Source organism: Hemiscyllium ocellatum, chromosome 15, assembly GCF_020745735.1.
Source record: "Hemiscyllium ocellatum isolate sHemOce1 chromosome 15, sHemOce1.pat.X.cur, whole genome shotgun sequence".
Lineage (NCBI taxonomy): Eukaryota > Metazoa > Chordata > Chondrichthyes > Orectolobiformes > Hemiscylliidae > Hemiscyllium > Hemiscyllium ocellatum.
In genome coordinates this window covers 58,680,784-58,794,961 of record NC_083415.1, presented here as the reverse complement: position 1 = coordinate 58,794,961, position 114,178 = coordinate 58,680,784, and the positions used below count along the sequence as shown (strand labels likewise).

Here is a 114,178-nt window from a genome sequence, read left to right as displayed (position 1 = left end):
AATGCTCTGTGTGACTTAATCTTAACTTCCTACTTTTGTTTTTAATTTTCCTTTCAATAAATGATAACATTATTCCTAATTAATTACTCTATGTGCATATTGACGTTTTGCCATCATTCACTGGTTACCTAAATCCTTCTGCACCTCAGAGCACTGCATCTTATGTAAGATGACTTACATAAATCATTTTTATGCTTCCTGCCAAAATGGGCAAATGCAAAATTTCCCATATCACGCTTGATTTACGAGATCTTTCCCAATCATTTAACATATCCATATCTCCTTGTGTCCTCTTCACAACTTACTTTCCTACCTATCTTTGCATCATCAACTAATTTGGCAACCATACTTTTAGTCCCTTCTGGGCTCTTGTGATGGAGTGGTAATGTCTCTACTTCTGGGCCAGAAGATCTGGATTGAAATCCAACCTGCCATGGAAATGTATCTTAACATCTCTGGATCATCCTAGATTGCTGCTAAGTCTTGTTAGGTTTGTTCAAAATATTGTTTTAATTGCATGACACTGTGCTCTTTTGCTATAAATTGTCTGTCTTATGATCCTGCCCCACTAGTTACCTGCTGAAGGAGCAGCGCTCAGAAAGCTGGTGCTTCCAAATAAACTTGTTGGGCTACAACCAGGTGTTGTGTGATTTTTAACTTTGTCCACCCCAGTCTAACAACAGCACCATCTCTGAACAGGTTGATTAAAATATCTATCCTTAAGTACTTTCATTCAAATTATTAAATAAATTGCAAAAAGGTGAGGGCACAGCACTGATACCTGAGGCACTACTCATTGCATCTTGCCATCCAGAAAGTGAACCATATATGCCTATTTTTGGTTTCCTGTGAACTGGCCAATCGTCTTTCTGTATCAATATTTTACCACAAATTCTTATCTCCCACAATAGGTGGAGGCAATGGTCTACTGGAGTTATCCAGAAACCCAAGTAGTGTTCTGGGGGCCCGGGTTGGAATCAAGCCACAGCAGATCGTGGAATTTGAATTCAATTAATATCTGGAATTAAGATTCTACTGATGACCATGAATCCATTTAGTCTGGCCTACATGTGACTCTAGATTCACTGCAATGTGGTTGGCAATCAACTGCCCTCTAGGCAATTAAGGATGGGCAATAAATGCTGACGTAGCCAGTGACACCCCCATCCCATTAAAGAATGAAAAAAAAACCTCTGATGTGACAGCTTATTAAATGTTTCTGGAAATCTAACTACAGTACATCTACTGGTTCTCCTTGATCCAAATCACAATAAATCCTTCCTTCCTTACATATCTAGCTTCCCTTTAAATTACTACTCCATATAGTAGCATGTTCCACATTCTTAACACCTGGTTAGTAATAAAATCTCCTTGAAGTGAAGATTGGACTTATTGATGACTTTGTGAAATTTTGGCTTCTAGTTTTGACCTGACCTGCAAAGTAGTGAATCTCATATAGCCTATCCTGTAAGGTCGTCAGCATTGTTCCCTGTGCACAAGTATGGGGCATGCAGCAGTCCAAAACCATTAACAATGGGGGAGGGCTGAAAGCTTCATGTCACATTTGCTGGTGATCAATGATGATGATATCATCACTTTCCTATCATCAGCTGGTGTCCCCCAGGTTCAAACATTCATGCTTTAAGGCCTTCACGTCACACTGGTAAGCAATCTTGAAACACAACTTTGGACATTCTGGATGCACTTCTGCCTCAGCATACAGAGAATCCTTGGATATATACCTATCTTCCATCATGCAAATATTCTTGAGTTCTCTGCTCAAACTTGGTCTGACCTCCAGTGGCACACCCTTCACATGGGAAGAGAAAAGAGACAAGTCCTGGATCCACCTCAGCTAGAACAGGGATTGAACGCTATGCTGTTTGAGCCAACCTGATTCACATGACTATCCAGCCAACCTATTCCCAAAGAGTCCAAGTTGCTGTGGCAACGTGCACTTTTACATACGTATTACAGTCTGGAGCTATGGATCATATAGCTGGGATTTGAATTTCTCTCTGTCTACCATTGGCATATGTTGGAAGTGTTTATATATTTATCCTCAACCTGTTTGTCCATGTTATGAATACTAGGTGAAAGTGAGAACTGTAGATGCTGGAGATCAGAGTCAAGAGTAGAATGATGTTGAAAAAGCACAGCAGGTCAGGCAGCATCCGAGGAGCAAGAAAATTGACATATCAGGCAGGATCCCTTCATCAGCCCTTCTTGTTCATGTACTCATCCAAATGCCTTTTAAATGTTGTAATTGTACCTACGTCCATTACATTCACAGCTCGTTCCATAAATGAAACACCCTCTGCATTAAAGTTAGCCTTCAGGTCTTTTTGAAATCTTTCTCCTCTCACCTTAACTTTTGGACATCCCTACCCTAAGAAAAAGACTTTGGCTATCATTCTGCCTCAGTTAAATAAAAATCAAATCTATTTTAACTGACAATGTTCCTGATAAGATTAAATTGATAACAAAATATCACTTAATTTATTTTATCTAAAAAAGAACATGACAACATATTGATAATATTTGCAATCATTATTTTCTAACTGAAGTTACTTTAGGGTCTCACACTGAAGAATAATCTCAGTAAACTCACCGGGTTGAATGAGAAAGTAACAGCAGAACAGTTTCTCCTCCAGTGATTACTATGAATGATTCCCACTGACAGACACTATGTGGGAATTATGCAGATTTTGCCAGGTTCACAGGCATCAATAGACAACATGAAGTGATCGCTCAAAGACCTTGTGTAATGAGGACATTGTAAAACTGTTCTACCACCCTCCACAATACTCCTTAACATGCTTTTGTCTTTCTTTGACTGGGAGCCAATGTGCTCTAATCCCCACATTCTGGTAATCTTTTATGAAACTAATCCGTCTCTTAACCTCTTACTACCTATTTCACCAAGTTTTGTTTCTCTTTACTGTATTGTACCCAAATCAAATTTTATATGGTTATGCATCTGAAATGCAGGTTGTTAGCATTCATGTCTCTAGGGTTAAGCTGTTTGCAATGTATCACTTATTCCTGATGGTGATACATACATTGTTTGATTCCTTGCTCGAGTGTCATCATCATGGAAAATCTGAAATTTGATTGGATTGAAAATAATGACCTGAACAATATGCCATGACATTTTATATTATTTCTTGCTAATAGTTTATAATGGTGATGCAGCAAGGAGCTTTCTCAATGAAATTTCTTTGGTTATACTTTGAAACCACATTGGCGTTGGCGACATTATGGATGACATCTGAGCTGCCTAAATAGCACTTCCTTGGAAAACTACGACTTATCAATAATTATGCTTTTTCTCTCTCAGGGCAATAGCAATGCAAAATTAACCAGTGTAATATGTATATAATATACATGACATCTGTTTCCCCAATGTAGATACAAAGTGTGGCTCGTTGCATTATGAAGTTTAGATCGACCTACATCTGAGTCAAAAAATCTGGATTTCTAAGCAGCGTTAAGTACCAAAATTAATGTCCCAAAGTAATTCGTGCCTGTCACTACTTCTCCCAGCCCCCTGCACACCCGTATTTAAAAATCTGCTTTTTAAACAAATATACAATATTCATTTTACACTTGAGTCCAAACATCTCCATGGCACATTACCGAAAAATTCATGTACTAGGTAACTAAATAATTCACAGACTGTGTATTCTCTCTTTAGGAATAGGTTCTATTAAAGGGGTTAGGTTCTGCCTGGTAACTGTCAAGATTTATAAACCAAACGTAGGTAGGAGCGCTATCCAACGTTTAGTGGTCGAAACCAAATAGGTTGATGCAAGTTTTCCCAGCGAATGCTGTCCCATCGTATGGTTAAACACAGCTCCTGATCTGGAAAGCTGTTACTGTTGCAGGTGCTGCCTTTCAGATTCAACACGGATTGAAGGCCCTGGATGCCTTCAAGTGGCTATAAAAGAGTCTGTGCACTATTTTGAAGCAGGCCAGGGTTCTTCTGTCTCTTTGGGCTCTAACTCCATCTATCGGTTACACCATCCATACCCGTCTCCCTCCCCCACCATATAAACATCAACCTCTTCCAAGCTACCATCAGTTCTGGAGAAGGATCACTGGACTCAAAACATTAACTTTGACTTCTCTCCATAGATACTGCCAAACCTGCTGAGGTTTTACATCAATTTGTTTTTTTGATTTCCTGCATCCACAACTCTTCCAGTTTTTTTGTTTAGAGTTTTCCCCAGGATTGGGGCCAATAATAACCTTTCACCCAATACCCAAAAACAGATGGTTTGGCTTTTATGATATTGTTGCTTGCAAGAGTTTGCTGAGCATAACTTTTTTGCTGTTCCTCTCCCATTCCTGTGACTATATTTCACTAGGTATAACAGACATTGGGACATCCCAAAGTAATTTTATACAAGTGCAAATCCGAGTTTTTACTTATCAAGCGTGTTATCAATCCAACAATCAATGAGAGCAACGTGTAGAATTACATTATTTTCCCTCAACCAGATGTTGAAATCCACTCTGTATTTTGAGCTTTCTTTATAAATATAACCTAATAAAGCGAGTGTTTATACAAATGAATATTCCCTGCACCCTTGCCTTGTCTCCAATTTCCATCATTAATCCCAGTCCCCAAAATCTCTCACAATACACATGCAACTATACTGACTAGGCATCAGATTCAACATCACCCCCTTGTTTTTGCAACTTATACTTTCTGTATAAAACCCCAAATGTCATTTGCCTTACCTTCCTGTACTTTCAGATTTAAAGATCTATGCATCTGCACAACTTCTTGTTACTTCATTCCAGAATATACTTCTGACAAAATGTATTTGTTAATTAAGACTATGGGCAGTGCAGGAAATAACTATTTGGTTAGGTTTTTGAAAGACCCAGAAGTCAGCCAACTCCACTCTGCAAACTTATTCTCCTGAATCTTTCCTCAAGTTTGCCATGACCCTAAATATCAGTAAACATGTTTATTTTCTTCGGAGACATTTAGATTGTGCATAAAAATCCTCACCGATAAGTGATTCCTGATATTGAAATCAACTACGTCTAATTTATTCCTCTTGTCATGTAGCGGATTCCTTTTAAATAAAACAAAACTGAAGTCTGATAAGTATCTTACATAGTTTCTTACCAGGTACTGTCCGAAAGTGTGTATACACACCATACAATTTTCAACTATAAACTAATCCATTTTGAATTATTTTTGAAAGGTCAGATAATTTCATATTTATCAAAAGGTTGCAATTTTGAAGCCATTTCCTGTTTTCTCTGAAAGGCAACAGATAAATAAAAATATGACAAGGTGTACAGGAAGGAAGAGGAGAAACTATGTAGGAAAATTAGAAATGTGTAAACGACATAGTGGATAAGATTTAGATAGAGGAAGCCAAAGTGGAAGACTGATGCTGAGAAGTTAGACAGAAACAAGAAATGGGAAACACGCAGATGTAGTTATAAGTCATAAAGCACGGAAAAGACCCTTCAATCCAACTCGTCTATGCTGACCATAATCCCAAACTAAACTCTGCTCACCTGCCTGTGTTTGGCCCATATCCATCCAAACTTTTTCTATTCATGTTAAAAACTGAAAGAACTGTGGATTCTATAAATCAGAAACAAAAACTCAGCAGACCTGGAGCACTTGTGAAGAGAAATCAAAGTTAATTTTTTGGCTCCAGTGACCCTTCCTCAGAACTGATGTTAATTAGAAAAATGTCAGTTTATAAGTCGATTGGGTGGGGGCAGAGGGTAAGGAGTGGGATAGAGCCCAAAGAGGGGTGGGGGGGGGGGGGGGGGTGGCGTTGGACAGATAAAGGAGTGTTCCGGACGGTGAATAGGTGTTAATGGAGACTGTTAGTGGCTAACAATAGGTAATATGTAATGGCAGGCTATGCGATAACTGCATTCACTGCTCACAATATGGTCTCCTCTACATTGGGAAAAAAAAGCATAGAATGGGTTACACCTTTGCAGAACATCTACATTCTGCCTACAAAAAAAGACTGAGCTTCCAGTTACCTGCCACTTTATCACATCACCTTGTTCCCAAGTCAACATCATTGTCCTTGGCTTGCAGCAGTGTTCCAGTGAAGTTCAGCACAAGCTGGAAGAACAGCCCTCATTTCCACTTGGGGACCAATAGACCTCTGACCTCAATACTGAGTTCAATAACTTCACAGCCTGAATGCCCCCATGTCTTAGCCCCCTACACTCCAGATCTTGCTATCACATAGTCTGCCATTATACACTACCCACTGTTAGACACTAAGTTTCCATTAACAGCTGTTCATCCTCCTACCCAGATCATTATCAATTCCATTGTTTGTCCAACTGTCCTTCTCCATCTCTTTGGGCTCTATCCCCATGTATCATTTACTTCTTACCTCCTGCCCCCACCTTATTGTCTGCATATAAACAAACATTTTTCTAACTACTGTCAGTTCTGAGGAAGGGTCGTTGGACCCGAAACATTAACTCTGATTTCTCTTCACCAATGCTACCAGACCTGCTGAGCTTTTCCAGCATCTTGTTTTTCTCTTATTCATGCACTCATCCAAATGTCTTTTAAATGTTATAACTGTACCCATATCTACCACTTCCTCTGGCAGTTCATTCCACACACGAACCACAGCGTGTGGAAAAACATTGCCCTTCTTGTTCCTTTTAAATTATTATCTTCTCATCTAGTTTTGAACTCACCCACATTAGAGAAAAGACTTTGTTATTCACCTTATCTATGCCCCTCACAATCTTATAAATCTCTATAAGGTCACTCTTCAACTTCCTATGCATCATTAAAAAAAGCAATCCCAGCTTACCTTATAACTCAAAACCCTCCATTCCTAGCAACATCCTAGTAAAATCTTTTCTGAGCCCTCTCCAATTTAATATCCATCCTATAGGAGGGTGACCAGAACTGCGTACAGTACTCCAGAAGAGGCCTCATCAATATCCTGTATAACCTCAACATGACATCCCAACTCCTATACGCAATGGCCTGAGCAAGCTTCTTAATCAACTTTCAAAGAACTATGTACTTGAACCCTGTTTGACAACACGACCCAGGGTTCTACCATTAGTGTTTCAAACCTATCCTTATTTGCTTTATCAAATGCAATACCTCACATTTATTCAAATTAAACTCCCATCTGCCACTTCTCAGCCCATTGATCAAGATTCCTTTATAATTTTAAATAACCTTCACTCAGTTGAAAATGGGTATTATGTTATGACGACAAATAATATTTGCAGTCAACTGATAAAGAACTTATTTTGTTGCAATACTAAAATGCAACCCTTGAAAAGAAGTTCTGGCTGGCAGTTTGCTTCAGTTCTCATATACTTTAAATGCTTCCAAAAACCTCATGCATCTTCATCCTTAAATGCTTCAGCAACTTTGCATGATGCAAAACCAAACCAAACTGATTAGGGAAATATCAGGTTCAACTCTTGCTTTTAGTTTATTGAATTAACTAATCATCATGGCAGTTAGTTTAAAATGAACTTTGTATTCCTGAGCTAAGACAAGGAATACTTAAAAAAAAATTAACCAGAGTATCTGACTGACATTTACATACAAATTAAGAGTAGGCCACTCAAACCTGCTCTTCCAATCAATAAAATCACAGCTGATCTGTTTGAACCTCAAATCTGATGTTCCACTCAACCTAAATCATTCAACCCCCTACTTAATAATAATCCACCTCTGGTCAAAACATATTCAGGGGTTCTGCTTCCACCACTTTTTGGCTCTTATTCTTCCAAATTTGGCAGACACATAGAAATGAGTCTATGTAACCGTCCAGCCTGCTCAACCATTCAAAATGATCAGGACTGATTCTTGATCTCAATGCCATATTCCTATTCACTCTTCATACCACTTGACACCTTTAATATCTAAACAATACAAGCTGAGCTTCTCCAAAAATTCTTCAGAAGACAACCAACACATTCCTGGTATTAGTCTAGCAAATTGACTCTGATTTAAATCCAACACATTTAGTCTTCTTTAAATAAGGTGACCAATACAGTGCAGGATCCCAGATACCATCTCACCAGTGCCCTATATAACTGAAGGATAACCCATTTTTGCATTCAATTCCTTTCTTGATGAATGATGATACATGAATTTCTGCTCTAAGTGTAGTTACCAATGAAGACTGGATCAGGCAAAACCTAATGCCTCTGCTTTCTTCCAGTTTACTCCCCCCCAGTCAAAATAATTTGATGACCCATTATCATTCACACACATGAAAAACAATCACATTGGGCAACTGCTGAGGGTTGCTGCCTCCTGCTAAATGTTCCCCAAACCAGTTATTGAGTTCAACAATTGTTTTATTCTTTCATGATATGTGGACATTGCGTACATGGCCAGGATTTGTTGCCCATCCCTAACTGTCGTTGATCAGAGTGCTTACTATGCCATTTCAGACAGCAGTTAAGAGTCAATCACTATACTTGCATTAATGTATTTGAAAGCCTTTCAAAACACTGCAATATCAGGTTTGGAGTCCTATAACGTATGTGTAAACAATATGTAAACAATGCATAAACAAATTAATCAGAACTTTTCATCCACAAAGTGCAATCCTAAAACAATATGATAATGGTTCATAACAAATCAATAATTGATTATAACAATGTAAAAACTGTGGTGACTCTTTAGAAGTCACAGACTGGGCATCTTCAATTATAATGACAGGAATATTTTGAAAGACTTGCAATATTTTATGCAGAGCTGGATATGGAAATAAAATTGGCACAAATTAATTTAAATTGAATTATTTCACTTAGTTTCAAAAATGTTAACATTTCTAAAATATGATCTACTAACAAACTACCTAAAACTTTGCTCACTGTCAACTTATGACAAGTTTCTTTTCTGGTGTGGAAAGTTGTTCCACAGAAGAATTGAGTGGTTGGAGGCTACAACTACACTGTCAGATGGCATAGCAAAACTGAATGCAATTTTACATCTCAGTATCCAATTGCAAATAGGATATAAAAAGCATGACCATAATTTATGATAATTACTCAAAGATTAATGGGCATGAAATGTATAACTAATGCAAGATGTTAATATATATTGTCTTCCTAAACAACAAGGTATCTTGTATAACAATCTAAGAGTATTCAGCAACAGGACTCAGTTAAAAGTGCTCAATTTTAGTTAATGTTTTAGTGTTCATCAATTGAAAGTCATTGGCACTGACCAGGAATTGGAGCACCCAACTCCAAAATGTTGGCACCCAATAAGATTATCGCAAACTCACTACAATGAAAACCTTTCCAAACAGGTAAATACTTGAAATTTCCATTTATTTGGTACCAGCTAGAATCAAACACTATTAACCCACTGCTCCATCCAGTCAGCTTCACCCATCTATAGATATTTATGCCCTCTCACCATTTTCAGCACATAATTCAAACTGTAACCTGAATCCATACACATGCAAACGTTCACAAAGGAAAATCTGCACAAAAGGAGCTGCCCTGCCAAGATCATGTAGCAAAGTCAAGACAATTACATTTCTATATTAACTATCAGCACTGCACAAACATCAAATTGGGAGCTGTTGGTTCCTGCAGCACACTGAGCCACTATGTAAAGGGAAACACAGCTGCACAGCCACACTTTATGCTTTAGGCTTTGTTACTGTGGGATGCCAGGAAACAATTGCAGTAGTATTCGAGGACAAACTATCATAACAAAAATAATGAGAGCAACTACGTTTTTTTTTAAAAACCACCATATCTAGGAAAGCCAGCTCCTTTTTAAATCCCTAAATTATTGATTAAACACACTTATAGTACTGTAATGTGGTAGAATATTTATTGGTGGTCCAAAAAGGGTGAAAAAGAAAAAAAAAGTACAGGTGTCTGACACAGACAGGCACCCCATTAAAAATAAGCACTGCAATACCAGATGACCCCTTTAATTATAACTTAAAGTCATAGAGTCATACAGCATGGAAACAGACCCTTCGGGAACTTACACATTTAAAAGTGAAATGTGAATGTGGCTTTCAACAGGCACACTTTGAACCTCAATTGTGTTCAAAAGAAAATTTGTGCTGAATGCACCATAAGTTTTCCAAGGTGTTTCTATATGTGGCTGTCATTAATTTACAGAAAATGGATCTTTATACCATTCAAGTGTTTTCTCCAACTCCCACCATGCACCATTCTCACTCAAATTCAAGTTCAACAAGTGCCACATAAGGGAAGACAGGCTTTTGTGTAGAGAAATATCTTTCCAGGCACTGATAGGGCTAGCTAGCTGTCACCATTCTTGCATTTTATTTAACTGAACATTTGCAACTAAAATATTTGACAAAAAAACATCCCATTGGCACAATTTTCATTTTCCCTCCAGCACACAAAACTCAGCTGAACAAGAATAAAATTACAACCTGCAATTTTTTTTTTTAAAACTCCCAACATTAAAAACAGGTCATTTCAGACTAGTGATTTCTCTTGTATACTTTTAAACACATTAATAGTTGTATTCAGCAGCACTGTAAAATATTGGCTTTTAACCTTCAAAATTGAATGTGACACAAAGGTGCTGAAGCACAATAGTTTTCTAATACATGAGGTAAGAAACAGATGCAGGGAACATTGTTATTCTGCAATGAATGGCAGAAGTCCAACTTTAGATCAATCATTGCAAATTTGTCTTCCATCTGTTCAGTTGCTTCTGTTGATTTGCAGTAAAGCGCAAGTTAGAAGTATGTTGTCGAGCTCATTTCTTTTGCCTTCTACAGTGTTTAAACTATACAAGTGTAAAAACAAATAAAGTTAAATCTTACATCCAGTAAACTGGATGCTGCAACATTCAGTAATGCTTTTAGAGGCTTCTTCATCAGATGAGAATTCTAATAATATTGTAAAAAAACACAACACCAGGTTATAGTCCAACAGGTTTAATTGGAAGCACACTAGCTTTCGGAGCAACGCTCCTTCATCAGGTGATTGTAGAGGGCTCCATCGTAACAGAATTTATAGCAAAAATTTGAAGTGTGATGTAACTGAAATTATACGTTGAAAAATTGATTTTGAATCAATTTTTCAATATATAATTTCAGTTACATCACACTGCAAATATTTGCTATAAATTCTGTTACGATGGAGCCCTCTACAATCACCTGATGAAGGAGCGTTGCTCCGAAAGCTAGTGTGCTTCCAATTAAACCTGTTGGACTATAACCTGGTGTTGTGTGATTTTTAACTTTGAACACCCCAGTCCAACACCAGCATCTCCAAATCATGTATAATATTGTAGCAATGTTCAATTGCAGGGTCTCTTCAGACAGCTTCTGTTGGTTTTACACAGCCAAGGTTTGTTTATACACTGCACCAATATTCAACATTAATCCAGGCCCTTTCAAAACATTGTAGCTGCTAAAATATTTCATCAGTAGTACTGAAAATGCTTGCACATATATGACCCAAAGGAAATGCAGTCACATTCACTTGTACATAAAAACACCACAGATTCAGAATTCCAAAACCAATCTTTATGCTTATCCAATTAATTTTACATGAATTAATGGCTTTCAATGACACAGCAATTTAATGACCTTCTTTCTCCAACCCAATTCTGTTGTTGGTACATTTTGTGCAAGGCTGAGCTCCTATGAAAAAGCTACAGCACAGCACTGATACCCCATAACTATAATAAATTACTATTAAATTGCCGAAGGTTTATATGACAGGACTATCATGGAATGTTTGCAGTTTGCTTTGGCTATCCTGAAGGTAACTGCCATTTAGTTGAGGGTGCTCTACCATTGGGCAAAGAGATAGTGAAGTACAAAAAGGGAGCACCAGAGTAGATGACAGTGATGCACCTCTTACAAGATTATCACCAGTGAGTTTAAATAACAGAAATAATCACAATCATGAAAGCTTGGATTAACATCAGCATTGTCCGCTCCTGTCCATGAAAACATGAGCAACTCCAAGGTATTCAACTGAAGGCGGAAAAATATCCAGAAAAGCTTTGGGGAAATAGTGGACAATGGGGAGAATGAGATGGAGGACTAGAACAGAGATCTCCAACCTGCTTGGGCATATCAGACTGTGCTTAAAAATCCAGAAGGAAAGCAACAATTGTAGACTCAACAAGGACTTCAACAATTATAATTCTGTTCCTTTTGGGAGGTAATGTCACTCATAACCGATTTAAGGAAGCAACATTTCTGGATGTTCATGAGGTTATCAAAAAGAAAGTGAGGACTGCGGATGCTGGAGATCAGAGTCAAAAAGGGTGGTGCTGGAAAAGCACAGCAGGTCAGGCAGCATCCAAGGAGCAGGAGATTCGACATTTCGTGCATAAGCTCTTCATCAGGATTCCCGATGACATTCCTAATGAAGGGCTCATGTTCGAAACATCAAATTTTCCTGCTCCTCAGATGCTGCCTGACCTGCTGCGCTTTTCCAGCGCCACACTTTTTGATACAGAATATAAATCAAAACAAAAATCTGAAAATATTACATTGATAATATATTGCATAAGAAACACAATGTCTGTGCTGTCATGACAGCAACACCATGAGAAGTTGTGTTTTGGTAAAGAATTGGGCTTGACAAGTAATTACAGGTCAGTGTTGATCCATAGGAGAAAGTGAGGACTGCAGATGCTGGAGATCAGAGTTGAAAAATGTGTTGCTGGAAAAGCGCAGCAGGTCAGGCAGCATTCAAGAAGCAGGAGAATCCATGCTTCGGGCATAAGCCATTCCTGAAGAAGGGCTTATGCCCGGAACTTCGATTCTCCTGCTCCTTGGATGCTGCCTGACCTGCTGCACTTTTTCAGCAACACATTTTTCAGCAGTGTTTATCCATAGCAAAACCACAGGTTTTTTGACATGGTAGGTCAGAAGAAAATTACTGTAAAACTGGTTTCCAATACATCTCCCTTTAATGTTAAAACAAAGCAGAGACATGTAATATTAGTAATTTATTTTCTGACAAATCACCTGTCAAATCTAAATGCATTTCACAATTAAATTAGTTCTTCCTAAGAGTGCAGGATAACAATCAGCTCCATTTAATTGTGTAAATAAGTGTACATGGCCATAGTCTTTTTTTAAAAAAAGGAGGCATCGTCTGACGTGTTGAAGCTTAGAACCGTAAAGCATATTGTTGGTCTCAGTAAGAATTTCAAAACAATAGATACATTCTATATGCTGTTTAATGATGACTATTTTAATCATCACTTCTCCAAGGGCTGAGGTTGTTGGATCAATATATACATACATTGAAGTGGACCCAAGAATTTCAAAAGTTATGCGCGGCTGACTTTTCATGACTAGACAGTGCTAGTAAGCACAGCAATATTGAACAGTGGAACCAGTGTTCTGCAGTGTTACAATATGAACTAGATACCCAAGTGTTTTTGCAAGGCTGCAATTCAAACCAAGTGTTTAAAGACGATAAACCTTTAGGACTGAATCACAATCAGCTTTGTAATGTTTATCAAGCCGCCTCTTTCATATATAGGTTTTATTCCAATCTTAAACCTACTTATTGGAATCATCATATTTCTTAGTGAACAGATAGCAAATATTGACATCCACTTCTGAACGGTTGCACAGTAGCATGATACAGATATAGGTTTGTAAACGTCAATTGAGACAGTTTTATAAAGTATTCTCAATCTTTCCACAGATCCTGAATTCAGACAAGTAATTTCTGCTTGAGTTTCAAATTTCAAAAGCATTTTAAATGGAACTCTAAATCCAAGGCCCAGAAATGCGAGAAAATTAAAAAGGGAAGGGGATTAAAATATTTCCTGTGAAACAGCAACATCTATGATGCATTGTTGCATCACTGTGCTAACGAACCATCGGCACCAAATGGAATGTGAATTCAGAGAGAAAACAGGTGCACAAAAGTGCATTGTCTATTTATACCAGTCAGACTCATAGAGCATGGAAACAGACTCTTTTGGTCCAACTAGTCCACACCAACCATGTTCCCAAACTAGACTAGTCCCACCTGCCTGTGTTTGCCCATATTTCTCCAAACCTTTTCTATTCATGCACATGTCTTTTCAACATTGTAAGTGTAAGTGCATCTATCACTTGCTCTGGCAGTTCATTCTATACACTAACCACTCTGTGCAAAAAAGTTGCCCCTCATGTCCTTTTGAAATCTTCTTCCTCTCATCATAAAAATATGCCCCCTAGTTTTGAACTCACCCACTTCAGAGAAAAGACCGTTGCTACTCACCTTAGCTATGCCCCTCATGATTTTATAAACCTCTATAAAGGTTTATAACCCCCACCCCCTATGCTCCAGTGAGAAAGGTCGCAGCCTATTTTTGTAACTTAAACCCTCCACTCCCAGCAACATCTTGATAAATCTTTTCTGAACCCTCTTCAGTTTAATAAATTTTCATATAACAGGGCAACCAGAACTGCACACAGTATTCCAGAAAAGCATCACCAAATCCTGTACAACCTTAACAAGATGTCCCAGCTCCTTTACTCAAAGGTCTGAGCAATGAAGGCAAGCGTGTTAAATGTCCTCTTAACCACCCCAGCTACTTGTGACACAAATACCCCTAGGGGTCTCTGTTCTACAACATGACGTTAATTGTACAAGTCCTGTCCTTATTTGTTTTACCAAAATGCAATATCTCACATATCCAAATTAAACTTCATCTACCACTCCTTAGTCCATTGGCCCAATTGATCAAAATCTCTTGAGTTATCTCTTAGATAACTCAATGTGGGAACTCATGAGAATTTATAACCTGCTTCAGAATAAATCAAGTCAAAAGATACAAAAAAAAAATCAGTATCTGGCTCAAATATCCAAAATAGCCGTTACAGCAATTTTAACAGCAATTTCAGACTACAAATCAAACAAATACTGAACCACAATACTGTTTTCCATTGTCACTTTTTTTTGGCAAAGCAATGATTAACATAAAAGGGAATTCTCCAAAATAAGCCAGGAAGATATCAATGCTATTGCTTTTACTTTATTTTTCTTTGAAATTTAAATATGACAACTCAATGATGATCTCTTCATTTGGACTAGGAAAGAGATGAGGCAAAGGCAGGCAACCATCATGGGCACAGGGGTTGGCATAAGATTGAGTCACTTTGTTTGTCCACGAGTGCAGTTGTTTACTCACAATGCAGTATACACACTGACCCCGAGAGATAAGGGATATAAAAGAGCCACACAAAATAAACATTACTAGGCATTTCTTGTATGCCTATGTGTCAATGTGCATGAGTGACACCTACTACTGTATCCTATGTGCATCAAGTTTCCACTTCCAAAGAAAGTAGCTCCCACGTAAATAGTTTAATGGGTAGAGAATTATGGACTTTCCCCTCTTTCAACACAAAAAAACCTTGTCCTTTTCTTGATTAACAACCATTTGAAACTTTTTCAGGTCTCATATTCACACTGATCTTTTCAAGAGTTTATCTTGGGTGACATCTGGCTAGAGTGGGGCTGAAACAAAAATATTACTCTACACCCAGTCATGCAAGTGAATATAGAGGAGTATTGCCACTCCAAACTTTGCTAGCATTGCAATATACTGCCATTAAACAAACATCTGGAGGTTTCAGCACCCAACTGATCACTTTCAAGCCTGGGACATGTCAGAGATGCAGAACTGATCCATCTAACCTGCTTCTGTTCAAAGTGGAATTGCAGGTGTATGAATCTGCACACTGACCTGAGTCTGACCTACTACAGGTCTGAGAAGGCAGATGAACACAGCATAATGATAAAAATGCAGAGCAGAAAGAACATAGAATGCACCTAATTGGATGATAAATGTATAACCAGAGCATGTTTAATAAAATGTAGTCAAGCATAGTCCTTACTCAACTGCCTTCTCACTAATCAACAGCAGCAGTTTTGTTTCCAAACACTTTTCTTAAAAAAATTCCCTACCCATAGTCCACCAAAATTCCTTGGAGCCATATTTCCTAATTCATCACCCCTCCCCACCCCAAATCCTGCTTAATTGCTTTAAATAAAAGGCAACTGAAACACAATAGACAATGAGAACTAAATACATAAATTGGGTGATAGTATGAATTGTAATGATACTTTTTTCCCCAACGTTGTTAAAATGATTAAAAACCTTCAGTCCAAAAGTTTGAAAATGAATTCACTATGGTTGAGTCTCTGATAATAATTGCATTATCATATATGGTGTGCTCAGGAGGAGGAAAAATAAAAAAAAAACACAACTTGCTTGGATTTTCCAAGCAAAGAATGTATTTATGGTTGGAGCAATAGATTAGCTTTTAAACATACTCTTAATTAGCAACAGTTTCAACAGAGTACCTTCAAAAGCACACAACAAATCTAATGCAGTGCTTCCAATATTTCATATCCCTAATAGATTTCATTTCAGATGCAATATTCCATTTAGCACTATTTGGTTTTTAGATAATAAAAATGCAACTCACACTTACTCCCTTTACTCTAATTGTCTGGGAATAAGACTTTAATGAAAAAATCATTTGAATGTTCCAAAGAAAATTATTTCCGAACCACTAAATTATTACAGCAGACAATTCTCGCAATGTGACATCATCTGCTAAAACTCCACTCAAAACCCAAGGGAAAAACGTGGTAACACTGAACAAGTGCATGAGAACAGTGTATAGGCAACAATTTCTGACAAAGAGGCATTACATATGGCCTAGTTAGGACTAAGAGAGATATACTGTCTCTAAGTCTGGTGACATACAAAACACAAAAAAATTCTCAAGTAAAAATCAGACTTTCTTTTTCCCGTTTTCAAAATGATTGAACTCAGGAGAATCCATAAGCAACTGCTCAGATGTGACATGACCAGCTGGTTCCCCATGTTTCCAAGGAGGAGTGAGGTGGAGGGGAGAAGGGTGACCAGGCGGTTGCCAGGGTTACGAGTAGTCAGGAGGGTGACATCAAGGCTGAGCCCCTGCAGTGGCTGGAACTGGCGTCCCAAGGGTGTTGGTAGCAGAGATGACTGGTGAGCCAGCAAGAGGTCCCAGTGGCGATGAGGTTGGCATTGCAGAGATCCCTGAATAAAGACATTAAATAACATGAGTTTTCAAAAGCTGCAAATGCATTTTTAACAGACTTTAATTGAGTGGGCTTCAACTGAGAAATCTGTCTGAGTTATCATACAGAATTATTATTGAATACCAAGTTTGCTATATACTGACCTGACATCATACTGGCTGAGCTGATTGGAGTGCTACCAGTTGGCATGTTAGTACAGGAGCCCATTCGGGACTGGTCTTTCACAATTGGATCTAGAGGGCAGAACAGAATTAAATCTATAGTAGGAGCATTCAGAATCTTTCCCAACTTATTTTTTCTCAAGTGGCGAGGACATATCTAATACAGAACCTCACCCACAATCTAGAATAGTCAAAGAAACATAATAGCTCTTAATATTGTCCTTATAACTGGTTGAAGTATGTAACGTAGTAACCAGACCAACATCCCTTCAGCATCCCCACATGCACCCCGCTGGAAGGGTTGTTCTGAACTCCAGCGGGAAGAATCACAACATTAAGTCCTAATAAGTAGCATGAGGTTTACTTACAAAAATAAGGATGTTCCATAGCTTCTCGTGCCGTTAGACGTGTTTGATGATCATATCGTAGAAGCTTATCCAAGAAATCCAGTGCTTCTGAGCTAATCAAGTGTTGATTTTCACTATGGACAAAACGTTCCCATCTTTTCCGGGAATGTCTGAAACAGATAAGAATCTTCTATGTAGACAATATACAAAATCACCTATTTCAACACCAAACGTGCTGGCTACTGACCTGCCCAGAATGTCATTAAACCGAGGGTCCAGCTCAATGTTGTACTTGTCAATGTAGTCATACAGATCTTCTGTGCCTAGCACTTTGGCTATTCGGACCAACTTCAAAAGACAGAGAAAAAACAAAGTTAAACTCACTTTGAGAAGAGATTAAACAACAGTCACACTACAAATGAAATTTAAAGAGCTCCAAAATGCATTTGACTTTGATTTTGCTTAAATGATAAAACAATGTGGGCAGAGAAAACTTGCTTGAGTTGTACTGAGTTTGATTAATGGGTGGCACGGTGGCACAGTGGTTAGCACTGCTGCCTCACAGCGCCAGAGACCCGGGTTCAATTCCCACCTCAGGCGACTGACTGTGTGGAGTTCGCACGTTCTCCCCGTGTCTGCGTGGGTTTCCTCCGAGTGCTCCGGTTTCCTCCCACAGTCCAAAGATGTGTGGGTCAGGTGAATTGGCCATGCTAAATTGCCCATAGTGTTAGGTAAGGGGTAAATGTAGGGGTATGGGTGGGTTGCGCTTCGACGGGTCCGTGTGGACTTGTTGGGCCGAAGGGCCTGTTTCCATACTGTAAGTAATCTAATCTAATCTAATTACATGGTAGTATTGAATTAAGTGCTGTACTTAGAAGTGAAAAAAATTATTCAGATTCATGACCAAGTTTCATATATTCCTTCCAAGTCAGCATCCTCCAATTCCAATGAACATACTTTTTAAGCAGACATTTATCACGTCTTTAGGAAGACAGGAAACAATGATATTTTGGTCAAACTTTTGGTTACCTGTCGTAATAACTCATGTAACTCAGTCAATGTTTGACTAAAAAACTATCCTATGAAGCTCCTTACAAAGATTTACTACATTAAAAGTGTAGGACTTCAGAAGAACATTTCTTACTGTATCTTCTTGTATATGACTTCTTGAACTTTATAATTTGGAGTCTAAGCCGGACAGTTGGGTAAATGTGTGCGTGTTGTTCTGTAGATTGCCTTGAAGACTGACTAATTTCTATAGATCATACTCATTTACAACACTTTACACACAACTCAAAATTAATTTAAAAATCAAATAATTTAACAATCAGATGTGCAGAGGGTAATCTGCAGGTTCTTTTCAATTTGATAAGCTAGAACATGGAAAACATCTTACTCATTCATATCCAGCCAGCGACTTCTTAGAGAAATGATATTTTTAAAAGAGAACCGTATCTTTTTCTACCAGCAGATGGAGATGTTTTTCCACACTTGACATGATTTGTGAATCTTCCTTTGCAGCACATTATTTCAGCAGTGTTGCAAGTAGTTGCACCACCCACTACATTAATCCAGCATTTTTAAAAAAGTCATAGAGATGTACAGCATAGAAACAGACCCTTCAGTCCAACTCGTCCATGCTAACCAGATATCTTAATCTAATCTAATCCCATTTGCCAGCACTTGGCTCATATCCCTCTTAAACCCTTCCTTTGCATCCAGATGCCATGTAAATATTGTAACTGTACCAGCCTCCACCATTTCCTCTGACAGCTAATTCCATACACACTCCATTCTCTGCATGAAAAAGTTGCCCCTTAGGTCCCTTTTAGATCTTTCCCCTCTTATCCCAAACATATGCCGTCTAGTTCTCGACTACCCAACCCCAGGGAAAAGATCTTGTCTATTTACTCTATTCATGCCCCTCATCCTTTGCAATCTCACACAGCAGATACTACTTGTCAATGTAGTAAGGTCAAGTGCATAGCCTGAAGGCACACGAGGAGGGTGTCCAGTATTTGTAAAGTCAACTTTAGTAGTGCAGTGAATGTACTTTAAAAACAGGCCTTTATTTATAGGTAAGACGAGCACTCTTACCTGATCGTAATTGTCGTGACCATGGAAAAAGGGCTCTTTTCTGAAGATCATGCTGGCCAGCATACATCCTAAACTCCACATGTCTAGGCTATAATCATACATCTGCAATGAAGCAAAAGCATCTTCAACAAGCTGTAGACTATTCTCCTATAAAGGAGTACATTATTCAAAGTACCTTAATTCAGTTAGTGTTTCAAATTTTTCTGAAAATAAAGTCAGAGGGCACATAACGTGCAAGGGGCTCTTTTGGTTAAAAGAAATGGATCCATTAAAGTTAAGTTTCCTGCCCTTTGTCAAAATGCCTATTGTTTCTTTGATGCAACGCTTGAATTAATGAAAGTTCAGGGGCTCAAATTACTGTCAAATAAACCATCTGAACATAAAAAATTACAAACCGTACAAAACATCAATCTATGCAATTTTACTAATGTATTTTCTACAATTTTCTCCGTTTTCTTGACTTATCATCATTTGTTGTGATTTAGTTGAATAGTGGTCATTCACTACAATAGTATTAAGTAGCTGGTTCTACTCTATTGGCCACACGCATCCATATGTCCTTCTTCAGGACTTATGCCCGAAACGTCGAAGCTCCTGTTCCTTGGATGCTGCCTGACCTGCTGCGCTTTTCCAGCAACATATTTTCAGCTCTGATCTCCAGCATCTGCAGACCTCACTTTCTCCTTACTACCTGATATGGCAACTGTACCAATCAAGATCAGAGATAGCTACAGAGAGTGGTGAACTCTGCCTGGACAATCTATAAAATCCATCTACCAGGCCCGCTATCAAGCAAAAGCCGCCAGCATTCTCAAAAGTCCATCCCATCCTGGCAATGCTTTTCTACAACCTCTGCCATCGGGGAGAAGGTACAGAAGCCTGAACACATGCACCAGCCAGTTTCGAAACAGTTTCTACCCTCCTGTTGTTAGAATGCTGAATGGAGTCTCAAACTCTTAGCATTTGCCTGTACCTGTGTTTTTGTTTTTGCTGCTGTTTATCTATCATTTACTTATCCATGCTACTTAACTCTGATCTGCCTGTATTGCTTGTAAGACAAAGCTTTTCACTGTGCCTCAGTACACATGACAATAAATTCAATTCAATAAAGCTAAATGAAGTTAACCACTAACTCAGCACTGACCATGATTGAGCACTTTCGGCTTTATAGTTTGGTTAGACACAGAATTATGCAATATTAAAAGAATAACTTGCATCTAGGTAGTGCCTTTCACAAATTCAGAACATTCCAACTTGCTTTACAACAAATGGAATACCTCTGAAATGCTCTCACTTCTGCACTGTAGGGAACTACAGCAACCAATCTGCATAAAGCACAATCACAAACAGAAATGAAATAAATGACTAAACATTTAGCAGTATTAGCAAAGGTAAGACAAATTTATTGGACAGACCAGGAGAATAACCCTGAGCTTCTATGCCTGAGGGGTAAAATAGCCCTTTGGTTTAATGTCATATCTGAAAAACAGTACCAAATATGCTGCATTCCATGAAGTAGAGCTCCAGAATATCAACAGAAATTACCATTGAAAGCAAATTAAGTACATATCCTTCTGACTCAGCTTAGCGGTAGTACTCTTACAAAAGGACGTAAACTCATCTATATTTTCTTCTAATCCAATTCCATTAATTCTGTGCAGTGAAAGCCCTTCTCCCTCTACCAAAGTTTGGACAAGAATCCCAACCACATGATACCTTTCCAGAATGAAGACTGCATTGAACTGAATACCAAAGCGACTACAAAGAAAGGGAGACATATATTTAGCACTAAATTGTTAATGAAACTGCACCCCAAAAACTGATGGAATGTGAATGGAGAGTGCGCAGTTCTGGGGTCTCCTAAAATGCCATCTCCTTTCATAGCAGTCATCAGATCAGAGATAACACACATCGGATTTAATGAAATGATCCAAAGCATTTTTTCTCCACCATCTCATTTCTAAAACTGCAATCTCTATCGAGGTCAGAAATCTTCGTCTGTTACCATATTTATGTCCATTGCACACTATTTCAATGCATCAACATAAACAAAGTATATGTAATATTCAATCTCTCAAAGTATCTCAAAATTAAAACCAGCCTTGGAAAAAAAGCAGTTTAAAAAGTATTCTCCCTGCACCCTATAAGTACTGAAGGACATTCTGCACCCACCTCATGTCCCCACACACTATTTATCTTCTGTGGCAGCCTGCCTGCAGATGTTATGAACCAGATGCTTCCTGTCGTGTGTGAAAGCATTACGTAGAAAGTTACCTGCTGTTTTCCTATCTCACCACATGGGCCATTGCCTCAATATAGCAAGGCACTTTGTTTACAGCAACAGGGGATTTACAAAGCAGAAAATCTGCATAGGAGGTGTCTTGCAGTTAAAACAACACCGCCTCACTCTTACTGCTCAACATTCTTAGCATCTCAAGATTACAGAAAGATCAAATTCAGGAAAGGCAAATTATTATTTACTGTTCTTATTATTTCTAGTATTTCATGTTATATCATGGTAGCCAATGTGTCACTGACATCAATGATATAGGGGCTTTTGATGTCTCCGAATTCACAATGGGTTAAAGTGTTTAGATTTCCTGTAACTATCACAATAGTGAACAGAATTAAGTGATGGTTTTCTAGACAACAAAAAGATGAATAAGCTTTATTTAAGGGAATATCCACTCTTAAGGATTTGACTCCGTCAACAGTGATGAATTTTCAAAGGCCAGTGAGGAACCAAATATATATCTTGGGAGGTGCAAGCGTGGTGGTGGTTGGGAGTGATAACTCTGATGGATCTGAGGAGGAGAGAATTAATGTGCACAGAATGTATTTCCCTCAAGAACAGCGATAAAGTTTTTCGGAGGTGACAGGATAATTTATAAAGCTGTTAGGAACCAAACAAGAGCTGTGTGTTTTAAATAGAAGCCTCGAGTATACAAGCAAGAATTATGCCGAATCTTTATTGTTGGTTACGTCTTTACTTCAGCTGCACACAATTCTGGTTACCACACTTTGGAAGGGAGATCATGACTGTAGGGAGGGTGCAGAAGTAGTCATGAGAATGGTATAGGAATGATGGAATGCAGCAAGGGTTGTTGTCCTTAGTGCAGAAAAGGCCAAGGTGAGATCTTAAGGAGGTTTTCATAATTTGAGATCCATAACTATCAAAAAACTGAGAACCTGAGAACACATGTTCAAAATATTGGCAAAATAATGTAACAGATTACAATGATATGTGCTCTCTTGAAAGGTGCTGCAAACAACAACTTTAAATTTCAAAGGTAACTCAGTTCAGATGTAAAGTGAAAAAATATGAAGCTACGGGGAAAAAAAAGGGCTAACCCTAACTAATTAACTCTGCCAAAGAAGAGCCACATGCTCTCCTTACATGCTGTTTGATTTCAACTAGGATAGCCAATTCTTATTTTTCACAATTACAGGCAAGTTCAGAACTGACAAATTAATGTCAGCTTCTAGAAAACTCCTACCTGAGATGTTCAGATGTTGCTTTGTCCAGATTAAAGTTATTAAGATATAAAGACATGACAAGAAATTTTACAGTTGAAGTTGCAGTCCAGGAGTTCCTTTTGATAATGTAAGAACCCGAGCAGATGATTTGCTGTTTTCAGATACTGGGTGGGTGGTTGTGGTGGTGTTGGAGGGGTGGGAGTTTGGACTTCAGCAGAGCAAACACAAATGCACTTTGCAGTTAAGCAGCTTGTAAGTCTGAAATAAGATGTACATCCAAAACAACTCAGCTTTTCTCTCCAAATGCTTACTCTCATCACTTAAAATACGGAATAGAGCAAATCTTATCCTGAATCAGTAAAGGAAAATTGTCAGCAGAGCACATCTATTTTGGCACATTCACCATTTCCAAAGTTTCTTTCCAAAAAGTGAGCAAATAAACTACGTGTTCTTGACTAAAACAAAGAACAGCGGAGGCTAAAAGATCTGAAACAAAGATAGAAATTAGAGAAACTCAGTAGGTCTGGCAGCATCTGTGGAAAGAAAACAGAGCTAATGTTTTGAGTTCAGTGACCCTTCTTTAGAATTGTTCTCTGCTTTCTTTCCAATGACAGTGCCAGACCTGCTGAGCTGCAATTTCTGTGTGTTCTTGACAGTTTTATCCCCCAAAGTATTCAGCCATTTTTATTTAAATTGGGTGACCTGAAAGCCAGAGAAAGCACATGAAAGTGAGAAAGGAAGAGGATGTGCAAGAGAATGAGCGAGAGAGCAAAAGCACAAACAAACAATCTGAAACCATATCTAAAACTAGTCTGGTGTTAGAACTGGTTAAATTGGCTATAGTAAAATTCTTAAGCAAAATGAGTTAACTGAAAACAGGTGCTCATTGGATTCTATTAGTCACAGCTGGATTTGAATCCTGCTTTGAGATAATCCAGTCAATCTATGACTGCTCTTAAATACTACACGTGCTGTAAAAATTTACAAGGTAAGGTGGACATGAAGAATTATAAAATTTCAGGTTTCTGGAATCATTAAACTAAGAGTTTTACAAGGATTTTAAAACCACAATAATGGTGTAAAAAAAACAGAATAGAACTCTTACTTTAACATTTTACAGTTCAATTCATCTGACATGTACTTTATTTATCCAAGTCATTGTTGAATGACCTTTACCATACTGCAACTGGTGAAATCTCTTGGCACCATGTGACGTATCCAAAAAGCAGAAAACACCATCTGTGGTTCCAAGTTTGACCCTTGCTCACACTTACCAAGATATTGATTGTACAGAACAAGTGAGTTAGCTTATCAAGTGCCTTACGTCAGTATGAACTCAATGTAAAAATATTAAAACCCGTAAGATAACAAGGGATTCAATATATTATATTCCATTACAGCAAAAAAGCACTTGAAGTTAACCGAAAACCCCAAAATACCTCTCAGAGTCATAGAGATGTACAGCATAGAAACGGACCCTTCAGTCTAACTCGTCCATGCTGACCAAACATCCTAAATTAATCTAGTCCCATTTGCCAGCATTTGGCCCATATCTCTCCAAACCCTTCCAATTCATATACCCATCCTGATGCCTTTTAAATGCTGTAATTATACCAGCCTCCACCACTTTCTCTGGCAGCTCATTTCATATTCAGCCTCTCCCTATAGCTTAAATCCTCCAACCCTGGCAACATCCTTGTAAATCTTTTCTGAAGCCTTTCAAGCTTTACAACATCCTTCCTATGGAAGGAAGACCAGAATTGCACACAATATTCCAAAAGCAACCTAACCAATGTCCTGTACAGCCGCAACATGACCTCCCAACTCCTGTACTCAATACACTGACCAATAAAGGAAAGCATACCACATGCCTTTCTCACTATCTGATCTACGTGTGACTCCACTTTCAAGGAACAATGAACCCTCATTCCAAGGTCTCTTTGATCAGCAACACTCCCTAGGACCATTACATTTATAGTCCTGCCTTGATTTGCCTTTCCAAAATATAACACCTCACACTTATCAAAACTCCATCTGCCACTCCTCTGCCCATTGGCCCATCTGATCAAGATCCCATTGTACTGTGAGGTAACCTTCTTCATTGTCCATTACACCTCCAATTTTGGTGCTATCTGCAAACTTACTAACCATAGCTCCTATGTTCACATCCAAATCATTTATATAAACAACAAAAAACTGTATTTCTCAACTGTATTAAAATGGAAAAAAAAAATCACTTACCTGAAAGGACATGATTATAAATCTTTGAATACTACAGTCTGGTCAACTGAAATTAATTCATTACACACAAGAGCTTACAACTGCAAAAGAAAATATTTTTCCTCACCTGATAATCTACAAGTAGTTCGGGTCCCTTGAAGTACCTGGAGGCCACTCGGACATTGTATTCTTGCCCAGGATGATAGAACTCTGCCAGACCCCAGTCAATCAGTCGCAACTGAACATAGTTAAATACAATTTAGAAACATGTTGCGAATAAGGATTGAGAAGGCTATTCTTAACTGATGAATTTATGAACAGCAATTAATAAAGGAAGGTTTACAGTAGTTTATTTCCCATCTTAAATAAGAGCATCTCTTGCCAGGATGTGCTCTGCAACCCTAGCAGCTTCCAAATACCTCATTTAGGTGTCCAGTGCTTCGTATGCAATGTTAAGCATGGAACAATCAGAAACCAACACTGCTAATCAACTCTGACTGTACCTTTCCAACAAAGTTCAGTAGATAACAATCAAGAGCATTAGACCATGAACACATCATGAGACTTCTTCCAATACAAAATCATTGTCAAGCTGCAATTTCTCTTTATACCTTTAATGTGCTTGATTCAACTAACAATCTTAAGTTTAAAATTAACCAAAATTCTACCTTATTTGGTGAAGGGTTTTAAGTTTTACCCGATAGGTCTGCTCGTTCTCTCGTCATAAACTTTCCAAATTATGGAAATAGTTTCTCCCAGTCAACCACAACTGGCCCCTTAATATCTCAAAGACTGGAGTCAAATAAACTTCTAAATTTCAGGGAGTACAGCCAGACTTTGATAATAGCACTTGAGCCCCAAAGGTTAAGCCACAAATAATCATTTGTGTAAATCCATGCTGCAACCCTTCCTTCTAAAGTCTTATCTGAACTGAGTTCCTTACCATTGCCCCAGCTTCATTAGTAATTTATTCATAAAAAAACATTCACACATACAGTTGAATAGATTTACACTTTTAAGATGAAGATGGGGCGAAATTGTTTTCTTCAAGGACTGTTAGTCTAAGGAATTCTCTTCCCCAGAAAAGTGGAAGTTGGGTCATTGAATTTATCGAAGGCTGAATTAAGAGAATGAAGGTTGAGACCACACCAGATCAACAACAATCTCACTGACTAATAGAATAGGCTCTAAGGATCAAATAGCCTTATATCGGTCTTAAATCCCAAATTCCCATAAAGAAAAGATCAAACTGATAATAGGTTACAATGTATATCAATGTTTAGAATGAACCACAGTCAGTAATTCTACTCTTCATGTACACTAATCACAACTGGGGAGTTCCAGTTTGATTAACCAGAATTGAGGTCGCTGCACTAAATCAGTCATTCCAATTCTTAATGTGTAGGATTTCTGCAATAACTTGCAGGAGAACATAAGTATTATTACTACATGTCTGAAGCTATTTTAATGCAGTGATGGTGTTTCAAAACTCAATCTCAAAAGTGAACTAGTTGTGTGTTCCAATGGCTTTACTTTACATTTCACTGCTGCTTTTAATTTAATGCAGCTTCAGTTAAAGGGTTCACTAAGCCTCGAAAAGGAGTTTCACAACAACATCCTTCGATTGCTACAGAACATGCCATTTTCAGCCTTTTTGAAAGTCTTAATAAAAGTGCATTTCAAGAACACAACAGGTAACTAACTGAAGGCAGCCAATTTTTCCTTCCCTGTGAATTATCTAGTATCCAAATAGTTGTTTGGGAATACAGAATTTGAGTATTGTCAATAACAGATATTTTGTTGGAGGTTTTCCAACTTGCACTCATTATTTTTCAAAGGATTCTTGGATGAGGTCAAGAAGTGCACAACATGTATGAGTAGATATGCCTTGGTGCTAAGTTTACTCATTACCATAATGCATTGCAAAGGAACAAAATGGCATGTGCACCTTCAAGTACTGAGCAACTGTGTTTGTTTTGTTACCTTTCTATGCTCATGGTCAATCATGACGTTGTGTGGCTTCACATCTCTGTGCATGATTCCCATACTATGGCAATAATCCAGGGCCTACAAACAAGAGGAACATCACCCAACTAGCGTTAGTACACTCTCTCATTAAGTAATAAGACTGACAAGTAACATAAATTAACTAGATTTCATTGTAAATTATAAGGTATGACAAGACAAGAAACCCACCAAAGGTTCATTTCATTAACAATTACTTGTGTTATTACTACATTAAAAACTTTAACAATCCAAAACAACCACAAATTTGGATGATGCCCACAGAAAGGTTTATACTGAGTGTAAGTCGAATAAACATCATGTAACCACTGGCATGACACCCTTGAGCTTCCCAGTTATTCCCGCATGAATTTTATTTTGGCCCTGTAATTGAAACATTTATTCTGTATCAACCCCCATAGTACTAATGCTATAGGCACATTTATTAGCAAAATTGCTCACAGTAAAACCTGCCCAGACTGGAAAGCTAAACATTTCACAATGCTTAGATCAATGTACAAAGGGCAAAACAAGGTGAGTTTGTGGATTAGTGACACAGTAACTCAACGCATTGTGTTAAAATCACAGGGGCCTAACGAGGACCCATTTGGCAGTTGATTCTACCCTTGGTGAAGACAATACCTTAAATAAAAAGCTTAAATATCACTCGAGAGTAAAAAAAATTGCAACTTACCCTCAATAATGCTGGTGCACTTATTAATGGGTATTTGCTGGTCTATAAATGACCAATAATAAGTTCATTAGCGTTATTAAGGTTATGTTGCAGACCAGCAAATGCTCTTGGCAGCTTAGAAAAAAGAATGAGAATCAATGGCTGTGGTAAGAACCAGTTCTAGTGGACAATCATCCTTGCATGTTGCAAAGAAAGACATCAAGTTAGGATTAACTCTTCCTGTGCAGCTAAGCCCTCACTATAAGCTTTATCCTATACAACAAAAGTAGGACAAATCCAACCCAGCCATATACTGCACAGTCTACTCTCAATCATGAGGAAAGTAATGGAAAGGATAACTGACAGTGCTAACAAGCAGCACTTACATAAAAACAACCTGCTTACTGTTGCTCAGTATGGGTTCCGCCAGGGCCACTCAGCTCCTGACCTCATTACAGCCTTGGTTCAAACATGGACAAAAGAGCTGAACTCCAGAGGGGAGGTGAGCGTGACTGCCCTTGACATCAAGGCCGCAGTTGACAGTGTTGCATCAACCTTCCATTGGCTCGAGTCATACCTAGCACAAAGGAAGAAATTTTGGTTGTTGGAGGTCAGTCAACTCAACTCCAGGACATCATTGCAGGAGCTTCTCAGAGTAATGTCCTGGGCCCAACCATCTTCAGCTGCTTCATCAATGATCTTCCCTCCATCATAAGGTCAGAAGTGGGGATGCTCACTGATGACTGCATAATGTTCAGCATCTTTTACGATCCTCAGATACTGAAGCATTCCATGTCCAAATGCAGCAAAACGTCGATAATATTGAAGCTCAGGCTGACAAGTGGCAAGTAATATTCGCATCTCACAGCGCCAGACAACGGCCATCTCCATCAACAACAGAGAAGCTAATCATCCCTTGATATTCAATGGCATTACTATCACTGAATTCCTTCACTATCATCAATCTGGCGGTTACTGCTGGGCAAAAATTTGAATTGTACTAGCCATATAAATACTGTGGTGCAATAGTAGATCAGAAGTTTGAAACACTGCAATGAGAACTCACTTCCTAAATCTAGTGCCTGTCTACCACCTGCAATGCACAAGTCAGGAATGTAATGGAATATTCCCTACTTAGCTGTATAAATGCAGCTCCAACAAGCAAGAAGCTTGACATTATCCAGAACAAAGCAGCCACTCAATTGCAGAAAATCCACAAACATCCACCCCTGATATTTAGCAGCAGCAGCAGCAGCAGTGTGCAGTGCATACAAATTGCAATGCAGAAATTCACCAAGGTTCCTGAAACAACACTTTCCAAATTGTCAACAACTATCATCTAGAAGGACAAGGGCAGCAAATACAAGGGAACATCACCATCTGCGGATCCCATTGAAGGCACCTTCAGCTTGACGTAGAAATGTATTGCTGTTCCTTCAGTTTAACTGGGCCATAATCTTGAAATTCCCAATCTTATGGGATTGTGGATCTGTCTGCATCAAGTAGACTGCTGCAGCTCACCATCACTTAGGAATGGTCGATGAATGCTGGTCCAGCCAGAAATACTTACATCCTTTGAATGAACTTTAAAAAAAACTTTCCCCATTTGCTGTTCTCACTTTAAAATGACTTCTAGCTTTCCAAAAGAAAACACATCACTAGCCATTTAACTACATAAAGCTGTAGCTATGAATCAGCCATAGAATCAGAGAGATCTATACCATAGAAAAGGGCACTTTGGTCCATCATGGCCACACAGGTCAAAACAAACTCTACCTAACTATTCTAAACCCATTACAGGCATTTAGCCCATTGCCTTGAGTGCCTTGGCATTACAAGTGCACATCTGAATACTTCTTAAACATTGAGGGTTTCTGCCTTTAACACCCTTATAGGCTACAAGCTCCAGATACCCACCACATTCTGGGTGAAAAAGTTTTTCCTCATTTCTTCTAAACATTCTGCCCCCTTACCTTAAATCTTTGCCACCTGGTCATTGACCCCCTCCACCAAGGGTTTCTGTCTATCCTATCTATGCCCTTCAACTTTATACAACTTTAATCATATCCCTTCTCAATCTCCGCTGCCCTAAGGAAAACAATTCAAATCTATCCAATCTTTTCACAAGCAGAACCCTCCTATCCAAGAACATCCTGATAAATCTCCTCTGCATCCTCTCCTGTGCTATCACATCCCTCCTATAATGTGAATTCCAGAAGTGCATACAATATTCTAGCTATAGCCTAACTGATGCTTAATACACTTCCAGCGTAGCCTCTGTTCTTTAACTCTATGCCTTAGCTAATAAAGGCAAATATACCATACGCCACCTTAACCACTCTACCTTGCTGTCCTAATACCTTAAGGGACCAGTGGATATGCACATCGAGGTCCCTCTGATTCTCGGTGCTTCCCAGTGTCTTACTATTCACCATGTATTTCCATGCCTTATTTGTTCTGCCCAAGTAACCCTAATCTCACATTTATCCAGATTGAATTCCATGTGCCATGGGCCAGCTCGACTGTGTTCTTCTGTAATCTAAGGCTGCCCTCCTCACTATTTATCATTAATTTTTGTACCATCCGTGAACTTTCTGATAACCCTCCCGCACTCAAGTCAAAATCATTTCTGTAAAACCACAAACAGCAAGGGCCCCTGTACTAACCCTTGTAAGGCCCCACCGGACACAGACTTTCAGTCAGAGAAACACCCGACAACCATCACCCTCTGCTTCCGGCCATTCAGCTAACTGTGGATCCAATTTGTCAAATGTGTTTAATATAAGTATGGGAGGGTCACCTTTAAGAAAAACATTAAACTGGCTTCCTTCTCAGGTGAATGTAAAAGATCCTGTACCGCTGTAGTGCAGAACAGTAGAGGTGGCCTCCTCAGTATCCTAACCAATGTCATTAAAAAAGTGATCATTATCATATTGCTTCTTGTGGGACCTTGCAGTGTGCAATCTGGCTGATCCATTTCCTAAATTACAATACTGATTAAATTTCAAAAGGACTTAATTCACTGTAAAGTGCTTTGGGATGTCCTGAGGTCATGAAATGTACTATAGAAATCAAAGACTTTATTTCTTGTATATACTTTAGGGACATAATAGCTGTCATCTTGTTTGTACTAGTTCACTTAGAAGAACCATTATTCCTTCTGTAAAATGCTCAGTTAATCATATTTTATGACTCTATATTAATGAAACTAAACTACAGTATTCACACTCATTATCAAAAACATTCTGCATACTTAAAATAGAAAATATTATTCAACTGCAAATTAAAGCAAAAGTTCACAAGAGAAATGGTGCTCAACCAAAAGAAGGAAAGTTTATTTTTCACGGGTCTCCAGGAGACCAGCACTGACATACAGCATTTATAGGACTAAATCTGAAAACCAAACTTTCTTCTCCTGATAACAGAATCATAGGCCCAATCTTATAAGAACACTAAGCTCCCCCACAGTCCAATTCAAATATGTGCCAATATAGAAGCAGCTTGTAACTATGACAAAAGCAACTGCAAATAACCAGGCAAACTATCCACCTGGTCTGTTGGTATGACATTTTGCATAAAGTACTAAGCAGAAAGAAAAATCATTAAAGGAAATTGAAGTGCAGCAGGCTTCCTACAGATACTCAAAATAAAATTTAAACAGAAAACACAGCAGTGCACAGGCTGCATAAAGAGGAAATGCAGACCAGAAGCCTCAATTCAAATTAGATTATTGATAATCTTAAGGCCATAAAATTTAAAAACAGCCATTTACAGCATTACACATGTAAATAAGGGAAGCAAGACTGCACCAAAAATCACTGCATGCAAGAGTCTTCAATCTCAAAAGTCAAAATGATTTTTTCTAACTCAGTTATACTATACATTTGACATGCACAGCTAATGCAGGTTTTCTTTTTAAAATCCATATTTTACACGCAAGATGTTAAGCAAGGTGGATTACAGGCTGAGAAAGGAAGATTGACCCTTATGCTAGGTTTTTAATACACTGACAGGCAACACACCCATAGGTTTTTAATCCTAGATGGATTCTGATGGAGGCATAAAAAGGGTGGCTCCTTTCCTCGCCCTTCTTATGACTGTTTCAAAGTGGATGCTCAAGTCCTAAATCAGGGTTTAAGAGGGGAAGTTCAGCACAGGCTATATCAACATGACTCATAGAGCTTAGAAGATCGAGAGGTGTGCTGATCAAGTTCATCCAGGGTGGATTCATTGAAACTATTTCCTCTGATGGGAAATCAAGAATGAGAGGAAAAAACAAAACTAGAGTTGAGCTACTCAGGAACAAAAATGGAAACAGCTTTTTCACATTCAGAATTTGTAGAAATCAGGAATTATCTTCTCTCAACAAGCTATGGATATTTATTAGGAAATCAAAAGATACAGAATTACAGTAAGTAAACTGAAGTGCAGAAGTGAAGTTATTCATGATCTGGATAAAGGTTGAGGAGCTGCATGGCCTTCACACGGTCCTATAGAAAAACAGCCACTTTGTAATCTGTTCAAAGGTCACATTTCTTCCTTTCTGAGATGAGTGGTGTAGGAAAACTCAGCAGTTATTGCCCATTTCCAATCAATCTAGCCAGCCACCTTTCTGAACCATTACAGTCCTTGGGGTGTAAATACACAACACAGTTAAGACTCCAACATGTACCTGAGCAGTTCAGGGCTGCGGTTAGAAGAGATGAGTGTATTCGGAAAAGTGCAAACAGAATATCAGGGATGAGTGAGCAAAGACAGAAAGGTCGGAAAGTTTCTTTTGACAAGGAATCATGATAAGAAATTCCTGGAAACTGCTCCCACAGCCCACTCTACTCAAAACTGGTTCTTCAGGCCGTTTGTCCCTGCATTTTGGCCATGATTTCCCACCTTCACCCACCAACATTACAGGATTTCCATCTGCACCAGAAGGATAACGGTTTGACAGTGTTAAGAACAACATAAAACTATAGAATGAATTTATGTTTCAAAGTTTTGTTTTTTCAATAAGTGAGGGGTATGGTTTAGCTTCACTTTAAAGGGTTTTTGTGAATGGTAGCAAGAAGTCTGGATGCCTTTTTTGTTTACATGCATTTCAATCTGGTTTCACAATATTGAAGTAGAGATAGGGTTAACTAGTACAATGCATTAAAAAAAGGCAATAGAAAAAAAAATGTGCTGTTGCCTGGTGACAGGAATCTAGTGACAGAAAAACAGAACAATCCACAGAAAATTAGGCAGGTTTATATGCCACAGATAAGATGAGATGGCTGGAAACTGAACTTGCTGTTGCTCTGAAATTAAAGTAATAGTAATTTTAATCCACATTTTTAAAATAAAAGGTGCTTTTTTCAAACCAGATGGAAGGAAAAGGCATCTTGTGACTGCACAGAAATTCCCCGAAAGGAAACCAGTTGCTGCTGTATTGGTCTGAGTCCAAATGAACAGCCTTCGTGTGGAGATAGTAGTAAACCTGCACTGAGGCTTTGGTAAGGATCTTGATGAGGGGAAAAAATGATAGAATGAGCTTCAATTCTTTTTCAATGTCTACAATGACAATTTTCTATCCTTTGTGTCTCCGAATACAGTTAGGATTTTTTCTTGTTTTAAAGATAACAAACATAGGGCCCCTCAAGTCAGGATTTCTCTGGGATCAAAGCACCTGAGATACCACAGAAGGCAACGATCTGAAAAACATTTCAAAGGGCAAAATTTCATATGGAAAAGTCAGAAAGATAGAATATTTCATCCCTGGTGTACAACTGTCAATGGTAAAAAAAAAATTGGATTGTTTTCAAAAAAACTCTGGATAGTTTAAAACCAGAATCAACAGTTTACTTACAAATTATAAACAAAGAATGAATGCAAATATCAAACGCACAAACAACCACCTAAGGAATGTTTGGGAATAACAAGTACATTTCCTAGGTGGAAGAAAACAAACTTTAAACATGGGTAAGAAGGATTTTACATGACATATCAGCATGGATATTTAAATAAGTTGGATTCACCCTGTGTTTAAAATGGATCCATCATGCAGTTGCGTATTGATAGTTACCAACCTCACCCGCTCCTCGTTTCCCCCCCGCAACCCTCCTAAATGGTAAATAAGTCAAGTGGTGCGTGAATGTAGTAAATATTTAGGGTGTAGGTTTGCTCGCTGAGCTGTAGGTTTGATATCCAGACATTTCAATACCTGGCTAGGTAACATCATCAGTGGTGACCTCCAAGTGAAGCAAAGCTGTTGGCTCATTGGAATAGTGTTCTGACAGCCAGAAATGACAGCCAGGCTACTAAGACCCCTCGGAATCCTAGTAACACACAAACCCACCAACACTCTCAAACAAAAACTAAAACTTAAAAGACCAGTACAACCCATGGACAAAACCAACGTCATCTACAAAATTCCATGCAAGGACTGCCACAAACACTACGTAGGACAAACAGGAAGAAAATTAGCCACCAGGATAAATGAACACCAGCTAGCCACAAAAAGGCACGACCCTCTCTCCCTCGTAGCCCTACACAGATGAAAAAAATCACCATTTCGACTGGGACAACACATCTCTCCTGGGACAGGCTAAGCAAAGACATGCCAGAGAATTCCTACCACAACACTATAAACAAACACACAGATCTAGATACCATCTATCAACCCCTCAGAAAACAAACAGGAAATGACATCACCACAAACCCCAGGAACCCCATCCAGGACAAACATATAAATTGAAAGCAGGAGATAACCGCTTCGCTTCACTTGGAGGTCACCACCGATGATGTTACCTAGCCAGGTAATGAAACGTCTGGATATCAAACCTACAGCTCAGCGAGCAAACCTACACCCTGAACCTCAACCTGGGCTACAAACCTTGTAGTAAATATTCTTTATTGAACTTCAACTTTTTCCTAGTTCCCACAGATAGCAATATACAGATTATAAACACTTACATTAATGGCCAAAAGTATGCAAACCACCCAATAGTATAACCATTACACTGTACCTTACAGTTATGGTTAAAATCATACAGCTTTGTCTTTTGATTTTCAGTCAAATTGACAAGTAACATACTGCTCTTTAAGCACAAATATCAATTAGGTTTTATTCCAAGGAACCTTAACTGCTAATTTAATAAGAGGGCTGAAAATACTATTTACTTTCTCGAATGGTTATATTCAGCTTATATGAACAAGCAGAGCCTCAGTTTCTCAGAGGTCATCTTGCATGGTTGGAGAGTAGATTTTACTATTTGCTTTATCCCAACATTAAAAAAGATTTCAGAAAGGTTATAAAGTGCTCAGGTGGATTATCAGACCAGGCAAGCACTTCTTCAACCGGGTTTCACTCAGCACTGTGGCTCATCTTACCACGTGCGGAGAAAGTGAGGACTGCAGATGCTGGAAATGCACAGCCGGTCAGGCAGTATCCGAGGAACAGGAGAATCAACGTTTCAGGCATAAGCCTTTCATCAGGAAGTTCCTTCTTGGAAGGAGACCTAATTGTCTCATATTTGTGCTTAAAAAGCAGTGTGTTACTTGTCAGTTTGACTGAAATCAAAAGATCAAACTGTACGATTTTAACCATAACCGTAAGATACAGGCATAACCCCTTCATCAGGCTCAAGATAGAACAGGACATAACCAGGATGTATGCTGCCATGCTGATGAGCTGGGCATTTCACCATAACTCCAAATGCATAATTTTACATTTATGTCTGGCTGAAACAGTTTAAATCTCCATGTGAAGTAGTAGAAGTGGCACTTCAGAACCAATAATTTAATCAAGACTCACACTGCTGATTGCTCAAGAAGAAATTTGAGTGTTTGACACCTGTCACCTAAATTTGCAGATACTAATTTTTCAGTACTCAGTGGTTAAAATAGACTTTAGTTTATTTGATGAATTTGAATGTGAATCAGTTTAAGTAGCTGCATTCTACATTTCCAGAACATTATGGCAGTTGTGTCATTACATCAGATTAATCAAAATCAACAGTAAACCCATGGCTCCTATAGCACTATTTTCCTTTAATCAATGTCAGGTTCCTCAGTGAACCCACAGGAATGATATTCCAGCTATCAAAATTCTTGCAACAGGCCCTAATTAATTGGAAGCCAGAACCAACACAGATACTGATACAAATGTTGTAAAAAGAAACACCATAAAACTGGGATGGCCTTGGATGTTGGCATCATTTCTGGAACATTGAACTAGTGCTCAAGTCAAAAAGCTCACTTGTGTTCCGAGAGGTTGAACACTAGCATAATCCTTCTCCGAATTATATTAAGCATTTTTACTTTTAAAGTAAAGCACTGAAAACTTCAACATACCTTCAAAATCTCATACATATAGAACCGTATATCATAATCTGTTAAGGTCTGGTACAGCTGCTGTAGGGAATACATACAAGAGAAGATTAAGAACCAACTTAAGACTGTAACTGAAAATTAAATTCAAGCATAACGAAATTCAAAATACATTTCCTCTCCTTAGCAAACATAATTGTAAATGCGTTTTAATTGCGAAAAGAAATAAAGCATTCCAAACGTAACTGAGAATGCTTTAAAGGGCATCAGTTTCATTATTCAACATGATGGCCAGATTGACATAAAACTAGGGGCAGCTGCCGCCAAGGCACAGTGGGGCAATCTAATGTCTTATAGTCCAAGTTCAATGGGGGGGGAGGGGGGGGTAAAGAGGAGGGGGTGGAATCAGGCCCCACAGTCCCTCAAATGTATGTAAATATAGTCTTGATTAAGACTTGGGTTTGTTTGTTCTCCATATGGAAAGACTCCAGAAGCAAACTGCTCTAGCCACCATATATGCATATAAAATCTATATTCATGCTTCCCCCAATTAATTCACAATCTCAGTTGTGACACTGAAGTAAAGTTAGATAAGTTGCTAAATCTCGTGTCTTTTAAGCACATGTTGAAGTGCTGCATATAGGCTATGAAATCTATCTTCAGGCAATGATTTCATATTGATTGGAGGATATGCAGAGGTCAGGCACATTCTCACAAGGGCAAAAACTATCATCCCAGTTCACCCTAACACGTCCCAGAAAACAGGGCCTTTAAACATGATAGAGGTGGAGAGGCAGAGGGGTCTCCAGAGAAAACTGTAGTTGGAAGCACCACTAAGAATGCTGGGGCATTTGACTGAATGCATAAAAGGGCAGAGTTAGATTAATCAATAGAGAGCTGGAGGATAGATGTGGAAGGATAAGGTCATTAAAGGTTTTATGCATGAAGTTGGATAAATTTATGTTGGTTTTAGGAAAGCAAGGGCAGCAAAGGTGGAGGGGAGGGTGCTGCAGATGCACTCTGGTAAACAGGAATACAAAGTGCAGTTGTGATTTAAAGTTGTTTTCCCGAAGACAGTCACAGGAAAACATGGGTAAATGTATTTGTGAAGATGAAAGTGCCGGTGTTGGACTGGGGTGGTCAAAGTTAAAAATCACACAACACCAGTTTATACTCCAACAGGTTTATTTCTAAGTACCAGCTTTCGGAGCACAGCTACTTTATCAGGTCCCTAGTGGAGCAGGATCACAGGACAGAATTTACAGTAAAAGATCAAAGTGTCGCACAATTGATAAGAAGTATTGAACAAACAAATTGCTGTTAAGTCTCAAATCTTTACAATGGGGATGCAGGTCTTGAGTGATTAATATGTAAATCCCAGGACTTCTTTCAAGTCACAGTCCTGAGATAAGTTAAGGTTTTATATAAAAAATGTGAATCTCAGCTCAGACACTGTACTAAAGGTGTGAGGTTAGAGTCTGCCTGTATTGAAACCTTGTGTCAGACTGATTCTATTTCCAAAGTGGGAATTTATACAGTGTCACATGGACTGAATGCCCACAGATAGAGCACTTTTAAAAGAATAGAATATATCTACAAATGTTTATATAGGTGCAGGAGGTTTGGTGCAGAGGCACAGTTGGGGGGGCTGGGGGATGGGCTCCGGGAGGATGCTGGGAGACAAGAGAGCACGGGAGGACACATGGAGACAGGTGGGTAGTGGGGGAGGCAGGGAGATGGGGTTGGGAAGGTAGACGGGAGGAGGAGGCAGGGAGACTGGTGAGGAAAGAGAGACGGGGGAGAGGGGATGGAAAGAGATGGGGGGGGGGGGAGAGAAGAGAGACGGGGGGGAAGAGAAGAGAGACAGGGGGGCACGAGAGAAGAGAGATGGGGGGGAAAGAGAAGAAACAGAGACGGAGGGAGAGAAGAAAGAGAGACGGAGAGGGGAATGAAAGAGAGGCTGGCGGGGGGGAGGAAAGAAAGGCGGGAGGGGAAGAGAGAGAGACGGGGGAGGGGAAGAGAGAGAGACGGGGGAGGGGAAGAGAGAGAGACGGGGGAGGGGAAGAGAGAGAGACGGGGGAGGGGAAGAGAGAGAGACGGGGGAGGGGAAGAGAGAGAGACGGGGGAGGGGAAGAGAGAGAGACGGGGGAGGGGAAGAGAGAGAGACGGGGGAGGGGAAGAGAGAGAGACGGGGGAGGGGAAGAGAGAGAGACGGGGGAGGGGAAGAGAGAGAGACGGGGGAGGGGAAGAGAGAGAGACGGGGGAGGGGAAGAGAGAGAGACGGGGGAGGGGAAGAGAGAGAGACGGGGGAGGGGAAGAAAGAGAGACGGGGGAGGAAGACAAAAGAGAGACGGGGAAGGGGGGGGAAGAAGGGGGAAGGGGTGGGGGAAAAAAAAGAAATTATCCTGCCCCACTAGCTACCTGACAAAGGAGGAGTGCTCCTAAAGTTTGTATTTCCAAGTAAACCTGCTGGGCTATAACCTGGTGTTGTCTGATGTTATATTCGGGAAGAAATAAAGTTGATTTTGAGATTACTTTGCTTGTGATGGAGGTCACAGGTATATTGGGAGAAACAGTTCGCACTGTCGCGACTGTCACCGTGAATAAGGGCAGGAGCATTTATATAGAGGGAGAGCTTTAGAGGGGGCAAGAAGTTAGTGAATTGAATACAGAAGTCAGAATATGCTGCGGAAGAGATTGAAATCACCCAGGGCGGTAGATGGGCAGGAGTGAGTGGTGGTGGATAGATAATATACCAGAGAAGCAGCAGACTAAAGGTACCATTTGGTGATAAATGCTTCACAAAGCCACATCGAAGGGTAGGGAAGGTGCTGCAAAGTATCAACGGGGTCACAGTCATAAAATAAGTTTCAGTCTAAGTCAGCATGTCAATGCATTCATCCACAATAAGGTAGACAAGGGCCTTGCCATTCTAAAGGGAAACAATAAGAGGGGCAGAGTTCAAGCAGTTAATGGTAAATAGGATGTGAAGGAGGTGGCCAGGTAAAATCCCTGAGAGTGCATGCAGGTTGGAAGACCAATAAGATAGAAGGATTTGGCAGGTGGGTTGCTGCTGGCAAGGAAGGTGCAACACATATTCTTGATAGGCATTTCAAAAAAATGCCAAGATAGAAGGCATTTATGAGCTTATATAAAGGAACAGAGGATTCAACACTATGTCCTGGAGAGTAGGATGGTAAGAATCTTGAATGTTTGAGATTGAAATTGGATGGGAGGCAGAGGACTTAATGTAGCAGAGACAGGAGAATGTGAGTGCGGGAGCAAATTATTGCAGATGCTGGAAACAACAAATGCTGGAAATCACAGCGGGTCAGGCAGCATCCACGGAGTGAAAGCAGGCTAATGTTTCAAGTCTAGATGATCGCCAGCATTTGTTGTTTTCAGAAAATAAACGCGTGATAAGTGACAAGATAGGATGAAGTAGGAAAGAAAATCCCAATAGAAACTGAGGAGGAGACAGAAGTAAAAAAGCTCGATTCCACACAGGATAGATGTTTAAAAGAGTTAAGTTAGACTGGCATGGGAGAGGTCAGAGCAGAATATCACCGGGTGAAAATTAAAGGACTTTCAATTCCTACCATAGCTTTACTGGTGAATTCAGGGTTAACTGCTTTTTGACAGCCAGGCAATGTTTTTAAGTAAAACCCTTAATGAAGAAGTTCATTTGCTCCTTTAGAAATTACAACTTCTTATAAATTTGCTCATCTTCAACTTACGTAGAGCTGAAAAGTATACTTGGAAAGTGTGACACATATTGATGCAAGCAAAGAACAGAATTTTGACATTTGATAAATGGAATTAACAATATAGTCTTCAGCTGAATTAAAAACTAAATTTATCAACCTTCAACAGCCAAGCTTGGAACCAGAAAGCAATAGAATAGCTAGGAAATGAAATCAGTTTCAAGAAGGTACTAAGTAAGAAAAATGGGTTTGGGAAACTCAATGGGAAAGTAGCAACATCACTAAACTGTAGGGATGAAAACACTAAAGTTCAAGACTACAATTTTATGAGATCAAATATTCAGGATTCTAAGTTGTAGACTCCAATCCACTAAACAAGGAAGCTATATTGAAATGGGAAGTTCACAACACTGTAGGAAAGGATTGCAACAACTGTTCCTTTTCTCACGGGTTAATTTTTGTGAAGCTAGGGAGTTGGGTAGATGAGGAATAGGAGAGGAGTACCACATTTTTTGGCAACCAAGTTACATTACAAAAAGCACAATCTTACCTTGAAATCTGTGTTGTTTACATGTTCAAAAACCAAAGCTGGCGTCCGTGACTGAGAATAAACAAAGAATGAGTCAAGTCTTTTATAACTGACAATTTATGCCTTTGTTTTCAGAAACAGTGCAGCTTGTTGATTAGGGATTCCTAAATTGGGATCAAGACCCATAAGCTTCGTAGCAACAGTGGACCAGGGAGGTCCATGCCTTAATTCATTTTCACAGGTCTCTCCTCCTCCTTTGCTCCTTGTCTCTCAGACAGCAAGGGTATAATTTTCAAGCTTTGAAATGGAGTAACAGTGAGAAAAAATGTTTGGGAAGCACTATTACAGATAGTAGACAATGTAGTTAACAAACCCCTGCATTCATTGCCTATTCCTAGTTGCCCTTAAGGGGTATGGATGCAGTGAGCTGTCTTTTTAAACTGCTGCATTGTATTGAATGTAGGTATACCCACAACGCTGTTACAGAGTGAGTTCAAAGGTGTTAACTCAACTACACTGAAGGTTCAGTATATATTTCCAAGGCGGATGGTGAATGGCATGGAAGGGGAAGTGTTCCTAGGCATTTGCTGCCCTTGTCTTTTCAAATGGCAGTGTCATGGATATGGAAGATGGTCTTAGGTGTCTTGGTGAAATTCTGCAGTGTATCTTGTAGATAATACACAGCTGCTACTTCTTAGTATCAATACTGTAGTCAATGAATGTTTGTAGATATGGTGTCAATCAAGTGGGCTGTTTTATCTTGGATGGTGTCAAACTTGAGTGTTGTTGGAACTATAGCCATTCAGATAAGTGAGTAATATTATAAGACAATCCCCCCTCTACGCCTCGTAGATGGTTGATAGGCACTTGGGAGTCAGGTGGCTCATAACATGTTACATGATTCCTAGCCTCTGATGTTTTATGTAGCATGGCTAGTCTAATTCAGTTTCTGGTCAACGGTAATCCTGGTGGGTGGGTGTTTCCAGCAATGGTAATACCATTGAATATCAAGGGATAATATATGTTGTTGCAGCTATACTCATCTAAGACTATAACACATTCTAGTTTCTGCCAACTTGTGCCACATGGGTCAAGGACAGCATTTTGGGGTGCAAAGCTAGCTACGTGCTATAGAGTTACCAGTCTCTGATTTACTCTGGTAGCCACAGCATTTATATGGTTGATCTAGGAGTCTTTCTGATCATGGACCAACATCAATGGTATCCAATGTCAATAGTAAAGCAATTAAATGTCAGAGACAGCCTTTTGTTGGAAGTCGTCATTTCTGGGCAGTTACTAAATAGATGTAAACTTCTAACAAAATGATGGTAATCATGTTAAGCACATCTTTCACATTAGACATTTGATCATGATTAAGGTTTCCATCATTTCTTAATTATTGAGGTTAAGGCAAGCCAAAGAAAACAATATTTGAAGGTACATCTGAATATTAGCAAACTACTGCAAACTACAGTTCAACTGTTGCAAACATAGATGATCTTGTCCATTTCTAATCCCTGCTTTTCTGAAAATGCCATTTAAACAAGAATCTAGAGCAATTTACCATCCTTATTAAAACAAAATGCAAGTGAAGTGATTTATAAAACTGTCAGTACTGGGGAGCAAGGGGGAGGAGTGTATGGAATTAAAGTAGTGATAAATTAATTGATTACTGTAACTGTGCACCAAACGAAAAACTGGAGCGATTAATTCCACACCAACCTTCCTCTGCATGGCTTATTATCACTCTGACTCATATCTTTGCGGATGAAAGGTCAAATAAAGGTCAAACGCCACCCTCAAAAATAAAAATAATCTAAGCAAGGAGATATCTCCCTCACAAGTAGATAATTCAAAATTTCAAAACCAGTGATCCAGCTGGCACACTGCATAAAGGTACTGTGTTACCTTTGTGTTTTTGTTTTCAATTTAGCCAAGACTGATCAAATTATTGTTTTAAGGGTTGTTAGTAAGAGGAGTTCAGATAGTGTGAATTCAACTCCTGGTTCGGAATCCACAGCAGAAATCAAATTTAGCATTAAATTGAACTAAATTGCTCACAGAACTGAAAAGTTAGAGGAGGAAAGGTGGAAGGAGTAGAAAAACTTCAGTGTAGTTGAGTTAACATCTTTGAACTCACTCTGTAACAGTCACACTTGCTCAGTCAGAGTGCAGGGAACTTGACACCAAACCTGACATGGGAGTGATTGATGCAAGAAATGGGTACAATATAAACAATCTATTCTTCAGAATAAAAAGATCACAAAATTAAGGGCTGAAAAGATTAACAATTTAACATCTAAATCTAACTTCAAAAAAAAACTTCACATCCTAACATTATTTCAGGGATAGAACCTGTGTAGCAATTAAGTACATCTCTGGACAGAACATTCACACAATCCTCCATAAACTGAGCTATTTACACTTACATTTCAACAACTCACTGAATGTCAATTAGAAATCACAACCCTTCTGTCATTAGATAGCTTTTAATGGACTGATACATCTTGTCAAGAAAGTTGCCTACAGCAAACATATTTGTGAAATACTTACAATGACCATATTACTCAAAATAAACAACATGTCTAGACAAGTCAGGCAGTTTAAAGTCCCTTTCTTGGAATTCTACACAATTCCAATCTCTCTGGGTAGTCCAAGAGTCCAATGTCATAACTTGCTTCACCAAATAATCTGAGAAGATTCTGAGCCTCTCTGATTTCCCCCAAGCATTGTAAGAATCACACCATCGTGACCTAGTCCTCGTCTTATTTTTTAGGTTTCATCAAATGTATCCATTATTGGTCTTTAATCATTTTGCAGACAGAGCAAGTAAGAGATGCAGACAGAAAGGAGCAAGAGACTCAGACTGTGAGCAAGAGAGAGAAACACAGTGTAAAGAGAGAGATACAGACACACAGAAACAGAAAAAGGGAGATCCAGAAACCCAGTGGGGGGCGGGTAGAATTCGAATGCATGCTATCATCTAATATTGTGCAAAGAAATGCCTGAGACCTAATGGAATGAAGAAACAGGTGATGAATTTATTAAGGATTAATTTATGAATAAGAGAAAACCTTTTAAAGGAATCAAATTAATGGGTTTCTTTGGCCAAGTATCCATTTTCTCAAAACACATGAGTAGATTAGACTGTCTACAGTGTAGAAACAGGCTCTTCTGCCCAACAAGTCCACACTGACCCTCCGAAGAGAAACCCACCCCACCCCTATATTTACCCCTGACTAATCCACTTAACATTACGGGCAATTTAGCATGGCCAATCTACCTAACCTCCACATTTTTGGACTGTGGGAGAAAACAGGAGCATCCGGAGGAAACCCATGCAGATACGGGAAGAATGTGCAAACTCCACACAGACAGTTGCCTGAGGCGGGAATTTAACCGGATACCTGGGGCTGTGAGGCAGCAGTACTAACTACTGAGCCACTGTGCCACCCCCGCCTGTGATGCCCAGGAGGAGCTCATAAATCAAGGTATTCACCAAAGAGGAACAAATTACTGCAGATGCTGGAATATGTACTGAAAAGAAATGGAGATTACAGCAGGTCAGACAGCATTAATGGAAAGAAAGCAAGGTAACGTCTGGATGGCTCTGAAGCAGTGTTATGTAAACTCAAAACAATAGCTTGCTTTCCGTCCATGGATGCTGCCTCACCCACTGTGATCACCAGCATCTTTTATTTTTAGTACATATTCAAAGATCCTTAGTTATCACCCTCCAAACCCACGACCAATTCCATTCAGAGGGGCATGGGAACACCACCATCTGCAAGCTCTTCTGAGCTACTCACCATCCCTTTACAGTCACTGGATCAAAATCCTGGAATTCCCTCAGGACATTGTGGGTCAACCTACAGCACATAGACTACAGCAGTTCAAGAAAGCAGCTCACTACCACCTTCTTAGAGACAACTAGGGATGAGCATTAAATGCTGGCCCAGCCAGCAATGCCCATGCCCTACAAGCGAATTAAAAAAAGGTCTTAAGGGTTCTGATGAAAGGTCACCGCAGTAAAACTCGAGTGCTTTTGTTTTCTTTGCAGTTTCTGTCTCACCTGCTGAGCATTCCCAGCTGTTAATTTTAACTTCCAGCATTTGCAATATTTTGCTCTTGTTCAAGAATGTCTTGTGTTTGGTTCACCTGCTGAGGTTCTTATCATAGCATCAGTACAACCATGCAAGACCACAATGCGTTTGTACGGCTTTCAGTGTCTTGCACATTCAGCTAAATGCCCTGGTACTTAAATCTAAATTGTTCCTAAATAGGTTGAAGTGTTCTGATAACCTGAACATTCTAACTTCTCTTGCAACTACCTTGTGTAGCCATTCCAAAGCTACGTCACAAAATGTTTAAACATTATTACTAAATTAACTTTGGAACAACATCCATAGCTATTCTCCTGTGAATTTAGACTAGATGGACTGGATTATAATACATGAAGGATATCTCATCAAATAAATCTTGCTCTCACTATATTTTATAAAAGCAATTTTAGATCTGTCAGTTGGCTACTATAAAGGCAGAACTGGTTCAAAATTGCTTTACTCATTATATTTAAGATCCTTTGATCAGAAATTATAATCAAGCTAATACTATTGAATTTAAAACAGATGACATACAAGAAATCTATATTTATCTCAAAGAATTATAGGATAACAGAGGGAATTTTTTTCTGTGACAATCTGGACATGCATGATGAGCAAAAAAGTCTTCAACATGAAATGCATTTCTTCATTCTCAAACTCTTGGACAACTCCATCCATCTCATTAAGGAATCAGAAAATGGAAACCATGAGCTATTTGAATTTAAATAACAGACAGAAGTAGAATCTGTGTTGCGAACTACTGTCACTTGATGCACAATGAAAAGAGTTAACTCCATTGAGTTTTAACCTGTTATCTGATGACATTGATCAGTGTGGGATATCTGCTCAGTGTAGGAGAGCTTCAGCCAGTATCAAGTGTCCGATGCCAATGGTAATCATGGATCAAATAACACGATTTTATCATCAAAATATTCACAGAAATTATTTGCTCTCTACTACAAAAACAATAAGATATTAACTACTGCTGTTTTGCATGGTTCTTCTCTCAAGGGATACCATAGGAAATGCCCTGATTTACTTTCCAAGAATGCAGAGGACAACAACTTAAACCATAGTTGGGGAGAGAAGTGCCATTGAGTATTGGGAAATGCTGAATCTAATCAGCCTATCTTTCTGAATGAGGATTCTTATTTCCTATTACTGAACTTATGGAATCGGTTTTCTCTACTATGCTATTAATTGCCACAAAAAGACCAAAAAAAAGCCTTCACAAGATGTGGCTACCATTGTACTTCGACATTACTATGTTGTTTTTCATTCTGTTTTAATTAGAGTAGTGTTTCATTATAAACTCAACAAAAGTAAAAGAACTGAAACTTCACTTACCACAGGATCTTTGACAATATCTATGAGTGTGATAATATTTGGACCGCCACGCAGATTCTCCAATATTTTAATTTCACGCTTTATTTTCTTCTTCTTTACAGGCTACAAGAGAGTGTTGATTTGTTTTAATTTTCAGATCACTAGTTATTGTGATCACTTTATTACTCCCCTTTGCTGTTCACACAATTGCAGGAGCTCGACTGCACCAACAGGTGATAAGATACAAATACATATTTCTTTATATAGTGAGCTTCTAATGTCAAGCGTCCTTAAGGGTGAGGAGTTGTTATGAGAAGCAAATATCCAGTAAAGAAGGACTCACTGACTAGATTTACCCAAGACTTTATGGTTGAGGGTTACCCAATTCTCACAGAACTATTGTGATGGGATTCCAGCTGGTGGAATTACTGGACAAGTCAAATCACAGAATGAAATCTGGCTTAATGGTTTTTTTTGTTTTAATAAGGCAGTCTTTTACTGAAATATAAACATGCTATGCTGTAGCTTCTGTCTTATAATAAAACAAAGGTTTATCATGCAAAAGAAATTGAGGTAACATAAAATAAACCAACTATTTATATATAACTCAAAATAAAGATTTCAATACACATGGTAAAACATTATTAGTCCCAACAACATTCCTTTACTAAAGTGCTTAATTTAATTAAGGCTTTAATTTACTTATGGAGAATCTGATAGCCACAACTTGGAACCTTCATACAACTACGTTTAGATTTTCTCAGCTTCAGGCAAGTCCATTAAAGTTTTAGCTAAACGCTTCTAATCTGAGATTTTAAAATTAAACTCCTTGTGTGAATACAACCCTTTTCTTAACAGTTGTAAAACCAACGCCCTTGTCAGAAACAATTATTTTATATATCCAGGTTCAGCCAACACTTTTGCGAAATGCCCAAGCTAAAAAGCATTTTTCCAATCTTAAGGTGCTGCCCCTAAACACAAATTTTCTGAAAGCTTAATCTTACTGCTCATAAACTCTCCCAATGTAAACAAATCCTTATCACCTTCCTAGAAATCTCTCTCTCTAGTACTGTGTTTTGAAAGAAATGACCATGGCTACAGAAATATTTACAAGTTAATCAAACTCCTTCAGGCGTACAGTCCAAAACACTCACGTCGCAGGTTCTAAAGGATAAAAAAAAACCAATTCTTGAGACATTTTACATTAGTGTTAAGAATTTTGATGGAGTGACATATTGATCAAATCCATCCTTCCATACGCCACCAGTCCCATTAACTATTCTTTTGTTTTGCTGTAAATCTGTTACAGGGAGAAGGCAGTGAATGGGGAGCCTAAGTAATCTGCTCTTCGAGAGCTAGCACAGGCACATTAGCCCTAAAAGTGTTTTTCTTCTGTAATTATTTTGTGATCCTATGCTGTAGGTCAGAATTCCATGAAACTTTGAATCTTACCAAAGCACAGAAGGCCTCTTAAGTCCTTTGACTCTATGCTGGCTCTTTGACAGAGCTATCACATTCGTCCCTCTCTCTTCTAAGAATTTTCTCCGAAGGAGAATTGGTGTTTTCTATGATTTCAATGGTTGTGAGGATATTGAGCTTCTTTAAACTAGCAAGATTTTCGTTCAGATTCCACAAGAATAAAATCGGTAGTACTGGGAGGTTTCCACCTATTATCATAGAAAACTCTGACCACTCAGCCCTTCTAGCCTGATTCTCCATTTAAGTGGGTAACAGGCGATTTGACTGTGACCTCAACTTTACATTCCCACCTACCCCAATAATCTTTGACTCCCTTGTTAACTTAGAATCTACATGTCTCAGCTTTAAAAGTATTCAATAAATCCACCTCCACCACTCTTCGGAGAAAGAGCTCTAAAGGCTCTGTTATTTGGCCGAAGTGTAGCGCAGGCCTATGTTATAGGACAATACAATTATGGGTATATAATGCTCATCAGCTCTGAAGCAAGTCTTACCTTAAGTATTTTAACGACTACTTTTTCATTGTTTGTGATGTTAATGGCTTCAAACACTTCACTGTATTTCCCTCGACCTAATTTTCGAACTAATTGGTAGTCATCTTGATTTCTGCACAAAGAAACAGAACATAAAAAAAAGCTTAATAACATGCAATTCAGTTCAGCACATAAAGTAATACTTTCACAAAAGAAATTGCATCTTTCAAAAAAAATGATAAAAGGACATACAATGGATCTTAATTTCACAATAGTACTGAAATAATGGATTTGGTTTATGAATGTGTTCCTCAGCAGTCAAGTCTTACATTTTCAGTCTAATCGAATACATTGTTTATTCATGTCAAAATATTAACATTTAAGTTGGGTGAAATGTGTTTAATAACTATTACATACATCATCTTCTCTTCTTAGGTAGCCTTGGGGATCGAGGATGACTTGTTTCCACTCCATTTTGATAATTTTTGAAATGATTGATAAGTTTAATGTTTGATCTGTAGCCTCTGCTACATACAAAGGAAATCATATTTAGAGTGCTTGCTACTTGTGTGCTCCTTTTAATACTTTGACTTCACTGTTGACCAAGTTTCTTGCTATGCTTGATGCTTATACATTTTGTTGGTCACAACCCAGGATATCCCATTAATCAGTGGGGATGATTCACCTCTTAAAGACTGTATTGTGGACATCACTGTGGTGGTTTTGCTGTTCTCCTTGGAGTCTCCTGCCACATCAGGTTCAGAATAAAGCAATTGTTTCAGGAGTTCCCGAGCAGGTGAACGAAGTTTCAGTGGGGGAGCATTTTGGGAACGGTGACCATAATTCTTTAAGTTTTAAGTCCTTATGGATGAAGATACGAGTTGTCTTTGGGTGGAATTCTAAACTGGGAGAAGTTGAACTATCATAACATAAGGAAGGAACTGGGGAATGTAGACTGGGACAGCTGTTTGAGGTTAAGTCCACACCACGCATGTGGGAATCTTTTAAAGGCCAAGTGGTTAAGAGTTCAGGACCAGCATGTACCTTTGAAAATTAAGAAGAAGGATGGCAAGATTCAGGAACCTTGGATAAGAAGAGAAATTGAGAGCTTTGTCAAAAAGAAAAAGGAAGCATATTGAGGTTTAAGAAACTAAAGACAAAGCCTTTGGAGAGCACAACGATAACAGAAAAGAACTCAAAAAATGAACTAGGAGATCTAAACGGGACCATGAAATGCCTTTGGCAGACAGTATTAAGGAAAATCCCAACATAATTTCTGCATATACAAGGAACAAGAGGGTAACTAGGGCAAGCATAGGTCTCCTGAAGGACAAAGGGGGGAATTTATGCATGGAGCCAGAGGAGGTGGATGAAGTCTTTAACAATACTTTCTACTGGTATGCACAAAGGAAGGGACATGGTGGATGGTAAGTCTCAGGAAGGGTATGCTGACATTCTGAGTCATCTCAAGATTTAAAAAAAGGTTGCTTTGGGTGTTTAAAAAAAACATTAAGATAGACAAGTTCCCAGGGCCTGATAAGATCTATCCCATAATACTGAAGAAATTGCTTGGTGAAATTGTACAAAATCTTTGGATGCTCGTTAGCCACAGGAGGGGTCGTAGAAGACTGGAAAATAGCCACTGCCGTTCATTTGAGGAGAAAACCAGGGGTACTCTGGGAAATTACAAGACAGTGGGCCTTACAGTAGTGGTAAGGAAATTACTGAACAAGATTCTTAGGGATAGGAAAAATATGGACTTTTTTTGGGAAGGTCGTGTCTCACAAACTTGATTGAGTTTCTTGAGGAAGTGACAAAGGTGATTGATGAGGGCAGGGCTGTAGTTGTTGTCCTATATGGACATGAACAAGGTTTTTGATAAAAGTCCCTCGTGGCAGGCTGATGCTAAAAGGTGAAGTCACATGGATTCTACAGCGAGCTGGTAAGTTGGATACAGAACTGGCTTAATCATAGAAGACAGTAGCACTGGAAGGGTGTTTTTCTGACTGGAGATCTGCAACCATTGGTGTTCTGCAGGGATCATTTATATACCCACAATTACATAAATGATTTGGAGGAGAATTTAGGTGGCCTGTTGAGTAAGTTTGCAGATGACACAAAGATTTGGGAAGTTGCAAATAATGGAGGATTGCCACAGGATACAGCAGCTTGTAGATAGCCTGGGGACCTGGGTGGAGAAATGGCAGGTGGAGTTAATCCAGACAAACGCGAGGTGATGCATTTTGGAAGGTCTAATGCAGGAGGGATGTACACAATGAATGGCAGAAATCTTAGTAGAATCAACATGCAGAGGGACGTTGGTGTACAGTTCCACAGTTCCCCGAAATGGCAACACAAATGGATAAGGTGGTCAAAATAGCATTTGGCATGCTTGCCTTTATTGGTCGGGCATAGAATATAAAAATTGGGAAGTCATGCTACAGCTGCACAGAATTTTAGTTCGGCCACATAGGTTTGAAATTCTTGTCCTCATAATCTTCCCTCAGCCAAATAAGACAGAGTCATTTCATCAAATCTCTGTTCCAGTTTCCTTGAAGCAACACTGCACCTCATCTCTAGCAGATGACTCACAAACATGGAGATAATAAGCAAGAAAACATTCAATCCACACTACCTCTAATCCAAGTTCAAATCCACAACCATTCCAAGCAGACAGAATTTCAGAAAGCAAATGGCAACTGGGTGTGTACTCACTCAGAAATTGAACCCCAGATTACTGTTGACTCCTTTTCCAAAACATGAGAAAGTGTGCCTTTCACTAAACTCACATTCCAACCAGTTCTCACTTCAAAAAACAGCTCCCACCCGAGAAGCAAGATCAAAAGCCTCCAGGAAACAAAGGCAGCAATAGATGATGCTTTGTATATGACAAAACTGCATAATTACAGATTCAAAAGGCACAGTAGTGCTGTGTGTGTACCTATCCCACATGGATCCAGCTGTCCCTGGATGCGACACAGTGCCACTTTCTCAATGGCAGTTAGAGATGGGTAATAAATGATGATTTAGCCAGGCAAACAGTTATCCCATGAAAGAAATTTTAGAATGTTAAATTATTATTCTAGTACAAATTAACTCAACAGAATAACAGAAAACAGAACAGCCACAAGCAATCTTAAGAGTTAAACTTGTGATTTACTGCTTATGTGCAGCACAGCTTCTTAATTTGTCCCTGGTCTTTCCTCCTTTAACCCAAAGTTGTTCTTAAACGTTAAATGGCTTTATCACTTCGACACGTTTCCATAATGTTACTTTACAGTTATTTTTAATCAACATATTAAACCATATGACTCAGCAGAAGGGGAGGTGGGACTTGTAATTACATTGAACATAAGAGGTTATAGCGCAGCACAGCACAGCACAGCACAGGCCCTCTGGCCATCGATGTTGCAATCAATCTGAAGCCCATCTAACCTACACTATTCCGTTCTTGCCCATATGCCTATCCAATCACCATTTAAATGCCCTAAAGTTGGCAAGTCTACTACTGTTGCAAGGAGTGTGTTCTACGTATCTAATACATTCAGAGTAAAGAAACTACCTGACATTGAGGGGTGGTAGATATAGAACCAATTTAAAACTGTCCCCTCGTAATAGCCATTGTCATCCAAGGAAAACGGCTCTCACTGTCCAACCTATTTAACCCTCATTATCTTATATGTCTCAATTAAGTCACCTCTCAACCTTCTTCTCTCTAACGAAAACAACCTCAAGTCCCTCAGCCTTTCCTCATTAAGACCTTTAAGTCCAGACCAGGCAACATCCTAGTAAATCACCTCTGAACCCTTTCCAAAGCTTCCACATCCTCCCTATGACCTTCTGGTCCAAAGATAGGGACACAACCACAACACACTTCAATGGTACTTTATGTGTTTTGTAAGTTCACAGGATGAGCTATTACACACAACAGTTCCAATTTTAATTTACACTAATGAATAGCTCAGATATAAAAATAAGCCAAAATTAATTAATTCCTATTTTCTTCAATTAAGCGCGATTGCTGCTATTTTTTGTCAGTAACTAGACAAAGCATTGTGAAATCTTGGCTTCACTACTAATTATTCAACAGCAGAGAAAAGAAAAATGTGAGAAATTAAAATAAAATGAAAAACATCTGTCTCAGGATTGCACTTGAGGACTCCAATAACACTCAGACTCAAATTTTATTTGCAGTTATGAAAAGTAATGGAATTGGTTATTGGGATTACGTAATAGCAATAGGTGAATACTCCTCGCCTGGTCACTGTTTCAACTTCATTGAAAAGGTGACAATCCAGATGGACTGTGGTGTATGCGTCTGCAGAAACTAAGTTTTTTTTAAATTTGCAGAATTCATATAACATTTCTGATTTTAAATTAAGCGGTCAAGTCAGCAGGCGTCCAAAAGCAACGATAAATTTCAAGTGGATAGTGATGGGGAGAGACAGAAGTAAAAGAAAGCACAGCAGTCGGGGAAGAGACACGAGAAAGGCAAATCTGGGGGAGGGGGTTGAGGGTAGCAGATAAAGTCATGAAACTGTAAGACTTGCAGCACGGATAAAGATGGTGAACTACTAAAATACTTGTCCCAGAATTGTGAACAACTGATAACGCTGCTGAGTATTTTCAGTGCCTGGGCACAGACCCATCCATTGGACTAGCAGTGTGTTTATATCATAACAGGCTGACACAGGTAGGGTCAGTCCTGTTACAAATATAAACGTGGTACATTTTGATTCTATTTTTAGTGATTCCAATCACACCACAGGCTAAATGACCTCCAGTATTTCTTGTCCAAGTACTCTCAATTCTACCTTTTCCCAAATCATCCCCTTTCTCATGAACCACAAGTAAACAGCCAATAATTAATCTTTCCTCTGAAAGACCGAAATGAGTATCCTTAATTTCAAAGATTGCCACACCATTTCCATTAGCCTTCACCTTGCCAAGATCACCATGTCTTTGTTGGTCATCTGGTCCACCCTGATTGTTTTGCAAAAGGATGCAGTGAGGACCTGAACTGACATAGCCATTTGTATTAACTTCAATAGCATGTACATGGAACTCATGCTTTTTAAGAGTCATACAACACGGAAACAGACCTTTTGGTCCAAACTGTCTTTGCCAACCAAGTTTTTCAAACTAAACCAGCCCCACTAGCCTTTGTTTGACCCATTTCCCCCTAAACTTTTCATATTCATGTACTGATCCAAATATCTTTTAAATGTTGTAACAGTACCTTCACCTACCACTTTCTCAGGCAGTTCATTCCAGATATGAACAACCCTCTGTGAAAAAGATGCCCCTCAGGTTCCTTTTGAATGATAGTAATTGAAATTCAGACAAACCAGATGGTAAGTAACATGTAGCAGAAAGTGAGGACTGCAGATGCTGGAGATCAGAGCTGAAAAAAGTGTTGCTAGAAAAGCGCAACAGGTCAGGCAGCATCAAAGGAGTAGGAAAATCGACGTTTCGGGCATAAGCCCTTCTTCAAGAAAGTAACATGTAACAATAAGTAGTCAAGCACTGCAGGCTGAATATTATATTTAAGTCATATGTATCATTAATTCATACAGAATCACCAAGTAACATGATACTTGGAAGCCATTCAGACTGCCGTAGCTGCGTTGACTCACATATGGCCATACTAGTCTGAAAATGCCTGATCTTGTCTGATCTTGAAAACAAAGCAGACTCAGATGTTTAGTTAGTAAATGCGAGTCCACCTGGGATATAGGAGCAGGCTTTTAAAAAATGGCTTTAGAGCAACACAGTGGCTTAGTACTACCTCCCAGCATCGGGAACCAGGATGCAATGTCAGCCTTGGGTGATTGTCTGTGTGGAGTTTCCACATTCTCCATATGTCTGCATTTCTGCTGAGTGCTCTGGTGTCTTTCCACAGTCCAAAGATGTGCAGGTTAAGTGGATTGGCACGGTAAATGCCAACAGACACGATAAAGGGGTAAGCTACACTTCACAGAGTTGGTGCAGATTCGATGGGCTAAATGGTCTCTTTCTGATTCTAGGTAGGGATTCTATGATTCTAAAGTCTGTACCATTTACAGGAGGTACTTCAGAAACTCCGCAAGCCTCCTTCAACAGCATCTTCAAAATCCACAATCTCCATCACCCAAGTAGAACAATGATTGCAGTCACATGAAAACATCCCAAATTATATAGTATACCAAGTTGGAAGAGTATTGATGGTTCCTTCAGTGTTGCTGGTTCAAAAGCCTGCAACACCTTCCCTAACAGCCCTGTGTGAAGCAACACTGTTCAACAAGTCAAATTATGGCCTCTCAATGGCAATTCAAGACAAACAATAAATACTACCCGTGCCAGGTTGGGTCACATTCTATGGGAAAGAAAAATGAGCAGCTGTGCTTCATCCCATGCTAACATTATTTTTTATGTGTAAACTTCCAAATTTGAGCAACATGTATATGCTATTTTAAAAGCGCTTGTGCAATCATTGAGTTGTCAGGATATAAAAGAAAATACACTTTTTTAAATAAATAAACTAGCAATCTATACTTTCTTAAATACTTGTTCCTATGAAAAGAATACAAAAAAAAACAACCACTCAAAACAAACAATGGTACAATGGGTGCAAAACCAAGAATGTACTTCTCAGGCCTGGATAGAGAAATGAAAACACACAAGTGACCTGTTAGCTTTTTTTGGCACCAAAGTTACTTCTTGACTAGCCCAAAAAGAACTCACAAATGTCCAGAACTCCAGGTTAATAGATCAAGCAAAGGTCAAAGGAACTATTGTTCAATGCACAGTGAAAGCTTCTCCAAGGAGGGAGCGGATTAATTCACGCAGTCCAAGTGCACCAACTTGCAGCTAATCACACAGCAGCTATTGCTGACAATAGAACATCTGCTTGCCCTGTTGTTCATTTGAGGTCTGTTTTACAGCTTGGAGTAGCGATCAGAACAAGCATGGGGAAACAGAGACTAAAATGTAAGCCAACAGAGTAACAAAGAATCAGAAATGTTTTGTAAAACAAGTAAAACATTGTACGCTGTAATAGACATTAAGAAATAATATCACGTTGAACCTAATTTTGTGTTTAAAACTTTGGATGCTATTAATATAGCACTTTACAGAGACAACAAGATAGCAAACAAGGGTACCATTAAAGATCAAAGACATTGTCACAATGATCCGTTTTGCTTAGACTTTGAAGGACGGAGGAAGAACACAAAGCAGAGTAGTTTTGGAGGATTTGAATATAGGGCTTTGACAAGGCTCCACAGAGGAGACTAATTAGTAAAGTTAGATCACATGGGACTCAGTGAGAGTTTGCCAAATGGATACAAAATTGGCTTTACAGCAGGAGACAGAGTGGTCATGGAGTATTATCAAAGAACAAAGAAAATTTACAGCCCAGGAACAGGCCCTTCGGCCTCCAAGCCTGAGCCAATCCAAATCCACGATCTTTACCAGGCGCCCAATTCCTAAGCATCTGTACCTCTCTGCTCCCCACCTACCCATGCATCTGTCCAGACGCATCTTAAATGAAGTTACTATGCCTGCCTCTACCACCTCTGCTGGCAACGCGTTCCAAACGCCCACCACCATCTCTGTGAAGTACTTGCCGTGTGCATCCCCCTTAAACTTTTGACCTCCCACCTTGAAAGAGTGACCTCTCGTTATTGAATCCTGTACCCTGGGAAAAAAAGCTTGTCTCTATCCACCCTGTCTATGCCCTTCATGATTTTGTAAATCTCAATCAGGTCCCCCCTCAATCTCCTTTTTTCTAATGAAAATAAACCTAACCTACTCAACCTGTGGGCAGCACGGTGGCACAGTGGTTAGCACTGCTGCCTCACAGCGCCAGAGATCAGAGTTCAATTCCTGCCTCAGGTGACTGACTGTGTGGAGTTTGTACATTCTCCCAGTGGGTTTCCTCCCGCAGTCCAAAAATATACAGGTTAGGTGAATTGGCCATGCTAAATTGTCCGTAGTGTTAGGTGAAGGGGTAAATGTAGGGGAATGGGTCTGGGTGGGTTGTGCTTCGGTGAGGACTTGTTGGGCCGAAGGGCCTGTTTCCACACTAAGTAATCTAATCTAAAACCTCTACATAGCTAGCACCTTCCATACGAGGCAACATCCTTGTAAACGTTCTCTGCACCCTCTCCAAAGCGTCCACATCCTTTTGGTAATGTGGCGACCAGAACTGTACACAGTATTCTAAATGCGGATGAACCAATGTCTTGTACAATTTTAACATGATTTGCCAGCTCTTATACTCAATGCCCCGTACAACAAAGGCAAACATACTTTATGCCTTCTTGACCACTCTATCCAACTGTGCAGCAACCTTCAGGTTACAACAGACCTGCACTCCCAGGATCTCTCTGCCCATCAACTTTTCCCAAGGCTCTTCCGTTCATTGTATTATTCGCTCTAGAATTAGTCTTGCCTAAATGCATCACCTCATTTGTCTGGATTGAAAACCATCTGCCACATTTCCGCTCAACTCTACAGTCTATCTATATCCTCTTGTATTGACAGTCCCTTATGCTTTCTGCTAACCTACCAATCTTCATGTCATCTGCAAACTTGCTGATCATACCAACAGTGCCCTCTTCCAGATCATTTATGTATATTACAAACAGTGGCCCCAACACTGACACCTGTGGAACATCACTGGTCACCTTTCTCCATTTCAAGAAACTGCCTTCAACAACTGCCTCCTGTTGCTCAACCAGTTCTTTATCCACCTAGCTAGAATATACTGCACACCATGTGATCTCACTTTCTCCATTAGTCTACCATGGGAAACCTGATCAAATACCTTACTAAAGTCCATGCATATGACATCAACAGCCCTTCCTTCACCTATCAACTTTGTCACTTCCTCGAAGAAGTTGGTAAGCCACCATCTCCCCCGCACAAAACCATGTTGCCTATCACTAATAAGCTCATTCTTTTCTATATATAAAAAGATCCTATCCCTCAGTACCTTCTTCAGCAACTTTCCCACCACCTATGTCAGGCTCACTGGTCTATAGTTACCCGGAATATCTCTACTATCTTTCTTGGACAGGGGGACAACATGAGCAACCCTCCAGTCCTCTGGCACCTCACCTGTATTTAAGGATGCCACAAAGATATCTGTCAGGGCCCCAGCTATTTCCTCTCTCACCTCACTCAGCAACCTGGGATAGATCCCATCCGGTCCTCGGGATTTGCCCACCTTAATAACCTCTTGCCTACCCAACACAAATTCCCTACTTATGTCAACGTGATCCAGACTAATCAAACTTTTCTCTCTAATTTCATCATTTTCCTCTCCACAGTGAACACTGATGCAAAGTAATCATTCAGGATCTCACCCATTCTCTCAGGTTCAACAGCGTTCCTTCATTGTCCTTTAGTGGACCAATCCTTTCTCTAGCTACCCACTTGCTTCTTATAAGAATAAAATGCTTTGGGATTCTCCTTAATTCTGCTTGCTAAAGCTATTTCATGACCCCTTTTGGCCCGCTTGATTCCTCGTTTAAGACTTGTCCTACTCTTCAGAAATTCCTCCAGGGCCTGTTCTGTTCTTAGCTGCATAGGCCTTACGTACGCTTCCCTTTTCCTCTTGGCTGGTCGTACGATTTCTCCTGTCATCCACGGTTCACAAATCTTGTCCTTCCTATCCTTTGCCTTCAACGGGACATGCCTATCCTGCACTATCTTTGAAAGCCTCCCACATCTCAAATGTCGACTTCCCTTAAAATAACTGTGTCCAATCCACATTTCCGAGCTCCTGCCTAATTTTGATATAATTGACCTTGGCCCAATTTAGTAATCTTCCCTTCGGACCATTCTTTTCTTTATCTACGAGTATTCTAAAACTTACAGAATATTGGTCACTATTCCCAAAGAAATGCCCCACCGCAACTTCTACCACCTGTCCTGGCCTGTTCCCCAGTACCAGGTCCAATATGGCCCCTTCCCTCGTCAGAGACTATTGACATTCTGCTCTAGAAAACTCTCCTGGATGCTTCTTACAAATTCTACCCCTTCCAGACCTCTGACACTAAGTCTATCCCAGTCAATGTTGGGAAAATTAAAATCTCTCATCACCACTACCCCATTGCCTCTACATCTTTCCATAATCTGTTCACCTATTTGCTCTTCTACTTCACGCTCACTGTTGGGAGGCCTGCAATACAGCCCCAACAATGTAACTGCACCCTTCTTATTTTTCAGCTCCACCCATAATGCCTCAGTACCCAAGATCTCCATAGTGTGCTAGTGTGCTCCTTTATCACAGCCGTGATATTGTCCCTGACCAGCAATGCAACACCCACCCACCCCCCCACCCATTTACTTCCCTCCCTGTCCTGTCTGAAGCGTCTATATCCTGGAACATTTAGTTGCCAAGTTGCCAATCATGCCTTTCCTTCAACCAAGTCTCCGAGATTGCAATAACGTCATACTCCCAATCCAAGACCTAAGTTCATCTGCCTTACACACTATACTCCTTGCATTAAAGTAGATGCATTTCAGGCTGCCAGTTTTTTTGCGCTCATCTGCTCTCTGCCTACTCTTCCCTTTATTAATGCTATCTTCATAATTCTTACAGTCTCTAGTCTCCATCTTGCTGCCTACTTGTTTTCTCTTCTGGTTCCCAGTCCCCTGCTACATTAGTTTAAAACCTTGCCCACAACAGTAATAAAAAACAAACTGGAGTCATGACCAATGGTGTTCCACAGGGATGAATACTGGGTCCTAGTTTGTTTATCATCTATACAAAGGAGTTAAATGAGAATATAGAAGGCATTGTTAGTAAGTTTAGGGATGATACCAAAATTAATAAAAATCACAACACCAGATTAGAGTCCAACAAGTTTATTTGGAAGTACAAGTTTTCAGAGCACTACTCCTTCATCAGGTACTAGTGAAGCAGGACCATAGGACACAGATTTATCGCAAAAGATCTAGCGTGAACTGATGCGATATATTGAACAAACCTAGATTGCGGTTAAGTTTTTCATCTTTTAGAATGGGTTGCAGGTTTCGATTAATTAATATGTAAATCCTCGAACTTCTTTAAAGTCACATTCTGAGATAACTTAAAGATTTTAAAATAAAAATAGAAATGTAGCACCAAAATTGGCCTGTGAAAAAGGTTCTCTAAGATTACAAAGAGATCTTGATCAACTGGGTCAACGGGCTGAAAAATGGTCAATGGAATTTAATTTGAATAAATAAAAGGTTTTACATTTTGTTAAAACAAAATGAGAGCAGGACTTAGACAATCAAAAGTAGAAGTGTTGTAATGTTTTAGAGCCTAGGTATTCATACAGTCATAGAGACGCACAGCACAGAAACAGACCCTTCAGTCCAACCATCCATGCCAACCAGATATCCCACCCCAATCGAGTTCCACCTGCCAGCACCCGGTCCATATCCCTCCAAACCCTTCCTATTTATATACCCATTCAAATGTCTTTTAAATGTTGCAATTCTACCAGCTTCCACCACTTCCTCTGGCAGCTCGTTCCAAACACATACCACTCTGCATGAAAACGTTGCCTCTTAGATCTTTTTTATATCTTTCCCCCTCACCCTAAACTTATGCCCTGTAGTTCTGTTCTCCCTCCACCCCAGAGTAAAGACTTTGTCTATTCATCCTATCTGTGCCCCTCATGATTTTGCAAACCTCTATAAAGGTCACCCCTCAGCCTCCAAAGCTCCAGAGAAAACAGCCCCAGACTGTTCAGCCTCTCCCCATAGCTCAAATGCTCTCACCCCGGCAACATCCTTGTAAGTCTTTTCAGAGTCCTTTCAAGTTTCACATCTTTCCAATAGGAAGGAGACCAGAACTGCACACAAAATTCCAACAGTGGCCTAATCAATGTCCTGTACAGCCACAACATGACATCCTAACTCCTGTACTCAATACTCTGACCAATAAGAGAAAGCATACCAAACGCCTTTTTCACTATCCTATCTACCTGCGACTCCACTTTCAAGGAGCTATGAACCTGCACTCCAAGGTCTCTCTGTTCAGCAGTACTCCCTAGGACCTTACCATTAAGCTCTGCTAAGATTTGCTTTCCCAAAATGCAGCACCTCGCATTTATCTGAATTAAACTCCATGTGCCACTTCTCAGCCCACTGGCCCATCTGATCAAGATCCTGTTATAATCGGAGATAACCTTCTTCACTGTACATTACACCTCCAATTTTGGTGTCATCTGCAAACTTACTAACTTTACCTCTTATGCTCACATCCAAATCATTTATATAAATGACGAAAAGTAGAGGACCCAGCACCGATCCTTGTGGCACTGCACTGGTCACAGGCCTTCGTTCTGAAAAACAACCCTCCACCACCACCCTCTGTCTTCTATCTTTGAGCCAGTTCTGTATCCAAATGGCTAGGTCTCCCTGTATTCCATGAGATCTAACTTTACTAATCAGTCTCCCATGGGGAACCTTGTCGAACACCTTACTGAAGTCCATATAGATCACACCTACTGCTCTGCCCTCATCAATCCTCTTTGTTACTTCTTCAAAAAAATAGAATTAAGTAGAATCCAAAGGGGTTTTACAAATAACATTAAGGACAAAAGGGTAACTAGGGACAGAATAGGGCCCGTCAAAGATCAGCAAGGCGGCCTTTGTGTGGACCCTCAGAAAATGGGGGAGATACTAAACAAGTATTCTGCATCAGTATTTGCTGTGGAAAAGGACATGGAAGTTATAGAATGTAGGGAAATAGATGGTGACATCTTGAAAAGTGACCATATTACAGAGGAGGAAGCGCTGGATTTCTTAACGCATAAAGGTGGATAAATCACCAGGACCTGATCAGGTGTACTCTAGAACTCTGTGGGAAGCTAGGGAAGTGATCAAGTTTGAGGGGCATGATTTCCCATGCACAAAGCCATGTTGACCATCCCTAATCAGTCCTTGCCTTTCCAAATACATGTCGATCCTGTTCCTCAGGATTCCCTCCAACAACTTGCCCACCCATGACATCAGGCTCACTGGTCTATAGCTCCCTGGCTTGCCCTTCTTAAACAGTGGCATCACATTTGCCAACCTCCAGTCTTCCGGCACCTCACCTGTGATTATTAATGATACAAATCTCAGCAAGAGGCCCAACAATCACTTCCCTAGCTTCCCACAGAGTTCTAGGGTACACCTGATCAGGTCCTGGTGATTTATCCACCTTTATGTGTTAAGACATCCAGCACTTCCTCCTCTGTAATATGGTCACTTTTCAAGATGTCACCATCTATTTCCCGACATTCTATAACTTCCATGTCCTTTTCCAAAAAAATACTGATGCAGAATACTTGTTTAGTATCTCCCCCATTTTCTGAGGGTCCACACAAAGGCCGCCTTGCTGATCTTTGACGGGCCCTATTCTGTCCCTAGTTACCCTTTTGTCCTTAATGTTATTTGTAAAACCCCTTTGGATTCTCCTTAAATCTATTTGCCAAAGCTATCTCTTGTCCCTTTTTGCCTTCCTGATTTCCCTCTTAAGTACATTCCTACTGCATTTAATACTGCATTCTAAGGATTAATTCGATCTATCCTGTCTATACATGACATATGCTTCCTTCTTTTTCTTAACCAGAGCCTCAATTTCTTCAGTCATCCAGCATTCCCTATACCTACCAGCCTTTCCTTTCACCCTAACAAGAACATACTTTCTCTGGATTCTCGTTATCTCATTTCTGAAGGATTCAGGGACATAATTCTTTGAAGTTTGCGTCACATATGAACAGGTTGGTAAAAGGCAGCATTTAACATGCTTGCCTTCATTGCTCAGACCTGAGTATAGGAGCGGTGGTTTTACACTACATTGGTGAGGCCCCTTCTGCAGTACTGTGTCCAGTTCTGGTTGCCCTATTAAAGGAAGAATATTATTAAGCTGGAGAGGGCTCAGAAGAGATTTGCCAGGTTTGGAAAGTTTGAATTATAAGGAGATGCTTGGGACTTTTTTCACTAGAACGTAGGAGGTTGAAGGGTGGCCTTATAAAGGTTTATAAAATCATGAGGAGGTATAGATATAGTGAATGACAGGAGTCTTTTCCCCAGGTTGGGGAATTTGAAAACTAAGGGACATGGTTTTAAGATGAGAGAAGAAAGATTTTAAAAAGACATGACAGTCAATATTTTGTGTGGAATTTTGTGTCCAGAGGAAGTGTTGGATGTGTGGACAGTTACAAAGTTTAAAAGACATTTGGATATATAAATGAATAAGAAATCTTTGGAGGGAAATGAGCCAAGCGCAAGCAAGTGGGACTAGTTTTGTTTGAGATTATGGCTGGCATGGAATGGCTGAACCGAAGGTCAGTTTCTGTGCTGTATGACTTTATGGCTTGTGTTGATGCACCAAGAAAAGTAAAGGAAGGAGAAACTGAAAATAGGCCACAGTTAAGATCATTGAGAGTGTACACCAACATGTTGAGCTAGAGGAGACAGAACCATAGAGATAGAGGCATTTAAATTGAATATGCATAACTAATTATCGAAAGAAGGGACACCATTATTTACAGAATGGAAAGGTGGTGCTGATTGGCTGGACCAAGACTGGCAGAGAGATGCAGCAAGAATAGTTAACTGTCAATCTTAATTCTGAGATTAGGCAGGTAGATTTTGTTAGGTCAAAGTACAGCCATGGGAATGCAATGGAGTTTGGTTGTCTCCTTGATCCTTTTTCAAAAAGGTACAAATTCCTTTTGCCTAGAAAAATAAGGGTTCTATGCATTGATACATGTAGCATCTAGCATGCACAAACGCATCACACTGTGAGCCTGCCTGACTATCTTAAATTGGTTTCTGGTGCAACTTTTAGCAAAGTCTGTGATGTATGGGCAGCCCAAGAACCACAAATACATGCCAAAATAATCCTATTCTATCTCTGCATAAAATGAACTGGCCATGTGAATTGTTGCAACCAATTCTAAATTAGTTTTTGAGAAATGCTGTAAAGCATTCCTTCACATTTGCTGAGACAGTACAAGGCTAAAATATTGACAGCAACACTATGTCCAAAGGGCTCTTTCAATGTTGCTGGTTTATTTCCCAACATATTAACCAAAGGAGGCAGTGAAAGATGCAGTTTATCGTGACAATCTAGATGCGCTGCCTGTATCTGAATCAGTGTTCACCGAATTCATGAAACTAGTAATTCAAAGCAGTTGAGTTCACTTTCATTGAAAATATGAGTAGGCCATTCAGCACTTCAAATCTGTGACGCCATTCATTATTATTATGGCTGATCATTCAACTGAACAGCTTGTTCCTGCCTTCTCCCCACATTCTTTGATCCCTTTAGCCCCAAGTGCCACATCCAAATCCTTCTTGAAATATTACAATGTTCTGAATTCAAATGCTTTCTGTGGTAGCACATTCCACAGATTCATCACACTCTGGGTGAAGAAACTTCTCTTCTGTTATGAAGGTGTAAGTGTGTACTGTACCTTAGAGAGAGAGAGAGAATAGAGAGAGAGAGAGAGAGAGAGAGAGAGAGAGAGAGAGAGAGAGAGAGAGAGAGAGAGAGAGAGAGAGAGAGAGAGAGAGAGAAAGAAAGAGAGGGGAAGCTGGCAAAGACTGAATGAAAACAGTATGCTGAACAATCTAAAAATGTGACATTTGGTTGACACAAATAACTGGTGATGCATTGCCACGGTACAAAAAAAAATTCAAATTCGGCCACTCTAAAGTAGGTCCCACAGACCAAAATCCAATCCAATTTGAAATTTACTGTTTGGGATGACATCACAGCAATGAAATGATCCAATGTTTTGGGGTATAAAACCGGACGCTTTGAACAGTTAAGGAGAACTACAAAGAGCACCAACAAATTCAGACTGCTAGCCAAATAGCTCTCTGAAAGGTACCTGCCCATAACAGAAGTTGTGCAGCAGAAGCCCGAAGAAAAGACAACCCAGCAAAATAGAGGAAAATCGACAAAGGAGAATCAACAAAGCTGGCTGGTTAGAAAGCATTTTTTTGAAAATCTTATTTGTTTTCTAATTGAGACCAGTATTGTAGAGTGGGAGGTAAAAAAAAACAAGTTTCAGAGAAAGGAGTTGTAAATAATTGTGGTTTTAATGTTCTCTGGATTTAAAGAATAAAATTGTTAATTTTTACTTTAAATAGTGAAATCCAGGATAGTTCTTTGTCTCTCAAAATTTAACGGATTACGGTACAAGGTGAGCTTGTGTGTGTGTCAGGTTTAAATTAACAGAGGGGTTTACTCCGTGTCCTAACACTTCATCTCAGTTCTAAATGGTTTATCTCCTATGCTTAGACTGTGACCCCAATTCTGGGCTCCCTCACCATAGCGTGCATCTTTCCTGCATTTACCCTTTATAGTCCCATTAAAATGTTTTTTTGGTTTTCAGGAGACCACCTTCTCATTCTCCTGAACTCTGATGAATGTTATCCTAACCAATTCAACCTCCCCTCATTGATCAGTCCTGCCATCCCAGAAATCAGTCTGACAAACCTTTGCTGCAACCCTTCTATTGCACAAGCATCCTTCATCAGATCACAAGACCAAAATTGCACACAACATTCCAGGTGTGTTCTCTCACCAAGGCCCTATATAATTGCAGTAAGACATCCCTGCTCCTGTATTTGAAACCTCTCACTGACGTTGTGATCTACGTGTGATGATTTGATTACAATATCTATTATAAGCCAGGATAGTTTTGATAATTAGCCCTGTTTTTAGATTAGATTTACAGTGTGGAAACAGGCCCTTCGGCCCAACAAGTCCACACCGACCTGCCGAAGCGAAACCCACCCATACCCCTACATTTACCCCTTACCTAACACTATGGGCAATTTAGCATGGTCAATTTACCTAACCCGCACATCTTTGGACTGTGGGAGGAAACCGGAGCAAACCCACGCTGACACGGGGAGAACGTGCAAACTCCACACAGTCAGTCGCCTGAGTCGGGAATTGAACCCGGGTCTCCGGCGCTGTGAGGCAGCAGTGCCACCGTGCCGCCCGTGTTCATGAGGTGATAAGATTGATCTCGTAGTGCTCGGTAATGTAGGAATTCCAATGTGTATGCTGAACTATCCAGGCTTTTGATAATTATTTGCAGTACTGAACAGAGCAGGGCACCACACCTTTGGAAGTATACAATGGTCTCAGAGGGAGTACAACATTAGTTTACAAGAATGACTACTGGTCTTTTGAGGTTAGATCATAAATAAAAATTACACAAATTAGGCCCGATTTCTCTAGATTTTAGGAGGTTGTGTATGACCTGATCAAAATATTCAAGATATTACAGGAAAAGACAAGTAAAGATAAACTATTAATAATATAGTCATTATTAATAAAGATAAATTATTTGCACTCTTTGAGCAATCCAGAAGTGGGGGGGCATGATTTCATATTAGGGCCAGACTATTCAGAAGAGATGTTAGACAACACTTCGACACACAAAGGGTGGCAGATATTTGGAACTCGCATCCATAACTGGCAGTGGATGCAGGAACAGTTGTTACTTTAAAATCAGAGATGGATACCTTACTGTTAAGCAAAGGTATTAAAGGATATGGGTCAAAGTCAGAGATAGTCACTCGTCATTATCAGAGAGGATTCAATGATGAAATTCCCAAGCGCGAAGCTCATTTAAAACTCCGTTAAAAATTGTGCATGTGCAATTTTTGCCCACAGATGTTGATTGGTTTTGTTTTTGACATGGATAGGCAAATTTGTGATTCGTGATTTAGCGGATACAGAGGATACAGTGGATATTGTATATCAAGTTAGGCCACAGATCAACCATCACTGAATGACAAAACGGGCTCAAGGTGCTGAATTACCTACTCATGGTGCCATGTTCTTATCCATGAAGGAAAAAATACAACTAAAAAACAGGAGCCATCGACAGAAGAAACCTATTTATTGCAAGGGGAAAAGAGACAGAAAAGAAATATACATCTGTAGAACAGCATCACAGATGTATTAGAACATCAGTGCAGTAATCTGAACAAGAAAAAAAAAGGTGCTTAAAAAAAGCCTAGCAGTCCACATTGCAAACTACCAGACAAACTGCCATCTCACCTAATGGTTCTGAAGTGATGCGGTCCTGCCTTCACTTATGTATGATACCTTATCAGCTGATCTTTCAATAACTTGATTTTATTGTCAGTGGATTAATTAATGGCACAGCAAAATTCTAACAAAACTCAACATCAGTAGAATGACCAAGGACTACATTTTACAACGAGATCGCTTTTGGAGCAGATGATTTTCTGATCCATTGCAATACTGCTCCATTCATCCACTGGTGATATTTAAATAACACTTTTCTCATCGACTCTTGCTGCTGATTACCAGATACAAATGGAGTGTTTGAAGGCCAATTCCCCACTCCAACTTGAAAATATAAATGGCTGCCTCATAATTCTACATAATCAACATTATTGCTAACACTCATTATATTTTGAACCTTCAACAGTAAGTCAAACTTTATTTCGCTTTAAGCAGCTCAAATTAACAGGATTTTCCTGTAATAAGTTTAATGTTATAAAGCTAACCAAAATCTTGCATATGAATGCATAATATTGTATGAATTGATGGGTTGTGAACCAATCAAACTGCCATTGGTAAATTAATTTGTATGTGCACTGGTGCATCTTGTGGTTACTTAAAACATCTTTGGAATCATGCTTCTAAATATGAAATGGCTGTACAGGTATACCTAGAAGATTTCAATCACTTTGAAACATGTGAAACACCTAAATCTAAACTTAGCTAAAAGTTAGTTTTTTTGCTGTTTATTAATTATTTTATTTATTTTTGAGCACCTTTGGCTCATCCAAGATTTATTGCCCAGAGGGCAGTTAAACATCAATCACATTTTAATGGGTCTAGAGTCACAGGTAAGCCAGACCAGGCAAGGATGACAGTTTCCTTCCCAAAACAACATTAGTGAACCAGATGGATTTTTCTTGACAACGAGAAATGGTTTCATTTTCATTAAATTCTTAATTCCAGATTATTTTTATTGAATCCAAATTTCATCATCTGCCATGATGGGATTTGAATGAAGGTTCCCAGAACATTACTTGGGTTTCTGGATTAATAGTTTAGTGAGAATACCATTAGGCCATCACCATAAGTTGAGAGGAATTCGACATAGCTACAAGAATTTCTCTTTGCACATCTACATCTTCTATAGTCTCTATAAAGTGAGTATATCCCCACAATTTAGCAACTGTGTAAAATTAAGAGCAGCACGGTTCAATACACTCCCCGTGACAGTATATAAGTTATTGCAGTTAAAAATCACAACACCAGGTTACAGTCCAACAGGTTTATTTGGAAGCAATAGCTTTGTCCACCCCAGTCCAATACTGGCACCTCGAAGTTTATGTTATCACACAACTGTTATGTTATCAGCAAGAAAGGAGAAAATTTGAAACTTTGGTAGTTTTGATATCTTTTCTTCAAACCACAAAAAAAAATCGATTTGACATATTGTAAAACATTACACCCTTTCCAGCCATGAAATAATGAGAATCAGGTATGTAATTCACAAACATCTACAAAAGCTTCCTCGGTAGCTATGTTTCAATACAACAATAGTTGAAATACATTTAAATTAACTTGCTCAGAACAATATATTCAGCCTAAAGAGATGAGCCAATTTATCTCAAATCAGTTGCGCAAAAATTTATAAAATATTACTTTTTAATCATTATTGCTCTCTTTTCAGGAACTAAAGATTTTATTTCGCTTTGCCCATGTTAGTTAGAAACTGAAAAATATACACTGATGTGAAAAGGAAATTCGGTTTGAATAACAAAAACAATGTTTAAAACAAGTCAATAATCAATGTTTTAATAGTCTATCGCCCCATACTACCAGTGTGCAGCACACATGAACACGAGCATGTGATCATGTAAGTCATTATTAATAAACAAGATTGCATTAAAAGGCATGTTTTCCTGAAGACTCAAATCACTTCACATCCACTGAAATGCTCTTGAACCATCAGCCAACCGATTTCCTAACAGCAAGTACCCTCGAGCAGAAAAAAAGATAGATGTATGTTTGAGGGGGAAAACTTGACAAGGTCACTGGTTTTAACTCCTGTCCTTTAAATACCGTGACAGAATTTATTTTTGCATCAGACCAACAAGTACACAGGATCTTGGTTTATGTGGAAGATAGCACCTTTAAAATGCAGGATATATCACTGCACTATCATCCTAGATTATAAACTCAATTCCACAATTGTCCGATTCAGGTGGGCATGCCAACTAATAAAGCAACCTGATATTCAGTCTTAGTAGGTTTACAAAAGGGGTAATAGTGGCCTTGTTCGTGCACTGTTTCCCACTCTTTTATACAAATTGACAAAGAGGGACACAGAATAGATAACGTGTTAAGAGCCGGAATGAACTGCTATTAGAACTAAGTGCCACCTCTAATGGATCCCAAAAATAAATGATACTGCGTGACTGAGCACTGGTGATACTATGGATGCTTAAGTTTGGAAACTCTCCTTAAGTTTAATGCATTACAGATTGTACAAAGGACAACAACAGGCAGTGAATTGTGTGTATGGGAAATGTTATGAAACAATCTTTATAAATAGGTACCCTCCTAACACAATATTATAACGTAAGATTTTTTAAACTGTTTTTAAATACTTGCACCATCTTTGTGCAGACACAATTGTATTCAGTGCCTGTAATAAGATAAGATACTGTGACAACACATGAAGTACCCTGCTTGGGTTTCTTTCTCAGTTGGAAGTTAGTTGTTGAGGTGTAACTGAAATCTATAAAGAGAAAGGCAGAGCATTTGCACTGTTGGGTTGATGGAAAGGCAATTATACGGTAGGATAGGAGGAGAACACAAGAATAGCGGAGACAATAAAAGACAAAAAGCAACAGCTGAATCACTTTTAAGCGGATAATGGTTACTTAAACAAAAATAAGTGATAAATACCTAAAATAGCATTGTGCAAATAAAACCTCCTGCAGGACCACGGTGTAAGAGCAGTATGATTTAATCACTTTTTTTGTATTCATTTAGTGAAAACAAATTAGACCTGTTGGAATTTAAAATATCAGTCAAATAATTATTTTAGTTGTATTTCGGAAATACCGAAGTGACTCTAATCGATCATCTTTACTGGTGGTCATTAATTTTATTCAGTACAAAAACTGACAAATGGTAATATCGAAGCAGTAGTAAAAGGGCGCAACAGTATTATCATTACATTCTGGCTGAAAGCACAATCTCCAAGAAAGTACTCCCTGGTCATGCTCAAGTACTGTCTTGTCAGTCAGTGTAAATGCCAAATCTCTATAATTTCTGGACAAGGAGAATCTGTTCTTTTATGTTCTTGACACAAGGTCTACAGAGACCGATCTGCACCAACCAATAATACCTCACTATTCTTAAACATTCCAATTACAAAAGATGAACAATCTGCACCATGCCAACCCTCGTCAAACTCTCAAAATCTTGGGTCTCCTACACAGAGACTCTTATCAGCTCACAAACATTTCTAAGGTAAGCATGAAAAATATGGCAGCCTTGCTACCCACATCTCATCTAGGATTCAAGCCACCATTGTATCCTTTTTCCTCCATCTGGGTCCAAGAAATTCTCAGTTACTTATTTCTAACTTATACACATTAGAAGTGTGCTGGATTTCTGAAACTTACCATTTTTTTTTCAATTCTGTTAATAAAGGCCACATGGATGGGAGCTAATGCACAGGCCTCCTGCTGTACACAGGATGTGGGGCAGAAAACAGATCAGGAGGTAGAAAAGGCATGTAAAAAAGGCACTATTACAATAATTATGGGGTACATCAATATGAAGGTCAAGGAATATCAAGTTGGGAGCAGATTCCAAGGAGTCCACGGAATGTCTGCGAGATAGCTTATTTCAAGTAGTTTGTATCTGATCCCACTGGGAAACAATCAGTTTTGGTTTGGTGATGTGTAATGAAGCAGGCTTGATTTGGAAGCTAAAGGTGAAAGAACCCCTAGGGAGCAGTGACCATAATATGACAGAATTCATCCTGCAGTTTAAAAGGGAGAAGCTTGAATTAGGTGTAATGGTATTTTAACTCAGTGAAAGGTATTACAAAGATATGAGGGAAGAGCTGGTCAGAGTTGATTACAAGTGGACAATGGAGGGCCTAAAAGGGAAGATAGTGAAGCAACAGTGGCAAAGTTTCTGGGGTAATTCATGATACACAACAGAAATTCATCACAAAGAAGAAACATACTAAGGGGACAATGAAGCAACTATAGCTGACAACGGAAGTTAAGGACAGCATAAAAGTAGATCAAGGATACAATATGGTGAAGATTAAAGTCAGATGACTCAAACCTTTAAAAACTAGCCGAGGATAACCTAAAAAGCAATAAAAGAGGGGAGATGATGAAATGTGAAGGTAAGGTGACTAGTAATATAAAAGATGATTGCAAGGGGATCAAAGATTACCAGGAGAAGGCAGGAGAATGGGGTTAAGAAACTCATCATCCATGACCAAATGGTGGAGCAGACTCAAATGTATCAAGTGGCCTTATTCTGCTCCTGTGCTTGAGGATTGTGTTGTCTGACCCCATCTAGTCACCCCTCTGCCATTTTAAATTTAACATGCATCACAACGTATATTAAAAATGTAGTTGTATGTCAAGGTGAAATTAAAGTGCAGTCATTGAACTTAGTAAGCTGGTATGGATTCCTCAAGATTCAGTCTCAGACAGGGGCTGCTGGCAGTACATAAGATACTTCGAAAGATGCTAAGTAAATAATAACAACGACTGTAAAACAAAATAAGCAAACCTTAACAAATCCAACACATACAAACTCAAAGCAATTAAAAGTACAGCTGTCTCCCCAAAGAAAAACAGCTGCCAAAGTGCAGAATGCAAAAGCCTGACTCATTTGCCAACAAATTCTGTGGATAAACCCCGAGCTGAACAATGGGTTTTTTGGACAGTGTGTCAGAGGTAAATTTCATTGGAGACAGTGAAGGATAATTTCCCCACCACTAGTGAACATTAATCTTTAACAGACTAGTCAGGTACCCAGCTTGTTCCTTGGTCTTTGCAATCACTATAAGGATGCAGAAATGAAAATGGGTATTTAACTTTTGACAACCCTCAAATGGAAGAAAATTTGTCAACTCCATTATACAATGAACAGCAAACACAAATCCACTTCTCGATTCCCTATATTGCCAACTTCAGCCTCCATAAATTGTATTTAATGAGATCATGCTTTTTGACTTTCTCAGCTTTATCCCAGAGAATATTAAAGCAACTCATTCAAATCACCATTCAAGCAAAGTTACCATAGCTCTGCATTAATTTAAGAAGTCTCCACAGAATAGCTCAAAGTTCTGCGCTGAGGAAGACATTTCCAACAGAAACAATGCATGCAAACTGCCACATAATCTTACTACAGTCATGTACCAATTTAGACAAAGATGGAATTAACCTCTAGTCTAGATTAGGCCCACCAAAGCAAACTTATTTCGCTCTAAGTAGTTAACCTAAAAATTATTTTTCATCAACCTATTAGTACCTGGTCTGATACGTCCACGGTAAGTGGCACTTAAATCCAGCCCAATGGTAGAGACTTCACAATTTGCCACAACAGGCCTTAGTGGTTAATCTATATTAGTTATAGATTATATATCGCTTATGAAGGGCTTTGCCCGAAATGATGATTTTCCTGCTCCTTGGATGCTGCCTGACCTGCTGTGATTTTCCAGCACCACTCTAATCTAGACTCTGATCCCCAGCATCTGCAGTCCTCACTTTCGCCTATACTGTTAACTTGTGTATCCCAACATCTGCAGACCTGTTTGGCAAGGCTAAAACAGCATTCAACTCACTAAAATAAGCCAAACCAAGGTATGGATAAGAAATTAAACAATGTGTCTAAGAAATAGGATAAAACTTGGTTGGCAGGGCAAGAGAAGAGATTTTAATTTTGATTATGTATAGCTAAACCCCTTTGCAAAAATCTGATCTAAATTACAAAAACGATTGAAAGGAAAAATAGAAACTGTGGTCAGATTACATTCAGAAAAAGAAATTTCCCTGATCAATTAAATTAACATTCCAACTTACTTTAACAGTTTGGACAATATCAAATTCCCACAAATAAAAACAAGCATGAAATAAGGCTGCTCCATGAACTGCATTTACTTTTTGACAGCTCTCAAAGTAAATGGGCAAGTTTCTGAAGTACTTAAACACATCAAATGCACACACTGTAAAGCACATGTTTCAACAACTGTGGAAACATAGCAACACAGAAATTGGAAACGGGGTAAGCCATTCTGCCCTTCAAGCCTGCTTCAGCATTCAATATGATCATGGCTGATAAACTCTAGTCAGTGCCTCTTCCAGCTTTCATCGCATACCCTTTGATACTTTTGGTCTAAGAAACCATATTTATCTCCTTGAAAACGTTCAAAGTTTTGGCCTCAACCATTTCCTGTGTTCTACAGGCTCACCACAGAGTGAAGATCTTTCTCATCTCAGTTCTAAATGGCCTTTCCTGCACCTTTACACTATAACCACTAGTCATTGGAGCATCTTTCCTGTGTTTATCTTGTCTAGTCTTGTTAGAATTCTTTAGGATTCTATGAGAACCCCTCTTTTTCTAACTTAATTGAATACAAGAACATAAGAATGTGGAACAGAAGCAAGCAATTCAGTCCCTCGAGCCTGGTCCACCATTTGATACAATCGTGGCTGATCTCATCTCAACCTCAACTCCACTTTCATGTCTGTTCTTTATAACCATTTAACTGTTAATTAAAAATATTATCTGTTAAATTTACTCAATGTCCGAGCTCTGGGGTCGTGAATTCCACAGATTCACAATTCTCAGAGAAGCAATTTCTCTTCATCTCTGCTACCTGTAATTCTAAAGCGATGACATCTTGTTTTAGATTGCCCCACAAGGAAGCAACCTTTTTATATCTACTCTGTCAACCCCCTTTAGCATCTTACATACTTCAATCAGATCTTCTCTCATTTCTTCTAAACTCCAAAGAGTAGAGACCTAAATTGTTCATTCTCTCAAGACAAACACCTCAGCTCTGGAATCAATCTAGTGAACCTCTTCCGGACTGTCTCCAATACAAATACATGTCTCCTCAAGTAAAGGGGCCAAAATTATTCATAATACTCCAGGTCCTAACCAATCCAGTCTATTTTCATGTTGTTTCTTGAGATGACAGAACTAATCTGTAAACCTTTGTTGCACTTCAAACAAGAACTTCCTGCCTCAGATAAGGAGACCAAAACTACACACAATACTCCAGGTGTGGTCTCAAAAAGGTGCTGTAAAACTGCAGCAAGATATCCATGTTCCTATATTCAACTCCTCTTGCCATATAAAAGGTCAAAATACCATTTGTCATCTTCACCACTTGCTACACCTGCATGCTTACTTTCAGCAATTAGTGTACAAGGACAGCCAATCTGCCTCCTGGTTTTGCTGCCAAAGGGGACAACACCACATTTATTCACATTAATCTTCAACTGTCAGCTACCTTAAAACTAAAAGCTCTCCCCACAAGAGACAGAAATTACCAGCATTAGAATCTTAAATATAGACTACGATTACTGTACGTGTTAACTATCTTGCTGTTAGTACTTGCATTATTGAGACAAAAAGGTGGGTTCAAGTATTTCAAACTCTGCTTTGCAAAGGTTTGTACTTGAGAAATAGCCCATGCAATCCAAAATGACTCTAAAACAATTCTAGAAATGGATAACTGAATTTCATTTTATGACAAATCATGAGAAGTTAAGACTAGCTACAAAAAACTTAAAAATGTAAATATGGGCTACTTAACTCAAAGCAAATACTGCAGATTTGAATTTCTTTTTAAAAGTGCTGGCGAAATTAAACAGATCTGGCAGCATCTATCTCTTTCCACAGAGTTAACATTTTGAGACAATTGACTCTGTCTTATAATTTCCAAAGAAGAGTCATCGGACTCAAACTGTTGACTCAGATGCTGGCAGACTGGTTGAGTGTCTCCAACACTTTGTACCTGTTCATAAAAGCAGTTTCTTCTTGTTGGTGTTTGTTTCTGGGCGGGGGAAGCTGGGTGGAAGGGAGACATGTTTCCACTTATTACATAGTAGCAAGGCAGTTACAGAACGCTTGATGTATCTATTCAGGAGCAAACAAAACCTGTCAAAGTCAGTTAGAAAATACCCCAGCAGCTGTTGGGGAAGTCTCATACGAGACCTAAAATCTAAAAAGGGTGTGAATGGCATGCTGAAAAGCTGGAGTGTTGAGGATCAGGCCGTGAAACAGATGTTATTGGTTGGTTGGAAAGGAAATTCTGGAAAGCTATGCCATCAGGACTGGTGTGACCTAAATAAAACAGTTTGTAGACAGACACCTCGTCAGTATTAACCAGAGCTGGGGATCTTGCTTTGGATAATTTTGCCAATGAAAGCAACTCAAAGGGGCCAAACAGGTTGAGCGGAAAAAGTGAGAAGTCACATGTGCTTAAGTTGGGAGGACTAAGAGCGAACATGGTGCCACATTTATGCCAAGAATTATGTGTTTGCAACTTTGTGAAATAGCAAGATATCCACGCTCCTATATTCAAGCCCTCTTGCCATATAAAAGGTCAAGATACCATTTGTCATCTTCACTACCTGCTGCACCTGCTTGCTTACGTTCAGCAATTAGTGTACAAGGACAGCCAATCCGCCTCCTGGTTTTGTTGACCACTTATCAAGCAAAATTCATCATCTTGGGTGAAAGACCATTTGCATGGTGACGCCTGCCAAAATGTATGTTGATTTTGGGTTTGACTGTTGCAGAATAAATTTTAATAAGTGAAAACTTGCCTATCAATTTCTTTTGGAGTTGTCTGTGAATTATTTTCTTTTCAGATTATTAGTCTTTCATAGGGGCTGCAAAACAAGCCGAACTACAGGACTTGAGCACCAAGTTTAGGGCAGCACTACCTTACATCCAAATGCAGTGCTTTAAATAAGATGTTCAGGAGCCTGATGAAGTTTGATTTCCTGTATGAGATAATGTGCTCATTGGCAATGCTATTATTTATCATCTAACCCTAATTGCCCTCAAGAAGGTAGTGATGCATTACTACAATGGGTATAGTGAAGGTGCATCCATGGTGTTTTTAAGGAAGAAGTGCCAGGCATTTGGATCCAATCATGCTCAGGAAATTGTAAACATTTCTAAGGTTAACAAAATACTTGGTGGAGAATCAATACACAATAGCGTTTCCATGAGGTTGCTGTGCTGGCTCTTGCAGGTGTAGTGACCACATGCTTAGAATGCATTGTCAAAGTAGCCTTGGTGAGTTGCTGCATTGTATCTTCTAATCACTAGAATCACAGTATGATTATGAAGGAGGCAGAGAAGTGATTAAAGAGATGAATGCAGTGCCTTCAAAATAGTACCTGAAGAGTGTAGTGCTTCTAAAATGCCACTGGAGTCATACTTATCCAGGGACAAGAGAACTATGCTCTTGATTTGTGTCTTTTTTTTGCAGTGTTTCTTCAAGTTTGTTTGACAGTTTATACGAGTCATATTTATTTCTTTTGTGAACAATGGCAAAAGGTGAGTGGTTACCTTTAGCCATTCATTTCTTGTTAGCGATTTTTGAGAAAATTTGTAGTTCAGGTTGAAGTGTGCAAGTTAGCTCACTGAGCTGGAAGGTTTGTTTTCAGATGCTTCATCAGCATGACTAGGTAACATCAACAGTGAGAGTCTCCACTGAAGCGCTGGTGGTATGTCCCATCTCTATTTATAGGTCTTGGTTTCTTAAGGTGGGTGACGTCATTCCCGGTTCTTTTTTAAAAAGGGAAAGTAGATAGGATCTAAACCAATGTGTTAATTGATGGAGTGCTGGTTAGAATGGCATACCTGTACAAATTCTTGTGCATGTCTTTGTTTCACCTATCCTAGGATGTGTGTGTTGCCCCATTCAAAGTGGTGTCCTTCTTTGTCTGTATGTATGGAAACTAGTGATACTGAGTTGTCTCTTTTGGTGGCTAGTTGGTGTTAGTGTATCTTGGTGGCAAGTTTCCTGCTTCTTTGTCCAACAGTGATTTTTTTTTAAAAAAACAGTTCTTGCATGGTATCTTGTAAATGGCGTTAGTTTTGCTGGTAATATCTAATGGATCCTTTAGGTTCATTAGTTGCTGTTTAAGTGTGTTGGTAGATTTGTGGGTTACCATGCTGCCAAGGGGTCTGACCAGTCTGGATGTAACTTCTGATACATCTTTGATGTAAGGTAATGTGGCCATAGTTTTTGGTTGTGTTGTGTCTGCTTGTTGGGTTTGTTTCTAAGGAATCAATGGACTGTGTCTATTGGGTATTTGTTTTTCTTAAAACGCTATAAGATATTTTCCTTCTGCTTTCTGCAGTTCTTGGGTGCTGCAATGTGATGTAGCTCGTTGAAATAATGTCTTGGTCTGAGGAAGCCAGTCTTCTTTTGAGCAGTACAATCCTTTCTCTGTTCCAATGACATCTTAGAACGGTTCCATCTCTTTTTCTTGACTTCTCTCAGGCTTCTTCTCATGAAGAGGATTTTCTCTAAAGCATGACTTTTCTTGTACAAATCATCTATCATGGCCACTGTGTCTCCATGTTTGATGTACTGAGAAAATATTTTTATAAGCATAGATGGTGGACAGGCTTTGGAGTTAGGCAGTAAGCAACTAACATGAACACAAAAATCCTACAGCCCTCAGGGCTTATCAAGCAGTTTGGCCACTGTTAGTTTAATTAAGAGTCATACAATCATATAGCTTGGAAATCGGCCTGTTGATCCAATTAGTCCATGCCGACCATGTTCCCAAACTAAACTAAGTCCTACTTGCCTGCATTTGGCCCGCATCTCTCCAAACCTTTTCTATTCATGTATTCGTGCAAATGTCTTTTAAATGTTGTAACTGACCTGCATTCACCACTTCCTCTGGCAGTTCATTCTACATACTAACCACTATGTTAAAAAGTTGCCCCGTATCTTTTTAAAATCATTCTCCTCTCACCTTAAAAATATGACCCCTAGTTTTGAACTATCCTAACTTAGGGGAAGATCGTTGCTACTCACTTTATCTACACTCAACCTCCTACACTTTAGTGAATAAGGTCCCAGTCTATTCAGTCTATTTTATAACTCAAATCTGCCATTCCCAACAATATCCTAGCAAATCTTTTCAGAACCATTGCCACTTTAATAATTTCCTTCCTAAACTTAACCTACAACAATACAGACTATCTGGTAACTGAGCTTACATGCATATTGTGCACCAAGTGACTAGATATTTGTCTGTAAAATAACACTAGTTACCCAATATTAATGTACTAATTGTAAAGCATTTTGGAATGCACAATCATAAACACAAGTATATTTCTTATATTTATCAGCTATTCAAACAAAACTATTTGATTTAAAATGAACTTACCCCCATTCCACAACATGAGATTCATAATCCCAGTATTCTCTTGGTTTGTGTGTGTTTACATCAGTGTAAACTCTGGCCCTGCTTGGCACAGGTCCTGCCATGTCTAATAGGAGGCCAGAGGCAAGCTCAGAAGCAGATGTTGAGTGGTTCAGCAACCAGGGGGCAGGTAAGTATCTTCAGTTCTGACAATCAGCAAAGTGGGGAGGGTCTCTTGTGGTTCACTCTGTCTTTCAAAAAAAAGCACAAACGTGATAACTATTTTGACAAAACCAAAACATTTGCCCCAAAAAAGTCAACTGATCCATGCTTATTATCTGCATGCCTAATACAAACCCAAAAGACACTAAAACCACGAGCTAAAGCATTTAAATCAATGTAACAGAGTTAAAAATAAAATCATTCAACAGGAATAATTTATTGTAGTGACCCACAAGACTGGATTTAAAGACAATTGCATTTTATGAAGTCGCCTGTGCAATTCTGCACTGAAAAAAATTCCTAATCTTCTGAACCTTTATAATGATTCAGATTTTCAATGCAGCTAAACATTATTGTAAATACTTTGACTGTTTTAAAACTATATTTGTTGTGCTCAAAACCATCAACTAGGTTTTTCATAGAAGTGCAAATTCCTCAGAGGTGACAGTATTAGACTCAATTTAGCTTCCCATATTCCAATTAAATTATAGGAGAAAACAAGATATAACAGCTTTCAGACATGGTCTTATAAAAGAAATCTCATACTACATTAGGCTAATCAAGGGCAATATAAAATGATTGCAACAGCAGCCCACAAGCAAATCCTAAACTGTATAAAGCTAAATTTTAATGTATACATAATAAATTGAAAATACTGACGATTGGATGATTTGATCTCAAGACTTGAGAACAATAAAACAAGATTGGTAATTAGGTGGCTGTTTTTTTTTGATGAATTATGTGGAAATTATAACCTGTACATTTCAAGGAAAGAGTGCATTAGTCATCAAACAGCACTGAGCCCATCAGATGGAAGCTTGCCTTTGCAAATTGGAAGGAAACAGTTCCCAGCCAGACCTTCATATTCAAAGACTACAAATAAGGCACAAGGCAAGATTTGACAATATTTGTCTTTATTTTCCGAGGCCTGTTTATACTCAGGGACAATATTGTGTAGCTTACTCCAGAGTGACAAGGTTTGACTGTGCGCAGTCTTTGGTGGAAGAACACAAAAAGTTTGTTTAAAAGAGGTGTGACTATAATGAAAATATGAATGTAACTACAAATGTTTTGCTATCTCTGCCAGTTTTAACACAAGTCACAGGAAATTATTGCTTTATGCTAGTCTGAGAAATTGGAAATCAGCCCTAACTATAACAGCAACTCCATATTTACATGAACAAAATTGTGAATGAAGTTACTCTTGAAAATTTCATTACATCAATTTCACTTCAAGAAACAGCAAGAGGCAAGACACCATTTTCATGCATGAGAACAGAATTTTGGTTTTCCTTTGCAGAACAGAATTTAAGAGATCTCAGATCAGATGAGTTGGGTTTCAGAAAAACATGTTCTGCAAGATAAAAAAAACATCATATCTGCATAGCATAGAGTCACACATGAATGAAATGGTGGCAGACTTTCCAAATCCTATGCAGAATAACTGATTACTGAACAGTAAATTAAAACTTCCAAATTTCAATAGAACAAACAAGGCACTCACACATGAAAAAAAATTCAATTAATACTGCCCCCAACAATATTAGAACATCATGAAAAAAACAGGGGGACAGGATAAGAGTAGAAGAGACAAAAAAAAAGGTAATGGAATCATGAATTCACAGCATAGAAGGGCTTTCAGTCCTTATGTCTTTGCTGGGTATGCAATAAAGAACAATACAATTAGTTCTTACTCTTCACTCTCTTTCCATAACACTGCAGATCTGCCATTTCAAGTCTAACTCCTTCATGAATTGTGATGCTGTATCTGAATTTCAGATTATGACAATTCACATCAAAAAGATTGTCAACTCCCTTGTTTTATTAATTATCTCAAATGTGGGTCTTCTGGATAACGTACTAATTCAAACAGGGAAACAGCTCCTCTTCATTCTTTCAAAATTCCTCAATTTTGAAAAACTACAAAATTTTTTCTCAACTTTTCAGTCTAACAATAATCCCAATTTCTGTAGCCTCTAATCAACACTTCACATCCCTAATATCATTCTGGTAAATTTCCTCTGCACTCTCTCCAAGGCCTTAACATCAATACTGACCTAGAAACAAAGACAGAAAATAGGAGTAGGCCACTTAGCTTTTCAAGCTTGCTCTGTCACTATGATCATCACTGGCCAACCAATTCAATTGCCTATCCCTGCTTTTCTCCCATATCCTTTGATCTCTTTCGCTCTAAGTCCAATATCTAACTCCTTCCTGAAATCATACAACGTTTTGGCTTCAATTGCTTTCTGTGGTGCCTTATTCCACAGGTCACCCCTCAGCTCAGAATTAAATGCTTTACCTCTTAAGACTGTGATCTCTGGTTTTGGACTACCCAGCCATCGGGAATATCTTTTCTGGATGATATAATTCCAAGTAATATTCTATGCAAAGGCCAATGAGGATTTAGAAAGGTTTGAGATTATTTGCTGGCTGTTCTGCTCCATGTCTCCATAAAGCCAATGATCCTAAAACAACTTCAGAATCACCAAACTGTAACATTCAGTCATTCAGCCATTGTGCCTGTATTGGTTCTATTACCCAGTGCCAATTTCCTGCCATTTTCTCATTTCCCTGCATGTCACTTATATCCAAATAACTACGCATTACCCTCCTGAATGCCTCAACTGAAACTGCCTCCACTATTCTTCCAGGCAGTGCATTCCATACCCTTACTATATGCTGCGTGAAAAAAGTTTTCCTCACATCACCTTTGCTTTATTTGCACATCACTAAGTCTATGCCCTTTTGCACTTGTCCCTTTCATAAGCAGGAACATTTGTTCCTCATCTGCTGTATCCAATCCACTCATGATTTTGAGAACCTCTATCAAATCTGCTCTCACCCGCATTCCATACAAGAAGAACAGTCCTAACTTCTGCAATCTGTCCTCATAACTGACACTGCTCATTCCTGGAACCATTTTTGTAAATCACTTCTGCACTCTCTCCAATGCATTCACAGCTTTCCTACAATGCGGTGCTCACAACAGCACACTGTGCAATTTTATTTTTAAAAAAAATCAATCTGTGGTGCCAGCTTCAAAGATTTGCAGATCTTAACCCCAGATTTTTCTGTTGCTGGGAACAGAATCAGGTCATTTAACAAGCCTTGAACTTGTTCCATACGATCAAATGAAATCATGTTTAACTTGCAAAGTGACTGTAAATATAAGTACTTGGCTAACAAAATTCTATCAAACATAGATAGATAGAACGTTTTTATACATTAATTCGTCTTCTGTAGGCATCACTGGTTAGACCAGAATTTATCATCCACATCCAATTGCCAAATAGGCAAATAAATAAACATATTGCTGAAAGTCTGTCATCACATCCTAATCCTAGACTCACCAAACAACAGAAATAATTTCTCACTATCCATCTTGTTTCTCGTAACACTTATCACTGATATTCCTTAATCTTTCCAACTTCTAAACTGAAACACAACCCTAGTTTGTGTGATCTGACTTCATTATTCAGCTCTTAGGACACAGATACCATGATAAATTTATGTTGCATGACTCCCAAGGCAAATATAAGCTTCCTAAGATGCGGTGCCTGAAACTTACTCTTTGTACTCGTGAGTTCACTAACCAGGATTGTGCAATAGCTGAAGTTCCTGCAAACCCTAAAAATCAATTATAACAAAGCTCGAATGTAGGCATCCAGTGTTCCAAGGCACCATGAGGTACACTAGCTTATTACAGCCTTGATGTTTCCTCTTATAAGAGATTTTAGATGTTGGGGTCAAAGTTTATAAATAAGAGCTGCCCATTTAAGACAGAAACGAGGAAAAGAAATTCAGAAGATCCAGTGTGTTTGAAACTCCCTCCCTTAAAAGGCAGAGGGTGCAGAATTTATACAGATTTTTTAAAAGGCAGAGTTGGACAGATTTTTGAATCCCTACGGGTTGAAAGATTCAGGGATCTGTAGCAATGTACAGTTAAAATTAAATTCATATCATCTACAATCTTATTGAATGGCAGAGCAGGCTTGAAGGGCTGAGTGGAGAAATCTTGATCCTTGTTCCTGTGTACTTCCTCAAATGGAGTCACATCTGCATGCCATTTTATTGCTGTTTAAAGATCAAGCTAAGAAGAAATATTATGGTGCCAGAAACATGCACAAATATGTTCTCAACATTTCTATGTAGATAACAGTTGTGTGTCCAAATGCTGGCATCTCTGAAGCGTTGCTATGGAAATGCTGGCATACATTGGAAAGGTACATTTTGCTGAATTAACCTTTTGCATACTGGAAGATCTCTGCAGCATTTAGAATATGTAAACTATTCATCTTATCTTGCATACGTTGACAGCTGGGAATATATTTTTAGCTCTCCAGTTAATCACCTAATCAAGAAAAATGAATTTGTTATTTCAGCTTTTCACTGAAGGTATCTAAAAATATAACTGCACAGAAAACACTCAGTATTAGCCGGCAAAATACAATTTGTTCTCACTATGAAAATAACTGCAGTGGATTCTTTGTTGTTCAGAGATGCAGCGCCAAGACACCAGTTGCTCAGATATACAAAACTTACAGATGAAATATCAAGATTAAATAAATACTTTCAAAATAAAGCCATACAAAAGGGCTTACCCTTAAGAATTTGTCCAAAAAGAGAGCACGCTCACGAATCATTTAAAAAAAGTATTATGTTGTGGCCGGGCTTTCAAATCAGAGTTGCCACCTTCGTTCCATTTCCAAAGCCAATGAAAAAATGTTCTCATCAAGCCCCAAAGCCTGGTCACTGATGGCTGAGATGCTGGGAGCTGAAACTGAATGATGAGTCACATTTCAATGTCTAACCTGAAACATGGCAGAAACAACACTCACCAATACCAGTCAACTTCTGATAAATTGTGATTTAAACTTCTGAATGTTCGGAGAATCTATTCACATGGCTATATTTTTCCAAAAAATTGTCAGAAATAAGGCAGTCTGTAGAATTGTACCCTACAACATCCTTTAGTACTGAAAGGCTGATAGCTGACAGAGGCCACTAGCCTGAAAGCAAAATAGAAACAAAGCATCTACTAAGGCGTATCTTCACAGACACACACAATGACTTTCATGAAGGCAGGTTACTTTGACACTATTTGGAGATGCCGGTGTTGGTCTGGGGTGTACAAAGTTAAAAATCACAACACCAGGTTATAGTCCAACAGGTTTAATTGGAAGCACTAGCTTTCGGAGTGCTGCTCCTTCATCAGGTGGTTGTGACACTGATCACAAACCAGTCACCACTACAACAGCATAGTTTTAATTTGAGCCATCTTGGCCAACTTCGAAACAAGGATACTTAATTCTGCTGTTACTTTAGCATTGGCTTCTATGACACAATCCTGAAATAAAACGAAAGTATAACAGTTTAGTGGAGGAAAGAAAGCGTATGCGCTGAAAAGCAACTACAGTCAATCCTTAATCTCAGGCCTCAGTTAAATGTAAATTTGCTCACTTCCAACAGTGTCTGTAGACTACAAACTCTGTTAACCAACTAAACTAAACAGGCTGAGCCAGGTCAGTGCATTTGGACTATTTGCTGTTTTCTTGCAAAAAAGATGGAAATGCAAAAGTCCCATAAGGTTTTAAAAACAAAATCCTGAAATCTCATTGGTTGAAAATTAAACTTGATTTGTTTAATAGATACAAACTAAAAGCCCTAATTATAAAATGGAAGGAATTTAAGAATTACAAAACATATTTTAACAATCCTGAAACAATTAAAATGGAACTGACTTCTTCAGTGGCTGTTATACAGCAGCTCTAATCAGTGCATATAATTGCTTCATGACCTAAACTTGAACCGTGATTCCAAAATACACATGAGCCAGGCAACATTTGTGGTTCAACTTTTAATTCATCAGTTTCGATCTATTGCTTCCATTCTCCTATTGGCACCTGGGAAACTGACTCAGCAAATGGAGAACTGGTCATTGAACCATACAAGCATAATTTAGTATTTGACTCCAAAGAGAATAACTTTGTAAATTAAAATTAATTTCAGGCTTGAAGAAAAATTATGTAGCAAATTACAACAATGTAGAACAATCGAGGAAATTACACACTACACCATATCTACATATGGAACATATTTTGTTCTATATGTTAATATCATTGGCATTCAAACATCCTTTTTTTTTAGTTCATCATTTTCGTGTGATGTGATTGGCAAGCATTTATTGCATGTCCCTGATTGCTCTTGTGAAAGTGGTAAGCTGCCTTCTTGAACCGCTGCTGCGGATTTACCCACAATACCATTAGGGAGGGAATTACAGGATATTGACCTAGTGACAGTGAATGAACAGCAATATATTTCTAAATTAGGATGGCGAGCAGCTTGGAGGTGAACATCAAGGTGGTCTGTTCTGATCTATCAGCTGCCCGTGTTTTTCGAGATGGAAGTGTCATAAGTTGGAAGGTGTTGTCTATGGACCTTTGGTGAATTTCTGTAGACATCTTGTAGATTCCAATGCTATTGGAGGTGGAAAGAGATGATGTTTTTGGATACGATGCCAATCAAGCAGCCTACTTTGTCTGGGACGGTATCAAGCTTCTTGAATGCTGTTGCAGTTGCAACCATCCAGACAAGCGGAGAGTATTCCTTCACAGTCCTGATTTGTGTCTTGTAGATGATGAACTGGCTTTGGGGAGTCAGGAAGAGAGTTATTCACTGCAGTATTCCTAGCATTTGCCACTATATTTTATTTAGCAAATCTATCCAAATTTCTAGTCAATGGTAGCCCCAAGCATTTTGGCAGTGGGGAATTTAATGGTAGTAACACCACTGAATGTCTCATATTGGAGATGGTCATTGCCTTGCATTTGTGTGACATGAATGTTACTTGCCACTTGTTAGCCCAAGCCTGACACTGTACAGATCTTGGTGCATTCGCACATGGGCTGACTGCCTCAGTATCTTAAGAGTTGCAAATGGTGCTGAACATTGGTATGATAAATGCCCTTACTCTGACCTTACGACTGACAGAAGATTAAAAATGTTACAGCTGGCCTATCAGGAAATTTGAGAATAAAATGCAAATCCTACACAGGAATTCCTGGAACCTCCGAACCAATAGGTTTTGAAGGCAGATGCAAATGCTTTGCCAGAATTCCAGAACTCAGCCCTATCTGCACCAGAGGTTTTAGATTAGATTAGATTACCTACAGTGTGGAAACAGGCCCTTCGGCCCAACAAGTCCACACCGACCCGCCGAAGCGCAACCCACCCAGACCCATTCCCCCACATTTATCCCTTCAACTAACACTACGGGCAATTTAGCGTGGCCAATTCACCTGACCCGCACATCTTTGGACTGGTGGGAGGAAACCGGAGCACCCGGAGGAAACCTACGCAGACACGGGGAGAACGTGCAAACTCCACACAGTCAGTCGCCTGAGGCGGGAATTGAACCTGGGTCTCAAGCACTGTGAGGCAGCAGTGCTAACCACTGTTGCCACCATGCCGCCACAACATCATCTTGGAATATGGTCATTTTTTAAAAATCTATAATTGTGAATAGACCAGTCCTAAAAGTGGGGTAAAATAGGTAGCTAACTAGCAGCAATCTAGAGTCTAAGGAACAGAAATTAGTCAAAACCATATGGATTACCAAACAGATTTTCTGCAACAAGCTGTAGGATTGGGAACACACTGCCAAGTATGCTGGTGGACAAGGATTTAAATATTACTTTGAAAAAGAAATTGATAACTACTTTAAGGAGTAGAATTGGATGTGGGAGAAGAGTTAGGGTTGAGAACTATTTGAATTGATCTACAAAACAGCTGCCCTGGACAGAGTGATTTTACAATTAACATGAGAAATTGTAGGAGTAGGCCATTCAGCACTCCCAGTCTGTTTCAGCCAATTTGGTCAAGGCTGATCTTATACCTCAGCCACGCACTCTGACACTGTCACTTTACCGCTCGATTCCCTTAATACGTAAAAATCAATCTCTTTCATGAGCATGCACATTCGCAGTTATTTGCAGTAGAGAATTTTAAAGATTCACGACTCTACAGACAACTTTTTTCACCTAGGTCCTATGAGAGACATGAGGTTGCTTCAGGGAGCATAGGGTATAAGCAGGCAGGGAAACAGTTAAGTTGAGTTTGGTGATTCAAGAGTTTCAGCTGAGCATGAATCAGATCAGATAAGAACTTACACTTAACAATGGGATGCTGGAGGCAAGGGTAAATGGGCTGAACAAGGTGGAAAAGCATTCATTATGTAGAGCCATTTAATAAGATGAGATAGCATTCAGTATGTAACATCCATTAACAAGGCAAAATGTATTTATTACGTGAAGCCAGTTATATATTGTGAAACAGCAGATGGCTTAATCTTTACTAATGATACTCGTTGCTTGTAACAGTCACTCAATTAATATGTATGTTGCCTTATGTGGATGGTCCTCCCTGTAAAAAGGAGTACAGTGGAAACTCGACTATCCGAACGAGACAGACGGGCACTATTTTATTCGGATAATCAATTATTCGGAAAATCGATTAAATGCCTTTCCTCTGGGGCTTGAAGTTTTAAAGTCTGCTGTCCATTCAGGAGACCGCAGCAGCAAACAGCATACAAGGCCCACCCCCAAGCCCTCTCTCCCACCCGTTCAGCAATGCCCCCGCCTCCCAGCACAAAACGCACAAGCCCCTGCTCCAAACCCTGCCCGCAACCCCATCCCCACTGCCCCGACTCCCAATCCTGTACAAATCTGCCCCCAACCCACTCACCCGCCCCCAACCCATCCCCTGCATCCACCCCTGGCCCCTCTCTGGGGCAGCTGGACTGCACACCAACCAGACTGCTGCAGCTGCCTTTTGTGGGGTAAATCTCCAAATAGTGCACAGACACACACACACATACATACCAGAGCCATAGCCACAGTCACACAACTTTTTACTGCAAATTTTTGACAGGTTCCATGTTTGCTCTGTACAGGACAATGTTGAAGAGATTATTCCTGGGAAGCAAGGAGTGGATTAGGGTACACCTCTCTATAGAACTCCAGGGAAAGTGTTGGGGGGGGGGGAAAAGAGAGAAAGAGAGAGAGAATGGGATCAGTCATTTGGAGACGGTGCCTGTTTAATTACTATAACAAAAGACGCGATCACTGTTGGAAACACGTCTTTGATGTAATGTTTCTATCGGGACCTCGAGATCTCCTTCGGATTATCTGATTTTCAGATAATTGGTATTCGGATAATTGAATATATAGTCCACCGTATATAGTTCATTAAGAAGCTGTTGTTTCAGAGAAGACTGGGAACCCATGTCCTTGCGAACAGAGGCGATTGTTCTCTCTCCCTCGAGGGCCCAGAATAAAGATAAAGGAGGTGAAACTACACTGCGTCTGAGCGTTTTGCTTCGAATGAGGGAGGGAAACAGGTCGACAATAGTCAGCAGGATCCAACTGAATAGTTATGATCGGACAGTGTCGGCACCTGCTTGGTATCTCGAGACCGACGGGTCCACAAGGTAAGATTTTAAACCTTGGGCCCTCTTGATATTCCTGTGTACCGGAGACTGTCCCCTTGCTCGATAGCTCTCTATTCAACCGATTCCTCGAAGGATAATTAGTTCAGTCAAGAGAGACAGTTTCGCAGGCACGCAGAGGTTACAGTCCTCTATGCAGTACTGGGGTTGGTGCCCCCTGGGGCCGGGGTTTTAATTGAGATTCAACTCCTCTGCGCAATACTGGGGTTTAAGTCTGCTGGGGTATATTTGGTTGAGGTTACAATCCTCTCTGTGGTACTTAGTCAGAATCCCCTGGGGTGTGTTTGGGTTGAGGTTAGAGTCCTCTGCGCTGCGTTGGGTTTCAAGTCTACTGGGTTTAAGTGAGGTTCAAGTCTTCCGCGCTGTGGTGCGATCTGGGCTCTCTGCATTTGAGTGGGATTCGAGCCCCTGTGAGGAACAAAGTGAGAAAAGGGTTAAGGTCCTCTAGTGATGAAATTTGAGACTCTGCAAGTCTTTGTTCTGGGGGAAAGAGAGTGGCTTGAATTGCGGTCCACTCGGTCCACTGGAAGGGCTTTCTCTGTGTGAGGATGCAAAACAAAAACAAGAAATGCTGAAATTAAGGTTGCACTAATACTTGGTTTGAAAAGGAAAGTTTTGATGTAAATTGTGGCATGCTGAGTGTGTTCGGTGTTTAAAAATTTTGGGTTTGTTACTATACTGGCTCAGAAAATCCCTTTAAGTAACTTTTGCCTTGTTTGAAAATTTTTTTTGGGCTATGTAATGGGGCAGATTTTGTTTTTACATTGAAATTGTACTGCATTATGTACTTTTTAAAATGAAAAAAACTTGTAACCTTAAAACAAATGAGCCCCTGATTTGTCTGAAATTCTACAACGCCTGTTTAAAAATAAAGAACTGGGTCAGTGGTCATGCTTTAGCCAGATGAGAGAATTGTATTATAAGATCTTTGCTGCTGTGTTTTTAATGCAGTGTTCATAAAAAGAAGAGTTTTAATTTTGATGCTTTAAGATTTTAGAGAATATTAGAACTTGAGACTGAGCTGTTTAAATTCTTTTAATTATTGTTAAGACTTCATTGGCCCTGTTCATATTGCAAAATCAAGAATGTTGATCTCTACCAAAGTTGCCACAGTAATTTCGACTGCTTTATTTGGAAAAATATTTTAAAATATTCTGCATTTGTTTCCCACAATATTTGAGATTCAAATCTGAACTGAAACTGCCTCTTCAATTGCAAAAGCACAGGAAGCATCTTTTGTTCCAGACTTTTGAAATACTTATCCTGACAGCTTTCACATTAGCCAAGTATCAATTTGTTAAAGGAAAGTAATTTTTGAATAACTTGAATGGGGTCCCCTGAGGGTTTGATTTTAGGACCATTGATTGTTTTTTTATAATTGCCCGAATTGCTTATGCTGTATAATTTAGAAGTATAAAACTTGATAATAGCGAACAGAGTAACAGACTTCAAGAATTCAAAGAATGGTGAAATAGGCAGGTACAATTTAGTGTAGTTAAATCTGTGACGGTCTTCCTACTTATAACCACCTTGGCAAGGAAGGAAAGAGTGTGGAAATGCAAGGATACTTTCAGCAGCTAACATCTGCTCTCGAGTTTCTCCATTCACAGGTAAAGCATGCCTTCGGACCACTGCCCACCCCTCCACAACCTGACTGAACCGATTCAATCAGCTCCCCAGTCACGAACATGAAGAAATTAACTACAGTGAAGAGGTCGGTACGCTTTTCGTCAGTGGCCTTCCGACGGACATTAAATTACGTGAGCTTTACCTTGTCTTTCAATCATTCAAGGGATACGAAGGTTCACTGATCAAACCAACATCACTACAGCCAGTTGGCTTTGTTACATTTAAACAGCAGAGTAGGAGCAGAAGCAAAGAGTGCTGCGTTCACCTAGCCTGCAGCTGCAGCACTGCAGACCCAGATGTGCTGGTATCCTCCATTTGAAGCATCTCTGCAAGGATGGATGTCTTGCCAGTTTTGTGAAGCATTTAACTGCCCTTATCTAAGGAATCAGATTTCTCCAAGAAATGATGCAAGAATAGACTGAATTTTGTTTTCAAGTTGGACTTTAGTAAAGGAGATTTTGGAGAACTGGCTGATTTTCACTCGACTTGGAGGGAATGGAGTGGTCACTAAGGACAGTGGATTTATGAACTTTACTGGTGATTTTGTTTCTCCACATGGGAGGATTCTTTACACTCTACTTACTGTAATGGATTAGTAATTTTGTTATCATCATTGTATGCAGTGTGTCAGTAGCTTGCTTAAATATTGGCTGTAAGAGTCTTGTGAAAGGTGGTAGTGCCGCCTCGGTGGTGATCATGAAATGATAAGGGAGGGAATGAAAATGTGTATAACAGCATATAAGCAGGCACGGAAAGAGTTAAGTTCTGAGCTTTGTGAAACAGGTTCAGCTGAGCATGACTCAGTTCAGATAAAAACTTACAGTTAACAATGGGGTGCTGGAGGCAATGGTAATGGGTTAACAAGGTGGAAAAACATGCATTATGTAGAACCATTTAATAAGATGAGGTAACATTCAGTATGTAACGTCAGTTAACAAGGTGAAAAAGTATTCATTGTGTGAAGCCAGTTATACATTGTGTAACAGCAGCTGGCTAAATCTTTACTATTGATAGGCGTTGCTTGTCACGGTCACCCAATTAGTATGTATGTTGCCTTGGCTGAATGTTCCTCCCTGTAAAATGACTATACAGTTCATTCAGGAACTACTATTCCAGAGAAGGCCGGGAACCCATGTCCCTGTGTGCATGGGCGAGCATTTTCTCTCCCTCGAGGGCCCAGAATAAAGATGAAGGAGGTAAAACTATACGGTCTCTGAGCATTTTGCTTCAACTGGGGGGGGAAAAGAGGTGGTGGAACAGGACAACAAAAAGCCAATGCACTTTAGACATGAGGCCTTGTTTCAAGTCGGTCAGTGTCTTAACCTGGAGTTAGACTGGTTTTATTTCCAAAGCAGGAATTTAAAAAATGCCACATTGTCTTGCCAGGTTCACCACCTCACAGTATCAGGTGGCGTTGATTTGAGGCTGACCCCACCTTCCCTTGCCTTACCCAAGGACATGGAGTTGTGCATTCAGTGAATTGAAAAGCCTTCAGGTTGTAAGGTAATTCAGATATAGTAAGGGTGAGCTTTTTTTTCTCCAAAACAGTAGACAGCAATACCTCAATTCTCTTTGAAAGGTCAGTCTAGCTTTAAAAGTTCATCTACTTTGTTCTCATTGGCTTGGATGTTTTACAGGAGTATGCTGGGAGTAGGGGCTTGAAACCTCGGAGCTTCAGTCTCACCTCAAGTCCAGCACATCTCCTAAGTTTCCTGGGTAGGTGGCTACTCCTAGTCGATCTTGGAAGTCAGTGAAGGAAGTCTGCTGCTGATAGATGTAAGCACTTCGCATCTAGACCACTTTCCTAGAAACTTGACTGCACTATGGGAACTACACCCCAACTTAAATTTGCTTTTGATTGCACCATCTGTCCATTGCTGGCATTTTCAGTACGTAACATTTGCATTAGCACAATGGTCAGTACCTTAGGTGTTCATGTCATTAGCATTTTGAGTGCTAATGGCTAAATTATCAATCCTACCGATACTATAGCCTCATACTGGTATGAAAATTAATTCCAACCAAATCACATTTTGGACATCCATCTTAAAATTCATGGCAGGTTTAGTATCACTCACCCTATTCTCTGAACTGAGATGAGCAGTACAAGCAAGGGCTCTTTATTCATGCTTCTTACCCACAGTGCGCTCTCCACAGTTAATTCCTCCCATTACACACAGGTAGGAGTCAGTCAATGAGAGACGATTCATGATAGGTAGATTATAGCTCAGATGTAATCTCTCCAAACATTGGTGTAAATTAGAATTATGCATATTTTGTTGTACCTTGTGGTTTAAACCACCAGTAATCCATTGGTATTTTTAAAAAATCACAAGCAATAAAAACAATCATATCTTTGAATGGCAATGCATGATTATGCTTTATTACTTGTGGGACATGGGACTTGCTGCCTGGCTAGCACTTATTGCCTGTCCCTAGTTGCCCTTGAGGTGGTATGTTGAGCTGCCTTCTTGAACAGTTACCATCCATGTGCTGCTGGTAGACCCACAATGTCCTCAGGGAGGGAATTCCAGGATTTTGAGCCAGCAACAATAAAGGTACAGCAATATATTTCCAAATCAGGATGCTGAGTGGCTTGGAGGGCAACTTGCAGGTAGTGGAGCTTCCACAAGTCTTCTGCCTTTGCTCTACGATAGAAGTGGTTGTAGGTTTGGAAGGTGCTGTTTAAGGAGCCTTGGTGAATTATTGCGATACATCTTGTCAATGGTACATACTATTGTTACTAAGCATCAATGGTGGATGGAGTGAGCATCTGTGGTTGTGGTGTCAATCAAGTGGGCTCCTTTGTCCCAGACAGTGTCAAGCTTCTTAGAGTTGTTGAAGCTGCAACCATCCAGGCATGTGGGGAGTATTTCATCACACTTACGACATGTGCCTTGTAGATAGTGGTAAGGCTTTGGGGAGTTAGGAAGCGAGCTACTTTCTACAGTATTTCCAGCTTCAGACCTGCTCTTGTAGCCACTGCATTTATATGGCAAGTCCAGTTCAGTTTCTGGTCAATGGCTTCAGTCCTATTGCCAGAATGCTGTCAAGACCCATACCCTTTGCAATATATAATGCCTCCAATAGTTTCTTAATATCACATGAAGTGAATCAAAATGGCTGAAGACTGGTATCTGTGATGATAGGGACCACTGGAAAAAGCTGAGAAGGATCATCCGTGTTGACATTTACGGTTGATGATTGTGAATACTTCAGCCTTATGTTTTGCACTAATGCTCTGGGCACTCATCGAGTGGATTGCTTAATTGTACACTACCATTCTCAACTAGATGTGGAAGGATGGCAGAGCTAAGATCAGATCTTTGTGTTGTGGGAACACTTAGCTCTGTCTATCACTTGTTGCTTATGCTGTTTGACATAAGTAGTTATGTTTGGTAACTTCACTCGGCTGACACCCCATTTTCAGCCTGGTGCTGCTTCTGTTATGCCCTCCTGTACTCGCCATTGAACCAGGGTTGACTCTTTGGTTTGATGATAATGGTAGAGTGGGAATATGCCAGGCCATGAGGTTGCAGGATGAGATGAGTGTACATTTCTGCTACTGTTGATGGCCCACAGCGCCTCACAGATGCCCAGTCTTGAGTTGCTGGAACTGTTTTAAGTCTGTCCCATTTAACACAGTCATATTGCCACACATGATAGTGAGTATCCTCAATGTGAGGGCAGGACTTCGTCCCCACAAAGACTGTGCAGTGGTCACTCTTACCAATAGGGTAAATGGACAGATGCATCTGCAGTCAGCTGATGCTAAGGATTTTTTAGATTAGATTCCCTACAATATGGAAACAGGTCCTTCGGGCCAAAATGTCCACACCGACCCTCTAAAGAGTAACCCAGCCAGACCCATTCCCTAAATTTATCTCTGACTAATGCACCTAACGTGTTAAGCAATTTAGGTTGGCCAATTCACCTGACCTGCACATCTTTGGATTGTGGGAGGAAACTGGAGCACCCAGAGGAAACCCACGCAGACATGGGGAGAACGCGCAAACTCCAAACAGTCAGTCACCCAAGGGAGGAATCGAACCCAGGTCCTGGTGCTGAGAGGCAACAGCGCTAACCACTTACAGGATGAGATCAAGTATAATTTTTCCCTCTTATTGTTTCTCTCACCACCCGCTGCAGATCCAGTATAGTAACCATCCTTTATGGCTCTATCAGTAGTGCTCCTACTCAGCCACTCTTGGTAATGGACATTGAAATACCCCACCCTGCAATCATTTTGTGCCCTTGTCAATGTCAGTGCTTCCTTCAAGGTGTTGTTCAGCATGGTGGAGTACTGATTCATCAGCCAAGGAAGGACCATACAGGGTAAACAGGTTTCCAGGTTAATGTGTAACTTGAAACCATGAAACTTCATGGGACCAAGAGTTAATGTTGCAGAATCCCAGGGCACTTTCTCCCCACACAATTGTGCTGCCACTGTCAGTGGGCCAAGGCATATCCAGGGATGACGATGGCCATGTCTGGGAATATCATCTGTATGGTAGGATTTCATGAGCACAACTATATTACTTGACTAGTCTGAGACACAGCTCTCCCACGTTTGGCACTAGCCCCCAGTCTTAAGGAAGGGTGACTGCAGGGTCAACAGGGTTGTTTTTGCCGTTGTCATTTCTGGTACCTATGTCGATGCCAGAAGTCTTCTTTCAGACTTCATAGCAATTGACACAAGTGAGAGGCTTGCTAGGCCATTTCAGAGTCAACCAGATGACTGTGGCCCTGGAGTCACATGTAAGCCAGACCAGGTAAGGAAGGCAGATTTCCTTCCATGAAGAACATTTCACACTGGCATTTTTCACATTGTCCTCTTTACAATAGCAAATTTGTAGTTGCAACTATCCAAATCATGGCTGATCCAACAAGTCACAGCATCTATTAACAATCTCATGTTGTCCAAATTTGGCAAAGGTTGGAAATGTGTTACTTTCCCCACCCCTCAGGACACCAAATATTCAATTGAGATACAAGTTGAGAAACAATTATCTAATCATTTTGTTGTGCCACAGGCATAGCTACTTCTTGAGAAGTCTTTCCAGTCAATTCTATTTCACGCATTTCTGCTCTGGCCACCAACCTCAAAATCCACAAATGCCCCCTCACTTTCATCATACACCACTCAGTCCATAACTTAACCTTGAACACCTCACCAATGATCTAAATTCTCCACTTCATTCACTTCCAGGAGTCTCCTGCAATGTACTGTTAAAGCTCAATATATACTTGAGGAACAGTGCCTCACCTTTCAACTTAGCACTTTATCACCTTCTGGACTGAACACAAAGGTCAATAACCTTCATCTAAAACTTCAGCCTTTTTCCAAATTTTTGCTACTGCATTTTGGGTTTGTTTGCTGACAGTAGCAGCTGCTCATGATCACCATTCACACTTCCTCTAGACATCTTTAATTTCTTCATTTGTTTCACCATTTTCTTCTACCTTCCGTCAACCCATTTATCACTTAATCTTCCATCCTATCACAGGCTTCCCTTTTGTTTCTCCCCACTCCCAGTCCTATCTTCATACTTGTTTAAAACTTTACATTTTTTTACTTCTGATGAAAAGTAAACAAAGACATTAACTGTTTCTCTTCACAAATACTGAGTATTTTGAACATGCAGATTCGACGCCATGATTCCAGCATGTTTGCCCTTTGCTTTTCATGTACTATGCTCTGACATGCTTTCTGTATGCATTTCTAATGAATAGTCAGAGAATATAACCATACAGCTTGCAGTACCTGTTTGAAACATTTTTAAAATTTGGCTACATTATGGTGTAACCGACTGGTCTGAAAACAAAAATTATTCATCTCCCAACCTGCTTTGAATTCACAAGTCCCTACTCAAGCCAGATTACTTGAAGTGAGATGAAAATCGAGATCATGCATCATTCAAACACAAAATCGTGTTTTGTAAATGAAGTTTAGGACAGAAAGACAACTTTAAGCAAAGAACCTATCTAGAAATATTATGGCAATGGCTCTTTAAGTCTCATACCTTAAAAGATAAAGGCCTAGAGTTGCAATTCCAAAATCAACTCAAAAAAAGTCATAAAATGAAAACCTACAGCTGCTTGCTTTCACAGCACAGTACCAGATTGAGAAAATGGCCAGCAACTGTAAATGTGAAGTTGGCAGCCTTTTTCTTAAGAATGAGTTTGGCACAGGCCTTTTCAACCTAATCTTGATATCACAAAATATCTAAGATTAACACTGTCTCTTTATTCATAAGGAGTCATCTTGAAATTGTGATTCTGCAGTTCTAAGATGTCTGCCTCTAAAAATGCAAATACCAAGAATAAGAGAAAAACACAAATTAAAGGAGAACACAACAAAATACTTCAAATGATGGACATTTTAAATAAATGCAATAAATTACAAAACACAAGAAATCAGCATCTGAAAAAATGCAATAGCTTAATGTTCCAATTTTGAATAAAGCCACTGATCAAAAAATCAACCTGTCTCTTCCAGATCTAACGTGCATCACATATTCTGGTATTTTCAACCTTTTACTTTGGGAAACATGTTGCTAAAAGAACCTCAAAAGTGACATTAATATGGAATTACACATCAGCAAAATTATGTGGTCAAGTAGGACAATTATAAAAATTGCAATGAATTTCTTAAAGATGGCATGGACGGGTTGGACCAAAGGGTCTGTTTCCATGCTGTATGACTCTATATGATGAGATAAATCTCAACAAAAAAATCTGTTTGGGGCCCCTACTATTTGTCATTTTTATAAATGACCTGGATGAGGGCGCAAAAGGATGTGGATGGCACTAAGGTCAGTAGAATTGTGCATAGTGACGAAGGATGCGGCAGGTTACAGAAGGACAAAGATAGGCTGCAGAGCTGGGGTGAGAGGTGACAAATGGAGACTAATGCAGAAAAGTGAGAGGTGATTCACTTCGGAAGGAGTAACAGGAATGCAGAGTACTGGGCTAATGCTAAGATTCTTGACAGTGCAGATGAGCAGAGAGATGTCTGTGTCCGTGTGCATGGATCCTATACAAAACACTGAGGCTGCATTTGAAGTAGTGCGTACAATTCTGGTCGCCGCATTATACGAAGGATGTGCAAGCATTGGAAAGGGTACAGAGGAGATCTACCAGGATGTTGCCTGGTATGGAGAGAAGGTCATATGAGGACAAGTTGAGGGACATGAGGCTGTTTTCATTATAGAGAAGGTTAATAGGGACATATAAGATAATCAGCAGGTCAGATAGGGTGGACAGTGAGAGCCTTTTTCCTCAGACGGTTATGACTAGCACAAGGGGACAGAACTTTAAATTGAGGGGCGATAGATATAGGACAGATGTCAGAGGTAGATTCTTTACTCAGTATTAAGGACACCTTGCCTGCAACAATAGTAGACTCATCAACTTTAAAGGGCATTTGGATTAACATATAGATGATAATGAAATAGTGTGGGTTACATGGGCTTCAGACTGGTTCCACAGGTCGGCGCAACATAGAGGGCCGAAGGACCTGCTCTGCGTTGTAATGTTCTATGTTCTAATACTGAGTTTTGCACCATGCTCGTGTATGCCTGCATTTTATATTCTGATTTTCCAGTTTGCCCAACCACCAATTTTTCTGAGTGCTGACAAGGAGGAAAATGTTGAATTTCAATTTGAAGTTCAGAGATTGTTGATACAAAAGATTGAATTCCAGCATTTTTTAAAACTTCACCTTGTTACAAAACAAGACTCAAATCTCACATTAGGGGGAAGGACACACTACTCCAAATCTGCAGGTTAAGAGACCATGATACCCAGGGAATAACATGTAAGCTGGCCTTATGTCAACAAAGTCAGGAGAATTTGCAACGGCGTGTTCCACAAGTCCTTAGTCCATTCAAATCAGTGTACCTACCTGGTTTTTAGGATCATGAATGTCCTCACTTTTGGGGGAAGGGGAAAGGTCAAAACTAGAAACTCATCACAAATCCACCTTTACAAAATGAAACATCAAACTTGGTTGCTGTAATAATTTCTCTCTTTAAGGACTAACCATTCAAAAATCCATCTCCCTGCTTAACAACCTCCCAATAAACAAAGTCCTGACAAAAGTTGCAAAATAAACATGCAGCAGGGCAAAATCACATCATATTAAGACCATTTTTATAAAACTTGAGTGAGAGTGTGATTTCATTAACACAGCTTGGTTTTCCTGTTCAAAACTACAGCAAATATTAAAGGTCAGCAGTACAGCAACAGATACATTTATTACATTTTTAAATATAAACTTAAAAGCCTGGGCTTCTATTTCCATAGCACTTTTCAGAACCTCAAAACATCTCAAAGTATTAACAGTCAGGCAATCAAGTAATTGTGAAATAGTCAGTGTTGTAAAGCAAGGAAACAAAACCGCCAAAGTGCATATTGAAAGACTTTACAAACAGCAAAGGAATATCCATAACCAATTGTGTATATTAAGTGATGGGGGGAGGGGCAAATCAATACCAGCCAGAGTACCAGGCAAATTCCAATGGTGCAAAATGGGTTTTATATCAATCTTAGGGAGCTGATAACTTCCACTTATCATCTCATCTGAATGGTAACATCTCTGACAGTACAGGATATTCTGAGTAATGCAATGGTTTGCCTGCCTGGATGCTGTGCTCAAGTACCTGGAGTGGAGTTTGTTTTGTGTAAGACAGTTAGGACATGAAAGGGTTGACTTAACTGAAGGTCACCAAACCTCAGGCAAGGCACAAGGTTGAAAAGATGGGACCTCAGCCTGTGAAGGAAGTGAACCCATGTTGTTGGCATTACTCTGCATCACAAACCAGCCTTCCAACCAACCAAGCTAGCAGTCCCCTGCAGTAATATAAACACGAGGTGCCAAACTAATGTAGCAGGTAACTATATTTTAAATGTAATCAATTGCTGCAAAGCACTCTAGGTCATCTGCAATACGTAAAGGAAAGAACATGGATTTTATCTACCACCATTCATACTTGCAACAGAATGGATTTCAGTTTCATTGCAACTGTCCACTAAAGAGTTTGCCTTGAATTCAGGGAGTTTGAGCTTCCCAGGTGCATGGCAGTAGAGTAAGGACATCTGTTTTACAAAAAAAAGGCTGCTCCCCTGGTTTTCTTGACCAGAGGATGCAGTGTCCTTGAGCTTGAGGAAATGAAAAAAAAATTACTTTTTCCTCTGCTCTCAAAATTACACCAGGATATTGTGTTCTAAACAGCAGTATGTGTGTGACACTTAACTGCAACCAGTTTACACTGTCTTGCTTCACAGCTGAAGTGATTCTTTCTCCACCAGAGAAAGAAGTCCTATATTTACTGTGCATGGTCATATTCCAGAAATCATGCTTCAGAGTACTGAAATGTATAGTGTGTTTTCTTAAATGTTAACTGCAAAACAAATTATCTGGTTATTTGGCTCTTACAGACTAAATTATGTTATGTTATTAGATTAATTTTCTTAACATGTAAAACAATTGAATGGGTATATAATAGCCACCATTTCATAGTAGTTTCTTCAGACTGGAGCTGGAAATTTGCAAGCATCTGTAATGTGCAAGCTTCCTTTACCAAAAATAATGGCGTCTAATTGAACACAGGACTTACAGCAATTAAAATTCTGCAGCCTGAAATGCTGAAACCACCTTAAATAGAGTGCTAGTTTGGGAACAAAATGACGCATAATACAGCGCACAAACCAGTATAAAATTGAAGACTACGTGATATTTGTTAGTTGCTGTACTGCTTTGGTGAGTTTGTGGAGATGGTGATAAGAAATCTTCAATTTTCTTGTGCTGGCAGAATTTCTCATTTCTAACATGAATCATACACAAAGACATTAAAATTGAATGATTAACACTTATTAATCAAGCAAGATTACTGGCTAATAATTAACATACAGTAGAGAAGATACTCGTAAGTGAATTTAAAGTAGTAATCTACCACAGTTCCAGGCACCAAATGATTCAATTCACTTGCAGATCACTCAACCCATAGACTACAATTTTTTTTTCCCTTTACGCTTCTCAAAGTCACAAAGTTTACACAGCCCTGGCCAATTTTGATTATGTCACCCCAAATTCCCACTGCAATTAATAAATGTTGCTAAATATTACGATACTAAAATTTATAAATCACAATAAATCTTAATCATTAATCATATGTTTAAAGTACAGCTTTTATGTCTTAGTTATCCATGCATACCCCACAGCATAATCAAAGATAGGTCCAAATGCTGTTCTAAATCAAAATAATAGCATTTTTCTCATTATTTATCAAATATGGAAGTAAATCAATCCAACGTTAATGTTTTCAATTGTATAATATTTACTTTCAATTAGTGGTATTCCCCACCAAAATAAATCCTATTTTATTTGAAAGCTAGCCTTAAGTCTCACTGTAGAAAACATGGTAAAATTTTATTCAACCCAAATGAACATATAAAATGTTATCCCTTGTTCCTCATCCATACTGTAAGTCTTATCAATAAATCAAATCAATTCTGATTTATGTTATCCATTTTGTATACCAATCTGTGGAAACTCATCTTCTGTAGCTTGTTAAAATACAGAGACATACTGCGAATGGTGTATTCAAATTTCACTTACAAGTATTCATCACTACAGCACAAAAATTCATTTAAAATGAAAATGTAATTTAAGAGATGTGGCTCTAAAAAGGGTTATCATAAAGCCACCAACTGAAAATAAAACAAATATTTCTACATAGTAGACAGAAAAACTACTGCTACTAAATTCGGATTTAAAAACCAAGCATAATGGAAATCCACAGAAAGCAGTTCATTGCTGAGACTTGGTTTCCCAGACTTAGAAATAGCTTCCAAGAAGATTACAAGTTATCCAGAGTTTAAAATCCACAAATTGGAAATTGGTTTTAAAACATTTAAAAAAGGTGTTAGAAAATGTATATTGTTATGTAGTACAACAGACTGTCATTCAGTCACCATTTCCCCCTTTCCCCACCAAATGAATTACATCATACTTTCCTGCACTAAATATCTTTTGCCAAACATTTGCCCATTTTTCTATTTGCTGAAGTGTCTTTCTTATGAAAAGAAATAGGAGTAGCACCTGCTTTGCCATTCAATACCATCATATTTGAACATGTGCATCAGCTCCGCTTTCTCAATTGCCAAACCCTTGATTCTGACACACCAAAAATCTGCGCAAATCAGTCTTACACTAGTTAAATGATGGAGAACCCACAACTCTCTAGGGTGGGAAATCGCAAACATTTGATGGAAAAAATTATTGTTCACATCAGTCCTAAATGATTGACCCATTATCCCAAAAATGTGCCCTCCTATTTGATATTCCGCAGAAGGGGAAACAAACTTTCACTGCCTATCCCTTAATATTTTGTATAATTTAATGCACTCACATTGCAATCTTTTGAACTTCAGAAAATACAGCCTAATTTGCTCAACATCTTATCATTAGACAGTCTTCTTATCCAAGGAACCAACTAGCGAACATTCATTATATCAATGCAAGTATGTGCTTCCTTATTTACTACATACCACCTTTCAGAGTTTCAAGTCATCTGCAAACAAGTTATGTCCAGTGCTCATTAAGGCACCAATATTTGGAGACATCCATTCATTTCACTAGTAAGTCAGCTGCAGTTTAGCTAGCGCAATTTTTCCAAGTCACAAGACTTTAGGCCACAGTACAGCCAGCATAAAAAATAAGGCTTTCACTCCAGTGTAGTAGTGCTGCATAGTCAGATGTACTGCCACTAAGATGAGATGTTACTGAAGGCCCATCTACCCCTCCAAATCCTACGGCAATATTCAGGCATCCTAGTCAATATTTACCCCTCAACTGACATCACAAGAAATGATCTAGTTACTATCACATTGCTGTTGGTAGGAGCATGGTATGCACAAACTGGCTGCTGCATCCACCCAATAACAACACTGACTATGCTATAAAACAAACTTCATATTCTAAAGCATTTTGGGACATCTAGTGGTTGAGCAGCACTACATAACTAAAAATTTGTAACAATCTCTGCTTTTCGCCCCAGTTTCATACCTTTGCTGCCTCTAATTCGATGAGCTTCAAATTTCTGACACATTTATATTTTATCAAACACCTTTGGAGTGTTCATAAATAAATACATGGCACCCTCATTAACCCTCCCCATTACTTCAAAAGACCAATTTCTCCAGAAAATGAGGATTAAGTACGAGTCTAGAATTCAGGTCAGGAAAGCAGACCTCAAGCTTATCAATGGATCAAATAGAAAATACCAGAAACACAAATTCTGTCAGAATCGAATAAGCGATTCATGTCTTAGGACCGAGATATTTGGTTTTGTGGTTGCTGACAGACCTGCTACTTTCCCAGCATTTGTCTTTTTGTTTTGTATTTACAATGTTTATGTTTGTATTTACTCTGTGAATCACCATTGTTTTGCACTGGAAGCTTATATTCCATCTTGTAACTTGACAAATTAGCCTTTATAACTAATATATTCAAAAGAAACAATTTAACAAATCTTGTCTTGATATGTACAGTGAACGAGCTAGTACAACCCTTCCCCGTGCCATTCACACCAGCAGTCCAACTCTTCCTTTTCCACAGACAATATAACCTGTGGCTAATTTGAAGTCAAGACTTTGCAGTAAAAATAATACAAATTTCTTTCAAGTAAATTACAAAACTTTGAAATAGTAAACACAAAGAACAATTGTCCTCTGATATTTGGGGTCTTGTGGCACAATGGTACATTCCTTCAGAAGACCCACATTCAAATCAGGATGTGATGCCACTGAGATGTCTCAAAACATGGCCAAACATTTTAAAAAGCTGCAGCCATTTCTGCTTCAGTAGATTCCTTAAGACAAAAGGGGGTTTTGCTGCGCAGTGGTAGTAAACCAGGAGATCTGGGTTCAAAGTCCTACATGTCCTGAAAATGTGTCATAACATGGTGACCTTTGTCGCTCCCTTTTTCAATGTGATAACACAAAGCCAAAAACAGGGCTTGCCAAAGACGACCCAAAATTAACTTTATTTTGTAAGTTATAAAGATATTTTTGGAGACAAAATAAAACAATTCTATTTTAAAGCAACCTGGTCGGATGTATCATGACACTTCGGAAACAGATAGGACCATTCTCAAGAAGGGTCACCGGACCCGAAACATTAACTCTGCTTTCTCTCCACAGATGCTGCCAGACCTGCTGAGATTTTCCAGCAATTTCTGTTTTTGTTTCAGATTCCAGCACCCACGATTATTTTGGTGTTTTGTCTCTACCGTAACGTACCATAACAGACCCTGACAAAAACATTGCATAGTTATTTTCAATATAGAACATATTCAGACTCAAGGAAAGGGAAAATAGAAATAAACACTCAAACTGGAATTAATTTGCACCAGTCCTCCTCAAATCCACACTCAATCAATTTGTAATACCTGGTTTCCAATACCAGCAGGATACTCTCCAGACCCATTCATTCTATCCAACTGCTTCAATAGTTCCACGCCAGTTTATTCCAAAAAAAATCACCAAGGCCCTGAAAAGGTTGAAGCTCATCGATTGTCTAGGTTATAAATTTACAGATTACCTTTTGAAAAATGTAGATCTTAGCCAGATTATTGCATGATGACTTTTAACATTATGACATTATTGCAGACTCCATAAACCTCAAATTCAGATCATAAAATACATCCAACTCTTCTATTGTGTTAACTTCCTTATGTATTAACACAAAAGACTTTGGCTTCAATTGCCATCTCAATGAATTACAATAGCAATTCAATAAAGCTTCTAAGACAGCGCCTTCCAAACTCATGATCACACCTAGAAGGATATGGGGAGCAGATACATGGGAACAATGCCACTTGCAAGTTCCGTCCAAGCTATTCACCAACCTGACTTGGAAATAGAAAGCTTTTCCTTCAGTGTTGCTTTTTAAAACCTTGAATTCTCTCCGTAATTGCATTGTGGGTCTACCTATAGTACATGGATTGCAGTGGTTCAAGAAGGCAGCTCACCAACAACCATGTCCAGAACAACTGAGGGCAGGCAATAAACATTAACCCAGTCAGCAATGCCCACATCCTAAGAGAATTTTTTAAAATCTTGAACCTTTAGTGAGACAAACACCTAAGTCTCAGGTGAAGCAGGAGGCAATAATGCACATTTGGGATCAGAATTGAACAAGGGTTGAGCAACCAAGGTTCCTTCATTGGTCACTATGCTTCCAAGGGAAGAATGCATTCTCCAACAGAAGAGTAAGCAGTTTCCTTGCCTCACCTCATCGAAAAAAAGGAGGAATATTACTTTACTTAACCATCAAGATGGGGTAACTGCTGCAACTAATCCACTTCATCACCTCATAAGAGTGCCAGAATCAATTCTTCCGCAACAACTGGCAAATTGCTCAGTACAGTTAAACACTCCTGAGTATATGATGGACTACTATAATTACACCATGTGCTATCACAATTGCACCCTTCTCAGATCATGAGGGCACACCACAAGTCAACTTCTAGCAGACAGGTCTATTCATTACTTTCACAACATGAGACAGTACTACAAATACCCTCTCTCCAGTACAGGAGAGGTTGATTCCACTAGTACAGGAAGGTTTGTGACAATCAACTCCCCCACCAGTACATGTGAAATAATTACAATTATCCCATTCCCAGCACATGATGAGTTCACACAATTACTGTATACCCATACACAAAGATACAATAACTTCCCCACCAAAATGGGAGTCTTTATTATCAGCAGACCTCTCCAATACAGGAAATCTTACTCCATACTTATTTCCAGTACATGACTGGTGATTATGATGACCCCTCCTCAATAGAGGCGGCTTTATGACAAATAATGCTATCCATTAGTACAGGAGGGTATATTACAAAAAACTACCATCCCCAATATAGGAGGGTTTATTACAATTAAATGACCATGCCCTTCTAAAGGATAGATGATAACAATTAAACCCTCTTCTGTGCAGAAGGGGCAATTACAATTAACCCCCCTGGCCGCTGCAGGAGGGGCAATTACAATTAACCCCCCTGGCCGCTGCAGGAGGGGCAATTACAATTAACCCCCCCGGCCGCTGCAGGAGGGGCAATTACAATTAACCCCCCCGGCCGCTGCAGGAGGGGCAATTACAATTAACCCCCCCGGCCGCTGCAGGAGGGGCAATTACAATTAACCCCCCCGGCCGCTGCAGGAGGGGCAATTACAATTAACCCCCCCACCACTGCAGGAGGGGCAATTACAATTAACCCCCCCAGCCACTGCAGGATGGGCAATTACAATTAACCCCCCCAGCCACTGCAGGATGGGCAATTACAATTACCCCCCCAGCCACTGCAGGATGGGCTATTACAATTAACCCGCCTGGCCATTGCAAGAGGGGAAATTACAATTAATCCCCCTGGCCACCGCAGGAGGGGTAATTACAATTAATCCCCCAGCTGCTGCAGGAGGGGCAATTGCAATTAATCCGCCTGGCCGCTGCAGGAGAGGCAATTACATATAACCCACCTGGCTGCTGCAGGAGGGGCAATTACATATAACCCACCTGGCTGCTGCAGGAGGGGCAATTACAGTTAATCCCCCTGGCCACTATAGAAGGGGCAATTACAATTATCTCCCATACCCAATGCAGGGTGATTACAATTACCCCCTCCCCAGTACACGTGGGTAATTACAATTACCCCCTCCCCCGTATAAGGGGGTTATCACCATTACCACCACCCCCCCCCTCCCATAAAAGAACAAAACTATTCTATCCATCGCCTCTTCACCCAACCCAGTAATCCCCACCCCCAGCTCAGTGGCACCGCCATGAACACCGCCCGCTTACCTTAGCCTGGTCCTGGGAGCGGGGACTTGTTGTTTCTCTCTTCCTGTGGGCAGAATTGTTGGCTTTTCGGATATATATATTATATATGTGTGTGTGTGTCAATTCTTTTTGTATTTTTTTAAACTCTTCTGAGTTTACTTCCCTCTCGCTGGCTATTTATGATTATTCCTTCTTTTTTGTTTTGTGGGGCTTTTTTCCCCCCCCCTGGTTTTCTGTATGTATGTGCGTGAACCCGCTGAGCTCCCCTCAGGTCGGAGCGGCCGGACTCGCCGCTGGAAAACCCTCCGACTCCCCACAATATGGCGGCGCCGCGCTCCCCGCCAGCCCCGCGCTACAACGAGGCTGCGCCTGCCCGCCGGCCGGTGCACTGCCTCAATCCGTCCGGGCGAAACACACACCCTCAGTGAGCCCGCCCGGGGGAAAACCTACATCTGCTGCACCAGCTCTCCTGCTGACCCTTGTCCACTTCTGGACCCCAGCCAATCTATTCAACCTCTTTTTCAGTCATTGAAAACACGTTCTCACATGGGCAAACAAACAAATCTCATTTTCTACACTATTAAATGCACTTTCGAACCAGTAAACCTCATACACACTTTAAATGCATTGTAAAATTAGTAGATTATCAAATCTAACCATCTCTACTCCATTAGGTACACTTTCAAATCTGTAACCTTTCTTAATCCCGCCCACACAATAAAATTAAATCTCACATTAGTAGTTTATCAAAGCAATCCCTTCCATTGAATCCCCACAGTGTGGAATCAGACCATTCAGCCCATAGAGTCAACACTGACCCTCCAAAGAGCACCCAATTCAGAGCCATTCCAATAACCTTGCATTCCCATGGTTGAAACACCTAACCTACACATCATCGGACACTATGGATAACTTAGCATGTCCAATCCACTCAACCAGCACATCTTTGGACTGTGGGAGGAAACTGCAGCACCTGTTGGAAACCCATGCAGACGGGGAGAACGTGCAAACTCCACACAGACAGTCACCAAGGGTGGAATCGAACCCAGGACATTGTCCCATAAGACAGCAGGGATAACCATTGATCCACCATGCTAATCTGTTGAAGGTGACAGGGCAAGTTGAAAAAGTAGTTAATAAGGAATACAGGATCCTGAACATTATAAATATGGACGTAGAGTACAAAACTAAAGGAATGTCTAAAACATTGGTTTGCCTCCAACTGGAATATAGCATTCAATTCTGGACACCGCACTTTGGGAAGGATGTGAAGACATTAATGAGGACACAGAAAAGATGCATAAGAATGCTTCCAGGAAAGAGTTAATATGGATGGATTGAAGAAGCCAGGCTTATTCTCCCTGGCAGATGCGGGATATCAGAATCAAGAGTGTGGTGCTGGAAAAGCACAGCAGGTCAGGCAGCATCCGAGGAGCAGGAGATCAACATTTCGGGCATAAACCCTTCAAAGGCCTTATGCCCGAAATGTCGATTCTCCTGTTCCACCCTTTCGACTCTTATGCTCACTGGCGCCCCTTTCTACACTATAAAGTACGCTCTCAAATCAGTAGATTATCAAAGCAATCATTTTCTACTTAATTAAATACATATTAAAATTAGTAAGAAGTCTCACTTTTCCCCACAGAAAAATTCCTCTGAAATTAGGATGTTACCAAAAGTGTCTTTTCCTGCACAATTAAACACACTTTTAAACCAATAAGAATCCTCTTTTACCCACAACAAAATTCAGTCTCTGTTTTTTCCACTGCACCATAAAATGGGACTTGCCAATTATTACGAAATGTTTCTGTATCCCCACAATAAAATTCATTCTCAAGTTCGGAAGTTATCAAAACTCAGTTTTCTTACACCATTAAAAATGATTTTACATCAGTAAAAAAACTCTTTTCCCTACAATAAAACACTAAATCTTTGCTTCCTTACAATGAAGTGTACTCGCAAATTAATGTATCATTAAACATCCCTATTTGTACAATAAAAAATTCTGAAAATATGACATTAATTTACCACTTCTCATTAAATAAAAGGACATTTCATATCCTGCAAATTGTTAAACAATTATGTTACATAATAACAATGCACTTACAGATCTCTTCAAATTGCTATAACTGCTCATTTTCAGACAAGAAAATACACTCTCGAGATAACAAGTTGTTAAAATACTCTTTTTATATAACAAAAAAAACTTTTTCACATTGCCTGATGTCATTTCACTTGTGCAAGACAGATATTGTCAAATCTTCTGAAATTAAATCATTACGCTTTACATAGTAAGAATGGTCTCTCAAACATCTCCTAAATATATGTACACCATAATTCTCAATTACTCTCTTCTGATTTCAGGCATTTCCAATACTCACTAAGTTTTTGGTCACTCTTCCTAACATCACCTTTTCATCAGCAATTATTTCAATTTAACTTGAGCTACTTCATCCAGATTCATCACCAGTCATTTTGTCTCAATTGCCACTGAACAAAGATAGATCATTATGAGAGAGCAATGTTGACTCTCTCTCATTATAACACACAAATAATATTCATCTGACATCCATACTCAAATCTGCCACAAAGTCTTGTGGTGATGGGTACATGACATAGCATTCCCAGAGAGCTGTAGCCACAAATCTGCACACAGATGTTTCAGGCTACTGGGTCATTGTTGACTGGAAGGAAAGAAGGTGAACTCAGCATCTCTTTGAGCAACTGATCTATTCTATTTATGACCACTCTGCTCAACTTCTTAGAATGATGAAGGATTTAGAAAAGTTGACAAACATGTTCCAATTCACCGTCCTGAGCAACAGGCCACAGCTGGCAGGGATCACATCAACGTGATTGTATGTCATTCTCAAACATTCTCTTGACAGGGTACCCTTCATTGTCCAGTACTTCTCAAAAACCTAAAAACTATGCCAGCTCACGTGGAGCAGCTCACCAAGATCTTCCCCACACCTCCACTTCTCAACTTTAAACAACCACCAAACCTCAAACAGATCATTGTTCGCAGCAAACTGCCTGGCTTTCAGAATAACAGCATACAATTTTGTCACTGCATGACGTGTCAAAGTGCTGACACAGGCATCACCACTATACGTGGGGACACCTCCCAACATGTACATGACAAGTATTCATGTGACCCGGCCAATGTAGTCTATCTCATACATTGCAGGCAAGGATGCCCTGAGGCATGATACATTGGTGAGATCGAGCAGAGGCTATGGCAACAGATGAATGGCCACCATGCAACAATCAACAGATAGGAGTGTTCCCTCCCAGTCAGAGAACACTTCAGCGGTCCACAACATTTGACTTCAGACCTTTGGGTGACCATCCTCCAAGGTGGATTTTGGGATAGACAACAACGCAAAGTGGCTGAGCAGAGGCTGATAGACAAGTTCAGTACCCATGGGAATGGCCTCAACCGAGACCTTGGGTTCATGTCACACTACAGGTGACCCCACTATACTACACACACATACGCACACACACAGACACTCATGCACACAGACATACATACACACTTCTACAGACCATACACTCACACAGACCCTCTCTCATACACAAGCTCTCTCTCATACACTCACACATACACTCCCACATTCACACACACAGCCTCTCACAGATGTGTAGCCCTTTACACTCACACACGTACGCACACTCTCTCACAGACACTCATAGCCCCCTACTCTCACACACACACGCACAAACACAAACACATATATGTTTGTGGGGTGAATTTGTACTTGCAGAATTACATTTGCTCAAAAACTGCATGAATCCATGTAAGACTCTGCAAATCCCTTTTTTAGATTAGAATCAGTCTGAACATTGGGGCACAGACAGCCTCACACAGGGCACCTCACACTTTCAATGCATTATCTGGGCCAACATAGCACCTATTGTAAAGTTTACTTGAGAATGTAACTTTATGAAAGTTCTGGAATTTATGAATGAAAGAACTGAAACCAACATGCCCATTCTAAAAGATGAGAGACTTAACAAAAAATCCAGATCTTTTTCAATATATGATTTCAGTTACATCACACTGTAAACTTTGGCTATAGATTCTGTGTCCTACGATCTTATACTTCACAACTACTTGATGAAAGAATAGCACTCCAAAAGTTAGTGCTTCCAAAGAAACTTGTTGGATTATAACCTGGTGTTATGTGGTTTTTAATATTCTCAAACAAGAAAGTAAAAGTGCTGCCATCCATCCTTGGCTCATAGTAATTGCATATGTTCAAAGACAATGCCTCAGCTGCCAGACCAGAGAGCAGAATTTTTCTGAGTTATCAAGAACTGGTTTTACACAACTCCTCCAGTGGTCCGCAGCACTATAGTGTTCAGTTAGTCTGATTCACCGCTATGATAGTGAAGTAAGCATTTGGTAAGCTTTCCTTTATTGGTCAGTGTATTGAGTATAGGAGTTGGGAGGTCAAATTGCAGCTGTACAGAACATTAGTTAGCCCACTTTTGGAATACTGCATGCAATTCTGGTCTCCTTGCTATAGAAAGGACGTTGTGAAACTTGAAAGGGTTCAGAAAAGATTTACAAGGATGTTGCCAGGGTTAGAGTGTTTGAACTATGGGGAGAGGCTGATTAGGTCGGGGCTATTTTCTCTAGAGTGTTGGAAGCTGAGGGGTTACTTTATAAAGGTATATTAAATCATGTGGGCCATAGATAGGGTAAATAGACAAGGTATTTTCTCTGGAGTGAGAAAAGGTGCCAAGTATGGCATCAAAGAGCTGTAACAAAACTGGAATTAAAAGGAACCAGGGGGCAAACCTCTGCTGGTTGAAGTCATATCTGACACATATGAAGATGGTTATGGTTGTTGGAGATCCAAGACATCTCTACAGGAGTTCCTCAGGGTAGTATCCTAGGGCCAGCCATCTTCAGTACTTCTTCAATGATCTTCCCTCCATCATGAGGTCAGAATTGTGGATGTTTGCTGATGAATGCACAGTGTTCAACACCATTCATGACTCTTCAGATACTGAATCAGTCCATGTTCAAATGCAACAAGACCTGGACAATATCCAATCTTGGGCTGACAGGTGGCAAGTAACATTTATGCCACACAAGTGCCAGGCAATGACCATTTCCAATAAGAGACAATCTAACCATTACCCCTTGACATTCAATGATGTTGCCATGACTGCATTTCTGGGGGATAGAGAGCGAGGACTGCAGAATCTGGAGATCAGAGTCAAAAAGTGTGGTGCTGGAAAAGCACAGCTGGTCACACAGCATCTGAGGATAAGGAGAGTTGACCTTTCGAGCATAAACTCTTCATCAGGAACATTTTTCTTCACTGAATCTCCCACCTTCAACATTCTGGAGTTACCATGGACCAGAAACTGAACCGGATTCACCATATAATGTTTACAAGTCAGGTCAGAGGCTAGGAATACTGCAGTGAGTAAAATCACCTCCTGATTCCCTAAAACCTGTTCACGATCCACAAGGCGTACGTCAGAAATGTTGTGGAATACTCCCCACTTACCTGAATGAGTACAGCTTTAACAACACTCAAGAAGCTTGGCACCACATCCATAAACATCCATTCCCTCCACCACCAACTCTGAGTTGCAGCAGTGCGTACAATCTACAAGATGCACTGCAGAAATTCACTGAAGATTCTTAGGCAACACTTTCCAAATCTATGACCACTTCCATCTAGAAGGACAAAGGCAGCAGATACATGAGAACACCACCGCCTGCAAGTTCCCCTCCAAGCCGCACATCATCCTGTCCTGGAAATATATCGTTGTTCCTTCACCATCACTGGATCGAAATCCTGGAAATCACTTCCTAATGGCATTGTGGGTCAACCCACAGCATATGGGACTGCAACAATTCAAGAAGACGTATCACCGCTCTCATCCCAAAGGGAAACTATGGATGGACAATAAATGTTGGCCCAGACAGTGACACTCACATCCCATGACGGAATTTAAAAAAGACAGTAAGACACAGTCCTCAGTGAGAGTTTACAAAAACCAAAAGAACTGTGGATCCTGTAAATCAGAAATGAAAACAGAAGTTGCTGGAAAAGCTCAGAGGTCTGGTAGCATCTGTGAAGAGAAATCAGTTAACATTTCGGGTCCTCGAGGAAGGATCACCCGACCTCCCTCCTTGGAGTCGGCCATTGATTGACACTTGTGTAGCATGAACATTATTTTTCACTTGTGACCCGCAAGTCTGGATATTAGATTAGATTCCCTACAGTGTGGAAACAGGCCCTTCGGCCCAACAAGTTCACACCGACCCTCCGAAGAGTAACCCACCCAGACCCATTCACGTAGTCCCTACTAATGCACCTATTACTACAGGCAATTTAACATGGCCAATTACCTGACCCGCACATCTTTGGACTGTGGGAGGAAACTGGAGCAAACCCACACAAACACAGGGAGAATGTGCAAATTCCACACAGACAGTCACCCCAGGCTGAAATCGAAGCCAGGTCACTGTACTGCAAGGCAGCAGTGCCAGCCACTGAGCCACTGTGCCGCTGGATATTGTCCAGCTCTTATTACACTCGGATGTGAACTGCTTCAGTATCTGGAGAGTTGCAAATGGTGTTGAACGTTGTCCAAATATCAGCAAATATACCACTTCTGACCTTACAATACTGGGAAGATCACTGATGAAGCAGTTGAAGAATGTTGCCTATGGCACTACTTTATTTTGCAGTGAAGCGACTCCAGGAGAATTGCTAACACCAGAACATGGTTCTCTTCACCAGGTTTGCCAAAATAAAACATTTGACACAGTCAGTAGTGCATGTCTTTAAAAGGTAATTGCTACAAAATGTGCCTTTGAGAAGGATTTGTTCTGTAATTTTTTTTTTTAGAAAGCAAACGCTGTAAACTTGGAGGCAAACAGTCTGATCTGAGACCAGCTAGCTTTGGTGTTTTTTAAAGTTGAAACAATAGAAGCAGCATGAAAGGGTGAGGTCAAATTCCTATAGAACCAGGATTTTAGTTTTAATTTAGCGTTGCTGGGGCTTTGAGGCTGGATGAGGATGCTATTATTCCTCTGTTACAGCTAAAAGCTAAAGTTCTCTGCCTGCTACTGGAATTGCATGTGAGACAATCTGTTTTACAGAAATTGTCTTTGCCGAGGGTGCGTTAATGAGGTTGAATCAGAAAATGCATGGACAGTGAGACCCCCTTTGAAAGTAGATGACAATGACAGGCAGAGAGAGAACACAAAAAGAAGAAATCCCCAGCCAGCAACTTGTCCAAAACTCAATTGTAGGGCATCATGACAGGTTGCTTGGTGATCAGCTGACATGGGCCTCCCATTAACACAGCCACCTCAGCGAAAAGTGAGATACTCCGAAATCCTCAGCAGTCAGGCAGCACCTGTGGAAAGGGTAACAAAGATAATCAGCTGGATTCTTGTCCTGCTGTTGTTCATCACACAACTAGGAAGAAGTTGGGAATATGATTGGGCAGCACAGAGGCTCAGTGGTTAGCACTGCTGCCTCACGGGTCCTGGGTTCGATTCCCGCCTATCCGTGTGGAGTTTGCACATTCTCCCTGTGTCTGCATGGGTTTCCTCCGGGTGCTCCGGTTTCTTCCCACAATCCAAAGATGTGCAGGTCAGGTGAATTGGCCATGCTAAATTGCCCACAGTTTTAGGTGCATTAGTTAGGGGTAAATATAGAGTAGGGGAATGGGCTTAGGTGGGTTTCTCTTCGGAGGGGCGGTGTGGACTTGTTGGGCCGAAGCCTGATGAAAGGCTTTTGCCCGAAACATCAATTTTCCTGCTCCTTGGATGCTGCCTGACCAGCTGTGCTTTTCCAGCACACTCTGATCTAAACTCTGGTTTCCAGCACCTGCAGTCCTCATTTATGCCTGATAGATTTTTCAATCCCATTTTCCGCTTTCTCTCCTTGGCAATCAAGAATTTATCTATCTCTGTTTTAAATATACTCAATGACCTTCTATGGCAATGAATTTCATAGATTCACCCTCTCTGGCTAAAGTAGTTTCTCCTTACCTCTGTTCTAAAAGGTCTTCCCTTTACTCTAAGGCAGTACTCTCAGGCTCTCATCTCCCCTGGCAATACAAACATCATCCCAACATCCACCCTGTCCAGGCAGTTTGTATTCTGAATGTTTCAGTCAGATTCCCCCTCATCCTTCTAAACTCCTTTGCATATAATCCCAGAATTGTTAAAACATTCCTCATATGTTAAACATTTCGTTCTTGGGATAATTCCCGTGAACCTCCCCGGACCAACTCTAGGGCCAATACATCTTTCCTGAGATATGTGGACCAAAATTGCTCACAATACCATAATTCTTATGGCTGATAATTTCTCAGTCCAATCCTCCTGACTTCTCCCTCTAACCCTTGATCCTATCTCCAATCAAGAACCTATCTATCTTTGTCTTAAATACAATGACTTAGCCCCCATAGCCTTTCGTAACAAGGAATTCCAAAGATTAACTATCCTCTGGTTGAAGAAATTCCTCCTCATCTCAGTTCTAAAGGATTGTCCCTTCTGTGTCCTTGAGTCCTATTAGTGAAAACATCTTTTCCATATCCATCTTATCCAGACCTCTCACTATTCTGTAAGTTTCAATCAGAACTTCCCCATTCTTCTAAACTCCATTGAGTACAGACCCAGGGTCATCAATCACGGGATGGTGGCTCAGTGGTTAGCACTGCTACCTCACATCAACAGGGTTCTGGGTTCGATTCCAGCCTTGGGCATCTGTCTGTGTGGAGTTTGCACATTCTCCCTGTGTTTGCATGAGTTTCCTCTGGGTGCTCTGGTTTCTTCCCACAGTCCAAAGATGTGCAGGTCAGGTGAATTGGCCATGCTAAATTGCCCATAGTGCTGGGTGCATTAGTCAGAGGGAAATGGGTCTGGGTGGATTACTCTTCAGAGGGTTGGTGTGGACTGGTTGGGCCTAATGGCCTGTTTCCACACTGTAGGGAATCTAGTGAATCACTTCCCAAATAACAAGCTCTTCATTCCCAGGTCACCTCTGGACACTTCCAATGCCAGCACATCCTGCCTTAAATATAGGGCTCAAAAATATTCCAAATGTGGTCAGACCAGAACTTTATATGGTCTCAGAATTACACCTCTGCTCTTGTATTCTAGCCCTCTTGAAATGAATGCTAATATAACATTTTACTTCCTAACCGCCAACAGAACCTGCATGTTAACCTTAACAGACTCCCGAACTGGGACTCTCTTTGTGTTTCAGATTTTCAAAGCCTTTCCCTGTTTAGAAAATAGGCTACTTCTCTACTCTTCCTGCCGAAGTGCATAACCTCACACTTTCCCACATTATGTTCCATCTGTGACTTCTTTGTCCACTCACTTAGCATGTCCAAATCCTTCTGCAGCCTCCCTATTCCCTCAACACTACCTGTCTCTCCACCTATCTCTGTGCCAACTGCAAACTTCGCAACAATGACCTCAGATTCTTCATCCACATCGTTAATGTATATTATGAATAATTGTGGTCCCAACATGGACTCCAGCAGTCACTGGGTGCCATCCTGAA

General features: G+C 39.7%; 1 protein-coding gene across 4 annotated transcripts; it reads right to left on the bottom strand.

Moving 5' to 3' along the window:
- Positions 1 to 13,192: 13,192 nt before the first annotated feature.
- LOC132822998 (casein kinase II subunit alpha) lies at positions 13,193 to 104,984 on the bottom strand. Of its 4 annotated transcripts, none has more exons than XM_060836520.1 (14): positions 104,637 to 104,984; positions 82,233 to 82,411; positions 77,431 to 77,657; positions 47,983 to 48,094; positions 46,031 to 46,132; positions 40,602 to 40,652; positions 36,372 to 36,431; positions 27,353 to 27,436; positions 25,497 to 25,607; positions 19,673 to 19,774; positions 17,823 to 17,923; positions 17,597 to 17,745; positions 17,211 to 17,300; positions 13,193 to 17,065 (listed from the first exon to the last, which is right to left on the bottom strand). In XM_060836520.1, the coding sequence occupies exons 3-14, from the start codon at positions 77,529 to 77,531 to the stop codon at positions 16,950 to 16,952; spliced, it is 1,179 nt and encodes a 392-aa protein (XP_060692503.1). In that variant the 5' UTR covers positions 77,532 to 77,657; positions 82,233 to 82,411; positions 104,637 to 104,984; the 3' UTR covers positions 13,193 to 16,949. The 4 variants fall into 4 exon arrangements, with proteins under 4 accessions (XP_060692503.1, XP_060692501.1, XP_060692504.1 ...); XM_060836518.1 differs by having other exon boundaries at positions 77,431 to 77,653; XM_060836521.1 differs by lacking the exon at positions 82,233 to 82,411.
- Positions 104,985 to 114,178: the final 9,194 nt, after the last annotated feature.

Coding starts and splice junctions, on each gene's coding strand:
- LOC132822998 (XM_060836520.1), bottom strand. CDS start 77,531: ATGGCAGGACCTGTGCCAAGCAGGGCCAGAGTTTACACTGATGTAAAC. Junction 46,133..47,982: donor TAGTCGTTAAAATACTTAAG/GTAAGACTTGCT, acceptor ACTCTCTTGTAG/CCTGTAAAGAAGAAGAAAAT. Junction 40,653..46,030: donor ATATTGTCAAAGATCCTGTG/GTAAGTGAAGTT, acceptor GTTTATTCTCAG/TCACGGACGCCAGCTTTGGT.